At 46.2% G+C, this 127,658-nt stretch overlaps 1 protein-coding gene across 1 annotated transcript; it reads right to left on the bottom strand.

The window, feature by feature from the left end:
- Positions 1-40,523: 40,523 nt before the first annotated feature.
- ZNF512B (zinc finger protein 512B) lies at positions 40,524-123,380 on the bottom strand. The gene is made up of 17 exons (XM_054980864.1): positions 123,353-123,380; positions 93,531-93,656; positions 91,191-91,270; positions 88,020-88,148; positions 83,922-84,100; positions 82,714-82,967; positions 81,130-81,201; positions 76,408-76,569; positions 73,896-74,020; positions 71,247-71,339; positions 68,439-68,540; positions 65,860-66,030; positions 64,358-64,549; positions 56,585-56,686; positions 51,860-51,922; positions 44,892-44,990; positions 40,524-40,816 (listed from the first exon to the last, which is right to left on the bottom strand). Exons 2-17 carry the CDS (start codon positions 93,652-93,654, stop codon positions 40,529-40,531), a joined length of 2,235 nt encoding a protein of 744 aa, XP_054836839.1. The 5' UTR covers positions 93,655-93,656; positions 123,353-123,380; the 3' UTR covers positions 40,524-40,528.
- Positions 123,381-127,658: the final 4,278 nt, after the last annotated feature.

Genomic DNA, 127,658 nt, shown 5'->3' with positions numbered 1-127,658 from the left:
TTTTTAAAAATTATTATTAATTTTTTTTATAAAAATAAACTAGTAAACTATATACAATCATGAATTTGCAGTCATACAAGAAGTTAATACTAAAATCCGTTAATAAATACATACATCGAAATTAATAAACACAGAACATGTCATAATAAGTAACCATTGAATGCATATTAAAGCAGTTTAGAGGGTTATATCTATACATCAAAATTAATAAACACAGAACATGTCATAATAAGTAACCATTGAATGCATATTAAAGCTATATCTGAGCATATATCTGAACAAATATAAGGAGAAAGTACTTGTAAATTCTAACATATTAAACTGACAGATTACTTATATATTTGCATATGTATGAAATAGTTTAAGACCAGGTAAGGAACTATTATTTTCGAGGTATTCAAAGAAAAAGGGCGCTCTGTTGTTTTAATAGGTTGGCCTCACTGGCAGATTCGATTAAACCACTGCAGAGGCTGCGAGGCCCTGATCCAGAAGGCCCAAGCTAGCCTGATCTCCCCAGCTCTCAGAAGCTAAGCAGGGTCAACGTTGGTTAGAACTGGGATGGGAGACCACCAAGGAAGTCTAGAGTCGCTATGCCAAGGCAGGCAAAGGCAAACCACTTCTGAATGTTTCTTGGTTTCAAAACCGTGGGAGGGTCGCCTTAAACCGGCTGCAGTTTGATGGCACTTGACACTCCCAGGGGCTGTACGTTGAGGAGATCTGCTAAAACGGCTGTTGACACAGGGCAAATGCATTTCTCAAATGTCTTGGGTCTCCATCCCTCTGTAAAAAGTCAATGGAGGTGCATGACAGCTGCAGTTCAAATTGCAGCCATACAGGAAGGGGAGGTTTAACCCTTCAAGCTTCGGGAAGGGGCTGTGGATCATTGGCAGAACCTCTGCTTCGTATCCAGAACGTCCCAGCTTGAATCCCTGACATCTCCATCTAAACGGACAGGGCTTTTTTTCAGGAGCAACGCGGCGGAACAGAGTTCCGGAACCTCTTGAAAATGGTCACATGGCTGGTGGCCCCGCCCCCTGATCTCCAGACAGAGGGGAGTTTAGATTGCCCTCTGCGCCGCTGAGCGGCACAGAGGGCAATCTAAACTCCCCTCTGTCTAGAGATCAGGGGTTGGGGCCACCAGCTATGTGACCATTTTCTCCGAGGGCAACCCACTGAGTTCCATCACCTCTGTTCCCATAAAAAAAGCCCTGTAAATGGAGGTAGGTAACATGAAAGACTGAGCCCTTGGAGATCTGCTCAGGGTAGACAGCACAACCATGGGGAGACGGCTCGTTTTTCTTAGCCTAAGGCAGTTTCGTGGCTCCAAGCCCAACCTGAGGTCAAACTACAGCTTACTGCTCTCTCTGGGTCAGCCATGAGGGTTTTCAGTCCGATACTGTTTTGCAGGATCCCCACTGGGAACAGATTTTTTTTAAAGTTGTATATACAGAAGAAAAAATAACAATGAACAATGCACAAAGGAACAAAAGTAGAATACACAACGGAACACCCAAACTACAAAAAAATTCTCCTCTCCATCCCCGTACCTCTTAAGATACCCCACACGCGACAATCCCACACTTCGCACTCAGCACCACATTCAGCTTTATATTCAGCATTCTATTCAACTTTTTAGATGACTAATTTAACGTCATCTGTTTCACTGATCGTTATTCTTAGCTTTCTGGGTTTTTTTTCCTGAAATTCTTGGATCAGCCTGTTATGCATATAAGAACTTAGTTTAGCCATAGAGGCATATTCATACAATTTATTTGTCCATTCAGTTGCGTCTGGACAAGATTCTGCCTTTCATTTTGTTGCATATACTACTCTCGCCGCCATCGCCATGTAGTTGAAAAATTTGCTATAATCTTTTATTATATATCTTGGGAGGATATTTAATAACATCTTTTTAGGGTTCAGTGCAAAGCGAAACTTTCATATCTTTTGCAGCATGGCGGTAGATAACATCAGCGAGTAACTAACATCTCTTTGAACTGCTATTAAGGGGGCAGGAGGTTTTTTTCTCCAGGTTGTTGGCAACCCTAGAGGATCCGGGGGGGGGCTCCTTTCTTGCTCGCTCGTAGGAGCTGCATTTTGCCCTGTCGGTGCTTAATAGGTTGCACATGCAGATGCAATCAATCAACTAGAAATAATATGATTAATCAACTATTTCTTGATTCAGGTGACAATCTCAGTTTGGGATAGTGACAAAGTTTGTTCCCATCAGCCAAAGCAGAGGAGAAAATGTGTGTGAAGAAGAACACCTCCATAAGCCCTGCACACATGGCTCTTTTGTGGTTCTAGTAAATATGTATTCCTCTAAGCAACAGTATCTTCCATTTTGGGCACTGGGGAGCCGAGTTCAAATCCTTTCTGTGCAAGCAGGGACATCCATGTTAGCTCACTGTTCCAGCTCCACTTCTGTCGAGAAAGCTGGGATTGCGTAGTTGGATCAGCCCCAAAGGAATCAAATTCCTACACCTCGTTGACCTGAAACACCACAAGGTTACCTTTTGCAGAATCTCTGACTTGGCGTTGCTAGTTGGGTCAGTCCCATGCAATTGTGTTCTGCCTGAGATTGTCCAGGAAAAAAGGTGATAGTGTGTAGCAACAGCTCCATCTGGTGGCTTGAAACAAATTAAAGTTCAGTTTCCTTGAAGACTGTGAGTCGCTCTACGAGCCAAGCTACAAGTGACTTTTTTCACGTGTAGAACACTTGATTGTTTTCGCAAGTTTTCCTGGGAACTGAAGTCCGAGTGTCCTTCCCCTCTCTGTTAGAATCGCTGACTGAAGAGCCAGAGAAAGCCGGCGGCAGCAGCAGCTTTTGCAAATCGTTCCTCCAGCCACAAGCCTGCTCTCAACGATCGTTTTGGGGCGGGCAGCTGCTACTTTCTCCCTGGGCATCCTGCTCCCGGGGAGCTGCTCTAGAGAAAGCCGCCGTGTCGGTGAAGCTCCAGCTGCTGTTCTAACATGGCCTCATTCCAGTTTTTCTCCAGGAGCTCAGGAGCAAGGGAAGGGCGGCTTTCTCCAGAGCAGCTCCCCGGTGAGCATGACTCCCAGGGAGAAAGTAGTAGCTGCCTGCCCCCAAATGATCGTTGAGAGCCGGCTTGTGGCTGGAGGAACGATTTGCAAAAGCTGCTCTCTGGCTCTTCAGGCAGCGATTCTAACAGAGAGAGGAAGGACACTGGGACTTCCGTTCCCAGGAAAACTTGCGAAAATGATCAAGTGTTCTACGCGTGAAAAAAAGTCACTTGTAGCTTGGCTCTACATGAAACATCTGACAGCTGAAGAACACATGACGGGAGATGCAATGTTATCTGGGAAGGGTAGTTTAAAACGACAGAGCCGGTGGCAGGACAAAGGCCTTGCTAGACACTGGAGCTGTGTGAAGGGTCTGTGAAATACAAGAAGGGAAACTTCAACCCATTATAACCTCTCCAGGTCCAAGCCCGGCTCTGGAAGGCAGCTCCAGCCCATTTCCTTTCCTTACTGTCTTCTGGTTACTATCCCACACGTTTTTAGACTGGAGAGGTGAAATTGACAGAGCCTTTGGGGAGGCACAGATGAAATTAACAAACCCTCTGAGGAGCGATCTCTGCTGGCTTTGCTTTTTTAAACTACGCTTCCCGACTAACATTGCATCTTCCTACACTTGACGAACACACAAGCAGGCATCTTGTATAGAGAGACTGCATTTCACACTCCTTACAAAATAGGCTGTTGCCTACAACAGTGGATGTCACTATCCGTCGAAGATGTTTAGAGCCTACTGTATTAAAAGAAGGGATGTGCTTTTAGAGGGTGCCAATTGGCATCATGAAACAGAGGAACCGAATTGTTCTGGGAGTAAGTACATCGAGGGAAGCCATTTGGGGCAATTCCTGCAGAAAATAGAAACCTAGGCCAGCCATTTTGAGATCTGAAAGGGAGTGTTCGATGCTTCCGTTTACAAAATTGGCTGCTCCAAATATTAAGTCATTGTGAGCACACAGATCTCTATAAAGGGATTAGAACTGTAGCAGAATGGAAACGTTCACAAGGGTGCCTTTGTAACGGATGAGAGGTATACTGCAACAATTATTGTATTCTGCTTTCCCCCTTTGTACATGTGTAATTCGACATAACTTTATGCATTGTTTATAATATACCTGGACTTTGCTTGTTGTTCTCGTCTTTTTCTCATTCTGTAATCCTGGTCCTATTTCCTTGTTTGGAGATTGATTTGTGGTGTCTGATTGCATTCTTTTCTACTCTTTCATTTGCCTAGAGTCCCTGTGAGAAAGGCAGCCTATAAAGAAACTAAGTAAAATAAAGTACTCTCTCGAGCTTTCGTTCAGACGGCAGATAGCGGAGTTGACCCATTCCATACAGGGATGAAGCTGATGAGAGCAAACAGTGCTAATAGGCACATAGCCAATCTTAACAAGCAATCTGATGAGAATCATCAGGGCTCATTTTGAGGGGGAACGTGCTAGAACACAGTTCCAGCAGTTCCCCAAAGAGGTCACATGTCAGGTGGCCCCACCCACCTGACTCTCGGCCATTTTGGGCCCATTTCAGCCTGGATTGGGGCCGAAACGGCCTGAATCGGGCTTCTGACGGGTGGTGGATCACTCTCCCACTCAGCAACGGCCCAATCCTCACCATTTTGGGCCCCTTTTCGGCCATTTTCAGCCCCTTTTTGCCATTTTGGTCCTAATTTTGGCCCTGAATGGCCAGGATTGGGTCCAAAACAGCCAGGATAGGTGATGTCAGGGGGTGTGGCATATGCAAATCAGTTATGCCAATGACACACTTCCGGTGCCGTCAATGGGCATGGCATATGCTAATGAGTTATGCTAATGGGCTATGCTAATGAGTTCCTCTGGCTCTTTTTCTATGAAAAGACCCCTGAGAATTGTTCATTATTGACCAGAAACTTCACCTTTCCCATAGCTAGCGGTTTGGAGCAGAGATGATACCGAAACTTGATTCATCTGTGTGTGTCAAATTTCAACATTTTGACCTTGTTACAGGGAGTGAAGGCCCTTTCCCTCTTTCCATACTAACCTCTTGGCACCACAAAGATATATGTATCCACCGTGATAACCCAACTAAATAATAAATGAAAAGAACATCTGTCAAAGATATATGCACAAATTATGAATAAACACAAAGAGTTAAAGTATTTGGAAAGTCGTGAGCCGTCGTTCAGAAATATAGCACTTCAGGCTTGATATCGCAGTCACCAGAAAAAAATAATTACCGTCTTAAACGAGAACGCTTGATGCAAAAATATACAATAAACACCATTTAATCCCCGACAATGCGATTCAAGGCCAAAGACTATATAGCCCAAAGATTTTTTGAAGTTAATTTTGGGGGCGAAAATGAAGTGCAATCCACTTGTGCAGACTACCAAGCGGCTGTAGATTCTCAGCAGTTGCTGGCTTCAATTGGCTGCACTTTCTGGGGGACCAGCTTGGAGACTCTGTTTCCACAGTCATAGATCCAGAGGAGTTCGCCGTGTTAGTCTGTAGTCACAAAATAGTAAAGAGTCCGGTAGCACCTTTAAGACGAACCAACTTTATTGTAGCATAAGCTTTCGAGAACCACAGGTCTCTTCGTCAGATGCATCTGACGAAGAGAGCTGTGGTTCTCGAAAGCTTACGCTACAATAAAGTACGCAAGTCTTAAAGGTGCTACTGGACTCTTAGCTATCCTGTTTCCACAGAAATCTTTTTCAAAGTGTAGCCACTTGCATAGAACATCCTTATCAAAGCATCTCCATTGCTAAATTAAACTTTATGGCTTGCATATCTCTAGAACTCCCTGTATGGATCCTCTTGGCTCCAGCAAACATTCATAGCTGGCACTTCCATTAGGCCCTGCATGTTACCATGGGTGAGCATGAAATAGTTCCTCAGAAATGGGTCACGGCAAGTGGATGGGTGGAGGAAGGCCTCCCGGCACTGACATACTCCTAGTGCCGCAGCCACGAGTGCCGCAGGGCAGCCGGAACTTTGCAACTGCCTCCTTTGTAACATGCAAGACTTTGGCAACAAAGATTTCTTACAGACTCCACGCCCGAAACAGCAGCCTTCTTGGGTTAGATAGAACAACATTGTCTCCTTGAATCCAGGGACGGATTCTGCTGTTAATGTGACCCAAGGGCAAGCCAGGCTCAACATCCCACATGGGGGTTGCTAGGCTCAGGCCCAACCAAAGGCAATTACAGTAATATGTATGGGCTTTCCTACTGCCTCCTCCTGTGCCTAGGATTGCTACCTCCAAGTTGGGAAATTCCTGGAGATATGGGGGAGTGGATCTTGGAGAGGGAAGGGAGGGATCTCAGTGGAGTATAGTGCCATAGAGTCCACCCTCCAAAGCAGCCATTTTCTCCAGGGGAACTGATCTCTTTGGCCTGGAGATTAGCTGTAATTTTGGGAGATCAGCAACCCTTCACAGCCTTGGTTCGGCGTACTTATGGGACCGCCTCCCTTCCTATGTTCCTCCACGGCAGCTTCGCTCATCTGAACAGGGTCTCCTGCAGGTGCCACCCTGCGCATGAGCGACATCAACAGCAGCCTGCACACAGGCTTTCTCTGTGGTGGCCCCTACCCTGTGGAACGGCCTGCCTGAGGAGGTCAGGAGATCCCCCCCTCTCCTGGCTTTCCGCAAACGACACAAAAACGAATTATTCAAAAAGGCATTTTACTCAAATGGGAGGGATGTATTGTAAGGAGGGAGTCTCAGATGTTTCGCCAATGAGCTAGGGACCATAGACTTTGCTGCTATGTTGCCTTACATATTATCTGTTGCTTTAAATATGTACTCCTATGCACTACCTGTGCTTTATGTTGTCTAATGTTAGTCCGAGAATTGATTATGTTCTGTTTCAGTATTTCTTCTACTTGGTATTGGACCCTTGCTAATGCTATGTCTTCGTAAACTTGTATCTATTTACCCAATGTCATTGTTTATGGAAATGTCCTTTATACTGTATGGAAATGTACTTGATACTGATTGTACTAATCTCGTACTGTGTAATCTGCCTTGAGTCTCAGTGAGAAAGGTTGACTATTAATGACACATAAATGAATGAATGAATGAATGAATGAATGAATGAATGAATGAAACCCTGCCTGTGTCACCGCTGCTGGAGGAGTCAGAGCAGAACAGCCCCTGTGGTATTCCCTGAACTGCAGCCTAGCTTGCTTCAGGCCGCTGATAACCTCACCAGTAATCTAAAGCAGGGGAGGGGAGACTTTACGTTTCTAGGAGCTACCTAATACACATTTTTTTCATGAGATTTGGGAGCTACTATTCACAAAATAGTGAATAGGAGGATGAAACCAATCACAAAATGGCAGCTTGTACAAACCCCACCCCCAGGTTTGTGCCTACCTGTAACTCTTGTTCATCAAGCGTTCTTCTGCGCAGGCACACATGGGAACTGTACATGTGCACGCCAGCTGGTTGGCCTGCGCATGTGCAGTTCCCACATAGGAATGCACAGAAGACACAATATATGGGGTCTCCCCATATATTCCCCAGAGGACACTCCGATCAGGGGACAAACAGCTGTTGGTGGCCCCTGGCCCCAAGGAGGCCCGCCTAGCCTCGACTAGAGCCAGGGCCTTTTCGGTCCTGGCTCCCACCTGGTGGAACGCTCTATCTGCTGAAATCAGGACCTGGCAGGACCTGCTATCTTTTCACCGGGCCTGCAAGACAGAGCTGTTCCGCCAGACATATGGCTGAGGCTGGGCCTCCGCCAGCCTGGAAAAAAGGGGTGTATAAATCTTAACACTCCCTGTGAAGGCTGTCCACCATTCTAAATGTGTTGTTTTTAATGTATATGAATTTTTTTTAATTGTATTTTTTAATATGTTGTTATCCGCTTGCAGGGAGGGTGGAATACAAATCTGAAATAAATAAACGATGAATACAGAATTTAACAGCAAATTGGCAATGCTTGGGTGGGGGAAAAACTTTCCTCTGTTGTTTTCTCCATTACCACCCCCCAATTTGTAACACGGGAAAAATAGACAGTTATGTTTTCCCTGGAAGAGGCAAACAGCAGCTTTGATGCAGGGGGAAAGAGTCAATTGCAGGCTCTTTTCTTGTCCAGAGCAACGGTGAAGGCGAAGAAGGAGAGGCGGGTGGGAAAGAGATCTGTTGCTTATCCATCCAGAGCAAAAGTGCCTGTATACATGTGCATCCTTCTCACGGAAGATGAGATAAGCTGCTGTGGTCACTTTAAAGGAGGGACAAGAAAGTTGCAATGCATTTATTGTACACAGTACAATGGAACACTGTTCCCTTCCTCTGATATTTGCGTGTGTTGGTTTAGTCCCATGGGATGGAGTTGCTATTTAGTTCAGCTTTTTATAACTGTAGATTGCCTGAGCTCCCTTGTCCTGAAACCAGTTGCTCCCGTCTCTGTATCTCCAGGCTAATAAATAGATTTTGTTTTAAATGCAACCATATCTGCTATGTGAACCTAAGAGCAGGAACCCGCGTGAGAACCATGTTCCTGACTGGGTGGCAAAAAGAAGCATCATGAAAGTGATTACAGCAGCATTGGAGAAGGGACAGAGAGCTAATTTTCATTGTTTGGAGAATGATCACACCTGAGTGATCTTCTGCTCACCTCCAAGTTAAAGGACCAACCTACTCCCTGTTTAAAAGCCAAACTACACAAGACGTTCGACACGTGTTCTTTACGTGTCGGGTCCCGCAAGGTTCTCTGGGTAGTAGCCAGTTTGGTGTAGTGGTTAAGATCGCGGGACTCGAATCTGGAGAACCGGGTTTGATTCCCCACTCCTTGACTTGAAGCCAGCTGGGTGACCTTGGGTCAGTCACAGCTCTCTCAGAGCTCTCTCAGCCCCGCCCACCTCACAGGGTGATTTGTTGTGGGGATAATAATGACATAGTTTGTAAACCGCTCTGAGTGGGTGTTAAGTCATCCTGAAGGGTGGTATATAAATCTAGTAGTAGTAGTAGTAATAGTAGTAGTAGTAGTAGTAGTAGTAGTAGTAGTATAGTTTTACGAAAAACAGCTGCTCTATGTGATTCTCCACCAGGGGCTTTTTGCAAGAGAGAGAAGGAAAGAGAGAATCCTCCCCCCCCCACCCTACTGCTCTTCTCCCTGGATTCTTTGTGGATTCTTTTTCTCTCTTGAAAAAAGCTGTCCTGGATTTCCTGCCTCAGGTTCCGTCCGCCACCACCACCCGCCCCTGAGCTCCCAAAGGAAAACCCAAATGGAGGCTTTTTGCAAGAGACAGAGACAGAATCCCCCCCCCCCACACACACACACAGCTCTTCCTCCAGCGGAGAATTGCATGGAGCGGCTGTTCTTTAAGACTACACTACTCAAGGAAACTTGCAGGACCTGACACACCCAGGAGTCTCATGTAGTTTCCCTCTAAGAGCTAAGCTACAAGAGACGAATTACACGAGGAGGAGCATGTGAAGGGATTCGCAATGTTAGTTGGGAAGCTGAGTTTTAAAAGAGATCAGAAGGCTTTGCCAATTTACCCTCTCTACAGAGCCAGGGAGGTTGCTGCTTGTTAATTTCCTCTTTGCCTCCTAAAAGGGGAGGTGAAACTGACAGAGCCTTCCAGAGGCAAAGAGGAAATTAACAAATTCTCTGAGGAGCAACCTCCCTGGCTCTGTAGAGAGGGGAAATTGACAAAGCCTTCTGATCTCTTTTAAAACTCAGCTTCCCGGCTAACATTGTGAATCCCTTCACATGCACGTCCTCGTGTAATTCGTCTCTTGTAGCTTAGCTCTAACTTGTGTTCAGCAGACTTGATAGCTGTAATACTGCTCTTTCGACACATGCAAAGATGGCGCTGCAGCACTGATTAAAGCAAGCCAGCCTGTCCGGGGTCTGGGTCCCAGCCCCCAGACTTGCCAGGAGGGAGCAGTAGGAGGCAACCGGGAGGCAGTGGCCCTACTACCCCAGCCAGCAACCAGGTCCAGAACCTGCCCACTCCAGGGGGAAGGGGTGAAAGGCCAAAGCCTCAGAGGGCTGGAGGGAGCAGGGGGAGACCAGCCAGTCCCACCCTCCAGGGGGAAGAGAGGGGGCTAAGCAGACCAGAGGAAAAGGGCCAAGGCAGGGGGAATAGGGACCCAGCAGCCGCCCAAACAGAGCCCTTACCAGCCAAGGAGGAGAAGCAGCCACTACCGCCCAGAGCCACACCCCGGCTAGAGGACAGTAGCCTGGCTCAGGAGTTGCTAGGAGCCAAACCCCTCCAGGTGGAGCTGCCACAGGCATTCTGGGGGAGGAGATGGGTAGCCCCGCCCGGCATCAAGGAGCAGGCAGCCCAGAAGCTGACCAGGGCAGCTCCTCGCGAGCAAGGCCAGGCATGCTCAGCAGCACAGAAGCGGGCTGGGGCATCTCCTCGCGAGCAAGGCCAAGGAGACCTCAGCTGGGGATGGCTCGCATTCAACCCCACCCTGCCAGCAAGGCAAGGAAGCCAAGAAGGGATTAGTGATGGGAGGGAAACACCTGAGGGAAGGCACAGCTGGGCCAAGTCAGGAGAGGGAACAAGCCTAGAAGGAGGGCGGGGCGAGGAAAGGAAGCCCTATAAAGGGTGGCTGGGAAGAGCTCTGAGGTGGTGGGTGTGAGTCCGGAGTGATGGTGTAGAGTGAGAGTAGAGCAGTGTGAGAGCAAAGGCAAGGAGGAGAGTGGATGAAGGAGGAGGAGATGGCAGAGGCTAAAGAGGGTGAGTGGCACAGGTTGAGCAGGCCAGCGAGTGGACTGAGAGGGAGTCTGGGTGATGTATACCGCCCCTCCTTCCACAGAGCAGGGTCCCACAGTATCCCTGGCCCCCCTTTGATGTCAGGAGCAGACCGCCCAGTGCCACGCCCAGCGGTGGCCGCTGCAAGCCCTGACACAGCCCTCCTTCTCCCCAGCAAGCCTCCCCCCCCCACAAAGGCATAGAGAGGGAAATGGCTGCGTCCCACTCCCTCACATTCCCAAACTCTGAAGCCTTACGCTTGTGCTGCCATTTGGTTTCCAGCTGGTGTTGAAACAAGAGCCGAGACAGAGCACAGGTGGCTTCTCAGTAATGCTGAAGCCAACCAATTATACATTGATATCATTTTTTTTGTAAAGAAGACTGTGAGGCAATTTCGGCAGCTGAAGAGAAAACCCTCTTCCGGGCTGTTCTCACCATCTGCAAAGTTCTGTCTGCAGAAGTGGCGCTGGTTTTCTGCATGGCCTGGCGACTCTGGGCTCCCTCCATCTCCACCTGGAGCTATCATGTCCACCGCAAAAGCCGGGCCAATTTCTTTGCAGGCAAAATCGCTTGGATTCAGCTCAATTGGGAGGCTTGAAGACAATGTCAGAATTCGGTGTACCGGGGTATTGAGTCTTGGCCTGGCATCAAGGTGGTCTGCAGTGCAGAGGCAGGAAGAAATGAGAGTGATCTTTTGCAAGCTGAATCCATGTTAACTGGGAAAGAGCAGATTCTTTAGCAGCTGAGAATATCACTGTATTGTGAAGGAAGGGCATATAATAACAACAACGACAACAACAGTGTGTTTATAGACCGCTCTTGTAAGATTTGTACCCACTCAGAGCAGTGAACATAGTCAGTGTATTATTATCCCCCTAATATAGCTGGAGAGCTGGGGCTAAGAGTGGCTTACCCAAGGCCACCTGCTGAGCTCATGGCAGTAGTGGGAGTCAAACCAGCAGAGTGCTGATTCACAGCCCGACCACTTTACCACTATGCTACAGCAGCTCTTTTAGACGGATTAGTGCCCCATTCAGAGCAGTGGACAAGGTCAGTGTTATTATTATCCTCATAATACAGCTGGGCAGCTGGAGCTAAGATGACTGGCTTACCCAAGGCCATCTGCTGAGCTCAGGGCAGGAGTGGGAATCGATCCAGCAGAGTGCTGATTTGTAGCCTGACCACTTAACCACTATGCTACAGCAGCTTGCATGGGGCATTGGGGCGATGGCCTTAAAGCTGCTCAAAAAACCCTATATATAGACTTATATTGAGTCTGACCTTTGGTCCATCAACAGGGCCGGTGCCAGGGTTTCTGGCGCCTGAGGCAGCTTCAGGGCTGTTCCCCACCCCCCATGCGCATGACTGCGTGTGACATCACACGCAGGGCATGCCACTGGGACGGCGTGCATGTGTCCTCCCAGCCCTCTGGCTCAGTTGCTCTGTGCGCCACCCTGGCCGCCTGCTGCACCTGGCCCGCAGCTGTGTGCTGGCGGCGGCAGCAGCAGCACAGGGCAACTGAGCGGGAAGGCTGGGAGGCTGCCTGTTCAGTTGCCCCACGCTGCTGCCACCAGCATGTGCTCCTAGCCAGGTGCAGCAGCTGTGAGCCGGGTGCAGCAGGCAGCCGTGGCGGCGTGCATGCATACGTCCTCCCAGCCTTCCAGCTCAGTTGCTCCATGTGCCGCCCCGGCCACCAGTCGTGCCTGGCCCACAGCTGTGTGCTGGTGGCGGCAGCAGCAGCATGGAGCAGTTGAGCTCCGTAGCACACCCCCCCACCCTCGGCGCCCCCTCCGGCGCCTTAGTTCTCGAGGTAGCTGCCGGTCCAGCCTCAATGGACGTGCCCTCTCCTAGGATATAGACACCACAGCCTGCTCTTGTTTTCCTTACAGCACTCAGTTTGGGGGGACGGTGGCTGAGCAATCAGTCACCCTTTAGCTGAGCAAAGCAGTTTAAACTAGGAGCAGCAAGGCTGGGGCCATGTGTCCGTGTGAATCTTCTTACCTCCATCACGAACTCACCAGCTAGGCTTAGACAAGGTGCTTGGCGATTGTTTTGCTGCATTGAATAGACTTCCCTTTTGCTAGAACATTCAACTCTCATTTTTTTAGTGGAGAAAAAACTCGTACACCCAATGTAAAGAATAGCCCGGGACGGAGAAAACAGAAGAGTTTATGTTCCTATGAAAATTCAGCTCTGCAGAAATTAACATACGGCTAGCAAGTAAGCCAGAGAATGAGAAAACTGTTTATGTGTATTGATAATATTACATGCATCCACTGGAAAAAACATAAATTTGTTGTTTATAAAATTGAAACTTAAGAACCAAGCAGTTTGCTTTATCGTTAATTTTTCTTGGACTGGTTTTGTAAAAATGTGAAGTCTTCCGTATTCTTCCAGTTTGGCTTGAATACATTTGTAACGCTGCTGTGCTCATGAGAAATTTTCAGCTATGATTTATAGGAAGGGTTTTTTAAAAAAATATATATAAAGAATAAGCTGTTTCTTTTAACCTCAACAACTGATATAATGCTCAAGAAACCCTTCGGACACTCAAGCGGCTGTACGTGCAGAACGCTGCTATTTTTATCATGGGTTTTGGCCATTTTATTTTCCAACCCCGTTCCTAATTTTCTCTCCTTTCCCTAAGAGGGTGTCCACGAGTTAAACCCAAGAAGCCTGAAAAAAACCCATTGTTGTCTCTTGTTCTTGTGGTGCCCTCGTTGGCGCTTTCCTCAGCTGCGCCTGAAAGAATCTCCGAAGCTGTTGCCAGATTGGCAAACGTCCCAGTCGTGTCTCCAACAAACAAACAGCCGCTTGGCAAGCAGAGAACGTGTTCATCCTCCACGTTCATGCCTCTCCCTTGCAAGGGACGGACTGACACATCCCTGGGGGGGGGGCTCCCTTTTGATCCTTTCCATGCATCCCCTTGAGCTGCAAGCTTCGACGGGCTCCCACCTGAGGCATGTCAGGCCCTGCCATTCGGCTCGCCTGGCCCATCCCCTGATGTGCCGTGCTCGTTCAATGGAATAGCTACAGTTTTACAGCAACAGGCTTTTTGGACAGCTGTCAGATTTGGCAGCGGGAAGCAGATGGAAAAGCCTCGTCAATTTGTCTCTCGAGCGCTTCTCGTTCTCCAACCCGCAGTGTAAACACAGAAGCATTTTTAAAGAAATGATAGACAGAGAAAGCCTTGAAAATGGAGTTGGCGGCCAGAACTCTGTGCCAGCACTTTCTCCTGCTCTCCGTGCGCAGTTAAAAGATTGGTAGGGGAAAAGGATAAAGGGCTTCGGTGCGAACTGGGTTTTCTGCTGCTATAACGGTCCCCAGCGAAAGGTCTAGAGCCTCTGCTTGGCATACAGCTGGCCCCAGATTCAACCCCGGGCATTCCCGCTAAGGTGTCAGGGAAGAGCTTTCACTGCTTGAGAGTTTGGGTAGCTGCCACCAGTCACAGAAGATGATGCAGCTCCAAATGGACTCATGGCCCGATAAGGCAGGTTTATGTGTTCTTTCTATGTTTTACTTTGTATTTATTAAACTTAGCACCCCATTTGAATGAGAAAAGATCTGTGCCGTCCGGAATCTCATGGAATTTTTTTACCGTGCCCTCCTTCCCAGGGGCTCAGGGTAGTTTGGTTTACTGTTCCTCCAGTTTATCCTCACAACAATCTTGCAAGGTAGGTTAGGTTGAGAGAGAGAGAGAGAGAGAAAGAGAGAGAGAGAGAGAGAGAGAGAGAGAGAGAGAGAGAGAGAGAGCAATCAGCCTAAAGCCAGCCAGCCAGTGGACTTCGTGGCCAAAAGAGGACTGGAATGTAAGTGTCCCACTTCCTGTTCCAGCATGCTAACGAATATGACTTTCTTAAAGCTTAAGATTGGCGTTTATTCATTTCCGCACCGTATCAACTGCCATGCTAGCTGGCCAAGAGCTTTGAATCCCTTTGGTTAGGCCATTATATGGATTTCTGCATGGAACTAAAGGATACATAGAAACATTGGAAGGGATACGAAGGGTCATCTAGTCCAACCCCTTGCACAATGCAGGAAATTCACAGCTGTCTCCCCCCCCCCACACACCAGTGACCCCTTGCTTATTATATTGTTCTGTTTATTCTGAACCACATCACACATTTCTTGCTGTCATCCTAATTTGTTTAAACTTGAGGTCTCCTGTAGAAAAGCAATAGCCCTGTGCAGTATCTGATATAGATCTCCATGTATTTACAAAATGTCTTTATATGCTCTGACAGCCATGAAAATTCAAGCAACAGCCTGTTCTAGACGTGGCAGTAAATTGCTATGGCTTGCCGATCTGATACATTTTTATGACTGCTTTTAAGTTATCATGTGTTTTTAAGGTTAGGGAATTCAAGCTCTGTTGTTTTAATACTGCTTTAACAATTTGTCATGCTTGAGCGTTTGTATTTTTTCCTCTCCATTTGATTATCTTCTTTAGGTAACTTGCAATGCCTTTTGGCCAAAAGCAATACAAACTTCCAACTGCGAACTGCTAACCAGAGTACTACGTTCGCTCTCAATTAATGAATGGAGTACATAGATTTATACTGGATTTGTGAAGGAGGTAGATCTGTCCTTTCCTGATTGTCGTTTCTGTATTGTGGAAGACTCAGACGTTCATATGCAAGTGTATCACTCACCAGGAAATGTGTTTGTGACAATCAAATGTGTTTTACTTGTTAGGCCAATAAAAAGGGGAACAGTGCTGATCATTCAACTGTAATGTTCACAGTTCATGAGCCAGCTGCAAGTTGAACCAGTTGGTCTTTGATTCTCACCAGACAAAGAAGCATTGTTAGATTATTTCTCAATTTCGTTCCATGGATGGGCTCCAGATGTCTGAAGCATCTACTTACAACCAATGCGAACTGTGTGACGGAGCTTGACTGCTCACCAGGCTTTGGAATAATACAGCAGCCCCTCAGGATTCAATTGTATGTGTCGTTATTTGGATTTATGCCCAAGTAATGTGCACAGAAGTGCAACCCATCCTTGGTGAGTTTCCTTGATAACCGCTCCTCTTCACAGAGGTCTACTGGAAAGCTATGCTGAATAAGCAGTTTAGGGTCATTCACACATGCAGGTACATCTCTAGATGCCATAATGGCTTGCATCTGAGAATGTGAACAGCCTCGGTTGAAAAGCATAATTTTTGAAAGCGATGCATACTACAGGCACATCAAATGCATATGGGACTTGCAATTGGGATGACAAAGCGGGCGCTTATTTTGTCAACAAAGGTACTCACATCATGAATTATGAAAAAGGCAATAAACATTTATTTGATACAGCTGTGGGGTTTTTTTGTTTTTAATACATACAGTACATAGATTTGTCCCTTCAAGGGTTTCAGTGGCGCTTGATATTAATATTATTACAGTACTCAAGCTGAGGAATTATTTTGTCAATGATTACCAAAAGAACAGATCGTCACAAATCAGGAGTGTATAAGATAGTTTACAGTTAAAACATTTTAATTTTTTGTTTTTTGTTTTTTTGCAAATAAACACTTTTTAATATATTTTATATATATTTATATATGGTTACAAGTGATAAATTGAAAATCTTTTTCTTCAAAATACACTTATGCATTAATGTCTGGCATCAGGAAACAAACAAACAAAAACCAAAAATCAGTAACGACGATGACAACATTTAGAGATGCCCTGGAATGGGTCCCCGAAAAAGGATACCTCCCCAAATGCGGGGGAGACCGCAAAAGGAATTTACATAGATGCGTGTGAGTATATAGTGAAGGTTGCCTTGACTGGGCATATTGAAATGAATGGGAGTTGCACCAGAGCCCAGCACCTGGCGGACTGTAGCCCTCCCACACCCTAACCCACAGATCTATTGCAAGCATGGGGGCACCATCAAACACATGTACTTCACCCTCCTCGCCACACCCATTAATCTCAGTGGAGAGGGAGCTCCATGTACACAGGGCAATGGTCACTCTCTGCTGCTGAACGCATTGTTCTAGAAAGCCAAATACGGAGAACGTCAGTAGCAAGGTGATTTATTTCCCTGTATAGAACTATAAAAATTCGTTGTATCTGTATACACAGGTTTATGGCAGTCTCGTCTTCAACTTAAAATGCATCTACAAAAGAGACGAGGACATTTAAATCTAAGCCGGGCACATTACTGGGGGACTCAAGTGTATTCTTGTACAGTGCGACTGACACACATGACCGAAACTCTTGTTTCCCCCCTCCGTAGCCCTTTTAAGTGCTCTATGCAAATAGCCGCTATGCAGCCAGATATTTTTATGCACCTGATAGTTTGAGCTTCTGCAGAGCGAAGTGTGCCAAAGATCACTGATTTCAATGGGCAAAGGCAAGCCGGCTCTGCATAAAATTGGGTTTTAGAGTGCACAATCAGGGACGCATTTGCATAAATTGCAAATGTATCCAAATACAATTTGGATAGATTTACCCAACAAACCAGGGGAATGGATTCCCAAAGTAGCTGAAAATCTCTTCAGGGATCCAAACAACTGTCTTCTCAATTGCAAAACAGTTCAAGAGATGGATATCCAAGTGGGAACGCCACATGGGAAGGGCTCCATCTATTTCATTCGCTAAACGAAACCAACGGTGGGAAAAGATCGACACAATTGCTTCTTCCTCCACAATATTTTGCACTGTTAGACTGCGTTTGGAGAGATCCATATGAAACCAGGTTATTTGTTGGATTCTGCAGGATAATCAAGTTTAAGGAATTTATTGTTCATTTTGTATTTAAAATTCAGAATGTTCATTTTGTATATATTTTTTTAAAATTGTGTGTTGTTTGCTATGGCTTGTAAGCTAATGCAACAAACTGAACAGTTCGATTGATTCACTGGCCAACATTCCGAAAAGTGCAAGGAGTTCAGGTTGGCCAGTCACCACAATGCACATCATCACAAGTTGACTGGGAAATATCACCACTTGGTGGGGGGAAATAGTTGCATGAACATACTCTCTATTTAGCTTTAACAAGCTAATTCCAGGAGTTAACCAGTTTTGCAGTTTTAACGCTATTACTTTGGCTAGGGTTAAACTGCTGCTCTTGTATTTGTTTCACCCCCAAATCCAGAATATAAACAGTGACTGATGATGATGATGATGATAACAATAACAATATTTAACTTATATACCGCCCTTCAGGACAACTTAATGCCCACTCAGCACGGTTTACAAAGTATGTCATTATTATCCCCACAACAAAACACCCTGTGAGGTGGGTGGGGCTGAGAGAGCTCCGAGAAGCTGTGACTGACTCAAGGTCACCCAGCTGGCTTCAAGCGGAGGAGTGGGGAATTCAAATCTGGCTCTCCAGATTAAAGTCCTGCGCTCTTAACCACTACACCAAACTGGTGCAGTGCAGAGCGTGATTCCTTAGAAAAGGGCTCTGTACCCAAACCTTTGCGTCCAGGAGACCTAAAGTAATAACATTTCTGAACTGTTCTTACAACCACCCCAGCTAGACTACTGCAAATATTTACTCCAATAGTAAACGACTACTAATTTCACAGCAAAGTTTTGCTGATCCACGAGAATTTTAAAGATATGTGCAGTAGCAATCCCCCCAAAAATGTTAATCTGGGAATGCGTTTCTACTCAGAGCTTGCAATACATTTTAAAATTGCATTTCCATGCGCCTTCATTGTTTCCTCTCTGGTATTAAAGGACATCACTTCTGCATTCTTCAGTACATGCTAATCCGTTAAGGATTAACTATCCCTGTTTCTCTCTGGCCTGCCTCTTACCTGTTGCTCACGCTGAGAAAACATCATTGCTCCCTCCTTTGACCTTGAAATGATTTCCAGACCTGCTTTTGCCACGGATTATCGTGTTTTTGCAAATGATCAGCCTCCGTATGTCAACTGCGCCCAGGTCTTGCTGCTATTCCAAATGTACTAACTAGCCGGATCAGCATGGCTTAAGAGAAGCTACTGCACATGATCAATAAAGATGGCTCTAAACCTCTGCAATAACCAGAATCTCTTCGATGTGATCTTTCCAGTTGTGGTTCAACAGGAAGCACTGCAGAACATACCCCTTGGAAACTGCTGCCTCTTGCTGCCCTGCCTCAGAACAGCTTGTTCCCCGGCATCTTCACACACAGACCTGCGAGTTGCATGCGGCTTCCCAAACTCTCGTGTCTTGTCAGGATTCAGGAAGCCTTGCTGAGCTATGCTTAAAGATGCCCGAGGATGGCGTGGGGGAGAACTAGATGAGTGGAATGAGAGACCAGAGATGACAGTAAGGTGAGGAGGTGACAAGTACAGATGGGCACGAACCAAAATACGAACCAAAATTAAGCACGAACCAGGCCGGTTCGTGGTTCGCGAACCACGGTTTGTCAGATCCCATTCCTGATGAACCGCCTCGAACTTTTAGGCTGGTTCGTTTGGTTCATTTTTTGGTTCGTCACTGCAGACAGCCTGGTGCCAATCAGTTTCCTAGGCAACAGGGGATGGACTTCCTGCAGACCTTCTGCTGACCCAGAGGTGAACTTCTGCTGGCCCGGAAGTGATGATTTTCTGACCTGGATGTGACGTTTTCATGAACCGAACGAACCAGTTTGTGAAAGGTTCGTAAAAGTTTGTGCTTCGTGGAATTTGACGAACCACGAACTGCATGGTTCGTTTTTTTCTGGTTCGTGCCCATCTCTAGTGACAAGGCAATGGTGGGGGAGGAGGTGATGACAGTAAGGTGAGGTGACAAAGCAAGGGTGAGGGAAGAGGCGGAGGCCCACCTGACTCTGCTGCTCAAAGCCACAGCCTCCCTTTGCCCCATTAAAGAGCCAGCCCTGGATTCTAGAGGTTTCACTCTGTGCCTAAGAGGGCATGGAGGATTTCAGGGCCCTGTTATTCCAACTATGCCTTCTCTCTCCTTTCATGCTTATTCCCCCGGACAGCTCAGAATGGATGCTGGAGCTCCCAGGGGCCAAACCCAGAGATCACGAGGGAAAGCAGTAACATTCAAATCCTGCTCTGGTTTCTTTCCTCGGGGAGCTCCAGGAGAAAGCCGAGGGTAAAGTGCTCGTGAAGTGCAACCATGGTGAATATCCGAAAAGCTGTCTTAGGACACCTGGTCTGTACATGCAGCACAACGGCGCAGGAATGAGGTGGTAGAGTCCTGAAGCGGCAGAAGGGGCCATACCACTTCAGACTGCTGAGGGCAATCGCATTTCGAATGCTCTCCATTTCAAAAACACAAAATCTTGTCAGCGGAAAAGAGGCCCAGAAAAAAAGGGGACTGGGCTACAGTTTTTCTCCTTGATGGCCTGCTTTGTAAAGAAGAGTTTGTGTGTGTGTGTGTGTTTAAACATAGGGGAATATTCCAAACTGGCATCTTTCACCTACACCTCAAAGCGGTACAGTCCATTCTGCAACCTTAGGACTCCACCACATTATTCTGCTGCGTATGTTGCTCAAGCCTAAATCTGCAGTGAATTCTGGAAGCTTTCATTATGCATAATGTTCATGGGAAGTGATTGCCCCGAGCTGATGATATCTGTTCGATAAAATGAACCATCTCCCAAGTAGGGGTGTATCACACTCATATATTCACGCGAAAAAGCCTTCTTCTGCTCCTGAAGCACTGGAGAGCTTTGGGGCTCAGTTTGTTTTTAAAGGCCATGATCCAAAGAGCACCTTTGGATGCAAACAAGGCCTTGCAAATGTGCAATGAAGCATCCCCTCCTTCCACACCTTTAATCCTACCCCCCCCCCGCAATGATTTGTGTCAGTGGCTCCTCCTGGCCTCTCAGGGCAGTTTCTCTAGTGGGATGGGGGTCAGTTGTTTTTGGAACTGCTGAGGTGGGGGTCTTAAAAGCCCACTGGTGGGTGGGATCCCACAAGACTGGCTTTCTGGATCAAGGCCCAAACCTTCTCTCCTCTACTCTCTGAACCTGAAACGTAACATCTCACCCTCCTGTCAGTCTAGACATTTGTATGGCTGTGATGGCACGACAACTGGTGAGACATCCATGGCTCTCCAGCATTGGGGACTACGAGTATACGAGACATCTTACACAGGGACGCTCAAGTGTAGGGAGAAGCAATGTTAGCTGGGAAGAATAGTTTAAAAAGACAGAGCCGGTGGAGATTGCTCCTCAGAGAGTTCATTAATTTCATCCTTGCCTCACCAAAGGCTCTGTAAATTTCACCTCCCTCCACTGGCTCTGTCTTTTTAAACTACCTTCCTGTAGAGAGGTGAAATTTAAACTGCGCTTCCTGGCTAACATTATATCTTCCTATACTTAAGCAGGGCCGGCGTGTCCATAGAGGCGGGTCTGGCAGCTGCCTCAAGCGCTGAGACACGAGACGGGGTGCTGGGGGTGGGGGCGTGCGCCGCAGAACTGGTGGCGGCAGCACTGGTGGCTGAGCAGGAGGACTGGGAAGCCACCCGCGTGCCACCTGGGCCGCCTGCTGCACCTGTCCCGCAGCTGCTGCGCCTGGCCAGGAGTGCATGCTGGCGGCGGCAGTGCGGGGCAGGCTCCCAGCCTTCCTGCTCAGTTGCTCCATGCTGCCACTGCTGCCTGCACACAGCTGCGGGCCTGGCGCAGCAGGCGGCTGGGGCGGAGTGGGGCAATTGAGCGAGAGGGCTGGGAGGCCACCCACGTACAGTCCCAGCTGCCTGCCATGCCAATGGGGCCAGCTCACAGCAGCATGCTGCATGATGACATCACATGCAGTGACGTCATCACACAGTCTGGGTGCGCATGTGGAGAGGGGGTGGCAACAGCCCTGAAGCTGCCCCCGGCCCTAGGCGCCAGAAACTCTGGCACTGGCCCTGTACTTGAGCATCCCCATGCATGATGTCCTGTGTCAAGAGACTCTACATTTGACATGAAGCTTGCCACCAACACCATTTTTAAAGTCATGCCGTGAATATAGGCACATGGAAAAGGTGGGGCAGAATTCTTCTGCGGGCGAACATACAAACAGATTCAATAGGAGTTGAGGGTACTGCTCACATCGAATCCTAAGCATTGCAATATTCATTAAAAAAAGGCTTCTAGCCCTCGCAAAGGCAGAGAAAACCTCCTGAAAATACGTGAACGGACTTTGCTGAAGGCTTAGAAGCTGGAGGAAGGCTGAGTTGCAATGAATGGACATGAGGTAGTTCGTGATTTAGAACTAGTCCTAGTCACCCCTCCTAGGGCTGCCAGCTCCAGGGTGGGAAATTCCTGGAGATTTGGGGAGTGGAGCCTGGAGAGGGTCCCGTTTGGGGAGAGGGAGGACCTCAGTGGGGTATAATTCCATAAAGTCCTCCTTCCAAGGCAGCCATTTTCTCCAAGGGAACTGATCTCTGTGGCTTAGAGATCAGATCTCCAGCTACCACCTGGGGGCTGGCAACCCTACATCCCCCACGGCTCTGGTTGTTTTCTCCCTCCCCCATTAGACATTTCTCAGCCGTGCATGAACTCCTGCCTCTCTTTCCTAAATCTCGTGACAAAAGAAAATACATTAACAGTCAAATTCTTCAAAATACTGCAATCTGCACCATCAGAATAAACCGTGTGCCTGGAGCAACTTTCCACAAATACATTCAGCTGCCCTATCTTATTACGCCAATAACTGAATCTGGATTTTCTCAAAACGGAGTATGGGATTGAAATCCATTTATAGGCATTCTTCAGCATTAACAGTCGCACAAGATAGGGACAAAATATTTACTACTCACTTTAAACCAACTCAACCGGCTGTGTCTGCTAAGTTCTGCCTTCCTTACAATGGAGCCTAAGTCTATGAGAGTAGTCGCAGGGGTGGTGCGGGGGGTGGGGGGTCAAAGCTGTATGGCTTAGGACTCCAAAGGATTCTACACATGTTGGATAATGCACTTTCAATGCACTTTATCAATCATTTGAGGTGGATTTTTTGTTCCGCACACGAAAAAATCCATTCCAAATGATCTATAACGAGGATTGGAAGTGCATTAGTCAACGTGTGCGGAATCACTCTTCTTCATTACAGTTATTGCACCACACTAGTATAACAGGCTCAACAGGTGTGCATTTGCCAATGACGGAAAATCCAAGCAACATGTTTCCCATTTGGGAAGACCCCTGAATTCACAGCACTAGTAGAATAATGGTAGGAAGTGAGATTGGACCTGTCCGACCGGGGGCACATATTACTGCCCCAGAATGGTAGGGGTTGGAGTGCCAGACTAAAATTTGGGAGATCCAGGTTCAAATCTCCAGTCTGCCGTGAAGGTCACCGTGTCACACGATCTCAGCCAACCCCCCTCACAGGGGATAGATCAAGATGGGTAGCCGTGTTAATCTGTCTGTAGCAGTGGAAAAGAGCAAGAGTCCAGTAGCACCTATAAGACGAACAAAATTAGTGGTAGGGGATGAGCTTTCGTGAGCCACAGCTCACTTCTTCGGATACCAGGCTCACGAAAGCTCATACCCCCTCACAGGGTTATTGTAAAAATAACAGGGAAAGATGAACATTGCTCTGAGCTTCTTGGAGGAAGCCTGGGATAAAATTGTACTAGAGAGATTGCCAGGAGAAGGGGATTTTTTGAGGTCAGAAAAGAGAACAGCCAAAGTCTGTAGGAAGAATTAGCCTATGACTCCCTTCCCATCAAATAATTCAGGGGATAATAAGACTTGTAGAGCTTATGGGGAATTGAAAGGCTGGGGTAAATGTTAAGGATGGGGTGTGAATTATAACATGCCGAAGATCCTCCAGTTAAAAAAAAGAAAATATATTATTATTTAAGTCAGGGCTTTTTTTCTGGGAAAAGTGATGGTGGAACTCAGTGTCACCAGGAATGTGTGATGTCATCACTTCCGGGAAGTGGCATCACTTCCAGGAAGTGATGTCACTCCCAGAAGTGCCACCACTCCTGGAAGTGACGCCATTGCGCAGGGCGCACCCCGAGGAGTGCTACCGCGCTTCGGGCCCGCTCGCCTCCCCGCCCCTTACCTAGCAGCAGGGCTTTTTTTCTGGGAAAAGAGGTGGTGGAACTCGGTGGTGGAACTCAGGACTGCACAATGATGTCACTTTGGGTCAGCTGGAACAAGTTTAAAGTTTAAATCGCCCTCAGCGAAAATGGTCACATGGCCGGTGGCCCCGCCCCCTGAGCTCCAGACAGAGGGGAGTTTAGATTGCCCTCCACACTGCAGCGGCACAGAGGGCAATCTAAACTCCCCTCTGGCTGGAGATCGGGGCAGGGCCACCAGTCATGTGACCATTTTCAAGAGGTGCCGGAACTCCATTCCACTGCGTGGATCCATCACACTAGTAGAGGCACTTCCGTGTGATGGAAGAAGTCTTCCGTTGATACTAAAGGCTTTTCAGAAAGTTCCTTCCACCAGAGGAAAGTGTTTCTATCCGGCCTAATGGATCTGTGGGATTCAATTTATAATACAGAAGAGACATTCAACTGGACAAATTCTGTGATGCTAAAACGGCTTATTCCACATATAGCAACCTAGCAGTAGGACCCGTTGAATTCTTTTTCAAGTTGCACCTCCTTTTTTATATCCCTCCCCCCAGTACTTGCAAATGGAGTGTCTGTTACCCATCAAATTCAACCTTCATTTCTTCCCTCCTTGGACATTCCGGCAATTTTACTGATAATTAGTACCAAGTTTTAGAGACGGCTATGAATACACAAAGGTCCCACTTTGCAGAAGGGGCTAATTCCCAAAAAATGGTTCGTAATCTGCACGTCTCCTGAACACAAACAGTTAGAAAATGCAAAATTCAACTCAACTAGCTTATTGACAAAAGATGTCACATTCTCTGGAGAGCAGCAGTTACCATAGTGTCTCCATGCAATGAGAAAATGAAATACCCTCTGGGGAGACTGCACTAGTGGTTAAGCAAAGGAGAGTCAAGAGGGAGGTACAGCGGTGATCTCATGGACTGGCTCCATTTGATAAGCCAAGGGTCTTAACCTTAAGCTCTCCCGCTGCCCAGGCAATGAAGTTTTTGTAAAGCCATTTATTTTCTTCTTTCCCACTATGTAGTAAGAGGGGAAGATCATAAAGCTGCTGGGGTCCCTTACAGTGTGGTTTTCAGGATTACTGAATTAATGCAATCCAGGGGTCATTTCATAGAAAAAGAGCTGGAGGAACTCATTAGCATAGCTCATTAGCATATGCCACACCCACTGGCATCACCTATCCTGGCTGTTTTGGACCCAATCCTGGCCATTCGGGGCCGAAATTGGGCTCAAAATGGCAAAAAGGGGCCCTAAATGACCAAAAGTGGCCATTTTGGGCCTGGTTTGCGGCCAAAACGGCCCAGATCTGGACAGTGCTAGGCAGGGGAGGGTTCCCTCGCTCGGCACCAATCCAATCCAGGCTGTTTCGGCCCCAATCTAGGCTGAAAAGGGGCCCAAAATGGCTGAAAGTCAGGTGGGCGGGGCCACCTGACATGTGACCTCTTTGGAGAACTGCCGGAACTGCGTTCCTGCGTGTTCCCCCTCAAAATGAGCCCTGATGCAATCTAATTGTCACTCCACCCCCGCTTTCTCCAAGCAGCTCAGGGCAACAGACATGCTTTTTCCCCTTCCTGTTTTAACTTCACAACAACCCTCCGAGGTGGGCTAGTACATTTTTGTCCCACCCTCTTCCTCCAAGAAATTCGGGGCGGTGTACACAGCTTTCCCTTTCTCCTTCAAGCCTCGCAACAGTTAGGGATATCAAACATGAAACATTTAAAAGATTAAATAAGAAGGATTTTTTGTACCGTTTTATATACTGTTGTAAAAGTTGAAATGTTCTCAAAGGCTTGGGGAAGTGGCAAAGGTTTACTTGTACATTCCAGTATCATCTGGGCTTGTGGAACACAGCAACACACTACATTTTTCAGTGTTAGAATGGAACCCTCTCCAACTGCAGCCCATTCATCTCCACAAAATGCCACTTTGGGGGGCACAGAGATAACATATGGGGGGGGGGGTTAGCAGCCGGAAGGGGTATCAATTCAGAGTGGCTCCAACCCCATGTGTTTTCCAGTGCTTGCCTTACTGTAAATCTCCTGACTCTGGAGTTGTTTAACGTGTTATTTTTCCTAACAAAAGCAACAGCAGAGCCGAAGATAGAAAAGCTAGAGAGATTATTAGCATTTAAATTATTAAGAATTGATAGTTTAAAAGGCTGCTTTATGCAATGAAACGTATATTCCTAACAACAACCCTGTAAGGTAGGCCTGAGAGCAACTGAATGGCCCAAAGTCACCTGGACAGCTTCATGGTAGAATGTGGATCTGTACATCCTCAACCAACACTTTAACTACACTTGCTGTAACGTATGCAAAGTGCTTGAGTACTGAGGAATAGAGCTATACCATGTTAAGCATCTGAAAACCTGGAACCTGTGAAGGGCGAAACGTACAGGCCACCTTGCCAATACATCCAGAAAAGCTGCTAGCAAAACTTTCTTTCCCAACAGCTCTCCCGCCACCCAGACATAGCGGGAAAGAAGAAAATAAATGGCTTTACAAAAAGTTCCTTGCCTGGTTGCCTGGAGGCAGCCGCTGTTCGCTACAGGTGACCAGGAGAATTACAGACATTACAAGTCTTTGGTATTTTTTGCTTTGTAAAAACTGGAATATCTGATCATCGGGGAAAGCGTGGAACAGCAACTTGTGATACGCTGGGGAGCTCTGGGGTTTGAAGCATGCAAGGGAAAATGATACAAAAGTATCAGCTGCCGGCCATATGCAAGGCTCTCAATCCGCCTAAAGTAGCTCTGTGGTTTGTGGCCCGCAAAAAAACATACAATTTGCCCCATGCTTGGTTCGATTGTTATGTAGGGAGGCGGGTGTCCTATTCCAGGCAGCAAATTGTCAGTTACTTGGGGGGCAAATTGGCAAGTCATTAAATGGCAGCAAATTGTCCCATTATTTAATTTATGACATTTTCACCGCAGGTGGAAATGGACGTGGTTGGGTTTTTTTTGCCTCAGACACCAGAATTTCTTGTGCCGTCTTGGGCTTGTCAGGCCTAAGAAATTGTGCTTGACAAACGAGAGCGATGCTTTTGCTTTTCTAACAGCCATTAAAGCCACAGACGGCAAACATATAAAGTGACGCGGAACATATTTTATGGCTTTGAGCTGCAAAACGGCAGCTAAAAATAGCCACAATCTGGGCACTTCTTAGTAGCTCTGTTGGAATTATTTAGTGCAAAGTGAGTCTTACTGTACTTTGCAAGGGTTTCCTGGGTTATGGCTAAAATGCACAACATGTGTGACAATCATAGAATCACAGAGATGGAAGAGCCCTTACGGGCCATCTAGTCCAAACCTTGCCCAATGCAGGAACAGCCTAAAGCATCCCTGACGAGTATTTATCCAGCTGCTCCTTGAAGGCTGCCAATGACGGGGAACCCACCACATCTCTGAATTGGATCAGGCATCCGCGTCCTAACTCACATCACACATGTTGTGTGTCTTGGCCCTCAGAGCGCCTCCCCCTTCCCCGGTTCCGTCTTCAGCAAAATAGTAAAAGAGTCCACTGTCCCGATCTCCCTCCCAACAGACCCGGGCAACTTGTGACCTCCAAACTGAACACATCTTCCAACACACACCACCAAGTGCCCCTGTCCCCTTTGGGTCCCTTCTTTGGTTGTTGGGGATTATACTCTGAAAATGTTGCTAGTGTGAGCACTGTTGTTCTTCAGGATCCAGTTCTTGCTCTAGGGTGGTAAAATCTCTGAAGATGAAACGCCAGAAAACCCCTGAAATGGATCCTGAGGAAAGGTTGAGAGCATCAGGAAGACTCAGGGCCAAGCTACAAGTGACGAATGACACTTGAATGGCAAGTGTATTTCTCCCTGTTCACTTGCACTCCACTCAATCCACTTGCCGTTCAAGTGTCATTTGTCACTTGTAGCTTGGCCCTTAGGGAGGAGAATGCTTAGACAGGAGATAAAGAGCCCTGTGGTGCAGAGCGGTAAGCTGCAGTACTGCAGCCCAAGTTCTGCGCACGACCTGAGTTCGATCTTGGCGGAAGCCGGGTTCAGGTGGCTGGCTCAAGGCTGACTCAGCCTTCCATCCTTCCAAGGGTGGTAAAATGAGTACCCAGTTTCCTAGGGGTCAAGTATAGATGACTGGAGAAAGCAAAGGCAAACCACCCCGTGGTTCAGGTAGCTGGCTTAAGGTTGACACAGAGCCAAGCTACAAGTGACGAATCACACTTGCCTGGCAAGTGAACAGACTCACGTGTATTCCTCCCTGTTCACTTGCCAGGCAAGTGTAATTCATCACTTGTAGCTTGGCTCTCAGCTTTCCATCCTTCTGAGCAGGGCTTTTTTCTGGAAAAAGAAGTGGTGGGTTGCCCTCAGTGGGTTGCCCTCAGAGAAAATGGTCACATGAACGGTGGCCCCGCCCCCCGATCTCCAGACAGAGGGGAGTTTAGATGGCCCTCCGCACAGCGCGGAGGGCCATCTAAACTCCCCTCTGTCTGGAGATCAGGGGGCGGGGGCCACCGGCCATGTGACCATTTTCAAGAGGTTCCGGAACTCCATTCCACCGCGTTCCTGCTGAAAAAAAGCCCTGCTTCTGAGGGTGGTAAAATGAGTACCCAGTTTCCTAGGGGTCAAGTATAGATGACTGGGGAAGGCAATGGCAAACCACCCCATAAAACGTTGTGATGTGACGTCCTTGCACAGGGGACCACCTTTACCTTTTAGGCAGGAGAACGCCAAGGGAAGATGTGATCTGACTCTTCTAATACCTCGAGGGCACACGCATAGAAGAGGGCAAAGATGCGTTCTCCATTGACCCAAAGGGCTAGGCTACATCTAAGCAGCTTGAGTTACAGAAGGGTAGATTTTTTAGAGAAACTCAAGGTGGTTTTACAAAGGAAACAATTGCTTGGGGAGTGAGGGCAGGTTCTCCCCTGCTGGAAATCTTCAAGCAACATCTAGTGACGCTTTAGATCTGGATTTTCTGCACTGGGTGGGGTGTGTGTGTGTGGACTAAATAGTAGTTCGGATTCTTGGACTACCTTGCAAAGACTTGTTCTCAGCTGCTCAACAAAGCAAGACTTGCCCTGATGGACTCAGGTTAAAAGGCAGTAGATTTTAGCTGAAGATTAGGAGAAACTTTTCAATGGTAGACTGTAAGATCCCTTCAATAGAAAAGAGTCCAGTAGCACCTTTAAGACTAACCAACTTTACTGTAGCATAAGCTTTCGAGAACCACAGCTCTCTTCTTCTGAAGCTTATGCTACAGTAAAGTTGGTTAGTCTTAAAGGTGCTACTGGACTCTTTTCTATTTTTGCTACTACAGACTAACACGGCTAACTCCTCTGGATCTATACTTCCAACTCAATGACTCTCTGTCTCACACACACTTTTTATGGGTAAACAGCAGCCTCGGAGGGAAAGCAGTAACCCTTTTCTCCTTCCAGACAATGAAGAGACTTCTCCAATGTGTAGTAGTGAGAGGAAGGAGCAGTGGGGCTTCAGAAATAATTCTCAGTACAGAAATGTTACAAACACGTCTCTATTTTCATCTGTAAAGTGTTGGGAAGATGTCAGACTGGGGACTCAACCACTTGGGTAGACTTCTGGATGCCCTATTAACCTTTCACGCGAGGTTAAAAAGTTGAGTGTCTCTGAGCATATATACACTACACAGCATACTTTGCATTTACATCTCATATGAAATGAGATAGTGATGGTTGAAGTTCCAAACCTACGGCATTGGATTTTTCCAGAAACTTGAATTTTTGATTAACACAGCATTCTTCACCCTCAGAGATATGGAAATCTCTGCATACCCTGAACACTTGTGTATAGATTGAACCTGGTTCAATAAATGATATGACATCAACTGAGTGTTTTTTTCTGTACAAGTTTCATTTTTGAACCAAATCTTCTTCTACCGCAGACCAACATGGCTACCCACCTGAAACTCTGTACAACTTTTGAGCAGAGCTATAGGCAGCCTACAAACCAGGTATGTAGAAGCCTGGTTAATTTGGGGGAGCTGGGGGAAGCCTGGTTAATTTGGGGGAGTTGACAGAATCTGTTATCCTATAATATGTGACTGGTGACCACACTGAGTTTAGTGGGTCATTCATAAGTGGTACGGATCAGTACTAAGATAGACTGATTCCAAAGAAGCAAGACATTTACCATGTAACCAAAGCGTTCTTGGTCCACAGACCAATGGGCCATGATGATACATGACAATATAATCAATGCTCAAGAAAAGATGTGCTAAGTCTTCTCAGTTCAGGTAACGAAAAACAAAACATTTGATTCCAGTGGAGGAAAACGGAGGGCTGAGATATACATATGCAGAAGGTCTGTGTCTGGATCTTCTGACATATTTGATAATATATATATATATTTTTAAATATAATTTTTATTTTATAAACATTACATTACAAATACAAGGCTGCTATAATATTTGATAATATTTGAGAGCTAGTTTGGTGTAGTGGTTAAGAGCACAGGACTCTAATCTGGAGAGCTGGGTTTGATTCCCCACTCCTCCACTTGAAGCCGGCTGGGTGACCTTGGGTCAGTCACAGCTCTCTGGAGCTCTCTCAGCCCCACCCACCTCACAGAGTGTTTTGTTGTGGGGATAAAAATAACATACTTTGTAAACTGCTCTGAGTGGGCATTAAGTTGTCCTGATTGGGGTGGTATATAAATCGAATGTTGTTGTTGTTGTTATTAATAATAATATTAAAAAACAGATTCAGTGTATGCATATTGGATTAAGTATGTAACAGAGGTGGGTGGGAACCATTTCATTCCACTTCCGATCCATTCCACTACCTCTTTCCAGCAGAAAGAAGCTTCCTCTAAAACAAGAGGGGTGAATGTAGCACTTCGCACATTAGAGAAGTGAGCATTTAACGTCTGCCTTAAAACGTGCGGCAAAGGTTATCCATTTATGCTAATCTATGTATTATACTTTCTTCGGAGCCAGGATTGACTGCGGCCCCCTTATCTCGGTAGTGAATACAGGTTCACTACCACACCATTGTGGAATGGCCCTTTTTCCAAACTCAACACAGTGCCTCTTTTGCAAACCACCCAAAGAAAACCAGGCCATCTTAGTAAAGCTCAGACAGTGAGAGGCTTGTGTTTTATGGACTCCCGCCCCCATAGCTTGTGAGAGCGCATGAGAAATTGAACGTTTTTTTTTAGCTATCACCATAATGGTTTTTTGGACGTAGATGTAATTTAATTGCCTGCCACTGCATTCAGACATTCGTTTCCCAGAGAGCCCGTTTAATTGACCTTCCCTGGAAGCTTCATGGCATGGTAGAAATGTGTGGTTTTTAATTCAGCTGCCAAGATCTGTTGGCAGGAACTTCTGTACAGGGTTCTCCAGAGACTCAACCTGACAAGAGGTAAGTTGACCCTTCTCTGCATCCCACTAATAATGCATCTCACGAGAGGGATTTTTCTTTCGTATTACTGAATGAGCTCCTCCGTGCGTGAAGAACGGACTGCAGATTGGAAAAGCCGAACTGTACGAGAAAGCTGGGGCTTAATTAATTAAAAAATAGATTCCCCCCCCCCCCCCGCTCCTGAAATTTAAAATCCATTTAATGAGAATGGATGGACGGTGCCCTTAGTCTTCTTTTCTCAGCTATCGTTTGGGATGAAACAGTTTTTGAAACCCTTCCAAAACCGAGTTTCAGGTGGGCGGCTATGTTGGTCTGCAACAGAAAAATAAGACTCGAGTCCCGTAGCACCTTGAACAAGATGTCCAGGGTATAAGCTTTCTAGAGTCAAAGCTCCCTTTGTCAGATACCTGGAGCTTCGATTGTTGAAAGTTTATGCCCTGGACATCTTGTTGGTCTTTAAGGTCCTACCGAACTCGGTTCTTGCTTTCCCAGAACCTGCACACGCAACAGGTCACTTTCTAGCCATTTGCTCACACTTTTTCACACTTTTGAGATGATAGCTTCTAAGGCCAAAATGTGAAGATGAAAATAAAATTACCACTTACAGCATACTAAAAACCTTGGCTGCAGAAGACTGGCTGACGTGAAGAAGCTGCAGAAGACACTGACTTGGATCCAATGAGCCCATACTGAGAGAGCGTCCACTCACACAGGTTGTGGGGAGGGGTGGTTGGTTTTTCATCTCTCTTGTAACATAGCAGCAGGTTATGGGTCCAGTGCCAGGGTTTCTGGCGCCTGAGGAGAGTTACCTACTTGCGCTCCCCCCACCCAGGGCCGGATCTAGCTTCACCGGCACCTGGGGGCAGCTTCAGGGGTGTTGCCGCCCCCACATTCACACGTGCAAAGTGCGTGCATGTACCCGGACTGCGTGATGATGTCACTGTGCGTGACATCATCACTCAGGGCGTGCTGCTACGAGCCAGCCACCTCATTGGCGCTGGGACGGCACTCAGGTGGCCTCCCAGCCCTCTGGCTCAGTTGCCCTGCACCGCCCCAGCCGCCTGCCACACCTGGCTGGCCTGCAGCTGTGTGCTGGCGGCAGTGGCACAGGGCAACTGAGCAGGAGGGCTGGGAGGCTGCCCGCTCAGTTGCCCACTGCTGCTGCCACCAGCATGCGCTCCTTGCCAGGCGTAGCAGCTGCGGGCCAGGCATGGCAGGCAGCTGGGGCAGTGCGCGCATGTCCTCCTCCCAGCCGTCCCGCTCAGTTGCTCCATGCACCACCCCGGTCGCCTGCTGTGCCTGGCCTGCAGCGGCTGTGCCCGGCCAGGAGTGCGTGCTGGTGGCGGTGGCAGTGCAGGGCAGCTTAGCAGGACGGCTGGGAGGCTTCTGCACTGGTGCCAGGTTGGGGAGGGAGGGCCATTGGGGGCTGGCATGGTGCCTCCTTCAGAGTTCAGCGCTTGAGGCAGCTGCCGGCACCGCCTCCATGGACGCGCTGGCCCTGCTCTTCAGAGCAGCTTTTTGGTGGATGACAAAGAAAGTAGAGGGAGAAAATCAACAATGGCCCTGCACCAGACACAAGAAGGAAGACTTTTCCATCTAGGCAGAAGCAGGGCTTTTTTCCAGCAGGAACGCGGGGGAAAGGAGTTCTGGAACCTCTTGAAAATGGTCACATGTCCGGTGGCCCTGCCCCCTGATCTCCAGACAGAGGGGAGTTTACATTGCCCTCTGCGCCGGCACGGAGGGCAATCTCAACTCCCCTCTGGCTGGAGATCAGGGGGCGGGGCCACCAGCCATGTGACCATTTTCTCCTAGGGCAACCCACTGAATTCCACCACCTCTTTCCTCAGAAAAAAAGCCCTGGGCAGAAGGATGTTTGGATCCAGCCACTGTTTCATGCAAATCTAACTTGCTTTAAAGGTTATGTGTAGGAGAAATTTCCAGCGAACGGGGTCCGCAGCTATCCAGAGATAGCCTCATCTTTTGAAATGAAGAGGAGACTCTGCCACCACCACACATGGCCTGTAGCTGTAACATCAATGCCTTGGGTATGGAGGTGGCTGCTCTTTCCTACCAGGCCAAACTGAACCATCCAGGCTTGCTTTGCCTCCATATTGGCTCCATTGCTCTCAATGTGCGAGTGGTACTGTCTGCACTGCGCTGTACAAAATATCCTGGGCTGTTTCCAGACGAGTTACCTTCTGCCGTTCCATGCCGCAACGTTGCGGCTCGTGCTGGAGAAAATGCGAAATAGCGTTTTCTCGTGCGAGTTTTGCACAACATCGTGCAAAACTCGCGCGAGAAAACGCGATATTTCGCGTTCGCCACAGCACGAGCTGCGGCGTTACGGCATGGAGCGGCAGAAGGTAAGCGGTCTGGAAATGGCCCTGGTGCTGGAATACTGCACGCTGCATTTACCTCTGCTTACCATGAAATTCTAATTCTGTGCAATATCTTCTAGCAATCTAGGCTTTAATTAAATTTCACTAAAACAAAAATACGGGGAAAACTCCGAAGTGTTCCTTGACTTCTTCCTTTTCATTTTTTTAGCATGGGATATTATGAAGCTCTTAATTTTGCAAAAGGGAGTCTGGAGACCATGACTGATATTTCGTGTGCTTCCGGGTGGCTCCCAAGAACATGCTAAAAGTAACAGGGGACGATGCAGAAGTTTTCTTGGAAACTGCTGAAGAGGCAACCCACAGTTTCAGCCTTAGCATTTCAACTGCAAAGTGGTTCACCTCTTCAGCAGTGCAAGTGTCAAAAGGGAGAAAAATAAACTCGGCAGTGTGCCCTGTTCTCGTTTTTGAGTAAATGCAACTTCTTGGATTACCGTGAAGGACAAAATTGCAAAAACGTTCTAGCAGCATGATGGTCAGGAGGTAAGGGGGGGGCTCCTCTTGCCCCCGATTCATGGCTTGCCCCTCCATTGTGGCCACTCCTATTGCTAGAGGGCTTGCCAGGCCCCAGCAAGGAGAGAGGAGGGGTTGCAGCCCCAGGAACTAGAGTAACCAGCTCCAAGTTGAGAAATTCCTGGAGATCTAGGAGGTGAAACTTGGAGAAAGTGGGGCTTGGGGAGGGAAAGGACCTTGGCATGGCATAGTTCCATAGAGTCCACCCCCAAACGTAGCCATTTTCTCCAGGGGAACTGATCTCTGTGGCCTGGAGACCAGTTGTAATTCCGGGAGATCTCCAGCCACTACCTGGAGGCTGGTAACCCTACCAGGAACCCCTTCCCCTTTCCACTGACTTCTGTTCCACAGCGCTCTAAGCAGGATCACTACCCCATCTTTGGCCCACTTCTGGGTCCTTTAAATAACCAGTGGGATGCCACACCCTCTTGGGCAGTCCTACCCCACCCATGTGACCGGGAATTCCTGGGGATCAGAGGAAAGTTCTCATTGGCTTGGGCAGGTTTCTCTCGCCCCCAACCATATGGAATGACGCCAGATGCCTCTCCCTGTCTTCAGGGCTGCATCTCATTTCACTGGCCTGCCCTTCCCACTGCTTACAGCACCACCTCACGAGGTGCCTGCTAGGTTGCTTCTTTCCAGAGGAGCCAGTCTCCGTAGGCCTGCCCTGATTGTGCTGTGGCAGGGAGGTGATGCCGGGCCAGCCTAACTCAAAGAATCATCGCATTGGAAGGGACCTCCAAGGTCATCTAGTCTAACCCCCTGCACAATGCAGGAAATTCACAACTACTTTCCCCCACACACTCCAGTGACCTCCTCCTGCTCCGTGCCCAGAAGATGGCAAAAAACGGGAAGCTGCTGAATTGGAATTCATATGTAAATTTGACTCAGTCAGACTTGGATTGAATAAAGACTATGAATGGCTATCTCATTATCAGAAGTAACTGATTTCATTATCAGAAGCAAACTGATCCCATTATCAAAAGCTACTGATTGCATCTACTCCCCCCTCCCCTCACCACCTACATATATCTGACCAGTTTTTTCATACCCTTTATGCATCTGACGAAGAGAGCTGTGGTGCTCGAAAGCTTATGCTACAGTAAAGTTGGTTAGTCTTAAAGGTGCTATTGGACTCTTTTCTATTTTGCTACTACAGACTAACACAGCTAACTCCTCTGGAAAAAACTCCAGGTTCCCTAGCCAAAAACTGGCCTGGAGAAAATTGCTTATTGACCCCAAAGTGGCTATCGGCATTACCCTGAGCGTGTAAGAAGGGGCCACGAGAACTAAGCACTGATGCAACCCTTCCTGCCCTCCCTCTCGTGATCTGCCTGGGTTCACAGAATCAGCATTGCTGTCAGATGGCCATCTAGTCTCAGCTTGATTAAGCAACGACAGGCAAGCACCATCCCAACAGAACACTGCTTGGCCAGCAGCACAAGGGAGAATTTGCGTCACTGCCACCAAGTTCTGCCTTCCAGCTGGTAAGTTCAAGCAGGGTCTGACTGCCCAGCAGTAAGAAAACCCAAGCTAGACTAGCGGTCGTTAGTATCGCCAAGCTTAATGACAATTGGACTAAGAAATGCTTCCGACTATTTGCAACTGCCCGGCATTCATTTTAAAACAAAAATGACAACTGGGAGAAATGATTCGACAGCAACTTCTTCTGGGCAAGTCCTCCTGAAGCAAATGAGTGCATAGGCATGCTCCGCCTTCGGCAACGCCATGTGAACGAGGGCTTGCACGATGCAGAAGATGTTGCTTGTGGACTGTGCTTGATATCATCCTTATATCGGCTTCTTGTTTCTCCATGGAGAAAAGGCTTACCCTTGAACCGACCAGTTTAAAAATGTGCTTCCATTTCTAGAGCAGGGAGCTACGCTTCCGTTAGGAGGGGAAAGTATCTAAGATTTCCATTTGAGAAAAGGAATTATAGGTGTGGTGGATTAGTTCCTGGACTACTAAAATGTTTGCGCAAAACCCAAATGAAATGAGAGCACTCCCTCTCCCTTTCTCTCCCCCTCCCTCCTTTCCCTTTGTGCTTTGACACATGATCCCATAACAAACCCTTCCCATAGGTAACCTTGCAAATAGGCATCCAAGTTACTGGCCTGCCTGGCCACAATACAGATTGTGTTGGTACTAGAGACGGGCACGAACTGGGAAAATGGCAGTTCATTGCAGTTAGTGGATTGTTGCATTTCACAAACCGTGAACCACGAACCGCCACAAACTGGTTCGTTTGATTAGTCACTTCTGGGATTGCAGAAGGTCTACAGAAAGCCCATCCCCCTGTTGGCTAGGTAACAGATTGATTGGCACCAGGCTGTCTGCAGTGACGAACTGAAAAACGAACCATATGAACTGCTCTAAAAATCATAGCGGTTCGTCGTGGTTCGTCAGAAATGAGCTCCGATGAGCTGCTGGTTCGTAAACCAAAAAATGGCCCGGTTCGTGACGAACTTTGGTTTGTATTTTGGTTCACGCCCATTTCTAGTTGGAACTGCTAGATCCATTCCACTAAAAGCAGTGCTTTCCTCCAGCACAAGTATGTGCAAAGGTTCCTTACACTGGAGAGAAGTGCCACTGATAGTAGAAGAAATCCATAGTATTCCAAGTGGCCACTTACAATGCTTGGATTGTTCATATCTACGTTGACAATGGAGATAAAAAAATACATGTCACCCACGGACCCAGAATCACACAGACTATATGGACATTGTGGACGTGCAGTCTATTCATCACCTTTTGCTATGCACAGAAACTCAAGTCCTATCCAAACCATGTTAGATTATGGGGCATTCTCTCTGTAGTGGCATTTCAGGAATGCTCGAACTGCCTGAGGTCCATGGCCTGCTTGGCTAACTTCAAGGGGGTTGTAATCAGTTTAATATGTATGGCTTCCTCTCAGGCATTCGGGGAACTGTGCTTTTGGAAGGGTGATAATCTGTGGGAAAGCCATAGCCCCAATAGTACTACAGCTCTCAGGATTCCTCTGGAGAAAGCCAGGAGTTAAATGAGTTTAAATTCATGCAATAAATGCCGAAAGTGGGATTTTTTTTTCTAAAGCTCTGGAGCCTTCAGGTTCATACTTTCTGCCTTAGACTTTTTCTTAGCACACCAGTATCATTCATACAAGCCCTAATCCATCAGAGAGCGGAACTCTTTTCATACAATACCAAGGGTTAGTCCTACCATCATATATCGGCACATGATAGCTTACAAACTGTAACAGGGAGTGCCTTCTTGCTATGCCAACGCAATGCTTGTCCATGCTTGATTTCAATGGGCTTAGACTGGACTAACTCTGCTTAGGATTGCTCTGTCAGCCTCCCTCTACACATCGTTGGATACTGCGCTCTCACTGAAAGCCAAGCTACAAGTGATGAATGACACTTGCCTGGCAAGCGAACAGACTCACGTTTATTCCTCCCTGTTCACTTGCCATTCACTTGCGGTCCAAGACCAGGTGAATGGCAAGTGAACAGGGAGGAATACACGTGAGTCTGTTCACTTGCCAGCCAAGTGTCATTCGTCACTTGTAGCTTGGCTCTGAGCTACAAGCAGTCATCCACAAATGGGTTTTCCTGTGTGAAGAACACAACCTAGTTGCAAACAACTACTATACTGTTAGAGATGTGACGGTTCAGGAGAAAATAGCAGGGGGGAAAGGGGGGTGGGTATATTTTTTCTGTTTAAGCATTTATTTCCCATTTTTTCTGATGGAAAATTTGGGAAGTTTTGGGGAGCATTAAAAAAAACCCCCTAAAACTAGCAATTCCTTTGGAATGAGTGGAACGTTCTTACAAAGTTTTATTCACATTAAATGTATGGCATGAAAAATTTTATGTAAGACAATTTGCAACTCTCTCACAGGTACTGTGTATATTTGCCATTTTGCCTGTAGAAAACTAAGGCATTTATCATTTTAAATCCCATAAATATGCCAACTGGTACAATTTCATATGTTAACTAAGTCATAAATGATGCATATTATGTATGATGTAAAACAACAAAATAAGTTTGAAATTCGCAAGTATGGTATATATTTCAATGTTTCAAAAAAGTCTCCTCCCCCACCCCCAACTAGTTTTTGCCTCATGGCTTAAAAATGTCCAGAAACTTTACATCTCTAGATAGTGCAATGTGCCACAATGTATGGATGCAGACTTACATCATGCGCGTATCTGCTAAAAACAGACGATTGCATTATGACATGCTCTCACTTCCTATGAACACGCTCCGATAACAGGGCTTAAGTCGTCAAACTAAACCATGGCTTCTCATGACTTGCGGGGTCTTATCCTGTCAGTACAATCCTAACACGAGTTACTCCAGTATAAATCTATTGGTTTCGATGGGATTAGACTGGATTAACTCTTTTTAGGATTGCACTGTGAGTTAACCACTATGTTCACCCTAAGCCGAAGTACCATTTTGTACTGGTTTTTCCATACATAAAGACTTGGGCCGTTTCCGCACTATTCACCTTCATCCAGAACGCTGCAGAACGTCGCAAAAAAAACCACGGAAGATACCGTCTTCTCGCGTGAGTTTTGTGCAATGTCGTGCAAAACTCGCACTAGAAGACGCTATCTTCTGCGTTTTTCCGCGATGTTCTGCAGCATTCCGGATGAAGGTGAGTAGTGTGGAAACGGCCCTGTTCTCACCGAAGTGGTCAACCTGTGCTTGGATTGTAAGCCTTTATTCTGCAGTACAAAAAACCCTCTGTTAAAAAAAAAAGTTGGCAGCAAGATGCTTAGGAGACAGACATTTTCCTTGACATCTTGTTTTCTTTATCAGGGTAGGCAATCTTTTGTGCCCCGGTTGCAAAGCAACCCTACAATGTCTGCCTGCAAAGGTGTTGGTACAGTAGCAAATGAAGGGGGTGGAGGGAGAGACAAGGGTTGTAGCTGGCCAGACCCACTGGAAGTAAGATGACTTTATCTTGGTCGCTTGGCTAGAAAACTGGTCCGGTGCGCTGAACCAAATGTGCCTCTGTTTAGCATGCACACCGAGGGTGGCCTCCCCTGTTCTATGTAGAAAGGATGATGTTTTATGGAGGAGCATGCTATCACGCTCTGAAATGGTAAAGCCCACACACCGATTGATGGTAGGTGAAAAACCACCCTTGCTTTTGTTTTCTGCTTACAACCCAGTCAGAAGAACTTCTGGGAACAAAAGGGCTACATTTTCCCTTGGGGCAATCTCATACAAACAACAGGAAACTAGCCACATGCTGGATAGCACAAAGGAGTCAGACAACTAATATTATTTGCCCTGCACTAGATGAAAGGGACCGTTTCCACACGGCTTACCTTGTTCTGGAAAACAGTGAAATCTCGAACAAAATCGCATGAGAAGATGCTGTTCTCAAGTGATAGCAGCGTCTTCTCACGAGATTTCGTGCGAGATTTCGCTGTTTTCTGGAACAAGGTAAGCCATGTGGAAACAGCCAGGCTCCCATAGACAAAAGGCAGGTTGTGGGGATCAGAGATGTTGAACAAATTTATGTGCCAGAAGAGCACACCTGAAGATAAACCATATTATCGAGACTTACAGAAATGCACTTCTATAGAAGTTAACCTGGATTAATTGATGAATGAAACCTATTGAATATCTTTCTATGCTCTCAAAGGTTTTTGAACGCACTGATTATTTCCTTTCAAAGTTTTCTTAAAAGCTTTTGTGTTTTTTTCCACAATAAAAACATTCATTCCATTTCCTTTTCAAAACTCTAAGCAGAGCAGCTTCCCAAAAGTCTTTGCCACCAAAAAGCTCTCCAGGTTTTAGCTTCCTGAAAGCTTCCACATAAAACTTCTTGCCAATCTAACCGGCCACCTTTAGAAGACATATAAGCTTCGAAATCAATGCATTAAAAAAATATATATAACAAGAATTCGGAAAAGTTCATTGTCAACCGATTTCATCAGAATTAAAACAAACAAAATCATTTCCTAGGGAAATTATAAAAGAAAAACTGGTTTGCAACCACCACCACGACGATAAATTTCATCCATAGAATTCCCACCAGCTCTATTCCTAACACATGACTGCTGACGGAAAAGCAATCCACAAATTAAAAAAGAATGAAGAGCTTAAACCTGGGCTCCTATATTGCACTTTTGCTCTCCTGTCCGCTCTTCTCTGCCTCCGGCGGCTCCCTCCTTGCTTGAGCGGCAACAGTTTCCCATGTAGAAGTGTGAGAAAACAATGAGCGGATGGCCATTATCACCTTTCATATCCATGGATGCGGCGTATGATCCACAGGTGTCCGCGAGTGCAAGTGTATATACAATCCGGGGGTGGGGGGTGGGGAGCGGAGGATTTTGATGGAGGAATCAAATCGACCATCCGGTGTGTGTGTATTTCCTCTTCCAGTGTGAAACAAATGTCCATGATTATGCCTTAAAGTGGTTTTCCATTTCAAAAAGGGATGAGCAGAGGGCGGAGGGGGCCTGCAAACTGGGAGCAGCCCTCCCCCCCCCAGTACCCTGGGCTGTAAACTAATCATTAGAGAGTTGTTCAACTTCTTATTTCTCGGGCATCTTACTGGCTCCCCCTTTCTTGCTGTGGGGGGACTTGTTGCTGTGCTCTATCCCATCAGGGCTGCAGTCTGCGGTCTGCCACAACCCTGTTGTTTTCTTATGATTAGTCTTTTCTGCTGTGCTTTCTTTGAGGAAAACTTCCGGGGGTCTCTCCTTTGGCTTTCGGCCTCTTTTCTTCCCATCTGGGCTTTTCTTTTGCTCTTCGCTGTCGGGAACGGTCTGCTCTCTGCTCTTTTTTTTCTGGATCGTCTCTGTAGAGGTTCGGAACCAGTTCTAGGGGAAGGGCGAAAGGGAACAGATATCTGAGTTAATACAACCCAAGAGCCTAAAATGGCATCAATTGTGAGGGTGGGTATGAAAAAATTTCAGGAATCTGATCACCCTAACTTGGATCAGATTGGAAGATTTCCCCAGAGAAAAAGAGCTAAGAACCTTTAGAATTTGATGCTCCCTTAAATAAAAAAACCATGCACACAGAAAACTAGATATCAGGGAGAAAAATTCTAGCCTACTCTGACATGCTACTTTTCAATGTCATTATCATCATCATAAGCTTTATTGCGACAGCTCACAGCCTTAGCAATTGACAACATCAGAATTATAATACAACAATCACAGTAACAGTAAAAACTCTAACATACCTTACAATTTTATAACAATCTTTAAAATCACAACAAGTTTAAACTAAAACCAGCATCAATTCGAGCAATTCAGTCAGACAGTCGGCAAAAACCATTAGCTGCAACAGCAGCAGATGATTTTGATAAGGCCTGAATCACCCCTGCAATGAACTTTGTCATTTGTATCGTTCGTTATCCATTTACTTTTGTCGGCAAGTAGTATATTTAATCTATCATTATCCGCTCTCCCAGGATATTGTAATAAAATATCCCCAAAATATCTTTTACATAAGAGAGCCAGTTTGGTGTAGTGGTTAAGAGCGTGGGACTCTAATCTGGAGAACCGGGTTTGATTCCCCACTCCTCCACTTGAAGCCAGCCGGGTGGCCTTTGGTCAGTCACAGCTTCTAGGAGCTCTCTCAGCCCCACCCACCTCACAGGGTGTTTTGTTGTGGGGATAATAGCAACAAATGTGGGGATAATAACAACATACTTTGTAAACCGCTCTGTGTGGGTGTTAAGTCATCCTGAAGGGTGTTATATAAATTGAATGTTGTTGTTATTATTATGCAAATTTTGAGCAATAGAAGACCACATGGCCTAAGTCTTCAAAAGACTTTTCTATGCCTTATCCTGAAGGGCGTTATATAAATCGAATGTTGTTGTTGTTATTATGCAAATCCTGAGCAATAGCACATGGCCTAAGTCTTCAAAAGACTTTTCTATGTGGAGAAATCTTCTCTTCCATAGGACAACGATGAAATACATGGTCACCAATATGTTTAAATGCTCTTCTATGGGTACACAAACATATCAACATCAGGGCCTCGAAGTCCTGTTTGTTGGTCCTCCACAGACTGACTGGCCACTGTGTGAAACAGTATATTGGACAAGATCAGAGCTCTACAACGTGACACCCATGGCACTGTGGTGCCCGCTGACATGTTCCTTGGCACTCACTGTTTTTAGGAAGTGGGCGGGGCCAGGTGGGGCTTTTTCCCAGTAAGGCTTCTGATTGGTCCTTGGAGATTTGGTTGGCTGGGCAGACTTTTAAAAATGTTGCATCAGCAACAGCTGCCACTACATCACAAGAATCTTTATTGTGTGGTGGAAAGTAAGCTGCGGCAGTCATTTTGGGGGGCTGGCTCTGCCTTCTGTGGCAGCCATTTTGTGGCTGTGCCCACCACACTTTGTCAGAATTCCAAATTCAAAAATGTTGGGGACCCCTGGCCTAGATGGAACACTGGTTTGCTCCAGAAGATTCTATTTCAGTTCTCATGTTCACGGAAGTCTGAAGTTGTACAGTCGAGAAATTGTTTGACTACGTTGTCTATTAGGATATTTGGGGGGGGGGGCGGTGTCTTGCTCCCCTATAAGGATACATGCTTAATCACACCAAGATCTGTCTAGAAGAACATTCTCGTTTCAAGTTTTCCCTAACCAGGGGTCATTTCGTAGAAAAAGAGCTGGAGGAACTCATTAGCATAACTCATTAGCATATGCCATGCCCCTTGCCATCACCCAAAGTGTGTCATTGGCATAACTGATTGCATATGCCACATCCCCTGACATCACCTATTCTGGCTGTTTTGGACCCAATCCTGGCCATTCAGGGCTGAAATTGGGCCCAAAATGGCAAAAAGGGGCTGAAAATGGCCAAAAAGGGGCCCAAAATGGTCAGGATCGGGACACTGCTGAGTGGGAGAGTGATCTACCACCTGTCAGAGGCCCGATCCGGGCCGTTTTGGCCCCAATCCAGGCTGAAACAGGCCCCAAATGGCCAAGAGTCAGGTGGGCGGGGCCACCTGACATGTGACCTTTTGGGGGAACTGCTGGAATGGCGTTCCTGTGCATTCCCCCCTCGAAATGAGCCCTGCCCCTAACTGGAATTTCCCCTCCAGGATAGTACATGTCCTCTAAATAGAGGTGGACAAATTATGGCCGGATGTCCACATTAAAGCCCGCAGGAGTGTTTCACCCAGCCCTCAAACTGCTTAACAGTTCGTCGGAAGAGCTGGTGCTCCCAAAAATGGGCAGCTCACAGGCAGTGGGCCACGAAGAACAGAAGGAGACAGGACCCTGTCTGGGTCTCTGCTAGGGTTGCCAGCTTCCAGTTGGGAAATTCCTGGAGATTTGAGGGGTGAAACCTGGAGATTGTGGGGTTTGGGGAGGGAAAGGACCTTGGCATGGCATAATTCCATAGAATCTACCCCCCAAAGTAGCCATTTTCTTCAGATGAACTGATCTCTGTGGCCTGGAGACTAGTTGCAATTCCGGGAGATCTCCAGCCACTATCTGGAGGCTGGCAACCCTAGTCTCTGCCCACTTTTGAGGGCTCTGAATTGGACACCATCTCATCCTGTTTCCAGTGCCAGCAAGACTAGGAAGGATCTTTGCGCGAGTTCTTCCGTGTGGAGGGAGACACGCACAGAAGGCGGGAAGACTCCTTGGAGGTCAATGTCGTGATCTCTGCATCTTTTTCAGATGCACGATTCCATTCGTCGTACCTAGCAAACGAAGTTCTAGCCATTTGCCCATGCGCCTTTTAAGTGAAGCCCCGAATCACGGTAGCAAGGGGATTTTCAAGAGATGTTCTGGAGAATTCTCATAAGCCTATCAGGGCTTCTCAAGCTCTGTCATGGTAGATAAACTTGCCTGATAGCTTGGCTATCGTCCTCTGCAATCAAGGATGGATTGGCCCTTCAACTTTTGGGAAAATTTCTTGATGGCCGGAATGAAGCTGAGCCGCTGTGCTACTGATGCGGCTGCAATGGGCACTCTGCTTGGACGCAGCCAATGCCACCCACAGCAAGTTGTAGGTTTGCCCATCACTTCCTCCTGTGTCATCACCAGCTGGTATGCAGGGAGATGGCAGATAAGCTTATGCCCTGGCAATTCCAGAGCCCCTGCGATCCAGAGTTGCAGGGGCTCTGGAATGTGTTCTAGGTCACACTCGCAGTACATCCAGAGGAACACCAATGGTCAACAAGATGGACCAGCAAGAACTGTGCGTATGCCCTAGAACATGCCAATAAATCATCTACGCTACTTTGCGGTTTCTGTTGATCACATGAATATAAGAAGCTGCCTTATACTGAATCAGACCCTCAGTCCATCAAGGTCAATATTGGCTGATTCCGCACACATTGAATAATGCACTTTCAATGCACTTTAGCAATCATTTGGATTTTTTGTTTCACACACGAAAAACTCAGTTCCAAATGATCTCTAAAGAGGATTGGAAGTGCATTATCCAACGTGTGCGGAATCAGCCATTGTCTCGCCTGACTCGTTGCTGCTTTCCAGAGTCTCGGGCAGAGGTCTTTCATGTCACCTACTACTTGGTTTTTTTAACCGGAGATGCTGGGGATCGAACCTGGGCCCTTCTGCATTCCAAACAGATGCTCTACCGTTGAGCCACAGCACCTCCCCTGCAGCCACAACCCCTCCCCTGACAGATTTCTGTTGCAAATATGCCGTAGTTTCTTGGCAGATGTGCGGATCGATAGACAGTTCCCCGAGGGGAGAAAGTCTAAAAACCTCTCCAAGAGTACTAAAAAAAAAGAACTTTTTTTTTTCAAAAAGAGGAGAGCGAAAGACATAAACTTGGCCAGCCCTCCTCAAGCACACCCTCATCGCAATCACACTTCTCTAGTCCTCGAGAAGGTTTTGAGCCACTGACAACATTTCCAGTGGAAATTCCTCGACCGGCAGAGCCCAGCACTTACCTCTGAGTGGGTCTTAATTATGTGATACTTGACTCCACTTTCTGAGCTAAATTCCTTCTGACACAGAAGACATCTATATTTCCCCACAGAGTGGTCTCCCTGCAAAGCAAACACCAGTTGTGTGAGTTCCCGCTCCTTCCACTCCTTCCACTCTGAAAACTTAAGAGCTCATCAACACAAAAGGCAGAAGGGATAATAGCATTGCTCTTGGACATTGCCACTTCAGACAGCAGGTAAAGGAATTATGTGGCCGAACGAGCCGACAGACAGACAGACAGACAGACATTGCACCTAGAAATCTAGATCTCAGGAAGAAATAAAACAGGCATGTCAGAAAGAACACATGGCTAAAATCTATGTGTAGAAAGATAAAAAAACCAGCGGGGGAACATTTTAACCTTCCAGGACATTCAGTTGCTGACCTAAAAGTAGCAGTTCTCCTGCAGAGGAATTTCAAAGGGAGATTAGAAAGAGAGGCTGCTGAATCGCAACCGATAATGAAGCTCAAGACAATGCATCCCCCTGGACTGAATCGAGACCTAGGCTTCCTGTCTCATTGCCAATGCTGATTTCTCCACACCCACTATCCTTCTGCATATCTCACCCTATGCAATCACGACTGCTATGGTCATTCTCCGGCTATTGTCATTTGGCATCTGAAATCACTCCACTTTCCAAGCTATAAGGACAGATGGTCTCACGTTCTAGCTGTATCTGAAGAAGTGAGCTGTGACTCACAAAAGCTCATACCCTGCCACAAATTTTGTTACTCTTATAGGTGCTACTAGTGTCAGGTTCTGGCATTTAGATCCCCATAGTACTCTACTGCACCCACTCCAGGGTATGAGTTAAAGTTACTTCATGAGAGATCCATCAGTATCAGCATACACAGACAAGGGTATTGGCAGAAGTGACGTGTGTAAGGTTGGAGGGGTTAGTTATAGGGAAAGTTCCTGCCTTTAGGATATGGACAGTTAGGATTCTGGCGCGAAGGAGCCAGAAGGGGGGAGGGGGTTTGAGACAGGAGGCGAGAAGAACTGTAGGAGAGATGAAGTTATTTTCGGTTCCCAGGGAGAAGCTGGCACTCAAGGACACATTCCTGCAAAAACTAAAGTAGACACCACAGTAGGCACCTGCCAGATAAGCAACTCCCAGCCAAATAGGCCACCAATGTGCAACTTCACATACTCTCAGAGGATCAGTACAGAACACAGAAAATACTCATGGCAGACATATATCTTTCTCTTTTCTATTGCCATGTGCAGAAAGATTTCCTCCCATAGGAGAACATTCAAACAGGTGTGCAGTCTGAAGTTGTACAGTCCGGGAATTATTTTATTACATGCTCTTCCTGTCGGTGTGGATTAGATGGGCATAACAAACCATTTGCAAACTTGAACAACCTTTCTTTTGAGCCCGGAGATATTGATGTTTCTTTTCACCCTAGTAGGACGACTGATTACCAAGTTGCAATGTTTGTGTGAGAGATGGGACTCTTGCCTGGTGACACAGGCTGCTCTAGTGACCAGGGGCCATTTCATAGAAAAAGAGCTGCAGGAACTCATTAACGTAACTTATTAGCATATGCCATGCTTCTTGACATCACCTGAAGTGTGTCATTAGCATAATTGATTTGATCGGGCTCAAAATGGCTGGGATTCGGCCGCCTGGCACCAACCAGATCCGGGCCGTTTCGGCCCCGATCCAGGCCAAAACGGGCCCCAAATGGCCATTTTGGGCCCATTTGGGCCCGGATCAGGGCCTAAACAGCCCAGATTGGTTCGGTGCCCAGCAGGGAAGGGTTCCCCCGACCAGCGCCGACCCGATTTAGGCCTTTTCGGCCCCGATCTAGGCCGAAATGGCCCAAAATGGCCGAAAGTCAGGTGGGCAGGGCCACCTGACATGTGACCTGTTGGGGGAACTGCCAGAACGGTGTTCCAGAGCATTCCCCCTCAAAAATGAGCCCTGCTAGTGACTACAGCAGTAAGTGCAAAGTGTTTACTAACTGCCGTGCATCCACCGGGCTTATGCAAACTGGAATTACTCAAGTATAAACCATGGAGGCAAGCTAGCTGCTGCTCTCTGGCTTGTAACCTATTTCAGACGTGGTACAGAAGGCTGAAGAGGCAGGTTGAGCGTAAGAGCCTATTTTAAGTGTAAGAGTTGGTCCTGAAATGTATGGATTAACAACGGAGCATCAGAGCAGAGAATTTCTCTGCATGCTCTGATGTGTGCGTGTTATGTGCCGTTAAGTCGCCCCCGACCCATCTTGACGGCACATAACACACACATCAGAGCACGCAGAGAAATCCTCTTTCCACTCTGTGAACCTGGGCAGATCATGAGAGGGAGGGCAAGAAGGGTTACCTCAGTGCTTAGTTCTCGCGGCCCCATCTTACATGCCCGGGGTAATGCCGATCACCACCTTGGGGTCAGGTAGCAATCTTCCCCAGCCATTTTGCCATCTTTGGGGCACGGAGTAAGGGTCACTGGGTGTGTGTGTGGAGGGGAGATATTTGTGAATTTCCTGCATTGTGCAGGGGGTTGGAATAGATGACCCTAAAGGTTCCTTCCCACTCTATGATTCGATGATGCCGCAGCGGATTCAAAACCTGGCTCAGCCATTAGGCTCTTTGAACTTTCATGGGGTCCGGGGGGGGGGGTGCCTCCCTCCTCCTCAAAGCAACATTTCAGGGAGATCAGTGGGCTGCAGCAGGAGCAGAGTGGGCACCAAAGTTTTGTTCTGCTGACGGAAGTGCCTTCCATTAGTGGGAAACAGTCTGGGAATGTTTAGTTTGGAGAAGAGGAGGTTGAGGGGGCACATGATCGCTCTCTTTAAATGTTTGAAAGGCTGTCATTTGGAGGAAGGCAGGGAGGTGTTCCAGTTGGCAGCAGAGGATAGGACCTGAAGCAACGGACTTAAATTGCATGCAGAAAGGTACTGGCTGGATATTAGGAAAAACTTTTTCACGGTCAGAGTAGTTCAAAGGTGAAATCAGCTGCCTAGGGAGGTGGTGAGCTCCCCTTCACTGGCAGTTTTCAAGAAGAGGCTGGATGAATATTAGTCAGGGATGCTTTAGGCTGATCCTGCACTGGGCAAGGGGTTGAACTAGATGGTCTGTATGGCCCCTTCCAACTCCGTGATTCTGTGATTCTCTGATTCTGGATCCAACCCCTAATCCTACTAGCACTGCCAGCAAGGTATCTTACGGGGACTTTGGAAGCTATGCAAAAAGGCATTCCTTCAAGTGTTGTATATCTCAATGTTGGTTCATTTCAAACCTTGGAAGTCAAATTAGCACAGTGGTGAAGTGGTTCGGCTGTGAATCAGCACTCTACTGGTTTGAATCCCACTACTGACACAAGCTCAGTAGGTGGCCTTGGGTAAGCCCCTCCTCTCAGCCCCGGCTCCCCAGCGGTATTGTGGGGATAATAACAACACTAGCTTGTTCACCACTCTGGGTGAGGCACTGATCTGTCTAGAAGAGCGGTATAAGTGCAATTATTGTTATTATTATTATTATTATTACCGCAATCATTATTCATTAAATGTAAACATAAATAATCTATTTTTGTACAACTCTCACAGAAGCCAGGCAGTTCATTTTGGGCTGCAAACACTCAAAAAGAGCAGAGCTTTCCTCCAATTTATGGTGAAGTCAGATCAATAAAGGCTTTCAGTAATTTCTCTTTTAGGTTGTCGAGCAGCTAATTAAAACACTAGATTTCTGTCATCAGCGACCTCGTGAATGAGCTTTCAACTCTGCCTGGATCAACCCCGAGAGTACATAATACGTTCTCCATTGACAAGTACATAATGGACAATCTCCCAAAGGGAACAGGAGAAATGGCAAGATTTGTTTGCAACTGAGATCCGTGGCATAGATTTGAAATAAGATGTTTTTCGTTGTATTATATGCATCTTTCAGAAGCAGCTCAACCGACAAATCAGCCATTCCCCAGTCTATTTGAAAATGCAGCAGTGTGGATTTCAAAAATCAGATTAGGAAAATACTAGCGTCGAGCCAAGTTTTCAAGAGTTTTCAAGAATGTTGTGGTTAATGAAACTATAAATGTGAGGGATAGAACATTATTATGGTATATGATTATAGCGGCAAGATTGCTGTATGCACAATATTGGAAGCAAGACAAGATACCAGAAGTCGATGAGTGGATACAAAAACATTTGTATATGGTGGAAATGGACAAATTAACTAGAAAGCTAAAAGAACAAAGTTCAAATGATTTTTGACAGATTGGAGAAAACTTAAAGACTATTTGGAAACAGTGGTTGTTGTGTGTTTTCCGGGCTGTATTGCCGTGGTCTTGGCATTGTAGTTCCTGACGTTTCGCCAGCAGCTGTGGCTGGCATCTTCAGAGGTGTAGCACCAAAAGACAGAGATCTCTCAGTGTCACAGTATTTGGAAAACAATTGGGATGTAAAAGACCAAATGTGGTCTATGGACAATTTTTGATGAGTATTATGTAACTTGTTGAATTGAATATTGATTGTAAATTTACCTTTGAAGATTATGGAAAATAATAGAATTAGAGGGAACAATGTATGAATTATAGGGTACAAGTGCTGTTGGAGGTCTGATGGGAGGGAGGGGAAGGGTGGGTTGGGGATAAATTTGTACTTTGTAGGAGAAAGAAACAGTGTAGTGTATATGTTTTTTTTATGTTTGTTCTCAACCTATCCAATAAAGTGTTTCTTTTAAAAAAAAAAGATTGTTGCGGTTAATCTAGGTCAGGGATCCCCAACTTTTTGGCACATGGGGGCCGCATTAGAGTGCCCAGTGCCTAAAGAGGGCCACAGCTTAACTCAAAATGCAACAAAATTGCAGGGTGATAGCAGCAAATAAGCAGGTTGGAGGGCTGCACGGAAAGAGCTTGGGGGCCGCATGTGGCCCGTGGGCCGCAGGTTGGGGACCCCTGATCTAGGTTAAAAGAAGCAACAACATTTTATTTAAGCAGCTGCTGTCGCACCAAAATGGAGAACTACAGCTGTGGCACAGTTATCTAAGTTACAGAACAAAGAAGCTAGAATTCATTGGTTTATCAAAGTAGGAAGGCACATCTTGTTAATACACAGTTGCTTCATTCATAGTAAAGCAACTTCATTGGCAGCATACACTTCTGACATCTGGAGAACTTACTGTGGGCACCTGGGCTACAGGTACCGTGGGAGACACAGGTACCAGTCAGAGAGCTTGAAAAGCAAAAGGTTTCAGTTAAGAGCCTGAGTAAAAAAGAAATGGTTTGGTGCCAAAAAGGCAATAAAGTAGGTGCCAGGCAACGATCAAGGGGGACGGTGTGCCAGAGGTGCCACCACTGAAAAAGCCTGTTCTCCGGTTGCCACCCTCCTCACCTGTACAGGAAGGGGCACTGAGACCAAGCCCTGGGGAGAAGATATTAACTAGCAGATTTCACAGGTAAGCGCCTGCCGCTGCGTAGTAACCCTCAGGTGTTTGGGGTGAGTCGCAGTCTCTGGAGAGGTCCCCTCTTCTGAGGAAGTTCCATGCTGCTTTGCCCAGGGCAAATCCAAACATGCAGTCAGATGCTTTGTCTATGGCTGCTTCCACACACGTTGGATAATCCACTTTCAGTACTCTTTAGTGAACATTTGGAACTGCTTTTCCATGCGCGGAACAAAAAAATCACTTCCAAAGGATTGCTAAAGTGCATTGAAAGTGCATTATTCAACGTGTGTGGAAATGGCTATTATTTACTCCAGATATATTAAACAGAGGCAGTGCCAGGAGAGGCGATCCATGCAGTCCCTCCACAGCCCTTCGCCATCTTCTGGCCCTTGACTGCCTCTGTGGCCTCAGGGGAAGGGGGCTGCCTCCGTTCCCACCTTTCTCCTTCCACTGACCTTCATCCTGCCAGGCCTGAAGCCGATGGCTGGAGGACTCCTCATTTGTTGCTGGCCCAGCCCTTTTTACGAGAGTCTGGCAGACTGCGCTTGCTCTCCAGAGCCCCAGATTCCTGTGAGAACTTCTTCTCTTGGTGGGAGGCTCACCCAGTGGCACCCGGGGCAGGAAGTGCCACCCTTGATACCTTTGCGATGACGTCACTTCCATGATGTCATCGTGCAAGGGCGCGACCCCGCCCTCCCAAGAGCGCTCTGTGGTTCAGGCAGCTTGCCTCACTGCCCCTTACCTCTTCACCGCAGCTGCGGGTGGCTGTGGCAAAGAGGTAAGGGGCAGGGAGGCACGCATGGCCCAAACTGCAGGAGCGCTCTGGGGGGAGGGGGGCTGGGAGGCAGGCAGCAGCAGCGCGGGTGGCTGGGACAAAGGAGCGGGGAGGCGGGCCACAAGGGTGTGCCCCCGCCCGCCCCAGGTTGCTCCTGCAGTTCAGGCTGCTCGCCTCGCCACCCCTTACCTCTTCGCTGCAGCTGCCTGCACTGCTACTGGGCGCTGAGCTGATGGCAGTGGTGTAGGCGGCTGCGACAAAGAGGTAAGGGGCGGGAATACGAGTGGCCCGAACCGTGGGAGTGGGGATGGTCAGGAGACGAGCAGGGAGGCAGGCTGCCTGCTGCATCGCCCAGCTCATTGGGTGCCGAGCTGGCGGCGGCAGCGAAGGGGTGGGGAGGCGAGTGGGGGCGCTCCTGGGGGGCCATGGATGTGGCACCCCCTCAAAAGTTTGCACCCAGGGTGGCCGCCCTCCTGGCCCTCCCCACGCTACGCCTCTGGGCTCACCAATTGCTGGTGTGGGTTGATCCAGCTGTTGCATGCCCCCTCCCTTCCCTCCATGGCTGCCTGTTATCATTGATGCAGCAGAACCTCCAAACTCTTCTCCACCCCGCCGACTTCCTCCCCTGCCCAGAACAGCCACCGCTGGAGGCGAGCGCCTCTCCATCTCCAGACCAGCAGCCCAGACATGCAGCTGCGATCAGCCACAGGGTGACAGACCAAGTGACAAAACGAATGAGCCCTGTCCCGCCCGTCTCTGACGACTCTTACCTTGTTGCAGTTTGCAAGGTGGGCTTTTAAACCAGACACGCTGGAATAGATGGCGGCGCAGCACTGAGAAGAAAAAGAGAAAGGCAGACGGTGAGCAGGGCTTGCCCGCCCCTCCCTCTCCTGACCAGAAAAGGGGTCCCTGCATTTCCTGGACTACATCCCCGCCGTTCCCAGGAGGCCCCTTCTCATGGCGAATGCCATCTAATCAACACGAGGTTCTTTGATAGCAGTCCACTAGGATCTCGCCACATGCTTCTCATTAAGACTAATGGGAGTCATGTGGCTTAGTCCTTAGTAGGCAAAATTTATCCTTAAACGAGTCTTTTGAAATGTGCACGTTCAACAAGCAGTTATGAGAGGCCCTGCTGGGCGCTGGGAGATCTTACAGCAGCACCGGCAGCGGCCGCTGCTCAAAGGAAAACCGAGCTGAATTGTCTACAGGATGGCTCAGCCTAGTTAACATCGTGCGCCTTGTCAAAAAGCATGTGTCTGAAATTAATTAGACTTCACATCTCACTCCTTCCAAAAAGCAATCTCCCCAGCCCCCCAGTTTTCAGATTCCCTCCATTCTCTTAACAACCCTTTCTGGTAGATCATAGATGGCTGCCTACTTAGAAGGCTGAATTCTTCCTAGCCAAGCTGCTCAGCGTGGAAATGCACATTACTAAGTACCTAGGGATGATTAAGTGAACCTAATTTCATGTGTTCCCCCTCTAATTGTCCGTGCACTCAGTTGCACAGTCACACTTCAGTTTGCTCCGTGTGAATACATTCATGCGGTCAATACCAGTTCCTCCTTGATTGCTAAAAGTCTCACATTTATTGTGAGGCACCACATTCTGATAAGAATGTGGTTTAAAATTGATGCAAACGGTTGCATTACATTTCTATAAAGGAATAGCTCTGGCTATGCCTTTCTTTGCTACCCCTGTAGGTAATCTTTGACAAGGAAATTCTCTGCTTATAACTGCCAAAATCCCAGTTTCCCCCACCTCCCACATCCTTTCATTGAAATGTAGATCTTGACACTTTCTCATACCTTAAATAAATACAAATTGGCAAGTCAAAGGAGCCTACAGTACTTGTTCTTGAAGCGAAAATAGAGCTGAATTGGTGCTCTGCCCTTCTGACTCACTTGAGGATGCAATCACACAAAGGGAGCTCCCATGAGAGCAGCATGCATGTGAGCCGAGCAAGACACAGCCTGCACGTGAATTGAGGACCACACATAAAATATTGCATTTGAGCATCCCCGGGTACTTAATAATGTGTATTTCCACTCTCAGAGGCCAGACACCTCTGGCCACGACATCAGAACTTGGCCAGGAATGACGCAGCCATTCCACATTTCCCAAGCTGAAAATACCCTTGGTGTTAAGAAATGCTGCAAACTCTGCAAAGAAATGCTGCAAACTCTTATGTCTTCTCTGGAAGCAGCTCCACAGGTCTTTGCATCATCGCCAGTGTTCTTAGACAGCCCCTCTCCCAGCACTGGGAAGGCGAAAGTGTGGGTCTGCCCAGAAGTGACACGTGAATCTCAGGTGTGGTGCAGTAGTTTGAGTTTCAAGGCTGTGACGTGGGAAATCCAAGTTCAAATCTATGCTGAGCCGTGAGACTCACACAGCAATCTCGGGCCAGTCTCAGAGCTGACCTTAACTCAAAGTGTTGTTACAGGAGAAGGGCAGAACTGCATATGCAACCCCGCAACTTGGCAAACGCCACCCCTAGGAGCTATTTTGGATCAGGCAAACAGCACCAGGGAAGGGCAAAAGTCCCTACGCCCCACACACCATGGTGCTGATTAGAGATGGGCATGAAGTGGGAAAACAGCGGTTTGTTGTGGTTCGTTGCGTTTCACAAACCATGAACCGGCATGAAATTGCCCAGTTTGTGAACCGGTTCATTTGATTCGTGAATTCGTCACTTCCGGGTCAGCAGAAGGTCTGCAGAAAGCCCCTCCCACCATTGCCTAGGAAACTGATCGGTGTCAGGCTGTCTGCAGTGACGAATCGAAAAATGAACCACCTTAAAAATTGTCGTGGTTCGTCGCAGTTTGTCAGAAATGTCCTCCAACAAACCGCTGGTTCGTGAACCATGAACCGACCCGGTTCGTGATGAACTTTGGTTCGTATTTCGGTTTGTGCCCACCTCTAGTGCTGATCCTAATTGGGGGCTTGCAAGTATTGGGAAATTAGTTCCCCACAGCTGCTGTGACTGACTGTGAGGAATAAGAATTGGGTCTGAGAACTCCGACTTGACTTGTTAAAAAACATCAAGAAGTAAGCTATAGAAATGCATCCAAAGCTGGTTTGTGTGTGTGTGTGTGTGTATTTTTTATTTTTCTTCCTGGAAAAATAAATGTGTCTGATTTGTTGGGAAGATTAAATGCAACCGCTCTCGAGAAGCTGAAAATCCATGCATGCAAACAACTAATCAGAATGGCCTGCATGCACACGATGCGTGATCTGTATATACAGCTCTGCTAATTGCATCCCCTGGCTTCAAAAATCAGTGCCGTCTTTCCCCTAATTAGGACACGCACACAAAATTCCAGCCGAAAAGCAAGTTGCTTTGCCGCAACAAAGAGACCTGCAACATCTGGCTGACCTGCCAGAGCAACCTGCCACGGCTGAGGTGCAAAAGGGTTTCAGACAGAGGCGGGTTCAGTGCTTAATGAGCAAACAAGCCGCTGCCAAGGATGAACCGCAGGGCTGGGTTGTGGAGTTTCCACAACGAGATCCAAAGCTTAATTGCCTGGCTGCAGCTGGGGGAAACAAAGATCTCAGTTGATGCACAGGGCCGCTTTGCACGTGGTCTTTTTTTTCAAGTGCGCATCTAAAGTTGACGTGTTAAGAATGAAACAAACCTATCTGCAACACACAGTTCAATTATTTAGTCAACACATTGTGACAGCCGGGATTGAGAGCTTCAGGGGATGCAGGCCCCGTTTCCAGGATCCCAAAATTCCTTTACCCACAATTCAGAGGGGCATGCAGGGTTTCATCACATTATCAGTGCCGCTAGATATTGCTCCCCCTTGGGGCTAGGAAGCATGTGGCTTCCAATGCAAAAGAGGTCCCCTAAAAAAAAAACCCTGCCTCTTAGCGAGTTCTGGACAGGCTGTTGAACCAAACAATGCCTGTCCCTATCGACAGTGCAAAGGGAATCAAATTTGTAGCATGCACCATCAATCACAGCTGGCTTAACCCACCATACTGCACCATTGTTTTGGCTACTGGGACCAATGCTGCTCCCATTCAGCCGACAAATTCGGTGAGAGATTGCCCTATGTGTTGTAAGGACCAGGCCTTGGACCACTTAATACAGAATGCTAAGTTTGAAACTTTGGTTCAGGCCAAACTTTGGTTCAGGCCAAACTTTGGTTTGGTCCTGCAGATTTCTTACCAGGCCTGTTTGCTGGGAAAGTCCCAGGATCTATTAATTAACTGCACCGGGGCTGCTTTCTTCCCGTGAGAGAGTGGCCTTGGAGAAGGCCAGAGCCTGGCGCTGATCTCAGCTATAGCCGTACTCCCTAAACTTTCACAGTGCTGTAATGTTCAATTAAGTAACTGAGCCTTGATTGGTTCTTGTGAGTGGGCAGTTGCCCCCCCTAGATTCCAAGAAGCCTTTTTGTCCCTAGGCAATTCATCAGTCTTGCTACCTTGCAGCCATTGCAAATCACCTGCAAGGTGAAAGAGAGCTCCTCAGCTCCATGCCAGGACGCCTCGAGTAAGCTGGCGTGGATGGACTTTGGTAAGATCAACCAGCTTGGGGACCAACTCAGAGATGCTTAGTCAGTTAGCAAATAGTATTTTAGCTATTTAAAACATATTCAGAGCAGCAAGCTGTTATCTGTTTTCTGCCTTGCCTAAATGCTTTTCAAGAGCGGTTTCTGCCTTGCACACGCTCCTCTGTTCTTTCTTTAAGAAATTCCAATAAGATATTTTACCTGCCTGTGTCCAGTGTTGCTTGCCAAGGAGGTACACACACTCGAAAGAACCCAGGAAGCAGGGGTGCTTCAAAACAAACAACCAGAACTTTCAGAGGCTCCTAGGAGCCCTGAGTGGCTAGGAGAGCCGTCAGGGGTGGGAGATGAAAGTCTCTGGGTCGATACATGTGCCTTGTCACTTCCTATAACCAAACGCTGCTCACTTACATTATTAGCAAAGAAAGGTGAGTACACACGAGTAGGGTGTAATAGTAAATCAATTAATACAATACAGTCAAAACAATATATGGGAGTATAAAACTCTCAGCATAATCAAGGAATCACAAAAGTAACTGTAACAATAAATCATACATCAAGCTCAAAATTTAGAGCACCTATGAGAATCACACTACAAATCAAAGTGCTACATAATACAATAAGGAAGACATCCAACAGGTAAGTTTCCAATGTAAAGTCAGTAATCTCTGTTTTCTTTCTTTCCAGGTAGAGCTGTTACTGGTAGGATGCAGTAGATGGTATTTCATCCCACCAGTAACAGCTCCACCTGGTACTTTGTAGTGTTATTCTCATAGGTGCTCTAAGTTTTGACCTTGATGTATGATTTATTGTTACAGTTACTTTTTGTGATTCCTTGATTATGCTGAGAGCTTTATACTCCAATATATTGTTTTGACTATACTGTATTCATCGATTTACTATTACACCCTGCTCGTGTGGACTCACTTTTCTTTGCTATATTTGAGTGGGTTCCTCTCTTGTTTTTGTTATACACTTACATTATTAGGGCAGTTGATGTGTCCTTTCTCCTTCACTTCATTCTTCCAGGTCTCCAGAAGCCGCGGGTTCAGCTTTGGTAGCCCAGGCCGGGTATAATTTAGCTGCCAAAGAAGAGGCGGTTGTTAATAATTCGTCACGAAGTCAGCTGGGGTGGGGGTGGGGGTGCGGCATGACAGACAAATGTTGCAGGTTTTGCTGGAGATGCTCTGCTGGATGTTGGACTCATATTGGAACCAAGCCTGATGGCAAACACAGAGCTGCCACACCAAACCGAAACCCTGTAAGTTCCTCCTTTTCCTCCCTGTAACGTATTATGAGGGGGCATCTGTGAGTGGTGAGATTTTAAATCTTAGAATCGTGGAATCAGGAGGGGCCTTCTAGGTAGGCTTACCAGTTGCTTGCCAGTGGCGTGCAATCTTCCCTAGTGATCTCCCGCCACCAGCAGGCAATTGAGCCAGAATTAGCCCCGCGCAAACCACGGGAGTGCGCCTGTGGCCAGCATGATGATGTAACTTCCCGGAAGTGATGTCATCATACCTCTCTGGGAGTGCTCACATGTTTATGCCTCGAAAGGTAAAGTCCCAGGTCTCCCACCTCCCACTGGAAGGGGATAGGGATCTGGGCACCTTACTTGTAGGCCATTTAGACCAACCCCTGCTCAGTGCAGGAAATCAAAAGATGGTGCATCCATGACAGATGGTTTCCCAGCTTCTGACTGAAGAGCTCCAGAGAGGAAATGGTCCTGCCCCCTCGTTAACCGCCTCGCTTGTTATACCACTCATACAGTTATTATTATTGATGTTTATTTATAGCCTGCCTTTCTCACTGAGATCCAAGGCAGATTACATACTGCAAGTGAATATAATATAATCAATAGCTAGAACATGCACAGAGCAAAAATACAGCGTGAGCTACAGTTGCAGCGTTCAGTGGAAAGAAATATAGCTACATCAGGAGACAGTACCCAGTAGCATAGTCTATATTCTTTGTCCCTTATCAAAGTATCTCTTTTATCTATTAAGAAGTTTCTCCTAAGGTTTGACTGTAATTTCACCTTCTATAACTTAAGCCCATAAGACCTAGTCCCTACCCCATACAGTAGAGAATGAGTCTTTGCCCACTTCGATGAGACAGTCCTTCAGTGCTTCGATGAGTGTAATCGTGTCTCCTTCCAGTCTTGTCTTCTCCACACTAAACATACCCAATTACTTTGCATCCCCAATTCCTCCACACTAAACACACACATTCCCAATTTTCTCACAAGACTTATTTCGAGATCCTCTACCCATCTGTTCTTCCTTCTTCAGCACTTGCACCAATTTGTCTACGCCATTTTTAAAGTATGCTGGTTGGGCAGGGCTTTTTTTCAGTGGGAACGCGGTGGAACAGAGTTCCGGCACCTCTTGAAAATGGCCACATGGCCGGTGGCCCCGCCCCCTGATCTCCAGACAGAGGGGAGTTTAGATTGCCCTCTGCGCTGCCGAGCGGCGCAGAGGGCAATCTAAACTCCCCTCTGCCTGGAGATCAGGGGGCGGGGCCACCGGCCATGTGGCCATTTTCGCCAAGGGCAATTGAAACTTTTAAAAACTCCCCCCTTGTTCCAGCTGACCCAAAGTGATGTCATTGTGCGGTCTTGACTTCCACCACTGAGTTCCACCACCTCTTTTCCCAGAAAAAAAGCCCTGGACGGGGCATCAAACTGACTAAGGTGGAGTGGAAACGGCCCCTTCCGGAAGTTACAGCAGGAAAGAGGCCTTTCATCCGACCGCAGGCTGCTGACAAGCTGTTGTGTTTCTTCCTCCACAAGAAAACAGACTTCAGAACTTCCCTACAATACGTCTAGGCCGCAGCTTCCCAGAGGAATTGCGGAAGCCCATGCTGTGGTTTAGAAATGTTGAGAGGCATTACTGTCTCTCTGTTAAGACAAGGCCTCGGGCAGGGAATATGCACTTTTCCCCATGCTGTTACTCTGTACAGCCTTTTATTGAGGGGAGCTCTCCGTAGCCCAATTCTTAAGAGACCGCACCGCGTCCAGCCAAGAATGGAGTGTAGTTAAGAGGATGGAAGAAGGGCCTCCAACTGACAGATTTATTTAATCAGCTTTCAGCAGTTCAGGTTGCTCCCTTCTCTGAAAAACCTTCTTTCTCCTAAATTCACAGTCCAAAATTGTTTACTGGAGACAGGGCCGTAGCTCAGAGGTAAGAAATAGCTTTGCATGCCAAAGAACTCTGGTACAAACATGACATTTCCAGACAAAGTATTCATTTTCAACTGGTGGGGAAGAACCTATAATAGAGTTACATAATACGGCTGCACCATTACCACCTTTAAACTGCTATAAGAGGAGGACCTGACACTGTCCCATTCCTCAGGTTTCAGAGGAGGACAAGTCGAAGAGTTAGAAAGATAGAGAGGCCAGGGCATCTGTTTACTATTTACTGCTCTGAGTATCCTTTGATGTGTAGACTGTTATTCTCAGGACTTCCTCCGCATGACCTTCTTCTCTTCCTGTTTTGACACACATTTCTTTTCCCTTCTCTCCTCATGGATGCAGGACTTGTCTTGCCATCCACGTCCATCCTTACATTGGATAGGTAGATAGGAATCTATCTCTCCTCCTTTCCTATCAGAGTATGGAGTTCCCACAATAAAGAACTCTTATTTCCTTTCTAAATATAAGCAAGTGGATGGTTTGTTATTTTCTGTCCTACACTTACAGCGCCCACGATCACACTTTCACTGCAAACGATATAACTCTGCTAAAGGTCCAGCTATAGAATCCTTTAAATAGGTTTCTGGGGCCAACATACAATTTAATTGTCGAAGGCTTTCACGGCCGGAGAACGATGGTTGTTGCGGATTTTCCGGGCTGTATAGCTGTGGTCTTGGCATTGTAGCTGCTGGCGAAACGTCAGGAACTACAATGCCAAGACCACGGCTATACAGCCCGGAAAATCCACAACAATCAACATACAATTTGTTTATCATAAAATAATAAGAAAATATGATACTTAACAAGAATGAAAAAGACGCAAAAGAAGAGAATCGGAGAAGGAAAAAATAATTAAAACTAGATCTCGTGTTGCAAACTGGGTTTATAGGATAGTCCTAGGTTTTGAAAAGGAAGGGCGCAGACTGCTGGTACAAGGATCTCAGCGAACACTGCTGGAAAAGACCCCTGGCATGAATCATAGAATCATAGGGTTGGAAGGGACCTCCAGGGTCATCTAGTCCAACCCCCTGCACAATGCAGGAAACTCACAACTGCTCCCCTCCACACCCCTAGTGACCCCTGCTCCATGCCCAGAAGATGGCAAAACACCGTCAGGATCCCTAGCCGAACTGGCCTGGAAAAAATTGCTACCTGATCCCAAGATAGCAACTGGCTGTACCCTGGGCCACGAGAACGAACCCACGTAGGTGAGTAACGTGTACAGAGACTCTAGGTCTTTGCCTGCTTTGGGGGACTCATACATGGGCCTTGGCCTTCCTTGTTTCCAGCATCCACAGTTGCTATTGCTGAAAACAGGAAGAGCGGGCATCCATTCCAAGCGTTCTCAAGGGCGGCGGATAACCAAATGTGGCGTTTATAGCCAAAAAGTCATCCATCCCTTCCCCTCTCCCCACCGAATATGCAGTAATAGGTAATTTCATTCAGCGGCCTGATACAGCATCAGGCAGGTTCCTAAGATCAAAAGAAGAGCCCTGCTCAGTCAGAACACGGATTCTCCACCAAATCCAACGTTTTGTTTCAACCAGCAATAAAACAGATTCCTCAAGGAAGCACGCAAAAGCAGGGCATGAAAGCCTTCCCAATGCTTGTCTATGCGCAACCGAGATTCAGAGACATCCTGTGCACGGACATTCAGCTATCACGTTAATAGCTACCATACACGTATCACAATGGATGAATGGGAATTTTTGTGGAAAAATACCATGAAAATATCTACATGTGTTAATTTAAAAGAGAATGGATATAAGATGATGTACAGATGGTACTTAACACCGAAAAAATTAGCAAATATGAGTAATGCTATGTCAAACAAGTGCTGGAAATGTAAACAATATGAAGGCTCTTTTTATCATATGTGGTGGACTTGTGATAAAGCCAAACAATATCGGTCCAAAATACACGCAGAAATGTTGAAAATTATAAAAGGTAATTTACCGAAAAGCCCTGAACTATTTCTACTTGGACTTAAAATGGAAAAAATGAGACTAACAGATAGGACATTAATATGGTATATGACGGTGGCAGCAAGATTATTATATGCGCAATATCGGAAGCAAGAGGAAATACCAGAGATCGAAGATTGGATACAAAAACTGTTACATATGGTGGAGATGGACAAATTAACTAGAAAGCTGAAAGAACAAAGTACAAATGAATTTTTAAAGGATCGGGAAAAATTTAAAGAATATTTGGAAAATGAATGGGATGTAAAAGGACAATTATGATCGATGGATAACTATTGATGTCTATAGGATAGAGAACTAGAATTTGTGAAAAAAGAACTTTACCTTGAAGAATTAGAAAAATCAGAAGTATTAAAATAGAGGAATATATTAAGATTTAAATAGGTTTTAGTGCTGTGGGGGGGTCAAGGGTAAGGGGGGAAGAGGGTGGGAAATGTTGATTGGAGAAATGTAAGACAATTAATCTGTAGGAGGGGGAAACTAAATGGATGTTTTACAAAATTTGTAATACCTATTTTACTCTACCTAATAATAGCTACCATACATGTTCAAGTCCAAACGCATCTCTCCAAAACACATGCGTCAGCAGCATTACAAAATCACAACTGATGCTACAAGTTACCTGCCCCAACCTCATGAGTTTTATTGAAGTTTCAAAATTGTATTATCATTAATTATTGTAAAGGTGTTTTGGGGTAACCAGCTTTGGGTCCACTAGAACCAAAGAAAGGTAAGGTAGAACTAGAGCAAACAAGTAAATTTTGAGATGAATAATGTTCGTACTAAGTTGTCTAGGACATAAATTACTTCCCCCACCCCCTCACAATGGCTGTGTGCCTGATCCTCTTTGGAAAGCTACTAAGGAACTCCATCAATATCTTTAAACATAGGTCAAATTAGGGGAGGCCAGCCAAAAAAAAAAAGTTTTATTTGGATCCAGGTATCTATCCATGAGCCTGCTGATGTGGGGAGGGCAGAATACAAATCGAATAAAATAAATAAATATCCAGAATACTATAAATATTTCATATTCCTAAAGGTAGGTAAAGGTAGTCCCCTGTGCAAACACCAAGTCATTACTGTCCCATGGGGGGGATGTCGCATCATGACATTTTCTTGGTAGACTTCTTACGGGGTGGTTTGCCATTGCCTTCCCCAGTCATCTACACTTTACCCCCCAGGAAACTGGGTACTCATTTTACCAACCTCGGAAGGATGGAAGGCTGAGTCAACCTTGAGTGGCTACCTGAACCCAGCTTCCGCCAGGATCGAACTCAGGTCATGGGCAGAGCTTGGGCTGTAGTACTGCAGCTTACCACTCTGCGCCACAGGGCTCTTTATTTCATATTCCTATTTGGGTCCAATTTATAATTTGAATTTGGTTTTAGTTATTACTCCCTATGGGGAAAATGTCCGGGGGACTGGGGGGGGGGTCATTTTTCAAAAATAAAACCTCCACCAACATTGCAGGAAACTGAGTTCTTCCTGTCTATGAAAGAATATCCAAGTTTCAAGAATATTCAACTCAGAGGTCCAATTCCATGGGCTCCCAGCCACTGTTTCCTATGGGAGAAAAATTCCAAAGCTTTCCAGGGCAAAGAAACCTTAACCAAACACACTGGCCAAAAGTCAATTCCAATGCAAGCTGAACCAACAAAGCCCAACACAACCAACGCCAAACCAGAGAATCCCAGCAGAACCAATGTCAGACCAGAGAATCTCAGCTGAACCAAAGTGAAGGAAGAGACACTGTTACGAGACCAACAGAACCGGCGTCACTCAAAGATGCCAGACAGAATACAGGGGCAATGCAAGGTCATCAGAACCAACATCAAACCAGAGAATCCCACCAGAACCAAACTGAAGGGACATTATTGCAAGCCTGACAGAACCAACATCAAACCAGAGAATCCCAGCATCTAACTTAGCAAGCCAGTAATACCAAGGCAACAGACAGACCTGGCAATGGTACATGGCAAGCACTGACACAGAAATACACACAATAATGCTGCTTCCCTCCCCCTCTCCTCCTGTTGCCTGGGAAGCCTGCAAAGGTGGGGAAACAAGCTGCTTCAATCTTTAAAATACGATTCCTGGATATCCCCAAATATACCCGTATAACTCAGTAATATAAATACTGCTTTACCCAAACATATCCAAATATGCCATATATATTTGGATAGACATGAATAATTCCAAATATATATTTTTATGGTATCTATACCCTATTCCCTATTCCCCAGCCAAATCGCCCACTCCTAATCAAACTCTTCTGTTTCAAAAGCCAGCGTAGTGCAGTGGTTAGTATGTCAGATTAAGATCTGAGAAGACCCGGTTCAAATCCTACTCTGGCATGGAATCTGCTGGGTGACCTTGGGCCAGTCGGATACCCTCAGCATAACCTACCTCACAGGGCTGTTCGGGAGATAAAATGGAGGTGAGGAGAACAACATAAGGTGTTTTGGGTCCCCATTTGGAAGTAAGGCTGGGTATAAATTAAGTTAAAATATTAAATTTTGGTATGGACTCTTGAGTCCAAGTATGTGTGTTATGTGCCGTCAAGTCGTTTCCGACCTATGACGACCCTATGAATGAAAGACCTCCAAAACGTTCTCTAACAGACCTACTCAGATCCTGCAAACTGGAGGACGGGGCTTCTTTTATTGAGTCAAGCCATCTCGTTTTGGGTCTTCCTCTTTTCCTGCTGCCTTCCACATTACTGACTTTTCCAAAGAATCTTGTCTTCTCATGATGTGACCAAAGTACGATAGCTTTAGTCTTGTCATTTTAGCTTCTAGGGAGAATTCTGGCTTGATTTGATCTAGTACCCCACTTATTTGTCTTTTTGGCTGTCCATGGTATCCACAAAACTCTCCTCCAGCACCACACTTCAAATGAATCCATTTTCTTCCTGTCAGTTTTCTTTACCGTCCAACTTTCACATCCATACTTGGCAATGGGGAATACCATAGCTTGGATTATCTTGGTTCCCAGAGGGACATCTTTATCTTTAAGGATCTTATCAACTTCTCTCACAGCTGCTCTTCCAAGTCTCAATCTTCTTCTGATTTCTTCATTGCAGTCTCCCTGTTGGTTGATGATTGGGCCAAGGAATAGAAAATCTTGAACAACTTCAATTTCCTCATTGAGCTAATGGTGCCCGTGAATTGATAGAACCTGACCTCTTGGATTGCATGCTGGTGTCCTTTGACCCCAAATTCACAAGCAAAAGCTCCCGACTCCCTTGCTGTTCAGCAGTCTGCAGACATACACACCAGCAATGCACAGTAGAAACATTTTCGGTTTTTCATATTTTCCACTATCTTTCCATAGAAAACTATCCCTTAATAAAAATGCAGCGTTTCCCAAATTAATGACTAACATAATACAGTTAAATTAGGCATTTTCAAAAGGTATCATTTACTTTTTCCAAGTGATTATCTCTTAAAGTCCGTATATGAAACTTCCCACTCTCCCTCTCTTTTACAAGCACGCACAAAACACAGCATTAAACCACATGAGATGTGGTTTATTACCGCCGCCGCCGCCGCCACCCCTCAACTGGAGGCTCATACCCGTTTCGTTTCAGGAACCAAGTCGTCCTTCAGCCTCCGTTTGGTCCAGTCCTTGGCCAGCTCGTCTTCAGCTATCTCCTGCAAATGGAAAACGGCGACTTGGGCAGACGTGCGCCGGATCCTGCCACTGGGGGTCCTCTCGAAATCTTCGATTGGGCTGACTTCAGGCTTTGTTTCAGGGGGTGCAGGAGGCTGAGAAAGGTTTTCAAAGGTGACAGAGAAGAAAAGCAGATCTAATGAGAATTAGGAAACACAATAAACTTTTTGGCGTGGGGGAGTTCAAAGACTCTTATTTGTGTGTGCAGGGCTTTTTTTCAGGGGGGAACGTGGTGGAACGGAGTTCCGGCACCTCTTGAAAATGGCCACATGGCCGGTGGCCCCGCCCCCTGATCTCCAGGCAGAGGGGAGTTTAGATTGCCCTCCGCACCGCCGAGCAGCACGGAGGGCACTCTAAACTCCCCTCTGTCTGGACATCAGGGGGCGGGGCCACCGGCCATGTGACCATTTTCAAGAGGTGCCGGAACTCCGTTAAACTTTAAAAAACTCCCGCCTTGTTCCACCTGACCCAAAGTGACACCACTGTGCAGTCCTGAGTTCCACCACTGAGTTCCACCACCTCTTTTCCCAGAAAAAAAGCCCTGCGTGTATGGCATTTAAGCTACAAGTGACGCCAGACACACATTTTTTAACATGTCGGGGATGCAATGTTAGCTGGGAACTGTAGTTGAAAACAGAATTATGTCCCTAGCGCAGGGAGGCAGAGGAGGGGAAGAGCTTTTGCAAAGACAGTTTGCAAAGACAGAGCAGCGTGGGATTGCTGGGGAAGAGGAACTTTAAAATTGTTTTCTGGTCATCTCAATGCAGAGATGAACTGTCAGCTCTTTCCCTCCACTGCCTCTCTGTGCTAGGGACAGGGTCCTGTATTCCTCTCTCCATTGAGAATGCAAGAAAACAACGTTAAAGTTCCTCTCCCCAGCAATCCTGTGCGGCTGTCTTTGAAAGCCTCTTTCCCTCCCCTGCCTCCCCGTGCTGGGGACATTATGCTGTATTCCACTACAGTTTCCAGGAAATATTGCATCCTTGACACATTAAAATACACATGTCTGGCATCACTTGTAGCTTGGCCCTTAGAGAGAGACCTCAAACCATACAATATGTCAGTCAGATTTCCAGAAAATCGGTCTTTGGGAAGGACTTTTTTTCAATCACTGTACAAAGCTTGCGAGACAGGTGAGCCATACCATGAAAGAAGGGAAGGCCAATCGAGTAAATGTGAGCAAAGGAATTCATTTGCATATTATTGATTTGCATGGTTTGTTTACAGTACAAATCCGAAATCGGAATATATTTGGTGCACGATTAATGCTTGAGAGTGTTTGTTACAGATTGGCTGGGTGCCTGCATACGAAACTGCTCCCCTCAAAATGCAATTGCGGTATAGATTACAAAGCGTCATGCTAATATTGAAGTATTAGCAATAATCGCTTGGGGAAAGATCTCACCGTTGACGGATGCTCCGACCTCACGTGGTAATCGTGCCCAGCTTTGGACTTGTAAATCTTCCCGCAATGGGGACATGTGAAGACGGGCTTTTCCACTTCTGATGGCTGCTTCCCACACCGCTTCTGGTGGTACTGGTACCCCATAAGGCTGGAGAAGGTAGCCATGCACCCCTGAAGATACAAAGCGACAGGAAGGCGAAGTGGTGTGTTTGTCACAAGAATGGAGCATGCAAGCATTTCAATGGTTCTCCACCCCCTCCCTCCTGCTCCTCTCATTTGGGGAAGACAGAGCTACTCTGTTAGTCTCCGGCCAGCAGTCTGACCAATTTGAGGAGACAGAAGAGAGGAAGGATGCTATAGCCCCTTCCTAGTGGCAAGTGCTATCATTGCTAAGAAACATCAAAGCCGTCCCTTGGCCTCCCCTGTTCTGAAATGGCAAGCAACTGATTATGAGCTGGTGCAGCAAGGACAGAAATGGCAGGAGAGAAAAAGCAACAAGCAAACAGCTGAAAGTCTGACTGGTAGATTCCTGCCTGTTAAACAGGCATCAGAGCCCTGACATGGAAAAATAAACAAACAGATAACAAGCCAATTCACTTGATCAGTATGACCCGGGCCCAGAATTTGGTGTTCAGTCATCAGGCTAAAGTTGGGTCTGGGTTTTGCCCCCTCTCTCAACTAATTAATTTATCCTTCTATATAGAAGGCAAGCCGTATTGGCGACGACTCATTTTTTATCCTTGCACAGAAGCATTGCCTATGACTGTGGCTTCAAGACTGCTATACCTGCTTGCTGCTGGGAGGGGGCCCGCCGAATCGACGGCCTAAGCAGCTGTATTGTGGAGATAATGATAACACGGACTTGTTCACTGCTCTGAGTGGGGCACTAACCTGTCTAGAAGAGCTGCTGTAGCATAGTGGTAAAGTGGTCGGGCTGTGAATCAGCACTCTGCTGGTTCGGCTTCCATTCCTGCCATGAGCTCAGCAGGTGGCCTTGGGGAAGCCGCTCCTCTCAGCCCCAGCTCCCCAGCTGAATTGTGGGGATAATAACAACACTGACTTTGTTCACTGCTCTGAGTGGGGCACTAATCTGTCTAGAAGAGCTGCTGTAGCATAGTGGTAAAGTGGTCGGGCTGTGAATCAGCACTCTGCTGGTTCGACTCCCATTCCTGCCATGAGCTCAGCAGGTGGCCTTGGGGAAGCCGCTCCTCTCAGCCCCAGCTCCCCAGCTGAACTGTGGGGATAATAACAACACTGACTCCATTCACCGCTCTGAGCGGGGCACTAATCTGTCCAGAAGGGTGGTATATAAGCACACTGTTGTTGTTATTAAAGACATCTCCTTTCGCAGAACCCCACAGGGATTCTCAGCATTTGTCGCAAATCTGGAACACTTGCTGTTAATGTAAGCAAACATATACACATTTTATTCATATAGCCTATGTGGCTAGTCATATTGGGCAGAAGGCAAGACAGAGGACAGAGTGGCTGGCTTCCCGCAAAATCACACAGCCAAGGGTCCTTGATACTAAAGGCCCACGTGCAGAAGAACGATACTTAACAGGTTTACAGAAAGCACCAGCGAGTGTGTTGGAAGCATCTTGCTGCTTTAAGCCCCCAACCTGGCCCACTCCCCCTGCATCCCCCCCAAAATAGCCCGACATTGGGATGTCTGAAGTAATTGCCTAGATCACGTGGCTGCTGCATCGCCTCTGTCGTGGATCACACTTCCTCTTGCGCCAGCACTTCCATTTGGGCAAAGAGCACTGAAAACCACGGATATTGTGCAAACAAAAGTGGAGGGGCTGTGGCTCCATGGCAGAGCATCTGCTTGGCATGCAGAAGACCTCAGGTTCAATCCCTGGCATCTCCAGTGAAAAGGGCTAGGTCGCAGGTGATGCGAAAGACCTCCACCTGAGACCCCGGAGAGCTGCTGCCAGTCTTTGTAGACAGCGCCGTAGACAGCACTGAACTTGATGGATCAAAGGAGCCAATTTGGTGTAGTGATTAAGACTCCAGGCAGGACTCCAATCTGGAAAGCCAGGTTTGATTCCCCACTCCTCGGCTATACAGCCCGGAAAATCCACAACAACCATCGTTTCCAGCCGTGAAAGCCTTCGACAATACAGTTATGCTAATGACACATTTCCAGTGATGTCAAGGGGCGTGGCATATGCTAATGAGTTATGCTAATGTATTATGCTAATGAATTCCTCCAGCTCTTTTTTTACAAAATGACCCCTGGCTGCAGCCCACATATATGCAAAGGCCCTCGACTCCTTTTGTGAGACGTAAGCGCAGTTTCACCCACAAGGGTCTAAACATGCGAGAGAAGGTTGTGGAAGTCTCAGGCCTGCTCTGGTAGCCCAAAGTGTGTCAACTGGAAACTGCAACCGAGCCAGCTTAATGTAGTGCCCGTGCGCTTTCCCTACACACTGAGTAAACATCTGAGCCTCTACACGTCACTAAGGCAAACTTAACGGCATTGCTGCTGCAATCTTTGCTGGAAATGTCGACTGGTTAGGGAACAACTGTTGGCAAACACCGCGGGAATATTAGCAAAGAGCAAAAACAAATACCTCATTGGGGCATTTGAGTTTTCCCATCTGCTTCAGCACTCTCCTCAGCCTCTCTCGCTCTTCGTGTTCGTTAAGAGGAGCGGCAGCTTCCACAGGAACGGGCTAGAGAGAAGGAACCGAGAGAGGCCGCAAATTAGCTACCCACTTGTCTCTTCCCTGGGCCAATTTCGGGCCTCCCCAAGAGAAGCTCTCAAGAAACTCTCTGTGGATTACACTTGGGCTGGACTGGCAAAATCCCGACTGGGGGACAATGAATGTAACGATGGCCGTTTGTGATACTGCTCAATTAGCTCGGACTGCTCGGAGGGGATTTCTCACTATGAGAATCAGGGGCATCCTAAGGCGCTGACTGGCAGAATATGAGGGAAGGCTTCTCAAGAAGCACTTCATTACACGATGCATGGTTAACCGGGGGAACTCACCGCCACAAGAAGCGATGATTGCCACCAATTTAGGTGATTTTCAAAGGGGATTGGACACTTTCATAGAGAAAAGGTCAGAGACGCGATTCTTCTGAGTGCCCGCTGCCACAGGGTAAGAACAGGGGGTGAGGGTTTGGCCTTCTTCTCTGCTTGTGGGCCACCGTGGGAAACAGAACTGGACTAGATGGGTCTGATTCGGCAGGGAGTATCTTAAGTTCCCATTGATGTATATAAGCCGTGATAGCTTGATGGAACCTCCTTCATTGGGGCAGCGTACTCCACTGAGTAGGGGCAGCATACCCCATGCAGAGACCAAGCATCGAAGGATGGCTACTTCGTTTTTCTTGAGAGCTTCCTAAGAGAAACCTTGTTACACACGATGGACCTTAATTTGTGGCAAGGCTAATCTTATGCACTATATGTCTGCTATGATTTGACAACACTTTCCACCACCGCTTTTCATTTTATGCCTAATCCCAACATGACCCTCTCGTACCTTCTTGTCTCCTGGCTCCTTCCGTTTGCCAAAGATCTATGTATTTATTTATTTATTTATTTCAGATTTGTATTCCGCCCTCCCCGCAAGCGGGCTCAGGGCGGATAACAACATATTAAAAATACAATTAAAAAATTCACATACATTAAAAACAACACATTTAAAACAGGATGGTGGACAGCCTTCACAGGGAGGGTTAAGATTTATACACCCCTTTTTCCAGGGTGGCAGAGGCCCAGCCTCAGCCATATGCCTGGCGGAACAACTCTGTCTTGCAGGCCCAGCGAAAAGATAGTCGGTCCTGCCGTGCCCTGATTTCAGCAGACAGAGCGTTCTACCAGGTGGGAGCCAGGACCGAAAAGGCCCTGGCTCTAGTGGAGGCCAGGCGGGCCTCCTTGGGGCCAGGGACCAACAACAACTGTTTGTCCCAATTGGAGTGTCCTCTGGTGAATATATGGGGAGAGACGGTCCCGTAGATACGCTGGTCCCAGTCCGCACAGGGCCTTATAGGTCAATACCAGAACCTTGAATCTGATCCAGTACTCCACTGGTAACCAATGCAGCTCGCGTAAGAATGGTGTTATATGCGCCTTATTTGGCACTCTCATAATAACATGCGCTGCTGCATTTTGTACCAGCTGTAATCTCCAGGTCAGGCTCAAGGGCAGCCCCGCGTAGAGTGAGTTACAGTAATCTAGCCTAGAGATGACCGTTGCTTGGATCACTGTAGTTAAGTCACATCTACGCGGTGAAAGGAGAGAGGGCTAAACCCTTCGACCTCTGCTTGGTTTTGCTATTAGCAAAAATATTGAGAAAAACTACGGGCAACCCTGGAACGACAGATGCAGAGGAAAAACAAGTACACCAGGGAACCACTTACACAAATATTGTATATTCTGTATACCATATGAAAGTGCAAAAGTGCAATAGTGCAAAGTGTCCAATTATATAAATTCACAATACAAAAATACACAGTATAATCCTATCCAGGACACATATCATTAGAGAGTTTTTGTAGTCCGTACAGTTCATTCCATTCATTTAAAGTGCAAAGTATCTATTTTAATAAAAAGCTGGAGGTGGAGAGTCGTGGAGAGGTGTTGTATCATTCACAGTCCAATAGTTTAAATTAATTCAAAAAACGCCAACGGGGATGTGCAGGCAAATATCATTAACCCGTTTCGTGAGTGGGAAACTCACTTCATCTTGGGCATGAAAAGATTCGGCTTTGCACTATTGCACTTTTGCACTTTCATATGGTATACAGAATATACAATATTTGCATAAGTGGTTCCCTGGTGTACTTGTAACACACTGTAAGTGAATGTGTATTGAATTTTTTATATGGAATTTTTATATGTAATATTATGTGTGTACCCGCTGATTGTAATTTATGTTTACAGTGTGTCCAGTACGAATCGAAAGCTGTCTTTTATTTGAGCAATCACATATCGAAAAGATCAGGGCAACTGCCAACAGAAAACAGCCAAAACTGTGTATTAATTTCCTTTCTGTGCAAGTGTAGGAAAAAAACCACTTCCCGAGAAACCAAACTTTCTTTGCATTTCTTTTTTAAAAACAGATCTTATGGTTGCCAAGTTCTATCTGGACGCACGTGGACAATGCCCGGTAAGATTTTAGAAGCTACAGAGGTTGCTGAAAGGCACTTCCAGTATTTGTGGTGGAGCTTCAAAGCCCTGCTTGCCCTTCTCAAAACTCCCCAAAGGCGAATAAACAAGTAAGAGTTACGGAATATATTGTGCAAAATCCGATAAATTGTGCAAATGTGTCAAATGGATGCCAGATGCAAAGCTCAGCTTTTCGTGGAGGATTTTCATTTTGCTTGAAAAGAAAACGGAGTTCAGAAGGCAAAAGAGCCCCGCCACTAACCTTGTTGACATGTTCAGCCATGGTGTGATAATTCAGTCCTGCTTTGGATTTGAATTGCTTCTTACAGTGCTGACATTTCAAGGCGTCTTGAAGCTGAACAAAGCGAGCCAAGAATCAATGTATTGCAGCGCAGAAGTCTGGACAGTTGCCCCTCGGGGCCAAAACCCAAACCGGGAAGCCATGACAGAGGACGGGAAAGGACAGGCAGGCAATAAACTCAACATTTCAGCACTCACACACCACATATGTATTGCATACACAACACCCCATGTGTACAACTGAAACTATGTATAGCGAATAGGCTAATTGGTAGGAATGTTCCCACTGGCTTGTCTGGGGTCGTTCTATGGCAGAGTTGCAAATTTAGGTTTTTGGAAAGGCAAGGAGGGAATGTCTGGCCTCAATAACAAGATCCCATCTAAAATAACTAGGAGATTCCAATTAAACGCTACGGCTCAAATGTTATCAGGAGCATGAACACCCCCCCCCCCTCCTGCAGTCACTCCATTGGCTGCCCGTTAGTTACCATGCTCAGTTCAAGGTATTACAAGGCTCTTCATGGCCTTGGCCTGGCATACCTACAGGACCGCTTCCCCCCTATGCTCTTCCATGGCAGCTTGGTTCTTCCAAACAGGGTTTCCTGGAGGTGCCGTCAGGCTGCACATGGGAGAAATCAACAGCAGCCCGTACATGGGCTTTCTCTGTGGTGGCCCCTATCCTGTGGAATGGCCTGCCAGAGGAAGTCAGAAGAGCCCCCACCCTCCTGGCTTTCTGCAAATGATGCAAAACCGGATTATTCAAAAAGGCTTTTTACTCAGATAGGAGGGCTGTATTGTAGGGAGGGGATCTCAGATGCTCCGCTAATGAGTTAGGGACAATAGATTTCACCACTATGTTGTGCTGGATTCTTGCTAATACTCTGTCTTTGTGAACTTGTATCTATTTACCCTATGGCTTTGTTTATGGAAATATTCTTGATATTCACTATACTAATCTCCCACTGTGTAATCCACCTTGAGTCTCAGTGAGAAAGGCGGACTATAAATGACATAAATGAATGAATGAATAAGAAGTGCCTTTCTTTCCTGATCCTCAAGTAATCCCCATACATGGGCAGGGATTTCCAGGTCAACAGCCAGTGGCCAATGCACCAAATCCAGTCCCCTGAGGGTGTCACCTGTTCCTGTCAGGGTTGCCAACTCTGTGTTGGGAAATTCCTGGAGATTTGGGGGTGGAGCCTATGGAGTGAGGGATTTGGAGAAGGGAGGATAAACAGCTGGGATGTGATTCCATAACGTCCATCCTCCAAAGCTGCCATTTCCTCCAGAGAGAATTGATCTCTCACTGAGAGTTGTTATAAGTCTGGTAGAACTCCAGGCCCCACTTGGAGGCCGGCAAGCCCAAGTCACTACTACATTCATTCCCTCAACTACCAAGGAAGTGGGTGTGGGGAGGAGATCCCCTTTTAATGAATTTATTCTGTTTAGATACAGCACATTTGCATTACTTTTGTATCTGCTCACCACATCTGCTCTTCTTGGCTTCATTGGCAACCATGCCTTTCCAGGAAAGATTTCTTCACCAACTTTCCCTTCCATTTTCTCTTCTACTCTGTCTTTGGCCAACTGCCACTAACTGACTTCAACGGATTCTTCCCAGCCTTTGAATTTTCAAACTTCCACCAATCAAGTTCCCAGCTTCCCAGCCTTACCAATCGCAGGCCAGCCAAGCATTAACCATTCCTCTTTCGCTTCCAGCCCCCTCCTCCTAGCCTCCTTTTCCCACTGATTTTCCCTCTTTCTTAAATAAGAAAATGGATTGATCCTAAGATGGTCTACTCAGAATCCTACTCAAGCGTGCTCAATGAGGCTTTCTCCCAGGAAACTGTTTTTAGGATTAGATACAGAGGAGTTAATCTCCGTGGTGTAGAGTGGTAAGTCACAGTACTGCAGTCCATCCTCTGCTCACGACCTGAGTTCGATCCCAGCGGAAGCCGGGTTCAGGTAGCTGGTTCAAGGTTGATTCAGCCTTTCATCCTTTCGAGGTCGGAAAAATGAGTACCCAGTTTCCTGGGGGTAAAGTGTAGATGTCTGGGGAAGGCAATGGCAAACCACCCCGTAAAAAGTCTGCCAAGGAAACGTCATGATGCGATGTCCCCCCCATGGGTCAGTAATGACTCGGTGCTTGCACAGGGGACTACCTTTACCTTTTTACCTACAGAGGAGTTAGCCATTAGTCTGTCATTGCAAAATAGTAAAGAGTTCAGTAGAGCCTTTAAGACTAACCAACTTTATTGTAGCACAAGCTTTCGAGAATCACAGCTCTCTTCATCAGATGCATCTGATGAAGAGAGCTGTGGTTCTCAAAAGCTTGTGCTACAGTAAAGTTGATTAGTCTTAAAGGTGCTACTGGACTCTTTACTGTTTTTAGGATTGCAATCTAGTCCTGGTCCTATGGTGTTGTTTATCGGATGTCTTATGCTGCCTAATTTAATTCTTTTTTAAAAAATGTAATCTCTCTCAAGTCTCAGCAGAAAAGCAGTCTATAAATGAAATAAATAAAATATTGTGAAGTTCTCATGTCACAGGTCTGGGAAGAAGTGTATCCATCCCACCCCACCTTCTAATCATTTCTAATACAGCTCCCTACTTTTTGGCAAACTTCCATGTGCTTCTTGAGTCCAAGGACCGTTTTCCGGGTGATCATGCTGCAAGTTGGACAGGCCACTTCTCCTTTCTCGTTGATTGTCCGCTGCCACTGTTCCTCCGGGCTCACTGGAGAACAGGGAAGACAGGCAATAGGTTTATTCCAGAGATACAGAGGGGGAAACCTGCTGACCCATTTATTTATGAAAACAGTGATACCCTCCCCTTTCATTTTAAACTTCACAGCGGCCGATAGAACCTCTCCCAATGCAAACGAAAATCACAGCAGTCTAACAATATGGACAGCAGAATTGATAAAAAAGATCAGAGCACCAGCAATTCCTATCAAAGGAGTCAAGACTAGAGACGGGCACGAACTGGAATACGAACCAAAGTTTGTAACAAACCAGGCCAGTCCGTGGTTCGCAAACCAGCGGTTCGTCAGAGCCCATTTCTGACGAATCGCCAGGAACTTTAGGCTGGTTCGTTTGGTTCGTTTTTGGTTTGTCACTGCAGACAGCCTGGTGCCGATCAATCAATTTCCTAGGCAACATGGACTTCCTGCAGACCTTCTGCTGGCCCGGAAGTGACCTTGTCATGTCTGTACCCCTACATCCATGTCATTGTTCTATGTATTGCTAATGCTGTACCTTGATGTCATGTGGTAAATGCTCTAACCATCACTTTCATTTCTCAAGCATCCTGAGAACACAGCTGTCTTATCTCCTTCCTTTGAAGCTCCCAGAAGCGACCTTGCACTGTCTGAAATGTTACAGTTTAATCTCATGCCTTTTGTCTTGTCTAGGCTGATGTATAAACTCTAGCAGAAATTCCCAGACCATTTCCCGCATAAACCTGTGGTCTAGGTGGGAGGGGGGAAATGATTGGGTACTTAGAGATGTACTTTCTTCAAGTTTCTATTCCTGTCAATGGAGCGTGTACTGCTTAGATGCTTTCTTGCTTCTGAGTAATTCTATGGACATATATATGGAATTTATTGGATTTCTGAATAAAACCATTTAACCAAGAGTTTAGACTTCTTGTTGCAATGGTACAGAGACTTGTCTACCATATCCTGTCACCCATAGCCTGACAGACCTTCTGCTGACCCAGAAGTGATGATTTGCTGTCCTGGATGTGACATTTCCATGAACAAAACGAACTGGTTCGTGAATCGGGCAGCAGAAGGATTCATCACGCTCTTTCAGTCTCACCCCAACTCTGTCCCTGTTTTATATCTTGCTGTCACTTGGACTTTTCCTCCAAGCTATCCTTCCGTGGCTTGTCTGCCACACCAAGCTTTGGTTTTACACTGCCTTGTATACCATCTTGGAACAGCCTTGCAGCTCGGAAGCACGACAAGATAAAAATGCTAAATAATCTCCTGCATGCAATCCTAGCACCTGGAAGCAATAAAGCACAAGCTGGGCGCTAGCCAAGTCAATAGCTCGGCTCCGAACTGTTGTCTGAAAATATATCAACCAGGCAGGGGCTGACTGCCTGCTTTGTGTTTCCACTTGGAGTTTCAGTGAGAAAGGCGGACTATATTGTCTCTCAGCTCTCGCTGGGCATCTGCCTTCCTTGACCTCCTCACCGGAACTGATCTATATTTGTGGCGGAGAAAATCGGAACTCAATCTGCAGTTTAGTTTAAGGGTTTCTTTTTCTTTTTTCTTCTTTTTCACTTGTTTATGTATTGTTAGTGTGTTTTCTCTTTAGAATGTTGTTTTTTATCTTCTATGTTGTCTATAGCTTTTATGTTATTGTTTATAGTTCAAATAAAGAAAAAATCCATTAAAAAAGGTGGACTATAAATAACATAAATGGATAAGCAAATAAATCTGTAGTTTAGTTTAAGGGTTTCTTTTTCTTTTTTCACTTGTTTATGTATTGTTAGTGTGTCTTCTTTTTAGAATGTTGTTTTTTGTCTTCTATGTTGTCTATAGCTTTTATGTTATTGTTTATAGTTTAAATAAAGAAAAACTCAATGAAAAGATGATAGATATACGTAAATGGATAAGCAAATAAATCTGTAGTTTAGTTTAATGGTTTCTTTTTCTTTTTTCTTCTTTTTTCACTTGTTTATGTATTGTTAGTGTCTTCTTTTTAGCATGTTGTTTTTTATCTTCTGTTTGTTGTCTATAGCTTTTATGTTATTGTTTATAGTTTAAATAAAGAAAAATGCCATAAAAAGGTGGACTATAAATAACGTAAACGGTTAAGCAAATAAAGAGCCTCCAGATTCCTTTTCGATTTTGCAACAGCCGATGTATACTGCTTGCTTTTGGAAACCTGAGTTTGCCTATCAACTGCACTTTTCAACAGGGAGCAACAGCCAATTCTGATCTTCCATGTGATACACAAGTTTGCAAACACCGGCGTGTAACATTCACACTGTTACATGTACACTTAAAAATCTTGGGTGCACATTTTAAAAGTTCCAGGAGAGTGACAGAATGCCACAAAAGCCCTGATCTAAACGTTCCCCAAGGCAGGGCCTGGAGGAAAAAGGCCCACCTGTTGACAAAGGAGCGGCTGCAGTCGGCGCTGTCTCCTTTTTGATACTGGACGCCGGCAGTTTCTTTTTCAGCTCTTCATTGTGAACGCTGTTGCTGCTTAAGGCTGCCTCCAGTTTCTTGGCTCGATGGGCTTTCGCCTTGTCCTCGGCTTTTGCCAGCCCTGTAGAGAAGAGCAGAGACTGTGTTCCAATACAGACTAAAGCAAATCAAAAACTTTCTGGCTCCTGAACCAGCAATCATAAAATATAGAAATGTTATTGTTGCAAAAGCATCTCAAAATATAACATTAAATATTTTACAATTTGTAACAGTCAATGTTAAATAATTTTCATCCTAAACTAACCCGATAATATAGTTTATTAATGTCAGCTGATTTAAGAATGAGGCCTGTTAGGATGGAGAGAGGAAATACTCTTAAATTTGTTGGTGTTGTGTGTTGAGAGCCAGTTTGGTGTAGTGGTTAAGAGCACAGGACTCTAATCTGGAGATCTGGGTTTGATTCCCCACTCCTCCGCTTGAAGCCAGCTGGGTGACCTTGAGCTAGTCACAGCTCTCTGGAGCTCTCTCAGGGCCAAGCTACAAGTGACGAATGACACTTGAACAGCAAGTGTATTTCTCCCTATTCACTTGCCCTCCACTCAATCCACTTGCCGTTCAAGTGTCATTCGTCATGTGTAGCTTGGCCCTCAGCCCCACCCACCTCACAGGGTGTTTTGTTGTGGGGATAATAATGACATACTTTGTAAACCGTTCTGAGTGGGCATTAAGTTGTCCCGAAGGGCGGTATATAAATCAAATGTTATTATTATTATTATTACCTGAAAACGTTATGTTGTTATTATATTCTGATAGTCCTTGTAATGCGTATCCTTAAGTTTTTGTACAATTAAGCCTTTGTTCCCCTTTTCCTTTTCTGTACCCCTGTAATTGTTTTAAATTTTTTTTTTAAAAAGAAGCTTTCTGGCAGAGAACTGCTGTAAGTACGGGGGCTGAGACTGAGTTCACAATGAAGGAACCCCTGGAGCGGCTCTCATCTCTCCCGTGCACTCAACTAGGCAATGACTTTAGACCAGTCCCTGCTTCTCAGCGCTCCATTTGCAACCGAGGAACAAAAATACTGATCTACACTACAAGGTTGTTGTAAGATAACAGAGCCACAGCACTTGGAACACTCCAAGGAATTATGTAAGTAGGTTACATGGCTGTAGTATAATGGAATGGATCTCCTTTACTTGTTTTCAGATTTCTGCAATCCAAGCTCTACTACTCAGTTTTATCGGATATTCCATGCGGTTGATTGTATTTAACCTGCTCTCTAGTTTCAGGTAGGTAGCTATGTCAGTCTGCAGTAGAACAGCAGGATTTTCAGGGTGTAAGCTTATGAGAGTCAAAGCGTCATATACAAGACTTCAGAGTCAAAGCTCCCTTCTTCTTGTATCTGAAGAAGGGAACTTTGACTCTCGAAAGTTTATACCCTAAAAATCTTGTTGGTCTCTAAGGTGCCACAGGACTCAAATACTGCTAACCTACACTACATAATTTGCCTTGAGTCTCAGTGAGAAATGCAGACTATAAATAATGTAAATTAATAAATAAGTATAAATATTGTAATTAAGAAAGGTGCTTTTATAAGGGAATAGGACTGTAGTCTATTTCACTAACTATTTCACAATTGTATTGTACTTATTATTGTATCTCACTCTTGTTGCATTTTCTTTTGCTTTTGTGAACCATTCCTAGCACTGTATGTGATATGTGGTATGTGATATCTTAGACTGATTTTTTTTTGCATTGTGTTCTAATTCTGTCATTCTGGTCTTCTTATATTGTTCCCTGTATGCCTTTTTCTGTTTAATTGAATTGTACTTATACTTTGTAAGAGGCCAAAGTGGCGGCACGGGCAGCACAGGCACCGGCTGCAGCCTTCCCCTGACACCCTGCTGGCTGTGGCGGTGGTGGCAGAAGGTCAGCTCCGGCCTTCAGAAGGTAAGTGGGGTTGGGGGAAGGCAGAAGGGGGGCTCAGGGGGGAGATGGGAATCTCACTTTGGTATGCTCCGAATCATTTCGAAGCATACCGAAGCGATTTCTGACAACTGGGTTATTCCGGATCGTTTTCAGATTGTTTTCCCAGATCGTTTTCCCAATTTGGGTAAACCCGAAGCGGGAAAACCAAATATTTCCCCGCTGCACACCCCTAGTCCTAACTGGTGTTGCCAGCTTGAAGCTCAAAGACCCATAGACATCTGACAAATCTGAGAGTGTCTACAAAAACCTTGTACACTGTTAATTTTTTTAAAAAGAGTTTGTGCAAAGACAATTAATCTTTTTGAAGCAGAATCCATTCTAAACTTAAGCTACCTTTTGTGACCCATCCTTGCAGTATTGCAGGCTACTGGCAGTATGGGTCCAGGAGGCGGTGCAGGCTGCACCCCTGGTGTCTGGGAGTGAACAACTGCACTTATATACTTCTAGACAAATTAGTGCCTCACCCAGAGCGGTGAACAAGTTAGTGTTGTTATTATCCCCACAATACAGCTGAGGAGCTGGGGCTGAGAGGAGTGGCTTACCCAAGACCACCTACTGAGCTCATAGCAGTAGTGGGATTTGAACCAGTAGAGTGCTGATTTGCAGCCAAACCACTTAACCTCTGCGCTACAGCAGCTCTCTACTGTAACAGCATCCTCTCACCCAGCAACTGATATGAAGTGGAATACTGCCTCTGGTATGGGCAGGAGTAGATATCCATCCTGAGTAGCAGCCATTGATTGCCCTGTCCTCCATGAATTTGTCCACTCCCCTTTTAAAGTCTTCCAAATTGCCGACCAACACCCCATCCTGTGGCAGTGAGTTCCACAAGCAAACTATGCACTGTTAGTCCCCAATCCTCCACCATCTTCAATGGACGACCCGAGGTTCTACTATTAAGAGAAGGGGAGAAAACCTTCTCCCTGCCCACTCTCTCCACAGAACACATAATTTATAGACCTCTATCACTTCTCCTCTTACTCACCTTTTTTCTAAATTAAATAGCTCTAAATCTCAATATAGCCCTAAAGTTGAATGGGGGATTTAAGCCAGTGTTTGGGATGCTAAGGGAGGTGCTGGCTTTTGGCTGAGCTGTTAGTTGGGGTTTGGGGGAGGCTTCTAGAATGGGTAGTTTGTTTGGGATATGATTCCTATTGCCTCTCCGCTTCTGGTCTTCTCTTGTAATGTCTTCGGACCTATTCTTAGAGTCTCTCTACACGAGCCTGGGCATATGTTCGTCAAGTGTAGGGAGACGCAATGTTAGCCGGGAAGCGCAGTTTTAAAAGACAGAGCCGGAGGAGATCGCTCCTCAGAAGATATGTTAATTTCATCTTCACCTCCCAGAAGGCTCTGTCAGTTTCACCTCTCCAGTCTAAAACTGTGTGGGATGGCAACCGGAGGGCAGCGAGGAATGGAAACGGGCTGGGGCTGCCTTCCAGAGCTGGGCTTGGACCTGGAGAGGTTATAATGGGCTGAAGTTTCCCTTCTGGCGTTTCACAGCCCCCTTCACACAGCTCCAGTGTATAGCAAAGCATTTGTCCTGCCACAGGCTCTGTCTTGTTAAACTACCCTTCATGGCTACCATTGCATCTCCCCACTCGTGTTCTTCATGTGTCAGATGTCTCATATAGAGAGATTCTTAGTCTGAGCAAGATACCCCTGATGCCCTACATATTTCTCTTCCCCATCTTTACCACATCCTTCCTCCAAATCACTGAACGTGGCTCTCCCTTCCTCTACTGTAACCTCACAACAATCCTTTGCAGTATTTTTGGCTCAGGGAAGTTGGCTGGCCCGAGGTCAGCCACTGAGCATCATAGGAGAGTCGGGGTTTGAACCTGGGGCGGATTAAAAAAAAAACACTTCTTCATACACTGTCTAATTAATGTGTGGAACTCACTGCCATAAGATGTAGAGACAGCCACTAGTTTAGCTGGCTTTTCAAGGGGAGTAAAATGCAGGAAGGATAGGTCCAACAAGGGTGATGGGCCCGGATGAGTAAGCAGAACCTCCATGCTCAGAGGCAGTACGCTTCTGACTGCTTGGTCCTGTGCCCTTGTTACTCAGCTTTCTGGGTGACCTCTGTCAGAAACAGGATGCTGGGACACATGGACCAATAGGGCTCTTATTTTCTTAACTCATTCGCATATACCACGCCTCTTGCCATCACCTGAAGTGTGTCATTCGCATAACTGATTTGCATATGTCCCACCCCCTGACATCACCTATCCTGGCTGTTTTGGACCCAATCCTGGCCATTCAGGGCCAAAATTGGGCCCCAAATGGCAAAAAGGGGACCAAAATGGTCAGGATCGGGCTGCTGCTGAGCGGGAGAGTGATCCACCACCCGTCAGAGGCCTGATCCAGGCCACTTTGGCCCCAATCCGGGCCGAAACGGGCCCAAAATGGCTGAGAGTCAGGTGGGCGGGGCCACCTGTCATGTGACCTCTTTGGGGAACTGCCGGAACTGCGTTCCTGTACGTTCCCTCTTAAAATGAGCCCTGTTTTCTTCTAATGTTCCCAATCTTTTGCACGAAATCTCTCAAGTCTGTCCCATGCCCTGTTGGAACCGAGTGTGCATCCCAGAATATTCTGCAACGGGTCTGGTGCAGATGAAACAACACAGGTAGCATTTGCTAAAAACCATCACGCCAGAAGAGTTACAAAGTGAAACTGAAGCAGCCCCCAAGCGTACCTTTCAGTCCAAATGTGCCCGAGATGGACGGCTGCTCCCCCGTAAATTTCTTAGGAGTTTTCTGTTTCCTTCCTAACTCGAAAAGGACAAATCAGAGATAAAAAATGGGTCAAACACCTGCATTGTAAGTTCAGAGCACAACATCTTACCCAAGCTTACCGAAGCCAATTAAGCCAATTTGGAAACAGAGGCATTAATTGGTGTAATTAATTCTGCTTTCTCCAGACACAGAAAGAAACAAAGAACAGAACAGAAACACCTTTTCCTCAGAAAGTTCAATTTAGCCTCTCTCATGGAGTGTTAGATTTCACTGGGCAATGTTTTCAAACTTATCACCAAAACCATAAAGGCTAGAAACTTGCTTTTTAAAAAATACGGAATACTGATTTTAAATACTGAATACTGAGAGGTGCACCTAGCCCCCTCACTCTCTCATATTAAGAGGCAGCAGGCAACGGTTTCATTTAGGGCAGCTTTTAAATGTTTTTTAACTGTTGTTTTCTGATATAGTTTTATGTTATATTTTACATTGTAAGCTGCCTTGAGCGTCTTTGGAGGAAAGGTGGGTGATAAATTCTTTAACTAAATATAAATAAACAGAAAGATATTTGTGCAGAAAATACACAGTAAAAATTCCACAGGAGTGGCTCAGCCTGTATCGATTATACTTGCCTTGAAAACTATTGAAAAACTAAATACAATTGGCAATGTGTCAATGGATAACCCTACTTCTATTTCACCACCTGAGGGTGCACAGATAACCTTAGAATATAAGTCTGTGATTTTCAAACTATTGTGTTCTGAGGTCAGTGAGACAGAAGAAATAAAATAGGAAAGAGTCCAGTGGCACCTTTAAGACTAACCAACTTTACTGTAGCATAAGCTTTTGAGAACCACAGCTCTCTTCGTCAGATACATCATCAGCTTTTGAGAACCACAGCTCTCTTCGTCAGATGCATCAACAGCTTTCGAGAACCACAGCTCTCTTTGTCAGTTGCATTGTCAGCTTTCGAGAACTACAGCTCTCTTCGTCAGATGCGTCTACGATGCATCTGATGAAGAGAGCTGTGGTTCTCGAAAGCTTATGCTACAATAAAGTTGGTTAGTCTTAAAGGTGCTACTGGACTCTTTTCTATTTTGCTACTACAGACTAACACGGCTAACTCCTCTGGATCTATGACAGAAGAAATAAAGACATTAAATAATTATATAGACTCCTGTGAGCTCTAAGAGGAGGCATCCTGTTGTCTCTTTTGAGTTTCCTTTTTCCAATCAGCCTGGTCTCAGGGGGATGGGGGGAGCTTGTCTCTGTCTCAAGAATGACGTTCAATTAACGGTGGTGCAAAGCTGTAACAGGACTGTTAATCTCTACAGGAGTTGGCATGTTGCAACTCTTCATGAGTCACCGGGCTTGCTTTCAATCAGGGATATCTATACCAGTGACTCATGCAGAAACGCAAAGGACATGGAGGGCTCCACTTTGTGAAATCCTGCTCTCAGGTGCAAGAGTGAAGTACATCTCCAAATTTTGGGAGCAGGAGAATTGTGCCGCCAAAGACATGAGAAACACCGGTCTCGTCTTACTGTGCTTCATCCGCTCGGGGTCTTCCTCCTGAACGATGGCTTGCCTACTTTGCTGCTTGGAACCTTTGCCGCTTGATGGTGGCATGGCTGGGGTCGCTGCTGCCCCACCACCGCCTGCTGCCACAGCTTGGAACGCTTTGCCGTCCTTCTTTGTCGCTGCACACTCCCCGTTCTCGGGGCGCTGGAGGGCAATAGCCTTTTCTCCCTTGGCCTGTTTGGGATGGATGGTGGGGGAAGGCGACCGCTCGGCAGCTCTAGGGCAAAAAGCAAAGGGCTAATTTAAAGCAGAGTTCCGAACGTGAGGCCTTTCTGAGCCCTCTTTCCGCCCCTATCCAAATGGGGGCTCTGGTTCATATCTAGAGATGAGCACGAACAGCAATACGAACGGAAAAAACCCATGAACAGCCCAGTCTGCTGTTCGCGAACAACCTGTTAGTGAAGCCCCATTCTAAATGAACAGGTGGTCGTTGCAAGCCTCGTTCATGGCTGTTCTTCAAGCCAGACAGTCTGGCACCTGCAATCAATTCCCTTGGCAAACGGAGGCAGGGACTGCCTGAACTCTGTCTGAACTCCTGCTGTTGCCTTGGAAACCCCAACTGAAGCCCACTTTAGCTTGATAGGCAGGTCTTCCTTTCAAGTGCGGAGCTCCAAATTTGTTACAAGGAACCAAAGAATAGGAGGGAGTGGGGCTCCCAGCTCTAGTTTTGCAGACAGTAAGGGAGAGAGAGTTGCTGTTGGCATTTTGAGAGAGAGACAGGGAGAGTGCATTGGAGCTTGAATTTTCTTTGTGTGTGGTGGGATAGGGATCTACTCATTCAGGTTCCAGGGCTGCTGCCAGGCTCTGGGGCCAAGCTATTATTTATTATTGGTACATTTCCTGCTGCCTGCTCAGGTCAGGTTTCTGGGAGTAGTGCGGTAGGGATCTACCTCTTCAGGTTCCAGGGCTGCTGCCAGGCTCTGGGGCCAAGCTATTATTTATTATTGGTACCTTTCCTGCTGCCTGCTCAGGTTGGGTTTCTGGGAGTGGTGCGGTAGGGATCTTGATGGCTGGAGGAGAGCCTGCTGACCCCACGAACAACGAACATGTTCATGAACAGGTCATGGTCATCAGTGTTCGTTGTTCGTGGATGGCAACGAACAACGAACACCATGTTCAGTTTTTTTTCTGTTCGTGCCCATGTCTATTCATAGCCCCGAAGTCCTGTTACCTTTTCTTGCCACCCCCTTTGCTAGCTGCTTTTTGCATTTTGTGGTCTACCGGGGGGACGACAGCTGGCAGGGGCCTATCCAGATGGTTCCAGAGGCGGTGCTTTTCCAGCTGGGTTTTGGAAGTGAAGGCCGCTTCGCAGTACGAACAAGGGAAGGTCCGTTTCTCCAAGATGGCACCCTGTAAGAGAGCAGAAAGAAGGAAAAGGAGGTGGCATCCGAAGAGACGCCAAAGTGGATTTGGCAGCCTTCCAGTCTAGATACAAGGACAAAAATACACTTGTGCTCCTGACCTTTAATCCACTATTGCCCACCAAGTATGCAACGTTAGCATCAAATGGCCCCCAGCCATAAATTAAAAAACAGGTCATAAAACCAGCACTCCAGAATTAGGAATTTTATTTCTATGGGCACATTTATGATTTACAATACTCTGATCTCAGGCATATGTTCGAGGACACTTTTCTGCCTGAGGGCCGTCAATCCACTCCTTAATGTTTGATTCCTCCTCTATTCTGCCTTTTTAATGGCCTAGGAAAGAAACTGAACAGCTGAGATTTTATTCTCCGGGCAGAGAGAACGGTATAAAATTATCCTTCCCTACTGGCTGCCTCTGCAAAGGTGAAGAAGAGGCTGCCTAAAATTGCAAATGCCCCCCGTTTCCCACCCCAAAATTCTGAATCCCCTCCCCCAATTTTGCAGATTAATTCCAGGAGGGGCTGCTGTACAGCCCTCATTAATAATCACTGTTTTGCGTTCAACAAAATACTCCAAAAAACCCTCTGTATCATGGCAGTCGGTACCAAAAATCCAGGCTTCTGCAGCCAGATCGGATTTACGCAAATTAAGCTGGTATGCATGCATTTGCTCTGGCTATGTTGACACAAAAATAATGACTGCATTCCGAGACAGAGAGAGAGAGAGAGAGAGAGACAGAGAGACAGAGAGAGAGAAAAATCAAAAAGAGTCCAGTAGCACCTTTAAGACTAATCAATTTTATTGTAGCATAAGCTTTCGAGAATCAAGTTCTCTTCGTCAGATGCCTGATCAAAACTGGGCAGAGAGAGAAAGAGAGAAACCACTTCTGCATGGGTCAATTTTGCGAGTTCAGTTTCCGTACTGCAGTGTTTTTTCGTGACCATCTGCACCCAATTTGCCACCACGAGTAGTCACTCTGGCTACCATGTAGCTTTTCTGCAGCTTTACTGGGAGCACTTCTACCTCGACTTTTTTTTTTAAAAAAACACCTGCTTTCTAGTCAGCTGTTTCCCCATGCACACTTTTTATCCCGTCTTTTAGCATTCTATCATCGTCTGCCTCCTCCCACCCCTTTTGCGAGCTCACTTCATTGTGATTGGCCACTGTTGCCTATCCAGCCACTCTCTCCCCCTCCTTTCCATTCCACCTCCCCTCATTTCTCTCCATTTTCCTTTCCACTCATTTTAAATTATTTTTTAAATCCAGTATAGGATTGATGCACCTATGGGTTGGGAGGGAGAAATCCAGGAAATAGATTGATCCAGTGTTCCAGCGAGGCACCGATTCATCGCTTGTGCAAAAAAAGTGGGGAGGAGGGCTGGCGCTGTGACGTCACCAATGCCATCATCGGTGACGAAAGTGCCAGTGCTCATCGCTCCCAATGCATTTTGTCATGGTGCAGGCTGAAAAGAACAGCACCACATTGACCAAACATGAGAGGTGCGAAAGGGCTCAGACAAGCCGATTCTATGCCTTTCGGATTAACTTCAGGGATAGTGAGGGGTTATGTTTCCGGTGCAGAAGAGGCAAGCGAGAGAAAGATTGATTTTGCTCATTTGGCAGGATTTTGCCGTTTTGCAAACTGGCTTCCCTCTTTTGCACTTGATATGACTCATATGCTTTTAAGCAGAGGGGTTCGTCTTCAGGACTAGAAACTTGGAAAAAAATGAGAAAAGAAAAGCCTTTTACATGAAAGCTGAGATGTGCAGAATGCAAATTCTATGCTCAGTGCTCATTTCTTCACATTCGTCATTTCTTCATAGGCTACTGACTAGATCGCAGCGTTCATATCACTTTGCTTAACATCTTGTAGGTGGAAGCAGAACTCCCTATTCTTAACCCTATTTTTAATATTCCTGTCCCGCTTTTCTTCCTAGGTGATCTCGAACTCATAGCAGCTTGAGCTGGTGCCATTAAAACCAAGCAACATAATAGAAGCACACAACAACGGCAACAACAAATAACACATAGAAAAAAACATAACCAACCACTTTGCAGAAGAATTTGATTTTTTACGTAAATATTAATTTTTTAACTTTGCAACTGCGAACGCCTCTGAATAGCCCTCAATCTCTTGAGTTTTTTCAGAGCTTCAGCCCATTTCCTGATGCCGCAGTCTGGCAAGCTGATATTTCACAACATTTGATAAGCAGCTATAGGGCTGGAGGAAGAGCTTTCATCTGACAGAGGCCCCGTTCCCCAGGTTCTGTTCCTTGACTTATCATGATGCTAAGCTCCAACCCTGGTTAATCTCAGATCTTTGCTTTCTAGACCTCTCTTTCCTTTCGTCTCCCTTACTCTCTGCCTTCTTGCCTGATCAGCATTGAAGCGTAACTGTCAGTATCAATGGCCTTCCCTTCCCCACCTATTTTCATCCCCCATATACCCTTCTGTTCCTTATGCATCCATCTTCTCTACATTTATTTACGTAACTGAATATTTATATGCTGCCTTTCCTATCTCAAGGCAGCTTACAAACCATCACTAAAAGAATTGCTATTTAAAAATCCGCCTTGGATCTCAGTGAGAAAGCCAGACTAAAGAGAGAGAGAAAGAGAGAGACAGACAGACAGAAAAATGAATGAATGAATGATGAATGAATGAATGAATGAACGAATGAAAACCAACAAAACAAAACCCTGAATAGAACACACAACACTGCATGTATGTAAATGATGCCAATGATTGGTAAAATTACTTTTAAAAGTTTCATTTCATTTATTAGATTTATATCCCACCCTCCCTGCAAGCAGGCTTAGGACGGGTCACAACAACACTAAAACATACAGATATAATTCACATTAAAACAATAAAACCATATCAATATCAATAGTTACAAATACATAGAGTTCTTAAATACATCAGATCAGTCAATAAAAGAAATCTTTCAGGATCTCCTCTGGTTTAACTTAAAGTTTAATTTGATAATGCTTAACTCCTTTTCCAGTAATATTAATGTTGCATTATTTTAACTAAACTTAATTCATAGAATCATAGAGTTGGAAGGTACCTCTAGGGTCATCTAGTCCAACCCCCTGCACGATGCAGGAAATTCACAACTACCCCCCCCCCCCCACACACACACCCAGTGACCCCTGCTCCATGCCCAGAAGATGGCAAAACACCTCCAGGATCTCTAGCCAAACTGGCCTGCGAAAAATTGCTACCTCTCCCCAAGGCGGCGATCGGACACCATAATTATAGCAAGAATAACAACTGCTTGGCAATGGCTGCCTGACCAAAGACCCTGAGCGCAGATCGAGTCATGTACATACTCTCCTGGAAAAAGAGTCGAGTGCTGTAGGGTTAAACTTTAAGTCAAATCAGAGAAGATCACGACAGATTTCTTTTATTGTTTGATCTGATTGATTTAAAGACTTTTATCCTGCCTTTATCCCAATAAGGATTCAAGATCAGATCTCCCGCGTTTGTTTTCTTGGTAATTAGCAGCCAGGAGGGGGTGCTCAGATTGGGCTGTGGTGTGTTTGGGGGCGTTAATTCCCCCAAATAGTTTTTGAACTTCAACTTCCCTCCCACCCCATATATGCTGTGCCCCACTAGAGAAGACATATATGCAGCATTCATTAAATCTGCATGTTTCTCCCAAATGGCGCCCACGGCAGCTCCAGAAGGCAAGGCCAGGAAAATGGCTGGGAGGTGGGGATTACAGATCTTAATTCAAACCAGGGCTCCCTGCAAGTTTATAGTTACCAAGTAAAAGTGCAGGGGAGATATGACAGTGGGTCCTGCAGCAGCTCAAAGACAGACCTATTCAGCATTGCAAATAATACAATTGTAAATAAGGGTCACCAAAATGGAACACACACCTCAGGTCTCCTTACCCCTTGACAGCGCTGATAGTGGTATTTCAGGCCGTAGATGCTGGGGAACTCCAGCCAGCAGCCAGAGTTGGGGCATTGTACCCTGGAATGGGCCTTGAACTCGTCTTTCCACTGGTTCATCAAAGGCAGCTGAGAAAGAGAAGAAATTCATGTAAGAGCAAAGTCCCCAAAGAGCCTCTGAATTCTGAAAGGGGAGTGTGTGTGTGTGTTATGTGCTGTCAAGTTGCCTCCGACCTACGGCGACCCGATGAATGAAATGCCTCCAAAATGTCCTATCATTAACAGACTTGCTCAGATCTTGCAAACTGGAGGACGTGGCTTCTTTTGTTGAGTCAAGCCACCTCGTTTCAGGTCTTCCTCTTTTCCTACTGCCATCCACTTTTCCTCACATTATTGACTTTTCCAGAGACTCTTGTCTTCTCATGATGTTACCAAAATACGATAGCTTTAGTTTTGTCATTTTAGCTTCCAGGGAGAATTAAGGCTTGATTTGATCTATTTGTCTTTTTGTCTGGGGGGAATTCCAGGGTAGCAATGATCTGTTCTGGTTAGGGGGCTACATTTGAACTTAAGTATCCATCAGATTGAATTAATCAGAACATACGACTGCAAAATTGGACAGCGAATAAAGCTTACAGGAAGAAAATGGATTCATTTGAAATGTGATGCTGGAGGAGAGCTTTGCAGATACCACGGACAGCCAAAAAAACAAATAAGTGGGCACGAGATCAAATCAAGCCTGAATTCTCCCTAGAAGCTCAAATGACAAAACTGAGGCTATCATGCTTTGGTTACATCATGAGAAGACAAGATTCTCTGGAAAATGCTAGGAAAAGTAGTAGGAAAAGAGGAAGACCCAAAACGAGATGGCTTGACTCAATAAAAGAAGCCACATCCTCTAGTTTGCAGGATCTGAGCAAATCTGTTAATGATAGGACGTTTTGGAAGTCTTTCATTCATAGGGTCGCCATAGGTCGGAGGTGACTTGACGGCACATAACACACACACACGGCTGCCCAATCTCTGCTCTCATTAACCACCCAGCGTCAAGTGAGAACACTCATAGTGGGGTCTTGATTTCTGCACCTTCACAACAGCATACAAGTAGAGGGAACTGCTGACGGGATCGCAGCTACGCTGCTACACTACGATTGCATATCCTCTCCTGACTAGAAGGCAGAAAACAGAGCAGCGACATATGCAAGTGACCCACTTGAGAGTGGGCGACTCTGTTATATCCTGCATCGAAAGTGCTTGCATGACCCGGTCTTCATACAGACAGGCAGCAAAACTGTCTATCCTCCGGGAAGGCTGGCTGGAGACTGGGAAGCCCAGACCTGTGGATCATACAGAGGCACAGCAGGCACCCTCCTCCATGGGTGAGCCCTTGGAAGTCAAAGGAGCCTTTAATTAATTTATCTCAGCACTGTTGCAGTTATCGTACGGGGCACACCGACTTCTCGAACGGGGCTGCCTTGTGAGAAAGGATCTTGTTGCCGAGTTGAATTCCACACGCTAGTTTCCGATCACCGGAACAAATAACAAGAAGGTTGATTTAGTCATGCCACATTCTGTCCAGTCCCTGCAGCCTACACCCATCTGGATGTTGTCTATGATATGCTCGTAAAATGTTGATTTTCACTCACACACACACACTTTGCAGGGATTAATCACCTCTCGCTAAAAGACACCCAGTCATAAAAAGCCATCTGATGCCATCGAATGAATCAGAACTGCCACTGCCCAGCCTGCTTACAGCTCCCCTTATTTTCGGACAGCCAGGGTTCACACACTTCGTTTGCCCGCTCTCCTTCTTTACCCGTTCTGGCGGGCAGTTAAAAGGGTCTCAAAGCCAGTCATGGAAAAAGACTTTTCTGTGTCTGAGATCACAGACAGTCATGACCGAAGTAAGTAATACTGAGTTAGTGGACCAGGGGGTGACTCAGAAAATGGCAATTCCAGATTTATTTATTAACATATCTCTACCCTGCCGTTTCCCCTTGTCTCAAGGCAGCTAAACGGATGATAAGCAAATAGACTGAGTGAAAGAGGAAAAGCTCCAAACCCCTTCCCTAAAGATAGTTTCAGGTGGGTAGCCATGTTGGACTGTAGTGGAATCATAGAATCATAGGGTTGGAAGGGACCTCTAGGGTCATCTAGTCCAACCCCCTGCACAAGGGAAGAGCAAGATTCGAGTCCAGTAGCACCTTAAAGACCCACAAGATCTCCAGGGTGTAAAATTTCAAGAATCAGGGCTGGTATCTGACAAATGGAGCCTTGACTCTCAAAAGCTTATACCCTGGAAATCTTGTTGGGTCTTTAAGGTGCTACCAGACTTGATTCTTGCTATCCAAATCCCTGCATCTCTGAAGGAGGGAAGGCAGAAGGAAGCTTCCCTGCCATGCAGAAAGTTATGCAATATTGAGCCAGCAGGGGCGGAGGAACCTTGCAGCCTTGCTGGCAGATTTGCAAAAGTGGCTTGCGGTACCATAAACAGAACAAGACAACATTTGCTTTATATTCTGCCCTTCAGGTCAACTTAACGCCCACTCAGAGCAGTTTACAAAGTATGTCATTATTATCCCCAGAACAATAATCACCCTGTGAGGTGGGTGGGGCTGAGAGAGCCTTGAGAGAGCTGTGACTGACCCAAGGTCACCCAGCTGGCTGCAAGTGGAGGAGAGGGGAATCAAACCCAGCTCTCCAGATTAGAGTCCTGTCGCTCTTACCCACTACACCAAACTGGCTCTCCCAGCCACTTCTGGGATACAGCAAACAGCTAACCAAGTTCGAACCCAGAAGTTTCTACAGGTGACAAAAGCCAGATGCAAAAGTTTCGGGGGGCAGTCATTTTGGTCTGTAGAACAGCAAGATTCAGGTCCAGTAGCACCTTAGAGACCAACGAAATTTCCAGGAAAATCTAGTTGGTCTCTAAGGTGCTCCTAGAGCCAAATCTTGCCCAGATGCAAAATGTTGACCTACTCAGTAGTAGTTTTTCTGAACTCCGATATGCTTGGAGAGAGAGTCAGGCTAACCTTTGCCCCACTTTTTAATACACCAGACATGAGTGTGCAGATTTTGACCCAGCTGTCAAGCCAGTTCGGGCGAACGTCCTTCCTCCTGCCAGCTCCCCAGTTACCAGAAAGCATTGAAGTCAATGTAAAATCTTACAGGAATATCCTTCAGGGCTTGGCTTTCCGCCTTGGGTCTTCCTTTCTTTTTGCCTTCAGCTTTATCATTGGTTGCATTTCCTGCAAACAGAAAGGGGGGGGGGGCGGGGGGAGATGCCTTGTCTTAGATTGATTCATCTGTCAACTCGAGATCCGGCTGGGTGTTCATCGATTTAAATCCCATTCCAGCCTATGATTGAATAGGGTCACGAGTTAAATTAGCGGAGTTCCTTCTTGGGGAACCAGGGTGGTCAAACTGATACGAACCTACTTTGAATCTGCTGTATACAGATATGAACCCCGTCTGCACCGGCCAATTTTATCAGTTCAGTTCCCATGCTGCAGGGGTTTTTTTGTGACCATCTGCACCCAATTTGCTGCCACGAGAAGTCACTCCAGCTACTATGGGGCTTTCCTACAGCTTTCCTGGGAACTCTTATATCCTGACTTCTTTAAAAATCCATTTTCCAGTTGGCCGTTTCCCCGTGCACACCCTTTATCCTGTCTTTTAGCATTCCACCCTCTTCTGCCCCCCTCCCACCCTCTGCCAGCCCACTTCATTGTGATTGGCCACTGTTGTCTATCCAGCTACTTCCTCCCCCTCTTTTCCATTCCTCCTCCCCTATTTTCTCTCCCACTCGTTTTTTCCTAATTTTTAAAAATCCAGCATAGGATCGATGCACTGAGGGGTTGAGAGGGAGAAATCCAGGAAATGGATTGCTCCAGCATTCCCGCGATGCATCCATTCATTGCATGAGGAAGGAAGGAAGGAAGGGAGGGAGGGAGGGCTGGCACTGTGATGTCACCAATGACAATATTAGGGCCGAAAGCAACAGCACTCATCAATCCCGACACATTTTGACATGGTGCAGACTAAAAAGAATGGCAACACGAGAAATGCAAAAGGGCCCAGACAAGCCGATCCCAGGCCTTTCGGCTCGACTTCTGGGATGGTGAGGAGTTATGTCCCTGGAGCATAAGGGGCTATGGCCTTAGCCTATTTCCAGGACAGAGATGAAAAAACAACAGCTTAATTTCATTTTTCTTCTCATTTCATAAGCCCGGAGAGTTCTGGAGATACCAGAAGAAGTTTGAACATCTTGCTTTAACCTACCTGAAGACGTGAGCTGTGACTCACAAAAGCTCCTACCCTACCACAAATTTTGTTGGTCTTACAAGTGCTCCTTGACTCTTGCTTTTTTTCTATTCACCTGAATGGCTGTTCCTTAGAGCTAAGCTACAAGAGATGAATTGCACGAGGAAGCGCACATGAAGGGAGTCGCAATGTTAGCAGGAAAGCTGAGTTTTAAAAGATAGATCAGAAGGCTTTGTCAATTTCCCCTCTCTACAGAGCCAGGGAAGATCGCTGCTCAAGGGGTTTATTTCCTCTTTGCTTCCTGAAGGATCTGTCAGTTTTACCTCCCCTTCTAGGAGGTGAAGAGGAAATAAACAAACCCTCTGAGGAGCGTTCTTTGCAGCTCTGTAGAGAGGGAAAACTGACAGAGCCTTCTGATCTCTTTTAAAACTCAGCTTTCCGGCTAACATTGTGACTCCCTTCATGTGAGCGTCCTTGGGTAATTCGTCTCTTGTAGTTTAGCTCTTTGTGGTTTTCAGTGGTTGCTAAAATTGGTTTCCGGGCATTCCTTTAATAAACGTGTTCATTTATCAAGTATCATTTTCTGCCTTTTTAAACACGTTATCTCTCCTCTCTCTGTGCACTTCTGGCATTGATTTATATGACTTTAATAAGGGGTCCTAAGGGCCCCGTGGCACAGAGTGGTGAGCAGCAGTACTGCAGCCCAAGCTCTGCTCATGACCTGAGTTCAATCCTGGCGGAAGCCGAGCTCAAATAGCCAGCTCAAGGTTGACTCAGCCCTCCATCCTTCCGAGGGCGGGAAAATGAGTACCCAGTTTCCTGGGGGTAAAGTGTAGATGACTGGGGAAGGCAATGGTAAACCACCCCATAAAAAGTCTGCCAAGAAAACGTTGTGATCCGAGTCCGACATCCCCCCATGGGTCAGTAACGACTCAGTGCTTGCACACCTTTACCTTAATAAGGGGTTAGAGAGATTCACAAAGGAGACATCTAGCCAGGGTTAGCTTCTAGCCAGGGTTAGCAAAGAAAATCTCCATATTCAGAGGCAGCAGACCTCTAGGTACCAGCACCAGGAGGTAACATCAAGGGAAGGCTTAGACCTCTAAGCTCTGTTGTTAGCTCCCTAGAGTAACTGGTTGGCCGCTGTGTGAGACAGGATTCTGGTCTGATCTGGCAGGGCTTTTCTGACGTTCTTATCGATTCCATCCTTTAGACCTGGAAGGACCTTTCACCCTGCATCCTTACCAAGTCGTGATTGCTCGTACGCCGGGCTGATCTTCATCTCCATCTTATGGCTTTCTCTGACAGCGCTCGCTTTGCTAGATCCAGCGATTTTCTTCCCGCCTCTACAGGAATATGAATCTGCCATGACTAAAAGCCAAAAAGAGAGAAGAGGTGCTCAGATTAAAAAAAATATATATATTTCTAGGACAAGCCAGACGGCACTGCCCGTTCGGAACTTTGAAGGTTCCCTCCTTGCAGGCAAAGAGAAGTGGAGGGATTTGAAATCAGAACTCATTTCAAAATCAGATCTCCCAGTGTACTTTTGAACATGCAGAATGTAGTTCAGCCCTCATGTGGAAAGAGAAGCCAGGATCTGGCCTTCTCTTTGAGGGATTTATCTCTTGGTATTACTCTCACAGGAGCTAATTTTCCCTGCTGGCTGGGAAGCAGAGGAGCTGGGAAGATAGCCTCCTTCTTTTGATGTCATATACTACAAAATAATGTAGAAGCCCGTACTGTAATGCTTAACTCCTTGGTTCTTAAACCTGCAATGGACTACTGCCCACTACGTATGCAATATTATCTGTGAATCCCCCCACCCCCAAGCTACAAGTAAAATATCAGTTTCAGGTGGGTAGCTGTGTTGCTCTGTAGTAGAAAAACAAGATTCCAGTCCAGAAGAACTTATAGAAACAGCAAAGCAACTTTATCTCTACAGGCGTGGTAGCGGAGAGTACACCTTCAAGTCATTGCTGATTTATGACAACCCTTGCTGGAGTTTCCAAGACAAGAGACTAACAGAGGTGGTTTGCCATTGCCTGCCTCTGCAACCCTGTTCTTCATTGGAGGTCTCCCATCCAATTACTAACCAAGGCCAACCCTGATAACTTCTGAGATCTGATAAGATCAGGCTCACCTGGGCTATCCAGGTCAGGTCACCTCTACAGATATATTTATTTATTTACTTCATTCATACAGAAATGGATGAATAAGCTATACATGTGCCAATGGCAAAATTAACATCTTATATACATAACAGGCCAATCCTAGAATTTCAGGAAACATTGAAAGGTTTTTTTGATCATGTAGCTGAAAACTAAACTATTAGTAAAATAGATTAGTTATGAAGTTTTTAGTTTAAGATGTGGAATATGTATGTATTCTAATATAAGCAAATATCATTGTGTCTCATAGAAAGTGTTTCAAAACATTTAATGAATGGGATGGTGGGGTTAAATATTTTGCATTTTATATATTCTGTTTTATATAACTATCTCTGATTTATACAATTATACAATTATACAATCCCTTTTTTCTTTCTAGTAAAGAATCCAGTAGCACCTTTAGGACTAACCAACTTGATTATAGCATAAGCTTTCAAGAACCACAGCTCTCTTCATCAGATGCATGTGCCGAAGAGAGCTGTGGTTCTCGAAAGCTTATGTTATAATCAAGTTGGTTAGTCTCAAAGGTGCTACTGGACTCTTTACTATTTTGCAACTACAGACTAACATGGCTAACTCCTCTGGATCTTTTTTCTTTCTGTATCCCCTCTTTCTATTATTCTGTTTTTCAAAATAAAAATATATTATATTTACTTCATTCATACCTCACCCTTCCTCCCCAAAGCACCTTACATCGTTCTCTTCGCCTTCATTTTATCCTCGCAACAACCCTGCGAGGCAGGTCGAGCTGAGAATGTGTGATTGGCCCACGCATCTGACGAAGAGAGCTGTGGCTCTCGAAAGCTTATGCTACAATAAAGTGGGTTAGTCTTAAAGGTGCTACCGGACTCTTTGCTATTTTGCTACGGCAGACTAACACGGTGAACTCCTCTGCGTCTATGACTGGCCCATGGTCACCCAGAAAGCTTCCATGGCAGAGGGGGGATTCGAACCTGGATATCCCAGGTGCTAGTCTGTCACTCTAACCTGTACACTACACTGGTATGATATACGCACATGATAAACAGAACTTAATGAGAGTTTAATGAGACTCTTGAACTTGATGACCGAGTTTCAGCTTATTAATATTATGTTCAGTTTTACTTTTTTAAAAGGCCAGGGGGGAGAAATCGGGAATCTGAGATTTTATCCAAAGGTGGGAGAGAACAATATAGAGTCTCCTTCAGTGGCTGTCAGAAGTTACTACAAGTGAGGAAAAAGGACTGTCTAAAATCCCAAACGCCCTCCAATTTGCCCTCCAAAGTTTTAAGATTTGTAGACTCCCCCTGTTAAGACTACATGTATGGGATAGTATGCTTATATACTCCACTTTGAACTGATAAAAGCAGTATTTTTTGTGTGTGTGCAAAATTTCATAGGTTTCCAGCGGTTTCTAAACGCACTTGGAACTGATCAGTAACCCTTCTCTTGATAAGCTGGCAGCTCTCCCACTTCTTTGGCAACTCTGTTTACGTCCAAATGCAAAGAGTTATTAAAAATGGATTCACAGAAAGCCCAAAGAGACAAAAGGATTTTCCTCTTTTGTTTCCTTTCTCATTTTTCACTAAAGAGATATCAGGAGGGGAGGGGAGAGTTTTTTAATGGGAAGATCTCAGTGATAAATTTCCAATTTTCCTTATTAATGGGAAGCTGTTACAAACAGAGAACTGTGAACCTTATCTAAATTCTCAGTATTAATAATTCAATCGGTCTTTCCTATAAATTATGAGCATCAAGGGAGAGTCCTGCTGGAAGCCTTTTTTTTCAAAGCCCCGATTGGCTTCAACGGAAGAATGCTGAGATAAGAAATTCTGGATTCTGAAGAGCCAAGTCAGATCTATGAACTACGGGAAAAGATCTCAGCTGCAGAACATCCGCAAGATTTTGTCTTGATGCTGAAATTAAGCAACTTTTCAGTCCTTGTGGGTTGAGATGAAGGCCGGGATAACATGGACGGATTCATTAGAGAGGCTAAAAGCAGACAATATGGCTCAGCACAACACGGCAGTTGTTTATACTTTATAGGTACATCCAGGTGGAGGACATATGAACCTCTTTCCTCCTGAAGAAACCCATTTGCTCAGTTTTGTCTACCTAGACATCACACATCTCTCCAATTCTTAGGCAGAATATTTTCCAGCTCTGTGATCTGTGATACTTTTCAGGGGCTTAGAGCCGAGCTACAAGTGACGAAGGACACTTGAACGGCAAGTGAACAGACTCCCTGTTTTTGCGCTCCACTTGCTCACACAGTGAACAGGGAGGAATACATGTGAGGGCCAAGCTACACATGACGAATGACACTTGAACGGCAAGTGGATTGAGTGGAGGGCAAGTGAACAGGGAGAAATACACTTGCCGTTCAAGTGTCATTCATCATGTGTAGCTTGGCCCTGAGTCTGTTCACTTGCCGTTCAAGTGTCCTTCGTCACTTGTAGCTTGGCCCTTAGACGCATTCATAGAGGATGGGCCCAGCAATGAGAATGAGCCCTAAGTGTTTTTATTTATTTTACAGAATTTCTAACCTGCCTTTCTACCCTCACAAAGGTCACCAGGGTGGCTAACAAATTAAAACGTACATAATAAAACCACATTTTAAATCCATTAATAATAATAACATTCAATTTATATATGCCCTTCAGGGCAACTTAACGCCCACTCAGAGTGGTTTACAAAGTATGTTATTATTATCCCCACAACAATCACCCTGTGAGGTGGGTGGAGCTGAGAGAGCTCTGAGAGAGCTGTGAGTGACCCAAGGTCACCCAGCTGGTTTCAAGTGGAGGAGTGGGGAATCAAACCCGGATCTCCAGATTAGAGTCCCATCCCTCTTAACCACTACACCTACAACCCCCCTAACACGATTAAAACTATTAAAACCACAGCTAAAAAACATTAAAAACATGAACATAAAAAACATAAAAACAAACAAAAAACAAAAAAGTAACAATACATTAGGCAGGAAGGAGGGATCACTAAGGGAACGCCAACTGAAACAATGGCTAAATGGAACATCCATATTCTGGGGCACGGTACCTCTGAATGCCAGTTGCAAGGGGCAGCAGGAAGAGGACATTTTGGTCCCTGCCCCATTGCTTGTGGACCTTTCGGGACATCTGGTTGGTCACTGGGCTAGATGGAGTACTGGTTTGATCCAGGAGGGTTTCTGTTACGTTCTTAGGTGAAAAGATCAAGCACTGAACCCTGGACTAACAATGTAATCCTAAACAGAGTTACTCCAGTCTAAACCCATTGATTTCAATGCGCTTAGACTGGAGTAACTCTGTTTAGGATTGCACTCTAAGAGAGCAAACCTGAGCAGGCCTTCTCAAAATCCTCCTCAAGTCTATTGAATGGGGCTTACTACCAGGAAAGTGCACTTAGGACTGCACTGTATTAGTTTCTCTTCTGCTGCTGCACTAGCCAGAAACCGCTACTTATAGGCCATAGTTAAGTTGAGCTTAACTCCAGCTTCGCTACTGCCATTTTTTCCAGGATTGGGGTCCAGTAAACAAACACAGGTTTATTGGCCTTCTAATAACCCCATTGTGCCTACAGCCACTAGATTCTAATTCAAGGGTTCTGTAATGGTATCATGGAAAGCCTTCCTCTGTCCACAGCAGGAGGAATATATCCATTCACGCCTCTTCAAAAGGGAAGGCACCATCACCAAGTCAAGTGACTTCACTGGTCCATCAGGAGTAATGTCAGCAGAAGTCCTAACTCAGAATATTTCATAGAATCATAGGGTTGGATGGTACTCCAAGATCATCTAGTCCAACCCTGCACAATGCAGGAAATTCACAACTACCTCCCCCTTCCCACACACACACCCAGTGACCCCTGCTCCATGCCCAGAAGACGGCAAAACACCATCAGGATCCCTAGCCAAACAGGCCTGGGTGAAATAGCTACGTGACCCCAAGGTGGCGATCGGCATTACCCTGGGTGTGTAGGAAGGGGCCATGAGAACTAAGCACTGAACTAATAATAATAGTAATAAATACATTCAATTTATATACTACCCTTCAGGATAACTTAACGCCCACTCAGAGCGGTTTACAAAGTATGTTATCATTATCCCTACAACAATCACCCTGTGAGATGGGTGGGGCTGAAAGAGCCCCAAGAAGCTGTGACTGACCCAAGGTCACCCAGCTGGCTTTAAGCAGAGGAGTGGGGAATCAAACCTGGCTCTCCAGATTACAGTCCCGCGCTCTTAACCACTACACCAAACCGGCTCTAAGCATTTCAATGTCTAATCCTTCTTAGCTCATAAACATGCACTAGAGATAAATATGGTGAGATATTCCTCAACGCTCACATGCTTTTATGTCTCATTTGATCGGTCCTAATAAAAGGTATTCTGTGGATTGTGCTCTGTTTTTTTGGATTTTACTTTGGGACTGACACGGCCGCTAACCATTTATTTCTGAGCAACCGAGCGATCCTGAGCTGTGCCGTGCTTTTGTTCCTCCTCCAGCAGGGACAAGAAACCTGGCAGTCGCCGGGCAAAATCTAGTCCGAAGAAGGTTGCCAGCTGGCCCCAGATACGTTTCTGCCCACTTGCTTCTTCCCAACCGAGCCAAAAGTTGCCTGTTATCCACTTGTGAATCAGAACATCTCTTGGTACCACTTCAAATGTCGTTGGCTGCTTACACTTCAGAACTCGGAGAGGGGAGCGTACGGAGGCGAAGTGTGCAAATAGCCCTGAGCTCATCTGACAGCAAGCTGGTCTCGCTCGGTCTCGTTCCCCCGCCTGCAAGAGAAGGATAACGATCCCCCCCAAAACCAAAATTAAGCCTGTATAACTTAAATGATTGCATATTCTTCCCATGAAGATAGTTCAGGTGAGTTGCCATGTTGGTGTTTAGAAGCCGAACAAAATTGGAGTCCCGAAGCACCTTAAAGGCCAACTGATTTTTCCATGCAATATGCCCATGGAGGGTGTTCTATAGACAAACATATAACAATACCCGTCTACTTTACACGTCTGTTGCATAGATTGCAGAGTTTATGTATATGAAGTGCCTCGAATACTTAAAAGTACAGTCTCCAAGTTGAAGGAATTTGAGTCCAGTGGCACCTTAGAGACCAACAAGATTTTTGGGTATAAGCTTTCAAGAGTCAAAGCGCCCTTCTTCAGATACTGCTGAAGGGAGCTTTGACTCTCGAAAGCTCATACCCTGAAAATCTTATGGTCTCTAATATACCACTGGACTCAAATCCTGCTATTCAGCTGCTGACCAACACAACAACCTACCTGTAACCAAGTTACAAGAAGTAATACTTTTGCTGTACTCCACTCTAGTCAGGCCTCATCTGGAATATTGGGGGTTTTTTGTTTTGTTTGTTTGTTTTTTTGCCTTTCTCACTGACATCTGGCATATGAAGAACACGTGTTGGGAGATGCAATGTTAGCCAGGAAGGGCAGTTTAAAACAACAGAGCCGGCGGCAGGGCAAAGGCTTTGCTATACACTGGAGCTTTGTGAAGGGGCTGTGAAATGCTAGAAGGGAAATTTCAGCCCATTAGAACCTCTCCAGGTCCAAGCCCAGCTCTGGAAGGCAGCTCCAGCCCATTTCCATTCCTCGCTGCCCTCTGGTTGCCATCCCACACAGTTTTAGCCTGGAGAGGTGAAATTGACAGAGACTTCAGGGAGGGGAAGATGAAATTAACAAACCCTGTGAGGAGCGATCTCCACCCAACTGTGTCTTTTAAAACTACACTTCCCAGCTAACATTGTGTCTCCCTACACTTGATGAACATGTGCTGAGGTGTCTTGTAGCACAGTGGTTAAGTGGTTTGGCTGTGAATCTGCACTCCACTGGTTCAAATCCCACTCCTGCCATGAGCTCAGTAGGTGGCCTTGGGTAAGCCCCTCCTCTCAGCCCCAGCTCCCTAGCTGTACTGTGGGGACAATAATAACATTAACTTGTTCACTGCTCTGGTGAGGCACTTCTAGAGTGGTGCATAAGCTAGAAGAGTGGATGATGATGATGATGATGATGATGATGATGATGATGATGATGATGATGATGATGATGTAGAGAGACTCTAAAACTCAAGGCAGATTACAAGATAAATAAACAACCCTCCCAAAAAACCTGACTCCCAGCAATGGCTATCTCCTGAATTAAAACAACAATTCAATAAAGATTCGGGAAACTCTGAACACATCAGAATAAAAGATTTAGTGTCAGACAAAGGGCTAACTTGAGAAGGCAGACCTAGAACAGAAAATACAAAAATCGATACCTTGGTTTATGTATCTACAAATTCAAACCATAATCCAACAACTAAACATAAAAAAATTAATGAAACTACCCAAAACAGAATTTGAAAACCTGATGGATACTACCAAATTTACTAGGAAGGGTATGATAGCTAAGATACACAAAATCCTTTTATCAAGTAACAAAGCTGAAGAATTCAGCTATCAGATGAAGTGGCAAGTAGATTGCAATAAAGGAATTTCATTAGATGACTGGAAAAGAATACGGTCTTCAAGCACATATAATTCTAGAGCAATAGTTACTAAGCTTCAAGCCTACCAAACCTTAAATAAGTGGTACTTAATGCCAAAGAAAATATCATTAATATCCTCATCTGCGTCAACATTGTGTTGGAAAGGCTGTAAGGCGCATACACACATTGCTGGTGGAAATGTCCACAGATCGAAAAATTCTGGAAAGAGGTTCTAACCTCTATTAAAGATATTACCAGATACGACGTTCCTATGCTACCAGAAATTCTCTTTTTAAATCTATGGGAAAATACTTCAATCCCCTTGATCAGAAGAGACCTTATTAACACACTCTTAATTGCAGCTAAAAGTGCAATCGCAACCCAATGGAAAAATAAATTGGCACCAACTTTAGATCTCTGGATGACGAAAATCTGGAATCATTTAATTATGGAAAAAAATCAATGACAGGCTCTTGGTTCACTATCCTCAGGACACAGGCTTCTGGGAGAAATGGCTCCCATTTTATGAATATATTGAAAACAATAGCTTATATCTTACTTCTACCCATTTTTACTCATTACTGTTGTAATTACTGGAATTAAGGAATTGTTATGTTGTTGTTATTGTTACAGAAATTAAGAAACCGTTCTGTAAACTGTTCTTTCTAAAAAAAACCCCAACGGCAGTGAAGAGAGACAGCATAAGACAACCAACGAACAATGTATTTTTTTTTTAAACGAACAATGTAATAGGACTAGATGTATTGTCGAAGGCTTTCACGGCCAGAGAACGATGGTTGTTGTGGATTTTCCGGGCTGTATAGCTGTGGTCTTGGCATTGTAGTTCCTGATGTTTCTCCAGCAGCTGTGACTGGCATCTTCAGAGGTGTAGCATCAAAAGACAGAGATCTCTCAGTGTCACAGTGTGGAAAAGAAGTTGGCAGGTAATTTATATCTACTCAGGAAGGTAGGGTTGGGCTGAGTCATCCTGTAAGAGTTTCCCAGGGTGTGGAATGCTAATGGAGGGAGGCTTCACTGTATCCTGAGGAGGTTCTTTTGCGTATGGATTGGTGCTTGATATGCTAATCTTCTCTGCAGGGCTATTGTAGGGTATAGAGTATTTTGTTGGCCTGGTGTTTTTTCAGGACTGGATATAAATTAGAAATCAGATATAAATTACCTGCCAACTTCTTTTCCACACTGTGACACTGAGAGATCTCTGTCTTTCGGTGCTACACCTCTGATGATGCCAGTCACAGCTGCTGGCAAAACATCAGGAACTACAATGCCAAGACCACGGCTATAGAGCCCAGAAAATCCACAACAACCATAATAGGACTAGAGTTATAGAACTAGGGCACAATGCAAACAGGAAACTATCTAAAGCAAGGTATACATTAAACAATGCAGAAGGTGGATTACAATATATAGGATGATGGTGGTACCGACAATAAGTGCATGTACTATAATCTTATTCCATTATAAGTAGCCTGCTTGGACTATTTCATTCTACTACGCTTCCAGCCTCTTTTTAAAAATGCTCTCTTGAACATTAATATTTTGCGCCTTCTGTGGAATGACAGAAGTGCGGCAGCCTTCCTGACCGCCCCTGGCAGGTCATTCCATAAGGTAAGAATATGTATGAATGGGCATTTGCCAATCATACCCACTTGTGAGGTGGCACCGTTAGGAGGCTTAGCTCAGATGAGTAAAGCTGTATTGATGTAGCGTAATGAGAGAGGGAGTTCTGCAGGTATGGAAGGCCACATGTGGGTTAGTCCTTTTCAGATGTTACATCCACACATGCCAACAGGCCAACAATCACATCTAGATCCTCTTGATGGATGTCGTCATTGTTTTGTCCAAACAAGGACAATGTGTATATTTTGCATCCATGTACAATTTCAGTACACATGAACCAACCACTGTATTTTCCAGGGTTCTGGTTTGTATGCACTATGTGTATTGCCTGTTCAGGCAACATGAGGACTACACGCATCAAGAGGATCTAGGCACAGTCGCCGGCCTCCGTGTATGTATGGACGTAACATCTGCAAAGGACTGTTGACAAACTGGAACTAATTTAGATGGCAATGAAGATGGTGGGAGTTTGGGCAAATGAGACCTTTAAGGAAAGGTTAGAGGAACTAGGGCCCTTCCCACACGTCGTTAAAGGGTCAGCCCACTCACCGAACACTGGCGGCTTTCCCCCTTGACCCCAGATGTCTCCATTTTCAAAATGTTTGCAGGCTGTTTGGCTTCTTTTCTTTTCGGTGCCTTTTCTGGGAGCGCACTTTCCCGTGGCCCCAGAAAAGCGATGAAAAAATGGAAGCCAAACAGCCTGCAACCATTTTGAAAATGGAGACGTCTGAAGTCAAGGGGGAAAGCCATCAGCCATCCCTTTAACGACATGTGGAAAAGGCCCCGGGTCTGTTTAGCCTGAAGAAAAGACTCTGAGGGCGAAACATACTTGGTTCCTTCGAACTTTCCTTTGAGGGGAATGCTCCAAAGATGTGGGACAGAAAATTTTCCAATGCAATTGTTTTCCATGGAATAATTTCTGCCCCACATATGAAAACACAGTCTGTTTAGCTAATATTTGTCAGTGCTGCCAATCAATCATATTAGTTGGGCTAAATGCAGGAGACGAAGCACAGGCAAATACCAGCACTTGTGCAAGGTTCAGGTATATTTGCATTCTTTTGCAAACTTTATTTCAATTTTGCTAACACTATTTCAATAAATGATTTATTGAAATTTGAATCAGAAAAAAAATTCAATTCAAATTTTCCAGGAAAACCCACGTCACAGGATAGTGTTCTTTGCATATCTGAAGAGGCAGTCATGCGGAAGAGGGCAAAGCCTTGCTCTCTGCTACTCCAGAAGGCAAGACTCAATCTAACAGTGCAATCCTAAACAGAGTTACTCCAGTCTAAGCCCAATGAAATCAATGGGCATATACTGGAGTAATTCTGTTTAGGATTGTCCTGTAAAAGGCTTAAGTTACAGGGGCTTAAATTTACTTTGAGTTCCACACAAAGAAAATTTCTATAAAATGATGTAACGGTTGTATATGTCTCCTGATAAATTAGCAAAAATGAGTAAAGATGTGTCAAACAAATGTTGGAAATGTAAGCAACGTGAAGGAACATTTTATCATCTTTGGTGGACTTGCCTTAAAGCAAAAAAATTTTGGTCACAAATTTATATGATAATACAAAAAATGTTGAAGATCAATATACAATTTAAACCAGAAGCCTTTTTTGTTGGGATTAATGGATAAACAGTTGGAAAATCAACATAGTATCTTATTTCTATATATGTCCATGGCAGCTAGGTTTTTTGACTAAACTTACAGCCCTGATCAGAGACAAAACATTGTCTACTTTTATGGTTAACTGGAAACCCCTTATTGACTTTCTGCGTGAGACGAGGGAAAATGAACTGATGATTTGTGGTTTTGGTTTCTAAAAAGATACATTTGGGAAAAATAAACAGAAGGGGGGCCGAATTGAAAAGGTAAATTTTGGAGATATCAAAACTAAAAGTATAATGTTTGTTAAAATATGATGCGTTGTAGAGAAAAATAGAAAATGAAACGTATTATTTTTCTTCGTTATTTTCAATCGTTGCTCTTCTTTTTCTCTCTTAGTATTCTTCTTCTTAGCATAAGTACAATTTCAACAGGAAAGAAGAGACTTTAAGAATGAATATAGCATGGTTTCCAGTCCTGAAAAACACCAGGCTAACAAAACACTCTATACCCGACAGTAGCCCTGCAGAGAAGATTAGCACATCAAGCACCAATCCATATGCAAATGAAACTCCTCAGGATACAGTGAAGCCTCCCGCCATTAGCATTCCACACCCTGGGAAACTCTTACAGGATGACTCAGCCCAACCCCAACCCTCCTGAGTAGATATAAATGACCTGTCAACATCTTTTCCACACTGTGACACTGAGAGACCTCTGTCTTTTGGTGCTACACCTCTGAAGATGCCAGCCGCAGCTGCTGGCGAAACGTCAGGAACTACAATGCCAAGACCACGGCGATACAGCCCGGAAAATCCACAACAACCATCGGTCTCCGGCCGTGAAAGCCTTCGGCAATATATCTTCTTTCTTTACTTTCTATTTCTCTGCCCTTTTTATTAGGCTTTTAATCTTACTAATAAAATAAAAAGTATTCACTGTAAGAGGCTTAAGTTACAGGAGGACAGATTTTGGATGAACACAAGGAGACACTTTCCGAAAGGTCAGGGTGGTTTGACACTGGACGCTATTACCTTTCCTCATTGAAGGTCTTCAGGCTGAGGGTGGACAGCCGTCCACTGGGGACCCCAGAGTCTCAGATCTCCTGCACTGAGAGGATTTTGTCCAATACGGCCTATTTGTTTGTTTGATTCTTTGCTTCATTTATATGATTATCCTGTCTTTCTCAGCGGCTTACAATTGCTCTCCTCTCCTCCATTCTAACCTCACAACAACCACCCTGTGAGGTAGGTTAAGTTGAGAGTAGCCTACGATCACCAGGCAAGCTTCCATGGCTCTTACCAACTCCAGGGCTCTAGGAACAAGTTTATCCACTTGCTTTTCTCAGGAAGGAATAGCCAACATTCATTTATACGAGAGGAGATCAACGGGAGTGTTTCAGAGACATTCCTGGAGTGGGGAGGGGCTAATCCTACCCTTGTTCAACACCTTCTGTGAAATGAGAAGATTTCACAACTGAAAAGGGGCTTCTACGGCACCAAACCAGCCTCAAATCTTCCCAGCCTAGTCCAGGGTTCTGTCCCTTGGTCACAAGAAAGTATGACAGAACAGGTGGGCACCACCTTCTCTTTAAATTATTATTACGCAAGAGTGTGAACGCCACAGGTAGGCATTCATGGGGTATAGCCTCTGTCCACTCACAAAAGCTGACGTCCACCTCCTCTTCTTGAAGCAGTCCCTCGGTGGAACAGGCTTCCTCGGGAGGTGACGGGCTCTCCTTCTTTGGAGGTTTTTAAGCAGAGGCTAGAGGGCCATCTGACAGCAATGCTGATTTGGTGAACCTGGGCAGATCACGAGAGGGAGGGCACGAAAGGCTTAGTTCCCGTGGCCCCATCTTACACGCCTAGAGTAAGGACTATTGCCACTTTGGGGTCAGGAAGCAATTTTCCCCAGGCCAGTTTGGCTAGGGATCCTGATGGTGTTTTGCCATCTTTTGGCCGTGGAGGTATTGGGGGGGGGGGGGAGTTGTGAATTTCCTGCACTGTGCAGGGGGTTGGACTAGATGATCCTGGAGGTCCCTTCCAACCCTATGATTTTATGATTCCATTGGTGGCCTGGCCTCCTCCAACTTCCTTTTGCATGATTCCAATATCCAATGATTTCTGGCTCCTTCTCCAGTTCTAAGCACTAACTGGCTGCGCTTTAACAATCCCAGAGGTATCTGGGACCAAAACCATCCATCGTTGAGGGCTTTCGTGAATCTCCCCGCCTTCCCCACTCCTTCTGTGCTTTTGCTTCACGTCAGTTTCCCAGGTATTGTGTCTAATGCGGTCTCAGGCAGACCGCCAGTCCGTCAGCTTGCTTGACATTATGAATTAATAGCCAAGTTGCTGCACATTGTTGCTGGAGGGGGGGGCGGCATTCAGGGCAGCCCTAGAAATATAATGAGCTTTCAGTCCTGAAGACGTGCTTAGCTTAGAAGGCTTTGCTCGCTCTTCTGGACTGTGCACGTGCATGTGTTTTAAATGCAAAAAGCAATACCATACTTCACATAAGAGACTCACTGCGGCTCCCATTAACTCCAGCGACGCTCACTTGAATGAACAGTTTGCAAGCATCTGCGTTACAGACAAACAAACTTCTCCTGCAAGGAATTCCACAGGGGTGTGCCCAGACAATCCAGGGAAGTGCAAAGAAAAATCTGATAGTCCTAGCAAAATCTATCACCCGGGCTTGGCCTGATCCACATGCCGGTCATAAGTCACTAGGTATTGCCAAAGAGGAATGGTATCATTGTGTTGTACAGTTCTGAATGCCACTCCAGGTTGTGGCATTCAGATTTGGAGGCAGTGCTTGGGAAAGGCAGAGTTTTGGGAAGGGAAAGAGCTAGGGTTGCCAGCTCCAAGTTGGGAAATTCCTGGAGATCTGGGGGGTGAAGTCTGAAGAAAGCAGGAGACAAAGGACCTTGGCATGGCATAATTCCCTAGAGTCCACCCCCCAATGTAGCCATTTTCTCCAGGTGAACTGATCTCTGTGGCCTGGAGACCAGTTGTAATTCCGGGAGATCTCCAGCCACCGCCTGGAGGCTACCAAACAACAACAACGCTCGGGACTGATTAAACATTCATTGAACCTTAATTAGCATCAATCTTCTCATATATCAAAGTGCTCAGTGCAATAAATATAAAACATTAATCCAAATACAAAAATATCAGTTCATATACAAAAGTACATTCTACCATCAAACGCAGAGAAAATATAGACATTTTAAACATAGACCGTATTCCTCTAGGAAGTGTTGGAAAAGGAATTCTCTGAATTCAATATAATAGGCGTCTGTTCTTATATTCAGCAATGGTGACCCAAAAACTGGGGACTCCCACATAACTAAGAGTTCTGTAGGAATAGATGTAGAAAGGATGAGGTATCTTTTTCGGGTGAAGAGCTGAAGAGGAGTGACCCATAGGTCCCAACTACCTCACCCGTAGCCATAAGGAGAAGGTAAGTACACCAACGTTTCTCAAACAGACAGCAACTTTTCTTATTCTGTTCTTCTTAATAGGGGGGATCCAGAAGATGGAACAAAGGACCCCAAAGGGCCCCCCGGCCCTACAAGCTGCCGGCTAGATTATTCAGCTTGGTTCACCCCACACAAACTTCCTCAGGGGCCAGCCTCATATCCACCCGTACATGAAACTTTCCAAATCAATCGGATACAATTCTCACGTGCAAATCATTTAACACCCCTCCAGAACGGTCTTTGTGGTGTGTACCACCTGGAGGCTGGCAACCCTAGAAGGAGCTTGGAAGGGATGGGATGCTATAGAGTTCATCCCCCCAAGCCACCATTTTCTCCCAGGGAACTGATGTGTATACTCTGGAGATCAGCTGGAACGTTGGGGAAAATCCAAGCCCGGCCTGGAGGTTGGCAACCATGCAGACCACAGCAGTGGGTGGCCAACCAGTCAGTAGCACCTTTAAGACTAACCAATTTTATTGTAGCATAAGCTTTCGAGAATCAAGTTCTCTTCGTCAGATGCAACTGATAAAGAGAACTTGATTCTCGAAAGCTTATGCTACAATAAAATTGGTTAGTCTTAAAGGTGCTACTGGACTCTTTTTGATTTTGCTACTACAGACTAACACGGCTAACTCCTCTGGATCTACAACCAGTCAGTGTTTTATTAGTCCATATTTGAACAAATGTGCTCTGCTAGCTAACTAGTATTGTGGGCTGGAAGACGAGATTATGACCAGCTAGGTTCCACCCATAATACGCTTGAGTCCTGTAATCTTCTCACGGCTCTTCCCCTCACATGCCAAATTCCATACCAGCTCCACCCTAACCCACCAGACCCTGATTGGACTTTAGCTTCCTTGGTTCTGCCCCCTTCATTCCACTCGGAGGAGTTAACCTGGTTAAATACTCAGCCAGCATAGACAGGATGAGGCTATGCCTACGACCCTCTCTCCACCTGTTCACAACCAATGCAGAGGCCTTCCATGTCGTGAAGACTACAACTCCCATCATGCCGTGCAAAGAGCCAGTCAAGGTCTCTGCACTGGCCCCGGATTTCAGCAGAGTTATGCCAGCAAGGAGCACAGCTCAAATTTCTTTACATTCATTCAACTCTGGCTGTGCCTGCAGACTTCAGGGAGAGAGCTCACATGATGGAACGCTCCTCCATACAAAAACGCTAGCATGTATCCCAGTACCTGCAGGACGGCAGAGCAAATCTTTCCCATTTTCCTCTCCTACCCACTAAGCACCTTCCAGGCTGCAAAAAAAAAATGTTCCTGGATAGACCCTAAGGAACAACATAACATTAAGGGGGGGGAATGGGGAGTCTGCACTGACAGGGAAGAACTGGCAGAAATCTCCTGGCCCTCTTCTTTAAATCTTGATGCACGAGTGGCTGGATATATGCTGCTCCTTGCATAGAGAAAACTAGCATCTCAAGAAGGATTCCTGCCTCGCCTTCTTCCTGACATGCTAGTTTTCTTTGTGCAGGAAATTGGGAGTAGGTATGGATGAAAACGGAATCACATGAGCCCCTGTCTGTAGTGTGAAGTGGGTCCATCGAGACATAGCTTGTGAATGAAGAACGAACAGCTAAACTACTCTGTGGTCAATGTTCGTTTTCAAAAACTGTGCCAAAATGTTTAATACAGATTACTCTTATGAGTGGTTGTTGACACTCCACACCCTAGTTACCGTATTTGTCTGTGGCTATCCGGTTACAGTGTTTGGTGGTCCTTTGGTGACGGAAGCAATGGGTTTAAAAGGGAGTTTAAATTCCAAGTGGTGGTGCTGGTAAAACAAACAATGCATCTGCGGGTTTCAAAATAAATACTTCCTCTTTCCAATGAAATGTCTGAAGTTGTTTTGTGTATGTGCGCGCGTGCGCGTGCAAAGTTTGCCCTTCTTTAATTCAGCATAAAAGAAACGTCTGAGCTGATTTTTGCTAATTTCAGCTCATGTATTTTTCAGGATATTCTTTTTAAAGGATGTTTTAAGACAGGCTAACGATTATTGTTCTTCTTTGGTAATGTTTGAAGATTTGCTTCGAACATTACTAGAGAAAGTGCTGTGCATTTGTGTGTGGGGGGGGGAGGGGGAGGATGTTAAAGGCCACAACAGCTATGCACTCGTTCTCATTGATGCCTTTCAAACATTTCTGGTACATGGTCACGTTTGCATTTTTGAGAATCAGCTTGGTACAGAGTGCCAAGACTGCGGCCTAGGGGAAGACCCAAGAAGACCCAGCCGTGAAGCTCAGTGAGTGACTCCGGGCCAGCCATTCTCTCGTAGTCTAACCTACCTTACAGGTTGTTGTTAGGATTAAATTGGGAGGGGAAGAACAAGGAGCACCCTGGAGGGGCAAGATAAAAACGCTAAAAATAAAGGTATGAACGTTCTAAAAAAGATAGATCGTGTATTACTTGGAATCTACTGGGATGACTGATTATTTCCTTCGATGGGGATCTCTTATTTCATCGAATTATTCAAAAGGGCTTTTGTTTTGTAAGGGTGGGGGGTCACAGAGATCTTCGCTAACAAGTTAAGGACCGTAGACTTCACCACTCTGTTGCCTTACGTACTACCTGTTGTCGTAAATATGTGCTCCTGTGAGCTACTTGTGCTTCATGTTGTTTAATGTCAGTCCTAGAATTGCTTTTCTTCAACTATGTAGTAGATTCTCGCTTGTGCTATATCTTTGTAAACTCATGTTTCTTTACCCTATGGCATTGTTTATGGAAAGGTCCTTGAAATCAACTGTACTAATCTCACTGTGTAATCCGTCTTGAGTCTCAGTGAGAAAGGCGGACTATAAACAACAACAACAATAACAATAACAGTAACAATGACGACGACGACGACAACAACAACAATAGGACTCAAATCCAAGTAAGGAGCTCCATGTGTGAATGGATGCTGCTGTGTAGCTACCACTTTATTGCCTGGAAATCAGAAGACAATTGATGTGCTTCACAAAGTGAACCCAGAGTGGAGAGCCTGCATTATTTCCAGTGAGTTTATGTATCCCTAGCCACATTGGTGTGCAACCACTCCTGTGTAAATGCCATTTTTAATGCACAACTCGGGCTAGATGGCGGCCTCTACAGGCAGCGCTTATTCATCCCCGATGCCGAACCATTTGGCATGTTGTGCCCACGGCATGGCTTTCTTGACAATGAGTCAAGGTGTGGTGGTGGCCTCGGGCGACAGATCTGACAGGACAGTCGCCTCCAAAGTCCCTCCTCATCACCACTGCCGTGCCGCAGCCACTCCTCCACCCAGAGTCTGGAACTGCTGGTGTTCCTTTCCTTCTCACCCCTCGTTGTCTTGAGTCAGCAAAGCAAACGGCATGTGCCCAGCAGAGCTTCCTGAATTCTTACAAGAGTTCGGAAAGCTCTATTGGACCTCTCCTTGCCTACAGACAGCCCCCCAACCTTAAATTACTTCTCACTCACAACTGTGAATCGGCTAACAGAGTCGCCAACACAGGTATCACACCCTGCAACAGACCCGGATGCCAACTCTGCCCTCATATCTACCCAGAAAATACAATTTCAGGACCCAATGGTGTCAACTACACCATCTCCGGCTCTTACAGCTGCTCATCCTCCAACATGATATATGCCCTCATGTGCCAACAATGTCCATCTGATGTATTGTCGAAGGCTTTCACGGCCGGAGAACGATGGTTGTTGTGGGTTTTCCGGGCTGTATTGCCGTGGTCTTGGCATTGTAGTTCCTGACGTTTCGCCTGCAGCTGTGGCTGGCATCTTCAGAGGTGTAGCACCAAAAGACAGAGATCTCTCAGTGTCACAGTGTGGAAAAGATGTAGGTCATTTGTATCTACTCAGGAGGGGTGGGGTTGAGCTGAGTCATCCTGTAAGAGTTTCCCAGGGTGTGGAATGCTAATGGCGGGAGGCTTCACTGTATCCTGAGGAGGTTCTTTTGCATATGGATTGGTGCTTGATGTGCTAATCTTCTCTGCAGGGCTATTGTCGGGGATAGAATGTTTTGTTAGCCTGGTGTTTTTCAGAACTGGAAACCATGCTCTGTTCATTCTTAAGGTTTCTTCTTTCCTGTTGAAGTTTTGCTTATGTTTGTGAATTTCAATGGCTTCCCTGTGCAGTCTGACAAAGTAGTTGGAAGTGTTGTCCAGTATTTTGGTGTCCTGGAATAAGATACTGTGCCCTGTTTGCGTTAGGCTATGTTCAGCCACTGCTGATTTTTCAGGTTGTCCAAGTCTGCAGTGTCTTTCATGTTCTTTTATTCTTGTCTGGATGCTACGCTTTGTGGTCCCGATGTAAACTTGTCCACAGCTGCAGGGTATATGGTATACTCCTGCAGAGGTGAGGGGGTCTCTACTGTCTTTTGCTGATCGTTACATCGGGACCACAAAGCGTAGCATCCAGACAAGAATAAAAGAACATGAAAGACACTGCAGACTTGGACAACCTGAAAAATCAGCAGTGGCTGAACATAGCCTAACGCAAACAGGGCACAGTATCTTATTCCAGGACACCAAAATACTGGACAACACTTCCAACTACTTTGTCAGACTGCACAGGGAAGCCATTGAAATTCACAAACATAAGCAAAACTTCAACAGGAAAGAAGAAACCTTAAGAATGAACAGAGCATGGTTTCCAGTTCTGAAAAACACCAGGCTAACAAAACATTCTATCCCCGACAATAGCCCTGCAGAGAAGATTAGCACATCAAGCACCAATCCATATGCAAAAGAACCTCCTCAGGATACAGTGAAGCCTCCCGCCATTAGCATTCCACACCCTGGGAAACTCTTACAGGATGACTCAGCTCAACCCCACCCCTCCTGAGTAGATACAAATGACCTACATCTTTTCCACACTGTGACACTGAGAGATCTCTGTCTTTTGGTGCTACACCTTTGAAGATGCCAGCCACAGCTGCTGGCGAAACGTCAGGAACTACAATGCCAAGACCACGGCAATACAGCCCGGAAAACCCACAACAACCATCAATGTCCATCTGCTCTGTACATTGGACAAACCAGCCAACCTCTGTGCAAAAGAATAAATGGACACAAATCTGACATTAAAAATGGCAACGTCCAGAAACCAGTGGGAGAACACTTCAATCTACCAGGACATTCCATCAAGGACTTAAGGGTCACCATAGTTCAACAGAAACCTTTCAAAAACAAAATCCAATGGGAGGCTGCTGAATTGGAATTCATATGTAAATTTGACTCAGTCAGACTTGGATTGAATAGGGACTCTGGATGGTTATCTCATTACCAAAAGTAACTGCCTTCAGGCATTCTGTTCAGATTCTGCCATGGAGGGGAGGGGTCACACCCAGCCTGGATTGTGCATTCCACCTCTTGTAACTTCTTGTAACTTATTTACATTTACATGGCCCTTACTCCCTGCACCCTCTTCCCCCCTCCCTTCACCACCTATATATCTCTGGCCAGTTTCTTCATACCCTCCATGCATCTGACGAAGAGAGCTGTGGCTCTCGAAAGCTTATGCTTCAATAAAGTTGGTTAGTCTTACAGATGCTACTGGACTCTACTATTTTGCTACTGGACATATGCAGCTTGATCACATTATCTCTAATGACAAGAAGGAGTTCTGGATCCCAATTCAAGGAATGGCAAAAAAGGGGCCGCTGGAGACAGAGGCCTGAGACGGCACCCCTTGCTGACTTGACAATTGTTTGCATGAATTGTGTGACGATATTTAAAATTTCGGAGAACGGAAGCAAAAGAACCACAAAGAGCAGTCAGAAAATCTACCTATTCAAAGCAAATCCTACCCGGTATTTATTTCTTTAAATCAGCAGTTCAATCATTCATGTACAGGAACGTTCTATTGACATGACCTTTTCAAAAAGAGAAACTAAAACGAACAATCTCTAACTATACACTATTCCAGGGGGAAAAAATCCCACAGTAATGACTCATATGTACTACAACTCTTTTGTCCCCAGTTACAAAATCTACATATTCAACATTTATTTGCTTCCTCGTTCAAGTAGATGTGCATTCTACTGACACGACTTTTTCAAAACGAGAAACTAAAACAAGGAACAACCTGTAACTATTAACAATTTCAGAAAAACTCATCCCACAATAATGACGCATATGTACTACAACTTTTCTGTCCCCACTTTCTGCAGAAACACAACTTTGGACATACTGAGACAGCTGGTATTTGTGTAAAAAACAAAGACAACTTAAAAAGAGTCCAGTAGCACCTTTAAGACTAACCAACTTTATTGTAGCATAAGCTTTCGAGAATCACAGTTCTCTTCGTCAGATGTATGGAGGGCAAGAAGAAACTGGGCAGATATATAGGTGGAGAGGGGAGGGCGGAGTAGATGCAAACAGCTCCTTCTGATATGGAGATCAGTTTGCTTCTGTTAAGGAAATCAGTTACCTCTGATAATGAGATAACCATTCATAGTCCCTATTCAGTCCCAGCTTGATAGAGTCAAATTTACATATGAATTCCAATTCAGCAGCTTCCCGCTGGATTTTGTTTTTGAAAGGTTTCTGTTGAACTACAGCGACCCTTAAGTCCTTGATGGAATGTCCTGGTAGACTGAAGTGTTCTCTCACTGGTTCCTGGTTGTTGCCATTTCTAATGTCAGATTTGTGTCCATTTATTCTTTTGCGCAGAGGTTGCTCCCCCCTCCCCTCTCCGCCTACATATCTGACCAGTTTCTTCTTACCCTCCATGCATCTGACAAAGAGAACTGTGATTCTCGAAAGCTTATGCTACAATAAAGTTGGTTAGTCTTAAAGGTGCTACTGGACTCTTTGATTTTGCTACTACAGACTAACACGGCTAACTCCTCTGCATCAGAGACACCTTAAAAATCCTGATTATTCCCCCCCCCCTCCAAATAACCATCTCTTTAATTCCAAACGGTGTTTAAATCTGTCCAAATATTACCCTTTGGAAATGAAAAACCACTGGAAAATGTGGGAAATAACCAACATACTTGAGGAAGTCCTACACGAACACTTCTGGCCACTGGGCTCTGTGGTTTGGTGGGATCCCGTTACAACTTGATACCTCTAGCCACTGTTTGCAACACAGTTCATCGTTCCATTGTGTGGGAAAGGCGAGGGAGGCTTATTATTTGGCAAGCAACTTCGGATGCACTACGTCAGAGTAAGAGTAAAAAAATGCACACAGGAGTCAAAACATGCACAAGTGTGTAGTAACCCACACAAACCAAGTGACCACGTGGTGGAAAGCATTACCACGTGGCAAAAGGGCCATCGGCATTAGTCTGGCGTGCCTAAGGGACCACCTCCCCCCACGTGCGCCCCCGCAGCAGCTTCGATCATCCAAACAGGGTCTCCTGCAGGTGCCACCCTGCACATGAGCAAAATCAACAGCAGCCCGTCTGTGGTGGCTCCTGCCCTGTGGAACAGCCTGCCTGAGGAGGTCAGGAGAGCACCCGCTCTCTTGGCTTTCCGCAACCGATGCAAAACCGCATTATCCAAAAAGGCTTTTTACTCAGATAGGAGGGCTGTATTGTAGGGAGGGGGTCTCAGATGCTCCACTAACGAGTTAGGGACTTCACCACTATGTTGTATTGGATTCTTACTAATGCTATGACTTTGAGCCAAGCTACAAGTGATGCCTGACACGAATTGGACATGTGTCAGTTTCCCTTTTGATGGGAAGTGTAGGCAACCGGTCTGACTTGCCGCTTGGCTCTAACACATTATAGCTTGGGTCTAATGTGGGCCAATTGGAAAGGGCAGCCGTGGCCCTGGCAGCGTTCCCAGCTCCTCTCGACCTGGCAGGGAGTGGTGACCGCTGGGTGAGCTCGTGCTGCCGGCCAGGCCACGGCCCGGCCCTTTGCCCCCAGCTGAGCCAAGCCACCACTAACTCGAGGCGGCTCCAGGCTGACGCCGGCTCCCCAGCTCAGGCGCCTGGGTGCTGGAGCATGGGCAGAGCCCCTCACCGCCCCCTGCAGCTGCAGCCCTGTCCCACAGCTGCACCTCGGAGGCAGCTGCCAACAGAGCACGGGCAGCCCCAGCCCCAGCAGCGCTTCCAGCTCCTCTCAGCCCGACAGGGCAAGGCAGACGCTAGGCGAGCTCACGCTGCTGTCCGAGCTGTGGTCTGACACTGCACAGCTCTGGAAGAGGGTGGGGGCAAGGCAGATGCCGGGTGAGCTTGCACCGCCAGCTTGGCAGCTACAAGTGATGCCTACACTTCCCATCAAAACTTGAGGGAAACTGACACATGTCCAACTTGTGTCAAGCGTCACTTGTAGCTTGGCTCTTTGTGAACTTAGGAACAGAAACCAGAGCAGCATCTTTCCAGCCCCATCTGGCTGTTCTTCTGGTTTCCCTCTGGACAAATACAAGAATGCAAGGATCTCTATTCGGGATCAAACCAAAAGCCCAATGCGCTGGGGCTTCCACTTCAAGAAGGGGTTGGCCAGGCACCCCAGAAAAGCAAACAAACATAGAAATTTGATGAGAGCAAACCCCTGACGTGTGCCCCAACATCTGAGAAGCAGAGATGGGGGGCTACACATGGAAGGTGTCATTTCTGACCCTTTCTAGCAAACGCTTCCTTCCATTCCATCAACGTACAAATTAAAACCATTGACCACAAATCATACCACAGGCTTCTAGACAGTTGTGGCTTTCTTTTATTTATTAAAAAGATTTCTTCCCTTGCGCTTTCCCCTTCGTATGGGGCTCTGGCGCAGCTTACAACAAATATACACCACACTGGGGATATGAACAATACAACTGTAGTATTTACAACAGTTTCAGAGCAAACAAGATTACGAAACATCACGAAACGGAAAAGGCCAATCTTCCAACAAGTCACTAGGTACGGAAGTTGTCGGAAGCTGCAATATCTCCTGAAGGCCCAACAGAGAAACTAAGCTCCTCCAAAAAGGAGTTCTAGAGGACAGGGCGGCTATGAGAAAACCTGAGAATTAAGGCAGATAATGCCACAGTCCACAGGACATGCTGAAAGGAGGGAATTTATTGCACGGGTTCGCGAACTCCTTCAACAGTGAGGGTCCCGAGCCCTGAATTGCTTGAAAGGTAAGAACCAACAGCTTAAACTGAACTCAGAAGCCAACAAGAAGCCAAAGGATGTTGTTTAAGAAGAGGTGTGGTATGTTTGAATCAGTTAGATCCTGTCTAAACTTGACAGGCCCCGTTTTGTACCAAATGGATTTTCTGCAGTCTTCAAGGGCAGCCCCATATAGCCCACGCTGCAGTAGGCAAGAGATTACAGCAGCATTCCAGGCTGGGGTTGAAGGTTAATTACTTGAAAAGGGAACATTGTGACATCTAATTAACGAAAAATTGGGAAACAAAAAGAGGTCAGTATCCCACCTATGAACAAAAAGTCCCTCTATACAAGACACCTAACATGTGAAGAACACATGCCAGGAAATGCAGTAATAGCTGGGTAGTTTAAAAAGACAGAGCCACTGGCAGGGCAAAGGCTGTGTGAAGGGGCTGTGAAATGCCAGAAAGGAAACTTCAGCCCATTATATCCTCTCCAGGTCCAAGCCTGGAAGGCAGCTCCAGCCCATTTCCATTCCTCGCTGCTCTCTGGTTGGAGCCCACACAGTTTTAGACTGGAGAGGTGAAATTGACAGAGCCTTTGGGGAGGCGAAGATGAAATAGACAAACCCTCTGAGAAGTGATCTCCGCCAACTCTGTCTTTTTAAACTATGCTTACCGGCTAACATTTTATCTCCCTACACTTGACGAACACATGCTGAGGTATGTCGTGTAGAGAGCCAGGAACGGGACATGATATTGGCTGTGGGGATTGCAGTGCCACTTCCCAAACTCGGGATAAAAACGAGTGTATAAGAGAGACAGGTCAATTCTGTCCCCCTTGGCCCGGCTCACACATGACAAAAGGTGAAATGCCAGAAGGCGAGAATGGATGTTGCAAGCTGCAGGAGACAGATTCTGCTTTTGAATGCTACTGTGTATAAAAACTCCCTGCAAACAGAAAATCAGCACAGTAGGATGAAAGAATCTACCCCCTCTCTTTGCCTGCAAGGAGCATTCCAAAATGACAACTTCCATGAGCATTCGTTTTCATTTTGAAATGGCCCACTTCCCTCTACCACCTCAGCATCCGTTATAAAATTTCCAGAAACAATGAAACATCGGGGGGAAAACAGGGGTACCTTATTGGAGGAGGGAGTTTGAAATACATGCAACTTTTAAAAATCAAACCTAAGCTTGCTTTCTTATTTTGACATCATAAAATTTAAGTTGGGTAGCACTTAACATTGTATTATCTGGCATGTTTAGGAAATCTAAAAGTATAAACGCCGTAGTTTTCAAGAAGCAAAATTTCAAATACTGCACACCCAGTACCAAAGAGAGAGCCTGAAACCCCATGCTATCATAGTACATGTATCATAATGTTTGCCATCTGAGAGGTAGGCAGAAACAGAAATAGAGGCATAAATTTTGTAAACAGAGACACAAGTTTTGCAGTAAACAAAAGAAAGTGTACTATTTTGACAGAAATTGCCTCATGCCGTCACAGTAGGACTAGTAGTGTATTTCAATATAAAGTTAAATGTTACAACAGTGCAACATTTGCACATTATCGTCAATACCTATTACAGAAAGTTAATTGTGGACAAAATTAGTCACATATCCCTGGAAATATGCTGTATATGTCTACAGCTTACGCAGGAATTATCATTATCTCATGATGTGGACTTAAAGTCTTTATGCTATACAATCAGAGTTGAGTAAAATCTTGTCTTTAAACCTTTCACACGTTTTAAAAGAGAAAATATTTCACAGGGATTTTTTTGGGTGCTGTTGGAAAATTGAAAAAAAAAATGCCAGCAGATGAAGGAAGTATTTTTCCCCTAGGCTTTCATATCTTTAATCAGAATTCTACCACATTCCCACCTACATGTATAAATCAGGCCCTCGTTTTCTAATTACAGGACGTTTTTAGAGGTGAATTCTAAAATGTGATTCGCACCCCATGCAGTCTAAAGAGATACTGATTATTCTCTGGCCTCATTCTGCTTCATGTACAGACCAGGCCCAAGTCTGGCTTGGAAAGGGGGACGCTCTGCCGTACAAAAATGCAAGCTGTATTTACAAAGACAATGGAAACGTCCCAAAGTTCTACTCTCGATGGACACACCAGAGAATCCAGCCAATTTCACGAATGGGACCGTCAACACTCATTGAGGAGTTTTTGAACATACTTAACAGCCTTTGTGGTTGTCAACCTATACAAGTGATTCACAACACACATCCTATTTTGGACATTCACTGCAGTAAATACGTATTCTCTCCAGCTTCATTTCACACACTGGAGATTGGTTTCAGGGGAAGAGGGGTGAAATGGTAGCAAGGTTAGGAATTCCCCCATACCGCCTACTACTTCTAAATTGAAATTGCCTGTTCCTGTCACTGCATTAAAATTACCAGGCAGACACAGGGACCGCAGTATTTTTCTTCTACACTGAGGTGTCACACGTCTTTTCTGTTTTTTACACTATATTCCAAGCGATTTGAACAATCTTCTTTCTGTACAAGACATGCTCTTTTGTAACTTCCTTAGAACAGAATTCTGGGATATGGAACTACCTATCATGTTTTTATTCCACTCTTCCTCTAAGAAGCTCGGGGTAGCAGATAGAGTTTTCCTGTCTCCCAGGGCATTCTCACACCAACCCTGTGAGGTAGGATCAGCTAGAAGAAGGCAACTGCCCAATATCATCCAGTGATTTTAATGGGTGAATGGCTTTGCTTGTTTCCACCCTAGCACATCGACTTCTACACCACACTGGCCTTCTCGCAGTCCACAGCTATACTCCTAGGCCCGTGATTCCAAGGAAGAGATTAAACCAAAGTCACCCGTGTTCCCTTCCCTTTCTTTGGCAGACATTGCTCCTTTTAAAAAGAAGACACTGTACTGTGCTCTGTACGGAACAGCTTTCCTGCATGGCACTTTTAAAAGGATAAGCTTTAATTCTGCTCCAGCAGGGCCACTGCAAATTTGCTCGTGCATTCGGTGATTTGAAGGTTGCATTTCCAGAGGATTAGCAACCACCCTCGGCATCACGCTGCTAGCACACGGGAAAGAAAATGAGAACAATGATAATTGCAAAGGATATTCGATGCCATCGATCATTTCTGAAGAGGCCGGAAGCCTACCCATTCTGAACCACAGAAACAAATGTCCAGCCGTTCCGGGGAGGGAGGGGGGATCCGTGTGCCGCCCACGCATTTCTGGGCAGACAACCACATCAATCTAGTCAACAACTGGCTTGAAATGTTTAGATTCAATCGAGGGTTGCCAACTTTGGGTCAGGGAAATTCCTAGAGATTGGGGGGGGGGGTGCGGAGGAGAGAGACCTCAGCGGGGTATAATGCCACAGAGCCATAATGCCCAGCAGGGTATAATGCCACAGAGCCATAATGCCCACAATAGCCATTTCCTCCAGGAGAACTGATCTCTAGAGATCAGGGGAACTGATCAGGGGAACTGATCTCTAGAGATCTGCTGTAATTCCAGGATATCTCTAGGCCCACCTGGAGGCTGGAAAGCCTAGTTCAACTCCCTCTTAGCCTCTGTTTTCTGCCGGTGAAATAACAGTAACCTACTATACAAGTTCTTGAAGGCATTCGAGATTATAAAGCGCTTTGCAAACCAAACATGCCACCTGACAGACGGTTCTCAAGTGCCAGGTGTCATCTGTGAGCATCTACCAAGCAACAGAGCTCTGATACAGCCCGTCAACATGAGGCTTGCAGTATCAAATGCCCCAAGTCTACACAGAGGGCCAAAGCACCTTTTTAGGGTTTCCTTCCCTCATTATTCGGCTTTACTCATTTCAAGCGCTCAGCTCCCTTCGTCACACTGTAACGTTGTGACGCTCTATTCGTGGGGGTCATCCACAAAAGAAAAACAACAAGATCTCCATTATATTGTCGAAGGCTTTCACGGACGGAGAATGATGGTTGTTGTGGATTTCCCAGGCTGTATCGCCATGGTCTTGGCATTGTAGTTCCTGATGTTTCGCCAGCAGCTGTGGCTGGCATCTTCAGAGGTGTAGCACCAAAAGACAGAGATCTCTCAGTGTCACAGTGTGGAAAAGAAGTTGGCAGGTAATTTATATCTACTCAGGAAGGTGGGTTTGGGCTGAGTCATCCTATAAGAGTTTCTCAGGGTGTGGAATGCGAATGGAGGGAGGCTTCACTGTATCCTGAGGAGGTTCTTTTGCATATGCTACACCTCTGAAGATGCCAGTCACAGCTGCTGGCGAAACATCAGGAACTACAATGCCAACACCATGGCTATACAGCCCGGAAAATCCACAACAACCAAGATCTCCATTGTTGGAATCTGACAAAGAAGAGTTAAGGAAACCCGAAGCTGAATACGAGCGAATGCTGGTACACCTGCATTGCAATCCTAAGAACACTTTCTTGGGAGTAAGCCCCATTCAATAGACCTGAGTAGGCTTCTGAGTAAACCTGCTTAGGATTGATCTGCTGGATCAACCAAAGGCCTGCTTAACCGTACATCCTTCACCAGCCACAAGCAGCCAGATGCCCGGGAGAAACTTACAAGACTGTCCTGGCTAACAGGCCTTCCTTCCTTGACGTTGCCTTCAATACTCAAGGTTTGATCGGAAAGATGAGTTTTGACTAATTTCGAGACTGACACCAATTCCTGAGACTTTTCCGCTCCTCTGACCAGCATCTATTCTCATTCCTTCCTGTAAGATTATCGGGTGAGCCACCGCTCCATCTCAAGAGTTCTTCCAGCAGCTGCTGCTCTTCTACGGAACAGCCTTCCCGAAACCACAAGGAAGACTTCCGCTTGGTGGGGATTCCACCAGGCGGAGTTCTTCGGGAGGACTTTTGGACACAGCGACCTAATCCGTCGTCAGATCCGTTTGTCCATTTGTACGGATTTTTTAATTGGATGTTATTTTTGCGATCGTCGTAACCCACCACCAAATCTGGTTTCAGAGAAAGATGAGCTCGAAATGCTGTCAACAAATAAATGATGTGTGAAGAGGGGCTTCGAGGAAACGAGAGAGAGGCGGCATGTGCAAGCTGAATGCAAAGTTATTTAATGAACAGCCAAGCCCTGCCAAAGTATATGTGTTGGGGGGAGGAGGTCAAGTCTCTTCCAAAGGCCACAACATCACCTGCTTCTTTCAAACTTTCTATTTCCATTTTTAGGATCTCCACTCCCTGAAATCCAGACACATTGGGGGGGGGGGGTCAGCTCCTCTTGGGGCTGACAGGGGGGCATGCGAATTGCGCTCCCCCACCCATGCCTTCCTGCATACAGCATGGAAGCAACTGGCGGCTGCTGGCCCCCCCTAAAGTCAGCCTTTACCAAGCCACTAGTTGCTGCACTGGGGGGGGGGGGGAGCCAGAAGGCATGTGCCAGGAAGGGGCACAAGATCGCACACTACTGGGGGGGGGTCCAAATCACAACCTGTGTGGCACAAGCTGAGCATCGTGCCAGCACCCTCTGTGGCATGAGCAGACGCTGGGATGCCCTCGTTGGATCGCCTGCTACACTGTCAAAAGGGACTGGTTTGGCATCTTGCGCAAGGGGCCCTGATCCAACAGTTTGAGCACCCCCCCCCCCCCAATATTCGCTGCCCGGCCGTGATCCCACACCACACAATGCAATCTTACAGCATCTCTTTGAGCCCCCCCCCCCCTCTTTCCACACTCAGGCGCCCTTGCCCTAAACCAACCTTGACTATCCACGGCTGGTCCCCAAACCTGACCCCCTTTGCCATTCCCAAGGCTACCCCTACCTTGGCAGCTGGGTGACCTCCAGGCCACCTGCTCAGGTGCAAATCACCTGTGCCCCACCCCCTCCCCTTGGCCCCACCTTGGTCAACTGCAGCCCTGAGATGGGGGGACACCACCTGTCGCTGCCGGGGACCAGCTTTGCTTAGTTTTTTGGGGGGGGGGGGGTTGCAAGATAATCCAGCTCCCCCAGGGGGCAAGCGATCCTCTCTGCTCTCCGAGCAGCAGCACTTAAAGAGAACCTCCCTCCGACCCCCCCCCCCCTCCTTCTTCTTTCTCTTTCTAGATTTTCCCGGCTGGTTGTGGTTGTGTGTCTTTCTAACACCCCCCCCCCACGTATTCCTCCTCCTCCTTTTTCTCTTGTTGTTTTCTCCCCCCCCCTCCTTAAAAATAAATAATTTTAAAAAGGGCCAGGGTGGAGACGGCAAAGAGATCTCTCTCTCCTTGCAGGGGAGAAAGGGGGGGGGGGAGAAGGAGAGGGGAAGGCGCCCGCAGGCTTCGTGCACGCACAAACACACACGCCAAAAAAATAAAAATAAAAATAAAATAACCGGACACTGAATATATATATATATGTATATATTTGCAAAAAATAAAAAAAAATGCATGCAAAAGAAATACTTAGCAGCCCAGGGAAAAAAGCAGCGAAGCAAAATGGCGACTTTTTATGCAGAAGGAGGCGAGCGAGAGAAAGAGGGATGGGAGCGGAGAGGCGAGGCGGGAGGCACCGCTGTTGCCCGCGGAGGAGGCGGCGGCGGCGGCGTCCCGGGCGGGCGGCGAGCGGGGCCGGCCCGGGGGCCACCGGGCGGGGCGCAGAGGCAGGGCGGGCGGCTGGGCAGGGCAGGGCTGGGCAGGGCGCGGAGAAGGGCTGCCTTACCTCCCTGCGGCGGGCCCCCCGCGCGGTGCCAGCGGGCAGCGGTGCCCACGCCGCCGGCTCAGGCCCCCTCGGCCTTCCTCCTCTTCCTCCTCCTCCTCGTCCTCCGGCTCCCTCGCTCCGGCCCCCCCTCCGCCGCCGCTCGCCGCTACCTTTGACAGTTTTACAGTCGGAGCAAGAGGGAAGCAACTTGCAACTCTCGCGGTATTATTTTAATCGTGCCCGGGCGAGGAGGGATCGGCCCCCCGGCGAGGCGCCCGCCGGGAGACCCGGGCGAAGCGGGGGACGCGCCCGGGCAGCGCGCGAGCCCCGCCGCTTGAACCCAATTCGGGGTTCTTTCCCCCCCCTCCCGCTTTCACACGGATTGGGCGGTGCGATTTCGGGGCGCTTTCGTAGTGGTGGGAGAAGAGGCGCTTGCAGTTCTTGCGTGGAAAGGGCGCTTCTCCAGTGCGAGCCAAAGCAGCCGTAGAGTCGCTGGACTGGAGTCCAGGGCCGACGAGATTTTCAGGGTAGGAACTTTCGAGAGTCAAAGCTACCTCCTTTGGATACTTTGCACGCTCTCAGAGGCACTGCAGGATTTGAAGTCAGTGGCACTTTGGAGACCAACACGATTTTCAGGGAGATTTTTGAGAGTCCAAGCTCCCTTCTTCAGATACTTTGCCTACTCTCAGAGGCACTGTGGGATTTGAGGCCAGTGGCACCTTAGAGTCTAGCAAGATTTTCAGGGTAAGAGCTTCTGAGAGTCAAAGCTCCCTTCTTCAGATACTTTGCACACTCTCAGAGGCACAGCGGGATTTGAGGCCAGTGGCACCTTAGAGCCAAACTACAAGTGACGAATGACACAGGTTGGACGCTTGTCAGCTTCCCTCAAGTTTTGATGGGAAATGTAGGCATCTTGGTCTCGCAGCTTTGCTCTCTGACTGCGGTCCAACGGACTTTTCAACTGTCACTTGTCCAACATTCTGCCAAGCTGCCTACATTTCCCATCAAAACTTGAGGGAAGCTGGCAAGTGTCCAACTAGTGTCAGGCGTCACTTGTAGTTTGGCTCTTAGAGTCTAGCAAGATTTTCAGGGTAAGAGCTTTCAAGACTCAAAGCTCCCTTCTTCAGATACTTGGCACACTCTCAGAGGCACTGCGGGATTTGAGGCCAAGTGGCACTTTGGAGACCAGCAAGATTTTCAGAGTAGGATCTTTTGAGACTCAAAGCTCCCTTCTTCAGATAATTTGCACACCCTCAGAGGCACTGCAGGATTTGAGTCCAGTGGCGCCTTAGAGACCCACAAGATTTTCAGGGTGTGAGCCTTCAAGAGTCAAAGCGCTCTTCTTTCAGATTCTTTGCACACTCTCAAAGGTGCTTGGGAATTGAGTCCAGGGGCACTTCGGAGACGAACAAAATTTTCAGAGTAGGATCCTTTGAAACTCAAAGCTCCCTTCTTCAGGTGCCATGGAGCGTTCATCTTCACTTCTGTAGGAGATGCACCTTGACCGTAGCAGGGCACAGGGATTAGAGGAAGTCCAACATTTTTGCACCTTCATTTTCAGGGTATGAGCTTTCAAGAGTCCAAGCTCCCTTCTTTAGATACCAGCTTTCTTCAGCTTTTGAGCTTTCACTCTGAAAAGCTTACATCTTGAAAATCTTGTTGGCCTCTAAGGTGCCACTGGACTTAAATCCTGTTGATCTACTGCAGACCAGCACAGCTACTGACCTAAAACCAAGGTTCTTGTGGCCCCTTCAATATGAATGCTTAAATCGGTGCAGAGGCGCACCCAGAGGGTGAGTTGCATCATGCAGTTGGAGGAAGCAAAGGCAAAAACTTTGGCCTTTGGGGAAAAGAGAATATGAAGGCCTTGCCTGGCCTGTTTTACATGCAAGTCTTAGGCATGATGACTTGGAAGCAGGGCTTTTTTTCAGCAGGAACGCAGTGGAATGGCGTTCTGGCACCGCTTAAAAATGGTCACATGGCCAGTGGCCCCGCCCCCTGATCTCCAGACAGAGGAGTTTAGATTGCCCTCTGTGCTGCTGAGCGGCACGGAGGGCAATCTAAGCTCCCCTCTGTCTGGAGATCAGGGGGTGGTGCCACCAGCCATGTGACCATTTTTGCCAAGGGCAATTTAAACTTTAAAAAACTCCCCCCTTGTTCCATCTGACCGAAAGTGACATCATTGTGCGGTCTTGAGTTCCACCACTGAGTTCCATCACCTCTCCCCCCCCCCCAAAAAAGCCCTGCTTGGAAGTAAAGCCCAGTTCAAATGGACTTACTCCCAGGGAAGTGTGCACTCTAGTCCTGGTTGGTTCACACATGGAGAGGAGTCAGGGGTCAGAGACCAGAGGGGGCACCAACCATGGACTGTACTGCAGACAGCAGGTGGGAAATCCCTCTAAGCACCACAGAGGAAAAGAGATGAGCAAGTTTCCGTTAGGCTTCCAACTATGATTGCCAGCTCCAGGTTGGGAAATTTCTGGAGATTTTGGAGGTGGAGGTGGAGCCCAGAGAAGTTTGGGTTTGGGGAGGGACCTCCATCCTCCATCCTCCAAAGCAGACATTTTCTCCAGGTGAACTGAGGTCTATGGCCTGGAGATCAGTTGTAATTCTGGGAGATCTCCAGCCACCACCTGGAAGCTGGCAACCCTACTTCCAACACAACCCTTTTCCATTTCTACTGCAACTGCTGCTGGAGCAAAATGCAAAGCTCAGCCAGCCCCACCACAACTTCTAGAGTGGCTGTATCGCTCCATTTTCTACACCGGCTGTTTAACACTGGCTATGAACCTCTTCCAATCTCACGGAGTGAAGAAATAAAAGTTTTTAAGTTTTCTGGAAGTGCAATACGGAGGCTGCTTTTGCAAGGGGCTCCAGTGAGCAGAAGCGAGCTGCGAACCCACCTCCTGATTCGCAGGCTTTTCTTACAAAATCTGCAGAGATTGTGTTATTGTGACACTGTTTTTCGACCGAGTTTCTTTGCAAATCGTCAGGAAAAGGTTTGAAGGGCCTATGAGTCTGCAGGGCCTGCACAGAAAGCTTTTAAAAAAAATTTACAAGCTGCATCTCATGTACCCCAAAGCTCTCCAGTTAAATTTTATGCAGCTGCTAGCATGTATATTGGTTATGTGTTGCAGTGTATACAAGAGCTAAACCACATAATCAGCCATTCCATGTGTATATATATTGATAGATATATAATACAGATATTTAGATAATACTCCTGAACGCAAACAAACTAGCATGCGGTAGAAGTAAACTGACTGAGATCAGTAGAATGAAATGATTTCCATTAAAAAGGTATTCTTCTGGCGGTACATTTCTCTCTGACCTAGAGTTGCCAACCTCCAGGTGGTGGCTGGAGCTCCCTCAGAATTACAACTGCTCTCCAGGCCACAGAGATCAGTTCCCTTGGAGAAAATGGTGGTTTGGGAGAGTGGACTATGGTGGCATTATACTCTGCTGAGGCCCCTCCCCCAAACCACACCCTCTCCAGGCTCCACCTCCAAAATCTCCAGGAATTTCCCAACCTGGAGCTGGCAACCCCTCTCTGACCTGAGAATAGCTTTGTATAGGTGTGAGAAGGGGAGAATTGCTCAAGGAAACCTTCAAGCGACTGATCCCCCAACTGAATTCTGGAAGTGGTACGGTCCAATGATGGTTATACCGTTTGAGGTTTGCGGATCAACTTTTGTCTCAAGGGTACTATTTACAAATGCAGGAGAATAAGGTAGTAGAATGGACTGCACCAATTCAGACTGCAGAGGGGGATGATCACATTTTGGAATGATCTTGTGTGTTAAAATGCCCCGCTCATAGAAAACTAGCACAACAAGCAAAGTGGGAGCCTAGAAACTGATGTTCTACTTTTCTGTACGCGAGGAGATTTATCGGCATCCAGAGCCTGCAATCTTTACCACCTGCAGTCCCAAATGGCCCAGTTCGTTCTGTCACTTTAACGGTTCACCCTTTCATTCTCCCGCATGTGAGAATTAGGCCTCAAATTCTGCATTTTTATTGCCCTAGGTCAGGGCGTTGTGGAGGAATGCCAAGGGCCACTAATTCTGACTGTAATGTTTTTACTAAAGCTGCGAGTGGAAAATGGATTAATAGGAGGTGCAATTAATCAACTAACTCTTTAATCACAGAATATAATTTAATCTGAAATTAATTGGTGGGTCAGAGATGGCGATAAACCCCAGGGAGCCCCGCCTAGTCTGATCTGAAGGGAAGTTCCTGAACCCAAACGTGTCATTGAGGGAGAACTAATCTACTGACCGATTTCGTTTATAATCAGTTTTCCTCTTGTCGAAATACTCAAAGCGAC

The sequence above is a fragment of the Eublepharis macularius genome, chromosome 5 (assembly GCF_028583425.1).
Source record: "Eublepharis macularius isolate TG4126 chromosome 5, MPM_Emac_v1.0, whole genome shotgun sequence".
Classification (NCBI taxonomy): Eukaryota; Metazoa; Chordata; class Lepidosauria; order Squamata; family Eublepharidae; genus Eublepharis; species Eublepharis macularius.
This window is presented reverse-complemented; position numbering and strand designations above follow the sequence as displayed.

Excerpts from the sequence above, each read along its gene's own strand:
- ZNF512B (XM_054980864.1), bottom strand. The coding sequence starts at position 93,654 with ATGGCAGATTCATATTCCTGTAGAGGCGGGAAGAAAATCGCTGGATCT. Across the intron at positions 82,968-83,921 it reads AAAGGGGGTGGCAAGAAAAG|AGCTGCCGAGCGGTCGCCTT; the intron begins GTAACAGGACTT and ends TTTTTGCCCTAG. Across the intron at positions 40,817-44,891 it reads TAATTAAGACCCACTCAGAG|AACTGGTTCCGAACCTCTAC; the intron begins GTAAGTGCTGGG and ends CCCTTCCCCTAG.